This window comes from Corvus cornix, chromosome 23 (genome assembly GCF_000738735.6).
Source record: "Corvus cornix cornix isolate S_Up_H32 chromosome 23, ASM73873v5, whole genome shotgun sequence".
NCBI lineage: Eukaryota > Metazoa > Chordata > Aves > Passeriformes > Corvidae > Corvus > Corvus cornix.
This window is the reverse complement of record NC_046352.1, coordinates 5,322,686-5,462,192: the sequence shown is the minus strand read 5'-3', so window position 1 is coordinate 5,462,192 and position 139,507 is coordinate 5,322,686. Positions and strand designations below refer to the sequence as shown.

At 55.8% G+C, this 139,507-nt stretch overlaps 3 protein-coding genes and 1 long non-coding RNA gene across 12 annotated transcripts in view; 1 reads left to right on the top strand and 3 right to left on the bottom strand.

The window, feature by feature from the left end:
• Positions 1-12,722: 12,722 nt before the first annotated feature.
• Positions 12,723-33,196, bottom strand: LOC109146391. Its single transcript, XR_002048376.3, has 4 exons — positions 32,525-33,196; positions 28,577-29,032; positions 15,469-15,805; positions 12,723-14,886 (listed from the first exon to the last, which is right to left on the bottom strand). It is a non-coding gene; the product is annotated as an uncharacterized LOC109146391 (long non-coding RNA).
• Positions 33,197-57,974: 24,778 nt separating this feature from the next.
• LOC109146393 lies at positions 57,975-61,354 on the bottom strand. Its single transcript, XM_019293770.2, has 3 exons — positions 61,095-61,354; positions 59,804-60,042; positions 57,975-59,450 (listed from the first exon to the last, which is right to left on the bottom strand). The coding sequence occupies exon 3, from the start codon at positions 59,402-59,404 to the stop codon at positions 58,490-58,492; it is 915 nt and encodes a 304-aa protein (XP_019149315.1). The 5' UTR covers positions 59,405-59,450; positions 59,804-60,042; positions 61,095-61,354; the 3' UTR covers positions 57,975-58,489.
• A 4,412-nt stretch (positions 61,355-65,766) lies between these two features.
• PTPRU (protein tyrosine phosphatase receptor type U) lies at positions 65,767-122,341 on the bottom strand. Of its 6 annotated transcripts, XM_039564567.1 has the most exons (33): positions 122,224-122,341; positions 112,543-112,611; positions 106,632-106,760; positions 101,041-101,312; positions 100,889-100,970; positions 100,103-100,218; positions 99,739-99,913; positions 98,514-98,807; positions 97,605-97,913; positions 94,145-94,254; positions 93,631-93,832; positions 92,602-92,704; positions 92,217-92,490; positions 90,610-90,646; positions 89,955-90,093; positions 88,232-88,261; positions 87,112-87,269; positions 84,840-85,030; positions 83,606-83,678; positions 83,387-83,463; positions 82,660-82,677; positions 81,835-81,871; positions 81,429-81,526; positions 81,219-81,335; positions 80,521-80,675; positions 79,073-79,208; positions 78,841-78,990; positions 78,563-78,736; positions 76,435-76,575; positions 74,522-74,647; positions 72,066-72,223; positions 70,832-70,967; positions 65,767-68,615 (listed from the first exon to the last, which is right to left on the bottom strand). In XM_039564567.1, exons 1-33 carry the CDS (start codon positions 122,294-122,296, stop codon positions 68,553-68,555), a joined length of 4,422 nt encoding a protein of 1,473 aa, XP_039420501.1. In that variant the 5' UTR covers positions 122,297-122,341; the 3' UTR covers positions 65,767-68,552. The 6 variants fall into 6 exon arrangements, with proteins under 6 accessions (XP_039420501.1, XP_039420502.1, XP_039420503.1 ...); XM_039564568.1 differs by lacking the exon at positions 82,660-82,677; XM_039564569.1 differs by lacking the exon at positions 88,232-88,261.
• Positions 122,342-133,359: 11,018 nt separating this feature from the next.
• Positions 133,360-139,507, top strand: part of MECR (mitochondrial trans-2-enoyl-CoA reductase) — a 6,630-nt gene continuing 482 nt past the window's right edge. Inside the window, exons 1-10 of one of the 4 annotated variants that reach the window (XM_039564692.1) lie at positions 133,360-133,494; positions 134,929-135,026; positions 135,193-135,324; positions 136,680-136,823; positions 136,907-137,009; positions 137,209-137,311; positions 137,726-137,799; positions 138,209-138,269; positions 138,759-138,831; positions 139,173-139,507. The exon at positions 139,173-139,507 is cut by the window's right edge and continues 482 nt beyond it. In XM_039564692.1, coding sequence (XP_039420626.1) covers positions 133,448-133,494; positions 134,929-135,026; positions 135,193-135,324; positions 136,680-136,823; positions 136,907-137,009; positions 137,209-137,311; positions 137,726-137,799; positions 138,209-138,269; positions 138,759-138,831; positions 139,173-139,336 — 999 coding nt within the window. In that variant the 5' untranslated portion in view covers positions 133,360-133,447 and the 3' untranslated portion in view covers positions 139,337-139,507. Of the gene's footprint in view, positions 133,495-133,515; positions 133,540-133,560; positions 133,666-134,928; positions 135,027-135,192; positions 135,325-136,679; positions 136,824-136,906; positions 137,010-137,208; positions 137,312-137,725; positions 137,800-138,208; positions 138,270-138,758; positions 138,832-138,989; positions 139,140-139,172 lie in introns of those variants that run through there. The other 3 variants (XM_039564693.1, XM_039564695.1, XM_019293766.3) reach the window with 3 other exon arrangements.

Genomic DNA, 139,507 nt, shown 5'->3' with positions numbered 1-139,507 from the left:
TTAATTAATAAACATTGCCCCGTGTATCCTGGAGGAGGGGATTTGGGCTGCAGCGAGGCACTTCCCATCTGCACCAGGAGATAATGGCACTTCCCTGTCCCCAGGCTGCCCCGAGGACAGGGCCCCAGAGAGAGCAGAGGACGCTGTGGGATCAGGAGCTCTCTCAGCTCAGAGAGAGAAGGGGCTGCAGAGCACTGATGGCATTTCAGCTACAAACCCCTGCCCAGTGGGCAGAGCCAGCTGTGTGAGGTGAAAGCTGCCTCAGATCAGGGCACCCCCAGCTCTGAGTCCCTTCACAGGCGCTTGTTCCTCTGCTGTAATGCCAACCCCACGGCGTGAGGGGACAGCTGTGACACCGCGGGCGGCTGTCCCAAAGGGCTCCAACAGCCCGACATTTACAATGTATTGACCCTCTTGACAGCATCCAAATGTTCCTGTTCCTGGCTCCAGCAAGGCAAACAGGAAAACAGCTGAGTTTCTTACCTGGAGCTGCCGGGGCGCGAAGTCTTTCCCAGTGGATCACAACAATCTCCACCAGCAGGGAGTGGAGGGTAGGAGCCTGGGCAGGAGGAAGCTGCCTGTCAGCAGCTCTGATCCTCATTTCACTCCCCAGCCTCCTGCACATGAGTAAAGTGTGAAAAGAGGTCTCGATGTTGGGTTTCTTCCCTTGCAGAAGCGAGGCTGGAACAGAGGGGAATTATCAGAGGGCTCGATGGTGCTGCAGATATGGGGAGAGAGAAGCCTCGGAGGAGATGGGAGATAGATGAGATAAGCAGCCCTGTGCAGAGCTGATGGATGGAGAGGGAGTGTGGTTGCCTTTCCTACCTCACTCTTCTAAATATCGATCTGGAAGCGCTCCTGGATCCGTATCCGTGAGCTCTGATTTACGCTCCTGTCTCTGGCTGCCTGTGCTCTTTTCCCAGTGGAAAATCAAAGGCCTTGTACTTACAAATGCCCATTTTCCACCTGGCCAGCACCCTGCCGGGGTGAGCCCCGCTGCCTCCAGTTGTGCACAGATGTGCAGGGGCTTTCCCCCCGCAGGTGCCCTGGCACAGCAGTGGGGACGGGCACAGAGCACTCCTGAGGCCCTGAAAGGAACATTTTTAAAGTTTTCTTCACCCAGTGTCCTCTGATGTGTCCCTGTCTCTGTTTGGTCCGAGGAATGTTGTTTCACTTCCCCGATGTGCCATTCCTGCAGGCCTGTTTGAACTCGAGGAACTGGGTTTTCCTCATGATTTCCAAGCCAGGTTTAAGGACTGCCAAAGGCAGCACAGCCGTGGCACTCCAGGCATGAGGAGTCCTGTCTGAGGGGTGTCAGGGAGCAAGAAAGGTGCACAGGGCAAAGACGGGTCCCAGGTCACCAGTGCTGTAAATAAATGTGCCTCTGCTCTCAGCACTGCTTCCCTTCACCGTGCTCCGAGGGCTTCCCTGAACTGAAACACTTCCACATCTGCAGGGAGGGGATGGGGAGAGAAGACTGTTCCCTGAAGATAAAGAGCGCAATCATCGATTTTATTTTCCACTTTCCACATCAATGATGGGAAGTTGTCCTCCAGGGACAGGCAGCAACATGCTCCACTCTACCCCTCCCCAGTCAGCAGCACAAAGCAGCCCTGGCCATGGGGATGTGAAGCTCCAGGAAGATCAGAGCTGGGGCAGGAGGGGAGGCAGAGCCCGAGGCCATGGACAAGAGTTACACCAAGGTCAGGCCTTGAAGCTGTGTCTACAGAAGCCAACGGAGGCAGAGCAGCTCTGTCAAGATCCCCCAAAAGAAAAAGAAGAAAAAAGACAAACACAGGGAAAAGAAAAGAAGATGGCATAAAAATCCAGGCAGAAGCTGTCACACATGAGAATGCTTCCTTTTAAGCCAAAAATAAATAATATATAAATAGGGCTTCCTGCTGCTTGCAGACACTGGAGTTGATCAGAAGCTCAAATACCTCAAGGAAATGAGCTTTGTTCACTTGATTTCTTCCTCTGACTGCTCCTTTTATCCGTTTTCCCCTTTTACACCAGCTCTGTGTGCAGTGACACTGTGCCCTTATGAACAAAAAGCTCCCCCTCCAGTTGGGCCAGTGACTCAGCTGCTGCTCACATTTCTCCTGAGCCACTGTTTAGGAGACAAAACCTTCAATTTGCCTTCAGTTCTGGGATCATGGATGGCCAGGAAGGTGTGACGGGCTGCACCAAGGTCCTTGAGGGACTCTGTTACCTCCAGGGACCGAGGTCCTTCTTCACAGGTGAAGATCGATCCCCGGGAGCTGCTGCAGGGCTGGAGCCCCTCTGGAGCCAGGCTGGGAGAGCTGGGGGTGCTCAGCTGGAGAGGAGAAGGCTCCAGGGAGAGCTCCGAGCCCCTTGCAGGGCCTAAAGGGGCTCCAGGAGAGCTGGACATGGGAAAAGGGCAAAACTGGGACCTGCCTCTATTTTTCTGCAAGGGTCACTTTGGGCTTCACGGCCTCCCCTTGGTCTCTTTCTCCCCCCAGCTGCCGTTTTCCAGCAGGTTGGGGCTCAAAGCTCGTGGCACACCATGGACAGCCTCGTGCTAAATGCCAGGAAATTCTGCAGCAGAAGCAGGCAATCACTCTGGGCAGCTTAATCTTTGCCTGCTTAAATTAAGATCTTTTACAAGGGCTTTATTTTCAAGGAAAGAGTGATCAGCTTGTCCTGAAAATGAGATTCTTTTAAAGTGTTTCATCTGCATTACCCGCGTTTGACAAGTCTGACGTGATGGAAGCCCTGGTGGAGGATGTACTTAGAGGGCTTGGTGCAAATTGTGGGCAGGGAAGGGATCTGTGTTCTCAGGGAACAGACCTGCAGCTCCCTCCAAGTCAATTCCTGCCAATGCCCCACCTCTGCTGCCTCCCACAAGCAAATAAATCCTGAATTTGTTGCTCCGTTCCCATCCCTGCATTTTTCTTTGCAATTAAGCGCTGCTTTATTTTATGGCTGTGCCTGTGCCTTGGTGTAAAATGCATCATCCCAAAGCAGGAGTGAGGGTTTTACTGAGTCCCTGGGAGGCACCAGCCAGCCCAGGAGCTGTCACACCAGTCAGACCAGTCTGGCATCGCCTGGGGCTCGTTAACCATGAAAGCAGCGGCTCCCCATTTTATCCAGAGCAGGGGAGAGTTGATATCATCATGTTCAGCAAGGAAGTGACAAAAATAACATCGGTGCCCTTGGTGAATGCAGTGATGGACACCCCAAACAGCCCAGTGGGAGACACCAGCCAGGTGGGAAATGCAGGGAACGAGCATTTTGCATGTTCCAATTTGTTCTGCCCTTCTCCTCTGCTTAATAAGGGAGAGGAAGCGCTCGGTGTGTGGAATGGGAAAGAGAAACCAGGCGGCAGCGGGGCCTTTCCCACTGTGCTGGATGGAGCTCCCATGTTCCAGCAGGAATGGCAGTGCCTCTCCCCAGGTATGGAACCAAAGGAATGAACAGCGGGGCTCCCACCATCTCTCGCTTTCAGGCAGCTGGCTCCTGTTTAAATAATGAGAATCTTAATTTTTAGCTTGATTTGGGCTGCTCTTCCTCGTATTTAATTCCAGCACAGAGACGCAGGGCCAGGGCTCGGAGTAACCTGGTCTAGAGGAAGTTCCCTGCCCGTGGCAGGGTTGGAATGAGGTGGGATTTAAGGTCCCTTCAACCCAAATCATTCCATGATTCTCTGACCTTCTTGGGCTAAGCTTAAGCACAGGGACACTGATTCCTCGAGAGAACAGCTGGGACAGCTCCTGATCAGTCCCAACCCGGCCCCTCTCTGCATCCATAAATTATCTGTGTCCTTTTTCTTTCTTCTCTTTTCTTGCGCTTTTCCTCCCAAATTAAATAAAAGCTGCGACACCAAGCTCAGGCTGTTGGTAACATTAATTACACCTGGATGGGGGAAGAGCTCCTGTGTCACAGTCTGAACAGCACCCAGCAACTGACACAAATCCTGGCCCTCCAAACCTCAGAGTGTCCTCAGGAAAGGCTGATCCAAGGGGGAATGAAACAGGATGGTGGAGAAGAGAGGCGGAGGTGGAGAGAGAAGAGGAGGAAGGAACAAGTTGAGAGGTCCAAATTTTGTGCTTCTCCCTGTCCCACCATGGAGCTGAGTCATTGCCATGCTCCCACCCCTGGTGGGGCTTTCCCAACCTGTTCCTGTCCTCCAGGAAGCCCATCCAGGTGCTGAGTGCCCAGCCCTGATCCCCAGGCAGGGTGAGGGCCATGAGAAACCTTCCCCTGTGCAGCAGCGGAGAATTGCCAGGGATCAGTCCGGAGCAATGGGAGCTGCGGGAGAGCGGCGGGGGCTGGAGCGCTGCCAGACCCCGCTGCCCACGGATGGGGTGGGACTGGCGAGTCCATCACTTCAGCCTAACAGAGCATCACCAGCTCTCCTCAGTGAACTCAATCGCAGGAACGTCTATCCCGCTCAGGAGCGCCAGCCACGCGCGGTGACAGCTCTTTGCACACAAACGTCCCTCTGCCTTTCCCTCCTGCCTGGGCTGGACTGGAGCTACCGGCCCCAGGAGCAGCCAGAATGCAGGGCAGGAGGGAACAGAGCAGGGGAGACAGAGCTGGGAGAGACAGGCAGGGCTGGGGGACAAGGGCAGAGTCACCGAAGCAGCACCAGGTGGTTGGGCCGTGTCCTTCACTTGTGATATCTGTGTTTAAGCCACCCTGCAGGACTGAAGAGGATTTTAAATGCAGCAATCAGAGATATCCACAAGCTCTGCTTTTCCGTGTAATTTTCTGAATTTGGCCCCTGTTTCTTGCTCTGGGCTGTGCAACACCTGTGGCTGACGGCTCTCAACAGCAGCCTTCGCATGCCTCCATCGGGATCTCGGGATGCAGCAGTGGAATGTCCCATCCACCCGCAGTGCTGCTGGAGAGGGCTGGAATACAGCTCCACGTGAACTCACGGCAGCTGGAAAACATCCCCCTCCAACTCGGGCTGCCACTCAAAATGAGGCTTAAATACCTTATTTGCAAATACAAAGAACAGGAAGAAAAAACTCCCAGCTGGAGGGAAGCAGCTATGGGATAAGAGAAGATGTGTGTCCATTCTGACAGCTCCTGCAGGGAAACAATTGTTTAAATGAAATAAATCAGAGAAACGCAGAATGGGTTGGGTTGAAGGAGCTCTTTGCAGAGCCACGGAGCCTCCTCTCAAACCCAGCAGGTTTTGTCTCCCATTTGCAAGTCCCTTCCCGCAGGAAACATTTCAAACCTCCAGCACCTCTCCCCTGTCAGCATCCTGCCCTGGGCTGGGGGCAAGGCCTGACACCAGCAGAAAACGTGGATCCTATTTCCTCAGCGTGCTGGAGAAGCAGGGAGGGATGAGGGAATCGTGGCTGGTGGCCCAGGGAGGAGCTGGTGGGAAGACAGCAGTTTTCACACAAACCCGCAGGGGGTTTATTTGCCTCTGCTGAAATCCAGTGTGTAATTAACTGATCTCTGATAACATTTGCCTTGTCAGGATAGAATTCAGATTTTATCTTGTCTGACAGCAGCATTTATGGTGTTAATGCTGGGAGAGAAAGGGAGACGCTGTAATTGTGGAAACCCTATTTAATTTGAGGATTCTGTTATCTTGTCACCGGGGCTGAGATTTCACTAATAGATTCTGACTCTGGCAAAATTATATGCTCAAATAGATGGGATTTTAACAGACAAGTTCCCATTGATATTTCTGTGGAGATACAGTGCCTGCACTGAATGTTTAGAGACGTGGCTTTGCTTCGGGAAATCGTGGGAGCGAATGGGTCGGAGCAGAGCTGGATCATCCTAGGGTGGGAGCAGAGGGTCCTCAAGGCAGGCAGGACACAGAACCTCTCCCATAGAGCCTCCGAGGCACCAGCTGTGACTTGGTCGTCCCAGTCAAAGTCCCCACCCTGGCGTGACCAGGGCAGGAAGGACGGGCCCTGGCGTGCTCCAGGCTGGGTCTATAAACAAAGTTATTTACCGGGAAGGACAAATACCCACAGAATTTTCAATACCCTTCCCAGCTAATGGACGATCAATTATTTCTATTTATGGCAAAATCATAAACTCCAGGCTCCAGGAACCCGTTGCGTCTCCATCAGGATTATTGATTATCTTGCAGCTCTCTAACAACTGTTCCTGGGAGATCCCCTCCCTTCAGCACAGGCCCATTCCAGCACAAACCCTGCAGAAACCCATCATTTGTGCCTGTTGGGTGTGCATGTGAATGTGCAGGGCTTTGGAAGACCCTGCTTGTGCTTAAAAAATATTTGCCTGGAAACCGAAGTGGTGATAAAGCCGCCTGTGCCCGCTATCAGGCGGGAGCATGGAGCAGATGTCTGCTCCACAACACCGGAATACTCGGCTCCGGTAGCATAATCCAGCCATGCTGGATTTACCCAACAGTTTTATCTTCCTCGCTGCTTTTTCCCCCCTTCCTCTGTGTAAGATAAGAGAAACACACACACACACACACAAAAAATCACAAATAGCCTTGTTAGTAGGTATTGGAGGGGGTTTTTACTCGTTTATTTATTTATTTATAGCTGATTAATTCTTATCGGTGATGCCAGCTGTCAGCAAGACAAATGTGACACCCCATTAACACCTGATTCCCTGGGAAAGCTGCGCGGATGAGCGATGTTGTTTTGGGGAGGCACCCGCTGGGTTTGGCTCAGGGCCCCGAGGTCCTGCGTATCTTCCTTCCCCAGGAGCATGGCAGAGCAGGGGCGCCGAGGGAGCGGCTCTGCCTCCCCTCCCTCTCTCCCTGCCTCCCTTCCCTCTCTCCCTGCCTCCCTTCCCTCTCTCCCTGCCTCCCTTTCCCTGTCTCCCTGCCTCCCTTCCCTCTCTCCCTGCCTCCCTTCCCTCTCTCCCTGCCTCCCTTTCCCTGTCTCCCTGCCTCCCTTCCCTCTCTCCCTGCCTCCCTTCCCTCTCTCCCTGCCTCCCTTTCCCTGTCTCCCTGCCTCCCTTCCCTCTCTCCCTGCCTCCCCTGTTCTCTCTCCCTGCCTCCCCTCCCTCTCTCCCTGCCTCCCTTCCCTCTCTCCCTGCCTCCTTTCCCTCTCTCCCTGCCTCCCCTGTTCTCTCTCCCTGCCTCCCCTTCCCTCTCTCCCTGCCTCCCCTGTTCTCTCTCCCTGCCTCCCCTTCCCTCTCTCCCTGCCTCCCCTTCCCTCTCTCCCTGCCTCCCCTTCCCTCTCTCCCTGCCTCCCCTGTTCTCTCTCTCTGCCTCCCTTCCCTCTCTCCCTGCCTCCCCTTCCCTCTCTCCTTGCCTCCCCTTCCCTCTCTCCCTGCCTCCCTTCCCTCTCTACCTGCCTCCCCTGTTTTCCCTCGGGGTGTGAGAGCCGTGTGTGCTGCCTGCACGTCCCGTGGGTGATTTGTGCCTCCTGGAGAGAGTTTTAAATAGCCTCGGCCACTGCAGTTATTTCCTTTATTGCTCTGAGGAAATCGGGTTCAGGGCGGGACCCGAATCAGGTTCAGCAGCCAGAGCTGGTGAAGGAAGGAGCAGTGACAGAACCGAGAGCTCGGGCAGGAGGAGCTTCCATTTCCCTTGGAAACACATCAAGTGTGTCACAACATCCTGCTCAAAACACATAAAACATCGACTGAAAGCCAAGAAGCTTTTGTTTTCCTGATGAAATATTGAAATTTGCCCAGGAAGCAGGCAGAACTCGTGGAAAAAAAAAAAAAAAAGATAAAAATCATTCTGCCAAAAGCTTAACAAATTCCATCCTCGGCAGGGAAACCTCCTGACCACACTCCCCTCTCCCAGTCAGAATCCTAAAGTGTTTTGAGGTTGGAAGGGACCTTAAAGACCATCTTGTTCCAATGCAGGGACACCTTCCACTGTCCCAGGCTGCTCCAAGCCCCAATGTCCAGCCTGGCCTTGGACACTTCCAGGGGTCCAGGGGCACCCACAGCCTCTCTGGGCACAACTTCTCCTCAGTACAAGTTCTAAACTTCCACTGATCCATGTCCCCAAGTGCCACAAGCCTTGTAAACCCCTCCAGGGATGGTGACTCCACCACTGCCCTGGGCAGCTGTGCCAGGGCTGGACAACCCCTTTCCATGAAGACATGTCCTCAAACATCCAGTCTGAACCTCCCCTGGTGCACCTTGGGGATGTTTCCTCTTATCCCATCACTTCTTACTAGGGAATAAAATCCTTTCCACGGGGCAGAAAAGCCTGTTTGTTAAAAGAGTTCCTTCTAATTCCCTTGAGACAAAAATTAAACTCCCAGGAAGATCTGTTTTGCTCCATCTTGTTTGCTTTTTACCAGTTCTCTCTCTAAAGGCGTTACTGAGATACTTTTGAAAGCACAGAGTCTTACCTGAACCTCTGCTCTCTTTTTGGAAATGATTTAGTGCAGCTCTCTTATCTGGGCAGAATTAAAGGCCTTGCAAGGTGTTTGTACCCTGCTATCCCTCCTCCTCACCTCCTCCAAAATACGCTAAGGACTTCAAATAAGCATAATTTAAAAAAAAAAAAAAAAGGAAAAAATGAAAGAGCTGACGGTAAAATATTGTTCTTTTGTGAAGCGGGGTCGGAAAGCAAACAAACCTTCCACGGGTGGCTGGCAAAGAAACGAGGAAGGAAACAAAAGCTGCTCCGGGGGCAGATCTGCTGGAGAGTCTGTGAAACCCTGCACTGCAGATTAGCTCCGTTTGGTTTGTGCTCGGCTCCGTCTTGCCGCCGGCTGTGGGGGACGAGGCTTTGCTCCGTGCCCGGGGCTCTCTGCCTGGCTGGGCTGTTGTTGCCCCAAGCCCTTCCACCGCGATGCCTCTGTGTGGGACCTTTCCATGGAGGGTTTGTGCTGCGTGGCTCTGTTGGCTCAGGGATAAACCCGACAGCCAGGCCGAGTTTAGGATCTGAACCTCTCCCCGTTGGTGTTTGTGTGCTTCATCTGATGGATCAGCTCTGTTATTGCAGGGCCTGGAGCTGGGAACACAACCAGTGGACACGGGGGCCTTGCCAGTGCTGCTCCCGTCCCCAGCACCCCCAGTTCTGCGGGAACACGGGATCTGTGGGCCTAAAGGACCCCGTGCTCCTCAGCCAGCCCTCACAGCAGGGTCAGCTCAGACACAGCACTTCTCCTCTCTCCTTTTCTTCAGTTCTACTGGGACAAAACCTGTGTTCCTGCCAGGCCTGATGCCCTCCCAGCTCCAGGGAGAGCCCTGAGCCCAGTGAGGGGTGTGGAGCACAAATCCCTCGAGGATCAGGGGTCGCTGCTCACTCCCTTGAACGCTCGGGAGCTGGGCTCAGCTTGCAGCAGAACAGATTTAGTGTGAACTGAGGCTTTGTTTCCCACGCCAGGAATGCCCTCAGCCTGCCCCCCGCTCCTTATGGAACAGCAGAGCCAGGACACGAAGGAGAGGTTTTGTCCTTCCAGGTGGAAGATTAACCAAGAGTTAATCCCACGCATTTGCCAAACATTCACTGGGTGAGCTTTAGGGAGAGGGGCTGAGTGTGAGTACCCTGCACCCACGGCCCAGCAGGCACCTGCTGCTTCACCCTAAATCCTCGTCCTGCCCATCTGCTCCGTCTTTGCTCGCAGCTCCTTGCTGGGAGCACCATTTCTGCAGGACACAGAGCAGAGCTGTGGTCCCTGGCAGAGGAGTCACCGCCGTTGGTGTAATGAATACTGGGGGCAGGAGGGCGGTGCATGGGGGCAGCTTCAGCCTGCGGGGTGAGCGGGGCGGCTGTGCCCTGGTCAGGCAGTCACTGGTGGGCAGTTTCAGCCTGAGGGCTGTGCCCTGGTCCGGCAGTCACTGGTGGGCAGGTGTGCGAGAGCGGGCAGGGGAGTTCCACACCAGCTGCCCATGGGGGCCCGGTGGAGCCGTTCGTGGGAGCCCTGGAGCGGGCAGTGCTTGGGGGAGCTGATGAGATCCTTCAGCACCGGGAAGAGGGGAGAGGGAAGGGCTGGTGTGAGATTTGGAAAGAAATGAGGATTTAATGAGGTGCGGAGAGGCCACAGGAGGTTTCTGCTCTAATGGGGAGAAGGTGGGGTGGGAGAAGGGGCCAGAACCCGGCCACGGCCCAGAGGGAGCGAGGGGAGATGTGAAGCAGAGCTGAAGTGCTGGGGGGCAGCCGGGAGGAGCCTCCGGGGCCCTGCACAGGAGCAGAACTTCAGAGAAGTGAAAGAAAAGGGAAAAAGGCCACACTGAGAGTAAGCAGAACCCATTGCATTGATGTGATCAAATCTGCTTCCGCTCGGGATGACTGAGCACGGCTCCCGTGCCGATGGTGAATTATTGGGTTTTTAAAGAACACATCTTCCCTGGCACACAAACCAGGGAGAAAAGTTTGAAGCTTTTTCCTTGAACAGTCCCAGCGATCTGAGTGATGATGAAAAGACAAAAGGCACAGTTCCAGGTGGTAAATCAGTCCAGAGAGTGCAGCACAGTGCTGCAGCCCTGCCCTCCCTTTCCCTCGTTAACACTTTTATAGCTCAGGCTGGGGCAGGTGAATTTGCATTTAAACTTTCCTTCCCCCTCCGTGGTGGCACTTTCTACCTTCTGCTTTTTCGAATCAGGAGATGCAGAGTTGCCAAAGGAAAATAAAATAAAATGTCATCTTTTTTATTTAATATTTAACTGCTGCTTAGACTCCTCCAAGAAAAGACCCTGATATTACTGTTTGGATTGAATTATGATGGCTCCGCCTGGAAGTTATATATTGCCGGTGCTCCATTATTCATTAATCGTAGCTTTTCCTGTCAAGATCAACATGTACTTCTCAGCTGGTGCCTCGCCTGTGCAATGCCTCAGACAGGGAGGGAATGTAAAAAGATGCCTCTTAATTGTTTGGGGATTTCAGACATGGCTTTTAAAATGTCACTGTCAGTTCCTGAACGATGGCATCCTCTTCCCTGTGAGCTCGGGATTGCCAACAAATGTTAACAGCCCCCGGCTGCACCAGCTCCTTATGAACGGGAGAGGGAACAAACAGCACCAGGGCACGGGCAGCGAGGTCTGGGTGTGAATTCTGTCCTGGGGAGCAGGGACAAAGCCCGGGTTCGGGGACTCGGTGCAGCCTGAGCCCCACTCGCTGTGCCGAGGCTGGAGGAGCCGCTGGGCTTTCAAAGAGCGGTGGAGCTGCCGGCAGACAGGGAGCTTTAGCTCGTTCCCATGGCCTTGGTGCTGCCAGGTCTGCCCTGCCCCATCCTCTGCCCCTCTGCACTGGCCCTAATCCTATCCCTGGCCCTGGCCCTGGCCCTGGCCCTGCTGGCAGCAACAGGAGGGCAGAGTTCAGCTGTGCCCCTTCCCAGAGGGAAAGCCCAATGTCCCCAAATGTCCCTGGGACACTGGGGCCGTTTCCACAGCCCTGAACGTGTTTATTATCTGGCAGCCAGGAATCCAGGATGCAGGGACAGCCCTGCTCCCCTGGCTTGTCCTTCAATTTAATGGGATACAGGCATAAATCACAGATCTGATACTGCACATGGGCTCTAGCTATATTTTTTTTATAAAGAACATTTGCTCTGATTTATAGAGCCCTGGGTTTTGAATTAGTCTGGCTTGAAAACTGAATCAAATCTTTCCATCAAGTCTGTTTTTGTGCATTATGAATGGCTTAGCTGTTTAGTAATGGAATGCCAATCAGCCATCGCCTCTCTCCATGGGCAATGCCGAGAGGATCATTTCGGAACATAGACTCTGTGATTACCTGAAATGAACTGTAAAATTGTATTTTGTTTAAAGCTTTCCCTTCTGCTGGGAGGTTCCTGAGCGGATTGTGGAGTCACCTCGGCGGTGGCATGAGGGGGTTAAAGCAGGAGGGGGGTTAAACCGAGGGGAGAGGATTCCTTGAGTTTCTGCCAGAGTTTCCTCATGTGTGGAGCAAGAGGGATCACTTCCTGAGCCAAAGGGATGTCCTGGGAGTTCAGCCCAGACCAGATCTCTGGTCTGCACACTCACACGGTGGGATAATGGCTTTTTCCTCCTTTTGGAGCAGCCTGTTCTCCCTGTCTGGGGAGGGAGGCCCATGCAGGAAAAGCACTCCTGGCACAGAGGCTGCTGGAGCCACGGATCCAGCCCCAAGCCTGGATCCCCTCATGAACCTCAGCTGCCCCTGGAGCTGCTCTGTGGCTCTGCAGGCACCAAAAGGTGCAGCACAGCCCCGAACTTTGCACAGAAGCTGTGCTGGGAACACGGCCCCACATGGGGCTGGGGCAGCTCCTGGCCCAGCTGGAGATCCCCAGGGACAGGCAGGAGTTAGAGGACAAGGAAAACCATGGAATGCTTGGCTCCCACTCTCCCCAGCACCTCAATGCCTGGCCTGACACAGAACAGCCTCTCATGGACACGGAGCTGACCAGGACCCCCAGCCAACACTTTGTGCCCCGAGCTCAGACCCCCCCGAGCTCCCCAGGCTCCCCAGAGCTGCTGCAGCCCCACCAGAGCATCAGAGATGAGAAATGCTTAAAAACCCTCAGAGTCAGCCAGGCTGACCCTGCCCAGCAAATCCCACCCTCCTCCCAGGCTGAATTTGTCAGAATTCAGCTTTAATGAACCTTCCTCCAAGGAAGGCCCTCGACACCAAGGTGACAGAGCTCCCCACCTTCCACTCATATTTTTACTTTGTCACATACACAGGAGCATAAAAAATAAGCTGTTTTTCAATCAAACAACCCAAGGTTGTCCAAATCTTTCATATTCAACCCAAGTGAATTATTCAGTGAATTATTTTGCTGTATTTAATGAGTTCCAGTTTGATTTGATGATGTGGAAGTTTACAAACACTTTCTGTCTGCTCCCATCCATCTCAATGTGAGAGATTCACTGAGATATTCCTTTAAAGTCACGTTTAATGGCTTTGGGTTAGGTCTCATTAATACAGAAATGATTTTACTCAAGAGCTCACACGCTAAACCCACTCTGCAGAATACATCAGCAAACACACTTTAAATGGGCTGAAATAAATAACTTTCTGGAGCTTTCATATGCAGCTCTGGAAATCTAAGCTGAGACATACTCGAACGGTTCCATCAAATCCTGGTTTTGTACAGAAAACGGATGCAATTCCACGTGAGATCATGTCAGGACAGGCTCAGGGGCACAGTTCCAGGCTGGCAGTGGGGAGGAAAGGGGTCCCTGTCTCATCTCATGTAAATTTGGGTGTTTTGACTGGTGCCTTGACCCCCTCTTCCAGCCTCCCTGCGTGGGAGTGCCCAGTGCAGCGCAGTCTCCCCTCCACACCTCTACACACACAGAGCCACGGGAACTCAGAAAAACCAGGAGGAACAAAATAATACTAACGTGAGTATCAGACTCCAAATTGGCTGTTTGCTGCAGCTTTGGGTCTCGTGGGGGGCTGTGAGCTCTGGTTGAGGCTTTTCCTGCCATTAAAACTCCTTTTCCTCCCCCATCCTGCGCCTCTGCTCCAACATCTGATGGAGCTTCGCTCAGGTCACCCCAGGGACTTCCTCCTCTGCTCAGCTCCTGCTGACAGAGGGTGGCAGAAGCATCGTGAACCTCAATTCCTCTGTCAGATTTGCTGGAAAATAACTGAAACATCAAAAAATGATGGAGGTGGGAGAAAGCACTGATCCACACCCCATACTCACAGCGTGGAGCTTCTTCAGAGCTCAGTGTCCTTCAGAAATTGGACAAAACACCTGCAGGAAGTTTGCAGTTTACAAAGAGTGTGCAGGGTCTCACCAGGAGAGTGTGCCAGTGGTCAGCGAGAGGCACGGCAGAGAGTGGGGCTGTCCCTGCCTCAGTTTCCCTGCTGGAAAGCAGGGCTGGAGATTCCAAACCCTTTTTATTTTAACTCCCTTCGAGGCTGACACGAGGAGCTACCCAAGAGCAAAGCACTCGCTATGAAGGGGCGAATTCTGGGAACAATACGCGTTTGATTGTGCCGCTGCCAGGAGATCGCCTTCCTGAGGGTGTTCCTGGCAGGTGCCGGGGCTGGGATCGCTCCCAGTGGGAAGAGCCATGAGCTGTGATGGATCGCTTCACTCTGGAAACACTCACAGCCTGTTCCTCACAGTGGGCAGCTGCAAAGCAGCTCCTTAAGCTTTTATCACAGCAGGGCAATATCGGCAGCCAATGAACTTCCCCTTCCCGCAGCACTTGCAGAGGGATGAGTGTAAAAATCCTCCACCCATGCAGCTCCCCGTTGATTTCCATCCGCACTGAGCTCCTCACGGGGCTGTGTCTCACCAGAGAGGGGTTCGGGGTTCAGAGCTGTGGCCGGGGACAGCGGGCTCAGCAAACCAGCTCCGGCCACTGGGCATCAGGCGAGAGCGCCCTTGGGGTGGGGGGAAGTACCCAGGGATTTCCTGCAGCTGGGAAAATAACCAGGAGCTGCAGGATGATGCCCCAGGACCCCACTGCAGCCCCCACCACACCCTGCCCACACTGGTGGCTGTCAGGGAGGGCCCTATCCTGGGACAAATCCGTGGGAGATGAGGAAGGGGCCCCAAAGGCACCCTAATTCCCAGGGACCGCCAGGCTTGGCACTGTGGCGTGGTGAGGAAGAGGCTAAAAGCGGGGAATGAGATCAATTCAGACAAACAAGGTGTTTGATGCTTCACCTCCACTCCACCTGCCTCTTCCTCTCCGTCTCTGTTCTCTGCTCAGAACTCCAGCCAAGGGTCGTTAAATCCACGAGCAGATTTCCTGGTACCCAACCACTCGGGGTCAGGATCTTTTAATGCCAGGGCACGCGAGCGCAGCCGCAGCACATCCCCGTATTCATTATCGGGATCGTTATTATTGGCGTCTCACTCACGGTTCCTCCATCGATCCTGGCACACGGAGCAGGGGCTCAGAGCTGGGCTGGGATCACAGCTCCGCTGCAGCCTCGGGATTGATGGGCAGGGAGCAGAGGCTCTTCCTGGAATCACAGGCTTGAGGTGGAACAGCAGCTCTTGCAGGGAAGTGCCAGGATTTTGGTAATTGCAGGGTTTGGGAAGGGGTCTGGAAGAGGAGAGAGACAAGAGCTGGGGAGCTGTGCCAAGTGGGTGCCTGCTGGAGATGCCTGGCACAGCACTCAGGTCCCAAATGTCCCTGCATTTGCATCGTGGGTTCAGTTTGGGGTCCCTCAGGACAAGAAAGACATGGAGGGGCTAGAGCATGTCCAGGGAAGGGTCTGGAGCCCCAGGAGCGGCTGAGGGAGCTGGGAAAGGGGCTCAGGCTGGAGCAAAGGAGGCTCAGGGGGGCCCTTGTGGCTCTGCACAAGTCCCTGACAGGAGGGGGCAGCCGGGGGGGGTCGGGCTCTGCTGGCAGGGAACAGGGACAGGAGGAGAGGGAACGGCCTCAGGCTGGGCCAGGGGAGGCTCAGGGTGGGCAGCAGCAGGAATTTCCCCATGGAAAGGGTGCTCAGGGATTGGCAGGGGCTGCCCAGGGAGGTTTGGAGTGCCCAGCCCTGCAGGGGTTTAAAAGCTGTGTGGACGTGACCTTGGCAGTGCTGGGTGATGGTTGGACTCAATCTCAGAGAGCCTTTCCAACCAGAATGATTCTAAAATTCAATCCATCTCCCTAAAAAATCACTGAACCTACTGTTCAGAAGCTCCTGGGTCCCTGTTCCAGGACAGAGCAGGGCTGCCCACATCCCAAAAGCCGGGCAGAGCTGAGGTCCTTGCAGGGGAACTCATCCCCTTGCAGTCAGCTCCTCATCATCCCTGGGTGGCTGCAGACACCTCAGGGCACGGCAGGGCCCTGTGTGCCCGTGGGAGGACTGGGATGCAGATTCCAGCTGTCCAGCTTGATCCATGTGGCAGTTCCAGAGGCTCTGGAATCCGGTGTTATTTGCACAGGAAAAGCCAATGCAGTGACTTTCACAACAACTTTCTGTCGAATGATCCTGCATTCAGGCCTCAGGAAAGGACATCAGCAGCTGGAGAGGCAAAAAAAGAAAAGATATTTTAAATTTGACTCTTTTTTTCCCCTGCTGTGAAATGTTTCCTCTCCGAAGGCAGAGCCTGGGCGAGCAGGGAAGCAGAGCACGGTTATCAGGAGCCCTGGGCATGGCCTGTGACCTCGCAGGAGCAAGGGCAGGGCTGCTGCACCACAGCGTCCTGTCCTTGTCACCCTCCTCAGGCAGCTCCGGGGTGAACAAAACCTCTCTCTCTCCACAGCACCCTCAACTCAGTCCCCATCCATCTCCCCACAGAGGCCTCCAGCTCTATCAGTGTGCGTCACTAGACTGGATAAAGATTGAGGTGTGAGGACAGATGGAGATGGATTGGTGGGAAGCTGTCCAGCCATCCATCTGCTCCTGCACCATCCATCCTGCTCCCGAGCCCTGCTGCACTTCCCACCGTGGGCAGTGAGCTCTGCTCCCGACGCAGACTGAGAGGAGATGGATGGACGGCTGAGTGGGTCTGGATTTAATGCATCTCCTCTCCCTCACTGACCCATCAGACCATCTCCACATTTTTCCTCTGCCTCTTTATGCTCAGAAAGCCTGATCCATCCAGCTCCCAGTTAAGGATTTTACAGCTCCTCTCATCAAAGAGCAAATGTGTTTGACCCTTCTCAGCACCATAAAATCACTCCTTGGGTTTGTTACAGTTTTAATGGAGAGGAGCAGAGCCTGAGAAGGAGCAAACGCCCAGGTGCTGTCCCCAATTAAATGTCAGGTTAATCATCCCCAGGAGGGCCTGAGCAGCTTTCCAGCAGCCAGGCAGGGTTCAGCGGGGGGTGCATGAGGGACCCAGACCAAAAACCCCATAAAAGTCCCTTGGTGTGGGTGGATCACACCCACTGGGATGGCACCAGCTTGTCCACTGCTAGGGAAAAGCAGCCTCCACTGGGACAGGAAGGGCTGGAGATTTGGTTCTGACATCTTGAGGTGGGGCTGATTTCATCCCAGCTCCCTCCCCTCTCCCTCAGGCCGTGTTGGGTCATTTAGGATGGCCCAGGACACACAGCTGAACGTTCCCATTGCTCTTCCCACCCTGGATCCCTGTTCCCACTCTGGACAGAAATGAGCTCAGCTGGGGCTGCTGCCCCAGAAAGGTTGCAGCCAGAGTTTATCACACCTTAAAAACCAAAATAATTAAAGAAGGAGGGAAAAAAGATTGACTTGGAGGCCACTTAAGTCCTCAGCACAAGACTGGGACTTCAGAAAATGTCTGTTTGGTAAAACTGAACTTCTGCACAGAGGAGGCTCTACCAATCCCCCCCCCTTCCTGGCTGCCTCTGGGACATTTTTGTCTTTGTTCATGTTTCAGCCTTGATATTTGCAAAATAAAAGACATTTCTGGTTTGAAATGATTCTGCGTTTAACAATGTCAAGCTGATTATCGTGAAATTAATTATTACAAACAGAAAGTTAACACGGTAGAAACAGATACAAAAACCTCCCCAAAATTGCCAAGGGAATTATTTGCACAGATCAAAAGCAATTTACTCTGCCAAGCTTTTATGTTGCAAATGGTTTTTGAGAGCTCCTCTTCCCAACCCAGCGTGGTTGGCAAGGGAGGTTTGCTGAACCCAAAACATTTGGCAGGGCAAGAAAATCTCCCCTCCTCCCGTGTAAGTGTCAGGGTCAGTCCTTGGGGGTGGAGGGATCACAGGGAGCAAAAGCCAGGGCAGCCCCAGGAAGGGGCTGAGGCATCCCCTTGTTCCCGTACCCCCATCTTACACCCACATTGCAAACTAAGGCTGAGGGGATGAGGGTGCGAGCACCCAGCTGGATGAGGCAGGAGCCCTGCACAGCAAGGGGGGTGCCTGGGGTGCAAAATATTTTGGGAAATGCCCTGGCAGACAGGAGGGACCGGCAGGCACGGCAGGGCAGGGAAAGGGCAGCTGCCTGTCTGCTCATCTCCCGTCCCAGGCAGTTTGTCCTTCATTTCCTCAGCTACAAATTCGCTTGGACACATGTTCTGAATTTAGAAACAAGCACATTCAGTGGAATTCATATTTTATGAGGCTCCTTTTAGGGGCATATTGTAAAAGAAATGACTAAATCTGATTTTTCCATTCTCTTCAATCTCTTAAAACTTCCTAACGAGTGTCAGGGAACATAAAGGACCTGCTTAGGCTGTGCTGTGAACCAGGAGATTCAAGAGCCTGTGAACATCCCAGAATTTACTCTGTACCAATGAGACATTTAGAATTAGAACATAGTTCTCCCCCAACAGCAGCCCAGGAGAGCTTTGCCATTACCCCTGAATCAGGTCTGGGGAGGAATCCAGTTAAACATTAGAGACCTGCAGCTCCGGGAGGGAGTTCCAGCCCTGCTGGGTGCTCCTGGACATGGGGCTTCCATCTTCTGCCTTGTTCTTCATTTCACCTTACGAGTGGCACACACAGAACCACATCCACAACAGCCGAGGCTGTGAGGTCCAGCACTGAGAGCTCTGACAGCTCAGATCTGCCATTCCAGTCTCGTGGGTGCAGAGGTCCGTGCACGCTCTGCACTCCAGCTCTCCACTGTGCTGAGGAAACGTCAGGGCTCACCCCTGCAGGAGTGGCTCGTGGTTTTCCAAGAGGATAAACCAGACACAAAACGTGGATGTGCTGCAGGTGCAGAAAGCAGCAACCCCTCTGCCTCCCCCCAAAACCTTCTCCTCAGAAACGGAGGGTCCTCAGACCCGAGCTCCCTCTGGAAATGAAGGCAGGATTTGTGTCTTGGGCCATGTCTGCATCAACACCAATGTCAGCAGAGATTTTGCCCCAGCCCTATCCCATGCTCTGGGATGCTCCCAGAGAAGCTTCTCATCCAGGAGCTGGACAGGAGCCAGTTCAAGCTCTCCAGAATGGCTCCAGAGTGTTGACAAAACTGAAGGGGACACATCCTAATCCCAGCTGAGACACCCAGGGAGATGCCCAGGAGGACCAAGTCCCCATCCCTCACCCCCAGCCAAAGCTCAGAGGTTTGGGAATTCAAGTGTGCAAAGTTTCTCTCCACCCTCTCCCATCTATAAATCACCCCTCAGACATTTGGGTTGGGGAAATAAATAGTCCCTGCCACGAGCAGCAAGAGATAAAGTTGTAAGTGTTCAAACGTGTGTCTAATCCCTTTAATAGATCTCTTGCTATTAATTTCAGCATTCGCTGTGGCTCTGCCAGGCCCTGCCATCATTCCTGGGGATGATATCTGCAGGTGGCCTGTCTGCCCCATCCAAACCCTTTTCATATTTCAGACTCCGGGCACTCCTCGCATTCAGCTCAAAGCAGCCAAACACCACAGGAGCCACTGAGACACAAATCTGCCACCCATCCTATGGGGTCACAAAGGGCTGGAGGGGACAAGGAAGAGGGCCCAGGCTCATTTGGCAGTGGCAGCCTCCAACACAGCTCCAGGCTGGCACAATTCTCCCGTTCACTGAATGCTGGAAGGGGCATTGGCTCAGGATCCGTGTGGGACAGTGCTGGGCACAGCACCTCAAGACATGGAGGGGCTGGAGCGTGTCCAGGGAAGGGAACGGGGCTGGGGAAGGGTCTGGAGCCCCAGGAGTGGCTGAGGGAGCTGGGAAAGGGGCTCAGGCTGGAGCAAAGGAGGCTCAGGGGGGCCCTTGTGGCTCTGCACAAGTCCCTGACAGGAGGGGGCAGCCGGGGGGGTCGGGCTCTGCTGGCAGGGAACAGGGACAGGAGGAGAGGGAACGGCCTCAGGCTGGGCCAGGGCAGGCTCAGGGTGGGCAGCAGCAGGAATTTCCCCATGGAAAGGGTGCTCAGGGATTGGCAGGGGCTGCCCAGGGAGGTTTGGAGTGCCCAGCCCTGGAGGTGTCCAAGGAAGGGCTGGGCATGGCACTCAGGGTTCTGGGCTGGGGACAAGGTGGAGATCGAACACAGCTCGGACTTGGTGACCTTGACCTTTTCCTGGCCTCAGTGATCCTGGGATCCTGTGACAGTTTGGAAAAGAGTAGCATTGACCTGAGAGTCTCCAGAACAAATCTGGGCAGTTTGTGCCCTCATAACCGACCTCCCTGGGCACACTGAAGGTCAAGTGGCGAAGTTTCCTCTCTGCTCTAATCAGCGCTGGGCTTTTAAGAGACAACAGAGAGCAATCGAGGCGTCTCCATGTCCTTCCCAGAAGTTAACGGGCCCTGACGCCTCATCCTGGCACTGAGAAAGCTCCAGCAGGAGCTTCTGGGCTGACTTTGCAGCTGCCACGTCTCCGTTGTCCCCGTGGGTGTCCAGCTCAGCACCTTCCACCCACGCGGAGCGCGGGAGCTGCTCAGCGACCATGGCCCCGGGGCCAGGGGGGATTTACAGCCCCAAATTCTCCCAGCTCAGCTCAAACCTGTGCCCATCAAAGGGCAGCGCTGCCCGAGGAGAGGGCAAAGGAAAGGATCCAGCGAGGACGTGGGGATTGCAGCGTCCTCCGAGCACACCCAGCCTGTTTGAACAGCCACGTGCGCACAGATGCTTCCAGCAAAAACTGCTGGGCATTAATTCACGGGCAGCTCGCTCATAAAGCTGGGCCAGGCACAGGAACTGAGCTCTGCATCCACTTTTCATGTCCCCTGTCCCTCTCTCTCCGTGCCTTTGTTGGGATGCCAAAGCCAATCAGGAGGTGCTGAACCTCCCTGGCTCGTCTTCATTTCTGGTAAATAATGACCATTAGTATTCAGGCCAAAGACCTCGCAGCATTACCCAGTTCAATATTTGCTGCCCCTGTAACAAAGGCAATCCATTTCACATGCAGAACGTGGGAGCACAGCCTTTTGTTACTCGAGTTTCTTAAATTTTTATCTCAGAAATCAATGAAGGAATTGGAATTCCACATCTCATTTTATGGCCCAGAGAAAAAGAGAGAGAGCACAAGGGAAAATTATGAAAGAGGGGGAAAGGAATGAAAAACAACACCCAGGCTCATCCAGATATCCTCATAAATTCTTTAACAATTTAATTACTGGGCATTCTGTGCTGTGGTTTTACAGCTCTGAATGAGGGCTGGGGTTATTTTGTTGTGGGTTTTTTCCCTCCCGCAGAGTCTATAGAATTGCTTGTGGTTTGAAGTTGATCTTCTTGGAGAAAGAAATTATTCTCCATCCAATTAATCTAATTAGATTAAATCAAGTTGTAGAGATCTGTGCAGCAGTGTGAGTGATTAGGAAAAATTACCTTTCTGCAAAGAGTTTAAATTTAATTTTAGTTCCATAATCTGAAGCCCAAATAAAGGAAAGAGCAATTTTCACTGCAATCCTTCGTGCCACGCTGCCTCCTTCCTGGGAGAGCAAATTCCAGCTGCATCCAAACAAATCCCCCTCGCGTTTCGTGGCTCAATCCATGCGAAACCAGTGGATCCCATTTTCCAGAAGGACATGGGAAGCCAGACTCTGCTCAGGATCACACGAGGGTGGTTGGGAGCTGCACTGGGGGGGTGGCAGGGTTTGGGTGGGGGCTGCTCCAGGAGTGACTTCTGTGAGAAGGTTCTGGAACATTCCCTGGTGGAAGGGACCCAAGGTCAGCTTCCAGCGTAAAGGGCCTGAGGGAATGGCTGGAGCTGGGCCAGGGGAGGGTTGGGCTGGGTATCAGGGGAAGGTCCTGCCCCCAAAGGGTGCTGGGACACTGCCCAGGCTCCCAGGGAATGGGCACACTGCTTCATCTTTGCCCTTGACGGAAAGGGGTGAAGGAAAAAGGAAAAAGAGATGATGGGAAGGGGAGTGAGGGGGAAAAATGAATTGCTTAAAACTCCTGTTACTGTTCATTACCTCCTTCATTAGCTCCTGCTTGCTGCGAGTGCCAAGGTTCATTTCCCAGCTGGCAGTGCCCAGTGCCAGGGCTGCCAGGGCTGCTGATCCCATTAATGCTCCCTGGGACCCGAGGGGGCTCGGCCGGGGCTGCGGAGCCAAATCAGTGTGACCAGTGTCCCTCTGCAGCACATCCGTAACTGTCCAGTGGTGGTGGACAGATGGAGGGATGGATGGAGGGAGGGAGGGAGGGATGGATGGATGGATGGAGAGATGGAGGGATGGATGGATGGATGGATGGATGGAGGGATGGATGGATGGAGAGATGGAGGGATGGATGGATGGATGGATGGATGGATGGATGGATGGATGATGGATGGATGGAGGGAGGGATGGATGGATGGATGGAGGGATGGATGGATGGATGGATGGATGATGGATGAATGGATGGATGGATGGATGATGGATGGATGGATGGATGGATGGAGGGATGGAGGGATGGATGGAGGGATGGATGGAGGGATGGATGGAGGGATGGATGGATGATGGATGGATGGATGGATGGAGGGATGGATGGAGGGATGGATGGAGGGATGGATGATGGATGGAGGGATGGAGGGATGGATGGAGGGATGGATGATGGATGGAGGGATGGAGGGATGGAGGGATGGATGGAGGGATGGAGGGATGGATGGAGGGATGGAGGGATGGATGGATGGATGGATGGACAGATGGAGGGATGGATGGATGGAGGGATGATGGATGGATGGACAGATGGAGGGATGGATGGATGGAGGGATGATGGATTGATGGAGGGATGGATGGAGGGATGGATGGAGGGATGCATGGATGGATAGATGGAGGGACGGATGGATGGAGGGATGATGGATGGATGGATGGATGGATGGATGGATGGAGGGATGATGGATGGAGGGGTGGGAGGAGGGAGGGATGGATGGATGGATGGATGAATGGATGGATGGATGGATGGTTGGATGGAGGGATGATGGATGATGGATGGAGGGGTGGGAGGAGGGAGGGATGGATGGATGGATGGATGAATGGATGGATGGATGGATGGTTGGATGGAGGGATGATGGATGATGGATGGAGGGGTGGGAGGAGAGAGGGATGGATGGATGGATGGATGAATGGATGGATGGATGGATGGATGGATGGATGGATGGATGGATGGGAGGAGGGAGAAATGAGGGATGGATGGATGGACGGATGGATGGATGGACGGATGGAGGGATGGGCTTGGAGTGTTGGCTGGGAGCAGGGACAGAGAGGGAGACGGCGCCTGCTGGCAGATGGAATCACAGAAAATTACTGAGATTGAAAAAGCCCTCCAAGACAACCTGTGACTGATCCCAGAGCACTGAGTGCCACCTCCAGTCTTTTTTTGGATACCTCCAGGGATGGGGACTCCAAACCTCCCTGGGCAGCCCCTTCCGATGCCTGGCCACCCTTTCCATGGAGAAATTCCTGCTGATGTCCAACCTGAGCCTCCCCTGGCCCAGCCTGAGAATCAAAGAGGAGATCCTGGTGCAGAGACAGCAGGAGGGGATGCTGCAATCAGAAACTGCATGAAAACCTTTCCTTTCTTTGGTGACACCAGGCCAGGTGATGCTGCACCAGTCACCCGAGGGGCTCATTTGTATGAATCATCTGGCTTTCTGTAATATTAAAATGTGCTTTTTGCAGAAAATCCTCAGAATTCCTTTCAAATCGGCTGCGTCTCCACACAGCCCCACAGGCTGGGTACGGCCAGGACAGCCAACACCCTGTTCTGAGTGAAAACAGCAGAGAGGTGAGACAGCAAGGTCTGAGCACAGAGAATGTTCACCTTTTACCTCAGGGAATATCACTTTCTATGGATTTTTGCTGGCACGTACTTGTAGCTTGTTCATGTTTTCTGTGCTCCATTCCCACCGGAGACAACTTGCAGGGTTTTCCTTTGGGCCTCTCTTGAAAAAATAAGGATTAAGAAAAGAAAAAAAAATTCAATATTCCGGTGAGGAAAGGAGGGTGGGAGCTGCTGGCAGAGATGGAACAGCCTGGATGGCACAGGGACCCTGTTTTTATTGAGTTTGGATGTTGTGAACTGAGATCTTCATCCTGCCAGGAGCTCCCCAGGGGTGGCGAGGTCTCGTTTGATTTCGCAGCCTCCTGCTGCAGGAACGGCCCTGGTGGGAATGCACTGGGGTGTCCTGGCTGCCATCAGAACATCTCCAGCCAGACAGGTCCATGCCTGCCTTGGGATGCGCCTTTTAGAGAAACAACACCAACATCTGGGATTTCCGTTCCCTAAACCTGTGTTTCTGAGTGGCTCACTGGGAAGGAGGTTGCTTCAGGCATGGTCTGCGGGTTCCTGAGCTCTGCTTTTGAGGAAAACTCCGACTTTTTCGTGTTTCTTGCCTGTTTTCCTGCACAGCCTCCAAGGAAAGACTCTGTGACGTGGTGTCATCCCTTCCCTGGCTGGAGCTGTGCTCACACCTGCATCTCACTCCTGGGGACTCTTCCAGAAATCCTAAACATCCAACAAAAACTTGTCCCTGCCCCAAAGACCTTGAAACCTAAATCCATGGGAAGTTCAGAGAGGGAAGGAGAGACAAGCACAGAGAGGACAGTGATTTATCCAAGGTCACCCAACAAATCAGTGGCAAAGGATGTTCCAACCCCCACAAAAGTCCCTCATAGCACAAAAATATTTTCTTGTAATGCAAAAAATCCTCTTTCCTATATTTAGCTGCAGAATTACTCCTGAACACATTAGTTCTCCAGGCTCCTCGGACAAAATAATGTTATTAGACCGAATGCCAGTGGAGGCAAAGAAGATTTGACATTTCACTGCAAATTGCACCCAGGACTATTAAGGAAGGGGAACTTATTTGGATGCGCTGCAGGCACGGGCTCTTCAGATTTACACTTTTCAGTCAGAGCTGCCTGCAACCCTTCTGCCAAATCTGAGGAGAATTTCATACTTTTCCCCTCCTCTCCCTCTCTTTACTCTGAGACAAATCTCCAGGAAAATTCATTACACGGTTTAAGCGATGGGATTTATCATTCCATTCAGCTTCCCCAGCTCGCAGCTCTCCTTGCTGTCACACCAGCGAGGTAATTCTAATTTGTTTCTTTCATATTTCACCCGTGATGTGCGACTCCGGATGATGGGGAGAAAATAGAGACGAGAGCAGGGAATGGCTCGGGGCTGGACAGGACGAATTCCAGCGGCTGCGTCACTGTCTGGGGCTGGGGAGCCTCGGGAAAAGGGGAGGCGCTCCAGGCCAGTTCATGGGGACCTAATGCCAACCTCTCTCGGGGCTCCTGCACAGCGTGGGGGCAAGCCAGGAGCACAGGTGGGTTTGTCACCTGCCACAGAGAGGGTTCATCACCCCAGAGAGGGGCTCTGGCTCAGCTGTCCTTGGGGGTGCTGCATTCCCACGTGGTCAGAGCCCTTCTTTCCACCCAGTGTCTCCTCCCTGCAAAGCACCAGGGTGGAAGTGAAGCCTTTCACTCAGGGAACACTTCACACCTCTGAGTGATGGGGAATCTCTGCCGGGTGTTTGGTGTCACCAGGACAGCGTCCTTCTGAGACAGGACCCCCAAACTGAGAGGGACTGGCAAGGCCAGCAGTTGGCTTGGTCACAAACACCCTGGAGCATCAGGGAAAAGCCACCAGAGCCTGAAGGGACCCAAGGCAGTGCCCAGGACAGATGCAGCATCCTCATCCCTGTCCCCCATCATGGCTCAGGGTCCAGGTCCCATCTTAGGGGAGGTGACAGTCCCTGCATCCTGTGCACCCTCCCTCCTTCCCCCAGCCCAGGGGGAACTTCCACAGGTCACTGAGCAGCTGGGAAAGCCTCGAGTGGGAGGGCCAGTTTTGGACAAGACCCTAAATCTGGCACCTGAGTGCCATTTTCAGTAAGCCCTTTGTTAGGCTGACCTTTATGCAGTGTAAATAATAAACCAATGGTGTTTCCTATTAGCCTTGTACAAATACAGCTGCTAAATAAACACCGTGGCCATACACCTGCAGGGTTTGTTCCTCTCTGCCTGGAGTTATCACCCCATAAACAAGAAGCTGCTCCACACGATCACCTAATTGATCCATTTTGCCTGATTCCCAATAAGCTATAAAAAGGTACATTTGCTGTGGGGAAAACCAGGGTTTTTATCATCTTCTGCCTCATCTCAAGGGAGGATGAAAGGAAGAAGCCCACTTTATGTTTGCTAAAATATTTAGAACAAGCTATGAAAGATAGAAAACATTTTAGAACAACTGTAAGTTATATTAATACGAGAGCCCATCCTCGAGAATAAACTGCAGCCCCAGGCAGGTAAAAAAGCTGTTAAAGAGATAAAGAGATCGTCCTTTGAATTGACACGGATCTGATTTGATTGCAGCACCATTCCCATGCAGTTCCAACATTCCTTCTCCACTAATACCGAATTAATTCATTTTGATTATTGTTATTACGGCGAATGGCAAACGGAATTAGCGGTGATGAATCAGGCGCTCGCTGGGGAGCGCGGGTTGGGCTCTGCACCTCCCGCCGGGACGCGCTGGGCCCTGCGCAGGCTGCGGGGCCGTAAAAATGATGGAGGGGACGGGGAAGGGAATCATCTGGCAGATTAAAAAGATTCCTTGCAAGGTAACGTCTGCCAGCCTCTGTACAAGACCCAAGATCATCCCTGTGATCTGCAGGGAGAGGCAGAGGAGTTCTTTCCCCGTTGAACGCCAGGTTTGGCTTGAGGGAGAGTGGCGTGGCCGGGGCAAGTGCCAGGGCTGAGCCTGGCCCAGCAGAGCAGCCAAGGGGCAGCTGCTGCAGCTGCAGGGGTTGCCATCTGAGAGGCAAATTTCAGCTGCAGAAAGGGGAGCAGGTCTGGGAAGCAGCTCCAGGGCTGCTGCATCGCAGCCCAGACCAGGTTTGCAATCAGCTCCAGGATTTCTCTCCTGCTTGACTTGAACAGAGTTGGGGTTTTTCCCCACAGCATTACTGGGATAAGGGAGAATCACAGAATGAAAGAATGATTTGAGTTGGAAGAGACCTTTAAAGACCATCCAAGTGCTCCTTCCACTACCCCAGGTGCCTCCCAGCACCTCGTACCTGCTCCTGCAGCCTCCTCCGAGTCTGGTGGAGGTGTCTCCAAACCTGGGCCCTTGGCATGGTCAGGATCAGCTCTGTCCGTCCCAGAGCTCCAGAACCAAGGACAGCTTTGAGGTGCTGAAGTCACCACAGAGCAGATGCCATGTCTTTGTCTGTTTGTTTGTTTGCAGACACGGGAGTGGTGCAGAGCTGTTCAGCAGCTCCAGTCCTCCCGTGCCAAGCCAGGGCAGCAGCAGAGCCGTGTCTGCCTCCGCTGAGCCCAGTGCAGGAGCAGGGAGGGATGCACAGGTGGATGTGCAGGAGGGAGCACCAGGGGGGCGCAGTCCTGGCTGGAAAAGGACCTGGTCTCCCGCGTGCCAAGGCCACTGCCTGTTCCCATCCCATATCTGAGCCAAACTGGGGTCCTGAGGTGCAGGGATGTGGGAAGGAGGGGACGGTGGCAGGGGCAGGTGCACTGCTGATCCTGAGTGCGGTGCTCCTTTGGGGTGAGATGTGGGAGGCACCGATACCCCTCAGGGGTGTTTATCACAGCAGCAGCCCTGGCAGCAAAGCAGAGTTTGGGAGTGAGGGAGGGGGTGGCCACATCTCCCATTTCCCAGCGTCTCAACAAGCTCAGCATCGGCTCGGCTGCTTTGGGAGGGGTTTTCTTACCCTCTGAACCACTGCAGGGCTCCAGCATCCCTTCCCTCTGCACATCCATCTCTGCCCCCCCTTCCCATGTCTGGGGACACAGCTATTTCTGTATTACAGGGAAGTTTTAGGAGCAGAATCCATTAGGGGCTCATTTACAGCCGTGCCCTAAGGCAGCCACAGACCTCGCTTCAGTGAGATGATGGACTCATCCATCAACAGCTCCTCACTGGCCTGCTCTGCCTGGGAGCAGCTGTACTGGGCCCCAGCCCACGCCCACGCCCATCCTCTGGCTCTCTGGGCAGCCTGGAGATGCTGCAGCGCTCCTGGAGCCCTGCGAGCAGCAGTTCCCAGAGAAGCTCCCCCAGCGCTGCCCCACGAGCTGAAGGGAGGAGGTTGCTTTTCCATGCCCTGATCTGCAGCTTCTGCAAATTCCTGGGCTGTGTCCTCCCAGCTGAGTCACAGGGATGGAGTTGAACCCCTCTGGGACTCGGGGAAAGACCCTAATTGTGTCCAAACCTTGCCTTCCTGCAGGGAACGAGCAACAAAGTCAGATCCAACATGAATTTCCTCCCAGCTCCCATTTTGATCAGTCTTTTCCCATTTCTCAGAGGCCGTTTGTGATAAGGGTATAAGGAGTGCTTCTTGGATCAGATCAAAAGTCCATCGAGGCCAATCTCCTGGAGGGCTGGCACAGAGACAGGACAGGCCATAAACCATTCCCAGCTCTGGCCATCTGCAGCTCGGGCCCATCCGAGCCAGATGCAGCTGTGAGTAACCTGCATTTAAAAGCCCCTGATGGCCCTTTCTGGCCACGCTTCTCTAATGCCTTTCCAAACCCATCTCTGTGTTTGGCCTCCCCTGGCCCTGCCCTGAGTTTCAGAGTTGGATCAGGCACTGTCTGAGCGTCCTTCCTCCATGAGGGCAGAGATAAAGTTATCCTGGATTTCATCTGTTGCTGGCACCAAGCTGAACTCAAATCTTTCTTAAATCTCTGCCAGGAAGCGCCAGTCATGCCTGGCCAAAATCTGGTGTGGGGCAGGGCCCGGGTGCCCAAGGGACCCAGAATGGATGTCCCTGGAATCACCCATCTCCATGAGGCACAGCCTGTCCCTAAAATCTCCCCAGTTCTGAGTAAAGGTGCTCCTATTAGGACCATCCCAAAGGTTTGTACTTTCAGACCTCATAAGTTTTCCCATCACTGTCAGGTTCCTGATCTAATGGGACAGAAGATACTATTTTCTTAAAAAGATGGAGAAGCAAAAGGAATTAAATTACATTTTTCAAAGTTGTGTCTCAAGAGAGGAGCTTGTGCTTCCCTAATCAGGCACGAAGAGAAAGACAACCCTCTCCAGAGGCTGATGTCCTTGGTTCATTTTCAGCTGGAGGAGGGACAGCTCTGTCCCACCCGGCTGGTTATGGACTGGCTCTGATGAGACAATGTCAGCCTGGCTTTCCAAAATTTCCATCAGGCCTGGATCAAGTAAAACACAAACCGCAGGTCTCTCAGACCCTGTTTTCAGCCTTCTTGGTTGGAGATGCTCATCCAGGAACACTGTGCTGTTCCCCCTGAAAATTTCCACAGGGGACTTGAGGACTGGGAAGCCCACAGGTGGAATCTCCTGCTGATCCAGACCTTGTCACTGTTTGGCCGTGAACAGAGTTTCAAGTTTTTTAGGTCTACTGGTGCTCTCTCTGCGCCCCAGGTGGTGGCAATGTTCCTTCTGGTGTGCTCTGGAGTGGATGACAAGAAAGGAAAGATTGCAAGAAATAAAAAGAAAGTTCCTCACAACGAAAGGGATCAGCGCACACCTCGATCTCCTGATGTTAAACACTGCTGACACAGGCCCTGCACTGCACAAATCTGTAACTTCCTCTAAATTAGCAATTCCACAGACACAGTAGGAGCTTGCATAAGAATTGTCCATAAAGGGAAGAGAGTCACAATATCAGCCTAGCATGAAACCCTGCTTTCTGCTTTTTAATTAAGATTTCAAGCTTGTGTCTCCCCTGAGGTGCTGCGGGAGGTTTTGCCAGATACAAGAAGCAGCCGGGGTCCCTCTCAGCAAATTGGCTTTCCCAGCTGTGCTCACACACCCTCCAACACCAAATTCCACTGCCAAACTCGGGGTACAGCCTCCACAAGAAGGCAAAGCCCCTAAATTGGGGGCTGGGGCCCTTCCCTGCAGGCTCAGGTCCTTTTGTGACTCTCCTTTCCCAGCAGGGTCTCTGTGGAAGCAGCAGGGTCTGGGGTTTGGCCCACGTCACTCTCAGTATTGGCCAGAAAGGCAGCAGCTCCCAAGGATGACATTTCCAGCGTGAGCACCTCTGTTTATTTATTTTTAAAACTATTCTGCACTCTGCCATGTGGCCTCAGCACTCCCTCGGAGCCCCTCTTCCCCTGGCTGCTCCCGCCTGCCGCGTATCCCTGAAGCTGGAAAGGGAAATCAGAGAGACGTGAACAACCAAACAAGTTATCATCCAGAATTAAAGGCAGATGTTGGCATTTGCATTTGTCCCGGTCCATTTCTCCATCACAACCCTATTCCCTCACCTGGAGTCTCAGAGCAGAGCGCAGTGGATTATAAACACCACAAAGACGAAGCAGGGAACCCGGGGCTCCCTGTGGAGTGCCAAAATTACCCCACAGACACGGGGGGCACGACCAGAAATCCCTGCCTCCCTCCCTGCTACATCACTGCCAGTTCTGGGCTCGTTTAGGAGGAGGCAGAGGCACCCCGGGTACCCCAGCACAGCTCTCCCCGGGCGCTGGCAGCCGCCGATGTGTCGGGGCTCATTGCTGCGCACATCCATCACTCCCGGCAATGCTGCCCCTCCGAAGGAAACCTTTCCCGAGCACGCAGAGCTCACACCCAGCAGCCACCACATCCTTCCCCGCCTCTCGCTGCCTCCCTGCAGGCGGGGCAGGATCCAGCCCAGCCGCTGCCCCAGAGCAGGGATTTGGCTGCGTTTGCACTGAACCCATCATTGCCACCTGCAACACAACGGGAGAGGCCCAACTCTGAGCCGCCCGTCCCAGTGCTGGCTGTCACCGCGTGGAGGGGACACGGACAAACACTGCCCTGGAAGCACCTCTGGAGGTTTCACAATTACTCCCATAAAGAATTTAATGCGCAGTAAAAGCGGCGAGTGAGTTACCGAGGGCTGCTGCGGAGAGGGAAGCAAATGTTTCGCCCTACGGATGTTCATAAAATATTTAGTAACTTTAAAAAGAGGAGGGGGAAATGCGGTTCGATGAAGCGGGGCTGCAGGCAGCCCGTGGAACGCGGGATTCCTCTCAGACTCGTTACCTGGTGCCGCTCGCTCCTCTCCCCCTCACCACGCACCGGCTTTATTTAGGAGCTGAGATTGGAGCCCGGCTCCGCCAGCACCGCTGCCCTGGATGTAATTAGGCATCAGCAGAGCAAGACTCCCCAGTCAAGGGAGAGTGGAAATCCAGGTCAGGCAGCTCCCTGCCCGCAGCTCCCTGCTCCCAGCTGGAACAGAAGCGAGTTTGGGGAATGTGATGCCGTGGCGCGGCCTTTGCAAGCCCCTGTGTTTAACTGGGGGCAGAGCTAACTGCGTAGGAAGTTTTTTGGAAGAAATGGGTTGGCTGCCCTGGGCAGGGAGCTGGGGGCTTTCACAGAATCACAGAATCCTGTGATTTGGGAGTGGTTTGGAATGGAAGGGACCTTAAATCCCATCCAGTCCCACCCCTGCCATGGCAGGGACACCTCCCACTGTCCCAGGCTACTCCAAGCCGCGTCCAGCCTGGTCTTGGACACTTCCAGGGATCCAGGGGCAGCCACAGCTTCCCTGGGCACCCTGTGCCAGGGCCTGCCCACCCTCACAGGGAGGAATTTCTCACCTAAACTTCCCCCCTGTAAGTGTGACCCCATTCCCCCCTGTCCTGTGACTCCAGTTCCCCAGGAACAGTCCCTCTCCAGCTCCCTTGAAGCCCCTTCGGATCCCGGAGGGGGCTCTGGGGTCTCCACACACCATTCTCTTCTCTGGGCTGAACAGCCCCCTGTGCTCAGCCTGGTTTTGTGCCCACCCTGCCATGGGGACAGACCAGTTCACGGCACATGAGGAAGACCCGTCCAGTGCTCCATCCCACTGCCCTGCTGGCCTTGCACTGGGGTTTGTTGGGGCACTGCTTTCCCCCATTTCCAGCTGAGGCTGGAGCAGGTGCCAGCGGGGCAGCCCCTGCAGGCTGAGCTGCCAGCCCTGGGCTGGGAGAAGCTTGCGGAGCATCTGCCTTCCATAAATGGGGGAAGAGCAGGTGATTTCCAGGCTGGTGTGGAAAAGCCCTCCCGGGAGCCGCAATGCCGTCACTGCCTCGGAGCAGAGCACAGAGCTCCCGATCTGCCAGCGTGGGTGAAACAAGGAGCAAATCAGAGCATCCTCGGAGCGGCTCAGAGAGAGACAGGAGCAGATAAAAATCCCAAACTGCTGTTTTGACATTTGCTCGTCCCAAATGAGGATGAAAAATTCAAAACACGTAGGGAAAAAAATAACGGGAGAACCAGAATCCCGTGCAGTTTCCATTTGGATGTGTCAAAACAACTCAGTTTGGCAGAGCAAGCATCAACCTGCCTCTGCCCACACTGCTGGGGAAGCTGGGGGACGGACACCAAGGTTGGGGTGGCACCCCAGAAGCCACAGAGGAAAAATGATCCAACCTTCCTTGAGGACATCGTGGTCCTGAGCATCTCCCTTGGGGCACACAAACACCTGAGTTCTCATTTGGCTGCAGAAAATACAAATAATCAGGAAAAAAGCATTTTGACAGGAATAAAATCTATTCCTTAGGCTGAAAATATTCTTTTCCTTCAACATAAGTGTGTGTTTTGAGTGAAAAGGAATTAAGTGTCTAAAAAAAGAAGTGCTTTGAATTAAGGCTCATTTCAATTTAGGGCTGGTGAAAGGCAGAACGCCAGGTGTTGTGCAGAGGTTCCTTTGTTCATTGTCACAATTCAACGTGGATTTGCAAAATACTTTGACTAAATCTATTCTGATTTTTCTGTCAGAAACATTTCAGGTGACAATTTTTACCCCAAAAGCTCCATTTGAGGCAACTCAGACAAAACAGTTTAACATCAGCCTGGAGGGAAGTATTTCATTCTTACTTCCCCAAAGAAAATGTGCACTTCAAACACTTGCAGGGGGAAAGATTTTGCAGAAATCTCCAGTTTTACAGAAATCCAGTAGAGTAAAGATGCTTACCTGGCAAAATTTTGGGGTCTAGAGCTCTGGAAGTTCAGGGCTTCTCTCACACTGTTGGCTTGGCGTATTTGAAGTCCTCACTGAAGTTTAGATTATTTTTTTCTTTTTCTGCTTCATTGTTTTTCTGTTTTCATTGGAAAAGCCCAATCAGACTTGCCTTGTGCCTTCCCTGCGAGTCTGCCTTGGTTCACCTCATTCCCAGAGGCAGCCCAGCTCTCTGTGGGGTGAGGCATTGAGGGCAATCCCTGCAGCCCAGAGCAATGGGGCTGCAGGACTCTGTCGAGTCCTTCGAGGCGATGTTTTCTCCTGGCAGAAATGCGCACTTTGGATGGCGGAGCAGGAGCACTTCCAGGCTCCTGGTGGATACAGGGGCTGCAGCCAAGTGCTGTAATTCAGAGCAGACCCTCAGCTGGCCTGATTACAGCAGAGCTGCCCCCAAAGCAGTGCTGGCTCAGGATGAGGAGCCATCCAAGTGATCCCTGACACTGCTGGACTCGCCCAGCTCAGCTCAGCCTGCCCAGGTTTGCAGGATTTCGTGCCACATCTTGGTGGAGAGGTCCACCAGTAAAAAATGGGGACTCCACATGCTCCAAAAGCAGCAATTCTGAATGTAAAAGCAAATGGAAATGTTAAGGTTGGCTCGTGCTCAGAGCACAGCCACAGAGCTCATTCCCGGACCATGGGGAGCTGTCGGAGCAGCAGCCAAACTTCCCAGCCTGGACTCTGAGCTGGGAGGAACCAAACTGGCCAGGACATCTCAGGGTCTTCCCATCATTATTGTTCCTATTATCAGGGAGAAACCCCCAGCACGGCCTTGAAAGCAACACAATTAACAAAAACCCCACAAAAATATGAATGGTCCTCCCAGAAAGGGTTCACATTTCCTTTGGCTAATGGCCCATCCCGTGATTCCGGCTGAGCCAAATCCTAAATTCTAAGAAAAACTCCGTCATCGCCCTTCTGTTTGAAGGGAAGCTGCCAACATGTCTCACCCATAATCGTCTGGATCTGAGGAGAGACATCCAAATTTATGATGGGAGGCAGAGAGCCAAGTCCATTGATCTCCAGTGAAATCCCTCAGTGAGAAATCCCTCACTCCCGTGCTGGCGGGAAGAGCCAGGCTTTGCCTGCGTGGCTGGATTTGTTCTCCAGCTCTCAGCACCATCCAGTCGGAATTCCTGTTGCTATCCTGTTATTATCTCTGATTGAGGGGGATGGCAGAGGGATTTAAGCCATTCCTGCACTCTCAGGCTTGCAGTGATGTGCCTTCACAAGCCCTTTTTTCATTTGTTGTCCTCAAAATCAAGTTTCCCGGGAGGGTTTTCACTGCTGGGGCAAAGTCTCGCCCTCCTTTACTCGGCTTTAGGCTGAGGCACAAGTGGGTCAGGGCAATGACTCACTTTCAGTATTTAAAGCCAGCCCAATAAATCCCTAAATGACTTTCTAACGGCGCAGTAAACATAATCAATGCACATTAACAAAGCTCTGGGAAGCCAAGAAATTCTTTGGGGGGTAAAACACATACCATGAATCTTTCCATGTTGTTGTACCAGGCAGGAACCGCCGACTCCCTCGTTGTGTTCGACAGAGACAGATGGGAAATATTTTCCAAAGCCATTCCTAGCCCAGCCCAGGTTTTTCAAAGAGGATTTTTTGGAGCAGAAAAATCTAGGCCTGATTTTTTTTTTTTAGGTATATCAATGCTTTAAGATTCAGGTACATACAAAAAGGGGGTTTTACAAATGTCAGAGAATTAGGGGCTAAAGGACCTCTGGAGGTCTCTAGTCCTCCACAGAAGACTTCACTGTTATCCCAGGACCTTGTTCAGGCAGCCTCTGAACATCTCAGGGATGGCGGCTCCTCCACCTCTCCCAGGGCTGCACAACCTTCCAGGGAAGGGAACTGAATCCTGGGAACATTCAGGGGCTCCCGAACTGATTGTATTCTTTTTATACCTGGAGGGGAAATGGGCCCTTCTCTCAGAGGCAGATTCTGGGTGAGCTTCACTCACCCTGACACATGCACAGGTGGTGGAGTGAAGGCTTCTCCGGACTCAGGCCCAGAGGGAAACCAAAGCACAGGGGTTGAATTAAAACCTTTGGATAAGCTGAGATACATGAAGCCACACCAAAGTGAAATAGAAATACAGATTTTTTAACTTTTAGTAGAAATATATGCTAAGTACCTTAAACATTGAAAAGCTGTACCAGAGACCTTAAACACAGTTCTTGCTGCAGCAGTGTTACCTTTTCACAGAATTCTTTACTTCAGACAAAATATAGATAGAATTACACTGCCCACATTTTTTAGATAGTGTTCACATAAACAGTAAGAGCTGATAGAAACTGTACAAGCAAATCTGTGTAATACCTATGTAGCACTTGTGTAAGACTTACGACTGTTAGAATTAGACCAGGATAGGTTAAAAAAAGAAAAACTAGAATAGTGTATTAATCTTATTGGTCAATTAACAAATATAATCCACACTTCTGTAAGAAAAGATTAGATAGAAGAAACTAGAACCAGAAGAAGCAGCTGTTTTCTGCCTGCTGTTGCTGCTGCTGCTTGGCTTTATCATGTAACTCCCTTGAACTCTGCCTTCAAGAAAGCTGTGAGACTATGAAATAAAGAACTCAGCAGAACAGCAGCCTCCTCTGCTCTCTTACCCTGGTCCAAGAAGGAAGGGTACCCCGTCAAAGCTCAACACACAGGAAAGTCAAACACATTTATACACCCCCGGCTCTCTCCATAATCCCTGTGGAGAAAAACCCCAAACAAATCATCTCGTGCTGCTCCAGCCCGAAGGGAAACACAGGGCTCTGGGAACTGGCTCAGGCTTGGACAGGAGTCAGGGTCTCAGCTCAGGCCACACCAATCCTGCCCCCAGAGCACCCTGAGCTCCAACCAGCATCTCCAATCACTCCTGACCAGCACTCCCAGTCACTCCTGACCAGCATCTCCGGTCACTCCTGACCAGCATCTCCAGGCACTCCTGACCAGCACCCCCAGTCACTCCTGGCCAGTGCTGTCACGGCATCCAGAGGTTCTGACCAGCCCCAGCCCCTGTTGTGCTCCAGGCTGCACCGACACGCAGCCAAGTCCCTGCCCAAAAACCCTGCGGTAAAATTAGACAAGACAGATGGAGGCACAGATTTCTGGGAAGACGCACAGCAGGTCAGGAGCAGAGTGGAAATGAGAGAGCAGGGAAGTAGCAGATCTGAGATCCCTCAATTAAAGCTTTTCCTTTGGCACTAAGGCACAAACCATACACTTCAAAATGCCCCGGCCCAAATGCTCTGGCCACCTTTAAGTCAGCTGAGGAAGCTGCAAATCCTGAGTCAGACACAGAGCTGAGATGCCTCAAAGAGCTACAGGTATGAAGTGCTTCTCCCAAGACCCCCAGTTCATTTGTGTCCCTGGTTTTCAGTCTCCTCTGACAATTTTCTCTGAAGCTGGACATCCTCTCCAGCTCCCACAGCTTTCCCTGGGCTCTGACTCATCACCCCAACCCTTTCCCGTGGAAACCAAGTTGCGCTGCCATTGCATCATTAGCTGTTACTGACAGCCACCCTTAATTAGCAGCCCAGCAATCGCGGTAACTGTGCTTTGTGTTCCTCGCCCCAGCGCTGTGTTTGGGTTCACAGAACACTTACAAATGGTATTAATAGTAATTGCATCAATAATAACCACGGTGGTGAGATGTTTATGTGGCATCCATCTGCTCCGAGATCCGCGGTGGCAGATAACGCCGCAGCCATCTGGCCTGGCTGGGTGCTCTTGGCTCCGGCTTATCAGGACGGCAAATCAGGCAGCCCCGTCTCCATCCCGGCAGCTCCCACTGGTTCCGACTTGCTCGCAGCCCTAAATCACCTCCTAAACTGCAGACACTCCTGGAGAGGAGATGGGAACCCCCAGGCTAAGGTTGGGAGCACCAAGATGTAAAGCGAGAGCTTCTCACTGCAGCGTGCAAGGAGGAGAGGGGGATCTGCAAACCCCCAAGGAAATAAGGACAGACACCGTTGCAAATGCACAGGCACTCCCAGAGCAGTCACAGCCTCATTTAAATCACTTTGTAAAGCAAGCCTGGCTCGGGTGTGGCTCTGGAGGGAATCCCCCTTGTCCTGGGAATCCCCCTTGTCCTGGGCCGGTGGGTGCGGTGCTGTCGAGGCCCTGGCACAGCAAACACAGCTCCACGCGGGGTGTATGGGATGCCTGGGACACATCCCATAATGTCACACCATCTGTGTCACTGCCGAACAAAGGACAGCATTGTTTTTTTCCAGTGGGAGTATCCTTCATGGGAAAGCGTGTCCCATTCCCTGAGCCACCTTCCTAAGTGCTGCATGCTCAGGAAAAGCAGCAACACTTGGCTTGCCCCTGCTCCCAGAAACACAAAACTCTCCAACTAAAATTAGGGGAAATAGCCACATGTGTGAAAAAAGGGGGAAAAGTTTCAAATAAAGTCTCCTCTTTTTTTTGCTCCTCCCAGCTCAACCGAAGCTCTTCAAAGTTTCTCCTCTCACGGAGTTGAGTCATTAGTCTTCAGATAAGTGATGCTTGAGCCTTTGATTAAAATGACTGGGGAGCGTCTCTGCGTGATTAAAGAGAGATAACACAATAAAAGGAAGAGGACTTTACACCATTATTATGGCAAATAAGTGCAATTCCCAACCTGGGAGCTGCATCAACTTGTCTAATGTAATAAATGCTTCCCCTGCTGGAAACATGTCAAATCAGACTTTGAGATGTCGGCCTCGAGTGTCCAAAGGCCTCGGAGCCTCTTGGGGCCCTGTGTGACTGCCAGGCTGCTGTGACACAGGGCTGGAGGTGACGCTGCCCCGTGGGGAACCGAGGGAGCAGCTGAGAAACACCAGCGCGGGCTCTGCCGGCTCTGAGAGTGGGAGAGGGCACAGACAGAGCCACAGATGGATGGAGAGACAGGAAAGAGTCTGGGGAGGGCGAGGGATAGATGGGAATGTGGCACAGGGTGCCCAGAGAAGCTGTGGCTGCCCCTGGATCCCTGGCAGTGTCCCAGGCCAGGCTGGACATTGGGGCTGGGAGCAGCCTGGGACAGTGGGAGGTGTCCCTGCCATGGCAGGGGTGGGATGAGAGCTCTGAGGTCTCTTCCAATCCAACCCTTCCCGATTCCATGGTCTGGGGTCCCGGAGAGGCTGGCTGGACCCGTGCAATGTCCCTGCAGGCCTGCCCAGGTCAGAGCCACCGGTTGCAGGTCCTTGCAGGAGACTTCTGGGGGCTTGGGCAAACAGCAGGGAACAGCTTTGTTTAGGGAAGAAAAGCATCATTCCCAGTCTTCCCCAAACTAGAACAGCTGCTCTGAAGGGAAAAAAGCAAACGTCTACCCAAGGATTTAGTCAGACCTACCCGACCCAACTCCCTGATGGAGACCAGCCACAAGTCTCTGTTCTCTTCTGGAAGAAAGGATCATTCATTCCCTCCCCAGGCACGGCGTGGGGCTCCATTCCCCAATTCAAGGAGCTGCTGTAGTGCTGTAGCTTGTAAAAGTGCAGACAGATAGTTCACAGACGCATCCTATTTGTGGCTTAAAATACACCAGTTTATCATGCAAATGATATGTCAACAGAAGAGCTGCGCTTGGCAATCCTTCCCGGAGTAAATTAAGCAGTTAAACATACCATGTGTAATATTAAAGGGGTTATGTGTTACATATAATAAGCACTCGAAGCCAAGTTGTCAGGGAGCCAGGTTGCTCAGAAATCTGAAATTCAGCTCAGAGGAGCCAAGGTGCTGCTTCCCCCTTGAGAGGGTGACGCTTGGGAAAAATGGGGGGTTCTGCCAAAATACCTCGAGGCACTGTGGTCCCAGCTGGGGCCTCGTGGAGGTTTTGTCCAGTCTCAAGCTCCCTGGTTGGCATTTCGGGAGCTGGGGCACACTCAGGGCTTGCTCTGTGCATTCTTCCCAGCTTGTGCTCCGTGCGTCTGGGAACTATTTGCAAGGGCAAAAATATTGCAGGATCCAGACTTCCCAAGGCTTTGCATGTCCTGCAGGGTGGAAATGCCAGTCAGGAAAAAAAAAAAAGGTCTTGGATTGTTTCAGCTCCACAAATTGCTCCCAGAGGCAAGTAATTGTTGTAAAAAACATACACAAATATTCAGATTCAAGTTTAACCAAATACCAGGACATTGGGATTTATTCAAGTGTCAGCAGCCCCCAAGCTTTCCTGGTTATTTCAGGCTCCTCTACATCAGCAAATGTTTTCTGTTTCACAGAAACTCAGAGTCAAACCTGGGGGCTCACGGGGCCCAAAAGAGTCAAATGAAAACGTTCCCTGCCTGCCCCGTGAACCAGCTCATTACACTCTGCTCTCCACGATGGAAACGGCTCCAGTGATTTATGGGGAATCAAAGCTAAAATCCCATTTGTTTACCGAGGTGATGCCTGGCCCCAGGGTGTTGTTTTAAAGGGCTGTAATGGAGTGAGGCAAGAGGTGTTCCTCGGTCCCCCCCTGCCTGGGCTCTGCCCCACCCAGCCCCCAGCCCAGAGCTCCCCTTCCCCAGCACTTCCAGCCTTTCCCAGCTCCCCTAAACCATTCTGCACCCAGCGTCTTCATGGACACCTCACTTTGAAAGGAAAGCTCTTCTCTCTCTCAGGCTCCAAATTTGAGGACTGCTGGGAGCATTTAGGGTAATATTTTTCACACATCCTAAAGGCTCAGCCCTCCCCTGCACACCCGTGTGCACATTCCTTATGGTTTGCTTCCCGTCAGGGCCCCAGGGGCCTGAGGAGATGATAAAGTTTCCGTAAAGTAGGTGTTTCTCAGGCATTTTCCACAGTTCGTGACCCTGTTCAAACCCCTGTGAGAAACAAAGAACGGTGCATCATAAACCCTGCAAAAGGATGGGTTTGAGTTAATTGCTTCAGAAACACGCAGCGATGAGAAATCCAGGAATACAGCTGGACAAGAACACCTCAGCTGTTACAAACACCGCCCTGCTCCCGGCCTGGGCTGGGCTGGGCTGGGCTGGGCTGGCAAAGCCCTGCACTGCTCCTGATGCTCCTGCAGCTTCCCCCTGCCAGGATGGGAAGATTTGGGAAAGGGCCGTTTCTCCTCCCTGCAGGTGTAACAGGGCCATCAGCCAGATATTGCCCTCTCTCTGCTAAATTAAACCATCACACTCCTTGATTTTCCCTCCTAAAGGTGTCATTCCCTATTCATTAGTGTTTTTCTAGCTCTTCTTTGGATCTCCTCCAAGATCTCCACACCCTTTTGGAACTGTGGATGCTGAGCCATGCTCAGGGTTATCACAACCTTCTTGTGCAGACCTGGCTGGGGGATCGCAAGCTGCTCATCAGGGACCTTCTGTGTCCCCAGGGCTTTCCTGAGCCATCAGTTACCCAACGCTGCAATTATTCTCCTCATTCCCCGGCTCCACAGCAGGGATCCTTCCCCAGATTCAGCCGTGTAGGAGTTGTGTGAGCTGCTCATCCATGCTGCGTCAGTAGAGAGAAACAGAAACAGGCGTTTTCCAGAGGAAACCCATCCCACTCCCAGGGTTACCTAAGGTCCAGTGAGTAACTCCTGCTCTGGAGGTGCCTCCACCCGTCCCAGGACCAGCAGTGGACCCCACGTACCTGACCTTTGGGTGGCCCCAGCTCAGGGAGATGAATTCTCTGACATTTGGCTGTATCGAATACGATGTCTGCTCGGCCCAAGGCTTGGTGTCATTAACGGGGGCTCTGCAAGGGCCCCTTTTCTTCCCCAGTCTTTGTGTCACTTCAACATTTACCAATGAAGATTTAACAACTTCTTCTCTTTTTTCCCCTGGCTCCTTCCTGGGGCCATTAAATGGGATAGGGTCAAGACCAGCCATTTCAGGTCTCCAGGAGAAAAAAAAGCTCTTTGCCTGGAATCTGCTTTTAAGGCTCCATTTGGAAACCAATCACAAACCCCATTTATTTGATGTGCACCATGTTGATTTTGGAAGGCTCCACTTCATCCATTAGGATTGTCCTGTGACGTGAAGCCAAATGCTTTTGAGAAGTTTGGCCGAAGTAAGAACCAGTGCAGAGGTGACTGATGAGCCTGAGACTGCTGGGTGGGGAGGGCACAAAGGACTGTCACACCCAGGGCTCTGACCCCTGATCCACACGACTGTGAAACTCCATTCTTTAGGCTCCTTTGAAAATCCCAACCACAAATCTTCCAGGCCCAACCCTTCCCCTGTAGTTGCTCGGGAAGCTCGTTTGGTTGCTGGTGGGGACAGGGAGGGAAGGGTCCAGCTCCAGCTGCACTCAGGTCTCTCCTTCCCGTGTTGACCCAGCAGCAGACTCCCAGAGGGATTTGTGTTTTCCATGTTGCTAATTTTAGGCTTTAGCTTTCCAACACCCCCAGACTTGCAGACACAGCCCCGCTGCCTCTGCAGCTTAAACGCTTCCTAATGGCCTCAACCCTGAGATTTACACCGAGCCAACTCACTTTGAAACCCTTCCATAAAAACGCCTTCTGCAAACAGATTTGTTTCATTATCGTCGGGCCTGAAAGTGCCTGAAGTAACAAACAACCTCAAACTCCTTCAGATTTATTGTGGCACCGGGTTTGCACTTCACTGCAGCCCCGTGTACCTGGGAGCATGTCTGAGTGGGGACAGGCAGGGGAGGGGGATGGAGAGCCCTGGTGCAATGGATCGGTGATTATGGAGCAATAAATATTGGATGGAGGATCTATGATAACATCTATTACGGCTTTATGAAATATTGATAGTGTCTGAATACATATTGCCTGCTGAACAGCTCGTTCCAGAGATGTTTAATGAAAGACATCTGTCGTTTTATCCTTGAATCTCCATGCAGGAGAAGTATGGCCCCGGTGAGGGCTTCCAGAGCGAGAGGAAATGGGCTGAGAGGCTCAGGCTCACCTATCCAGAGGCGTGGAGAGACACAGACTGTTTAATGTACACAGAGCCTTTCATTTGGGGAATGAATTAACTCCGTGCTCCTCCGAAATCAATCCCTGCACAGACAACTGCCTTTAATGGGGCCAATAAAAAGAATGCACAGGCTGCCGTGGAGAAGGGTGGGAGAGCCTGGAGACTCCAAGAAAATCAGCTCTTCCTCCAGTCTTATATCCTCTCTCCCCACTGAACCCTGTGCAGCACCAGGACACAACACCCCCCACGGGACCGAATCCATGGCACACATTCACCCCAGGTCATGGAATTATGGAATGCTTTGGGTGGGAAGGACCTTAAATCCCATCCAGTGCCACCCCTGCCATGGCAGGGACACCTCCCACTGTGCCAGGCTGCTCCCAGCCCCAATGTCCAGCCTGGCCTTGGGCACTGCCAGGGACCCAGGGGCAGCCCCAGCTGCTCTGGCAATTCCATGCCAGCCCCTGCCCACGCTGCCAGGGAACAATTCCTGCCCAAGATCCCATCCAGCCCTGCCCTCTGGCACTGGGAAGCCATTCCCTTGGTCCTGGCCCTGAATCCCTTGTCCCCAGTCCCTCTGCAGCTCTCCTGGAGCCCCTTTAGGCCCTGCAAGGGGCTCGCAGCTCTCCCTGGAGCCTTCTCCTCTCCAGCTGAGCGCCCCCAGCTCTCCCAGCCTGGCTCCAGAGCAGAGGGGCTCAGCTCTGTCCAACTATTCCCAAACTGAGAAGAGACTGGCTCCCTTTTAGCACTATTATTTTATGAAAATGAGAGGAAGCACTTTCCTCTTCCCCTAAATTGCACCACTTCTGACCTGAGGCTTCAAACCAGTTTAGTGAAAGCTCTTGTGTGGACATTTCTTGTGCTGGTAACTTAAACAGGGTCTCAAATAGCACCTTCAGCTGAATGAATGGAAGTTTAAACAGTAGTGTAAAAAAAAGGGATTCATGCCCGTCGTGACCATTTGTCCTCTTCCAGTTCACTGCCCCAGCCCAGTCTGGGGTGCTCCAGGCTCACCCAGCTCCAGGGAGGATCAGATGGATGTGGTCAAGGGCTGGTGGAGCACTGCTGGTCTGGGTTGGGGCTGAAGCTCCTCTCCAAGAGCCCAGAGGTTCAGCTCACCTGTCCCCAGGCTCGGGGGCAGGTGCCTTGTTTGAACACGCACACCACGGAGCCAAAGCCAAGCACTGTCCTTCCCATCCCGCCCTCCTTCACCTCCTGTCATCCACGAGTGGATTTCTCCTGCCTGCCTCCCTCGATGCCCCTTTTCCATCGGCATTTCCCTCGCTGGTGCCAAATGGACACCGAGGAGCGTGGGGACAGTGAAGCACGGCTCCAATGTCCCTCACTGCTGCAGTCCCGTCCATTACTGGGAGAGCAGCATTGGGTTAGACGCTGTTAATGGCCTCTCCACTGGTTTATAGCTTCTCTGGCTCCATTCCTGGCCTCAGCACTGCTGCTCTGCTTCCCCTCGCTGCTCTGGGCACACATCCCCTCCAGCAGCGGGACCGTGTCACTCGTGCCATGTGCGGTGCCACACGCGGGGCCTGTGGGGGGCACAGCCAGTGACAGCACATCAAAAACACATTAAACAAAGCCAGCGAGCCTCAGCTTGGGTGGGAGGGGGCTTGGGGGAAAGGGATTTTTGTTGTTGTGTGAAGTGAATGAATAATTCATAGGCAAATCATTGACATGATAAATTCCTCCATTTCTCCTCTTTTGTGAATCGACAGCAAACAACTTCCCCATTCCTCCCCTCTGCATTTTCATTATTCAGAATTATTCACTAAACAATTGCTTGGAATAATTCTGGGGAGCAGATTCTCTTTGAGGATGTGGTGCTGACGTCAGTGGAACTGGCGCCAGCAGGAGCTCGGTTCAGAGGCCCTGAGCCTTCCAGCACCGGGCTGTGGGCTCCAGGTTTGAGCCATCCCCATCAGAGGGGGCTCAGGAGGCTGGGTGCTCCCGTTTGCTCTCTCATTAGATGAGCAGAGCTCTGCAAATCAGGTTTTCCACCATGAAGATTCTATTTACAAATGATCAGGGCTGTAACTGCTGGGGTGCGCTGGGGCATCACTCTGGCACCTCCCGCAGCTCTTTGGCCGCTGAGTCTCATCTCCAGCCCTGCAGGACCAAGGGACAAAGTGGGATTTCTCCGTTCCCATTTCATCTGCTGCAAATGAGCCCTGCCCTTCCCAGGAACTCTCTGAACCCACTGCCAGGCCCACCAGGGCAGCTCTGCCTTTGATATTCATGGGAAGTGAAGAGAAAACAATCCAAGGTTTGCTTTTTAATTTCATGGGAAATTTTGCAAGTGGCTTTTGCTTGTTTCTGCACTTCATTTATTCATTTACACACTGACCCAAACCCCACATGAACAACTGAACTCCAGAATACCACAGCTCTGACTCAGAAAGTCCTTGATATTTATCTGCCTGCAGTTTCCAATAAGTTAAACCCAGCTGACCTAAAATACCAAATTCCGAGGGAGCTCTTTGGCTGCTGACTCCCGGTATCTGCAGCAATTGTCTGGGGTGCATTTTCTGTATTTATTTATTATAAATGAGACACCTGACACCATGAGATCATAAGCAATTTCCAGCTCTCTCCAAATCACCGGTAGGGTTCCAGTTTGGAGCCTCACAACATCATCAATTCTGCTGCAAAACTTTCCTGTGCTGATTGCCAGTAATTTGCAACATGTAAGCTGGAGGGAGGGAATTGCTTGGAATTGTTTCCAGTTCTCCTCTTCACCTTCTAGTGGAAATCAGCCCACGTTGAGCAGGCCGACCAGGCTGTTGTGACCACAAAACCCCTAAAAATCTGGAGATCTGATTCTCCTTTGAATGCCAAAATGCAAACATCATTTCTGTTTCCAGTCCTGCCTTGGGGAGGATGTTGACTCCTTTGGTCATTTCTCTGCTTTAGCATCTGCTTTCCCCACATGACACTCCTGCATCTGGATTTAGGTGAATTCCTGTCACCACCTCAGACCTATCTGTTTACAGAGTTGACAAAATAATTTCCCAACGAGAGACAACATTTCATACACCTGATTTCTGCAAAAATCATGATCTTCCCTTTGCCAAAACCCGCTCGTTAAAACTTCTCCCACCACAGCAAGGAGGATCTCCCACCGAGGGAACACAGTTGCAGACCAGCTCTGCTTCCGTGGAGCCTCAGATAATTGCCTGAGCGAGCTGGAAGGAGCTTCCTGTGCAGCTGAAATCCTCAGATGGAAACATCTCTCTTCCTCTCTAAATCCCTGCTTTGGTGCGGCGCTCCTGCTCACTCCCCCCCGTGCCGCAGGAGCTGCAGGAGCCGCAGGAGCCGCAGGAGCATTCCTGAGAGCGAGGAACCTGTTCCCTCCCGTGCGGGAGCTCCTCACACCTCGAGGATTCATCCATCCCACAGGGATGCTGAGCCCGCTCCAGCTGTGGTGCTGCGGGGGCAGGTCCCACAGCCGACACACAAACCGATCATCCCGAGTTTCTGCAGAGGGTCGGGACACACCCAGGGGTTCCCAGCTTCAATCCCGCTCTCATTAGGAGGTGCAGCCCTGTGCTCCAGAATGATTCATTTCTGTTACCAGGCCGCTTTTCCTGCGCATCATCCTCCTATCCCAGTGCCTTGGGAAATTCCAGCTCACATTCAAGTCCCCGGCTGTACCATCGACCACCAACGAGCTGATCTAGTCCAAGATGACCCCTCTCACTGCGGGGCATTGGACTAAATAACCTTTATTTGTCCCTTCCAACCCAAACCGTTCCACCCAGCAGCTCCTACTGTGCCATGGGGAATGCTGGGGACAGAAGGGATTTATTGGTGTGGCCCTAGACTGGGAGCCAGGGCAGCCAGGTGTCCATAAGGGATATCAGAGGGTTCTCCTGCTGCCCAAGGGAACTGCAGGTGGATGCATTTCTGGATTTTGGCTCTGGTTGAACCCTGTCCTTTTGTTGGTGGTAATTAAAAGCAATGAGTGCTGCAGAGGAACAGAGGGTGACACAGAGCAGGGCCAGTGACCCACCAAGCTTGTGAGACCCATAACTACAGACCCTAATTACTACTGAGCCAAATGCCCATTCCCCCTTCACTGCAGTTCACACTGCTGCAAAAGCAGGAGTGGGCTGAGCTACAATTTACATTTTATTTGCTCAGCAAACACCAGGCAGGGACTGGCGCTGGGCACTGCTGGGGACAGGGCAGAGAGCTCAGTGTGGGCCCTGCCGTGAGGCGGGGCAGCAATGCTGGCACAGTCAGTGCCCAGGAAACACAACCCGTGACTGCAGCAGCCTTTGACTGGGGGTCTCGAGGACATTGTGTCCTTCAAAGAGGCTAAAACAGCAAAGGAGATCAGACAGGACCTGTACAAAAACCTCTCCAGCCCTGACTCCCCCACACCATCCTCTGAGACAGAGACCGTGAGTCAAACCTCGCTCTTCCTCCTCCCCTCACAACACCCTCGCTCCTCTCAGCTCTAATTAAAAGGAAGCAAGTGCTCAGAGCAGTGAGATGAATCCCGTGGTGAAACGGGGCCGGGATGAATCATCCCTCGAGGGCACGGTCCTCCTGGAGGCTGGAGGGTCCTTCTGGGACAAGAGGAGGCTCAGCAGCGAGGGAGAGCCACGACTGCTCCCAGCCAGCCCTCACAGTGCCCTGTGCCAGCTGGCACAGCTGATGCCGTGGTGCTCTGGAGCATCCTTATCTCCCCGGGAGAGGCTCTCACTGAGCCCTCGAGCCCTGGGAAATGGAGATGCTCAACTCATCCCGCTCTGCAGATCCATCGGGGGGAGGATGGGAAGGGGAACAGCTCGTCCCCCACCTGTGTCACTCCATGGAGGCCTTGCCCTCCGTTAGTGACAGCTGATTCATTCCCAACCAAGCTCGGGCAAAGCCGGTGCCCCTGCATGATGGGAAACCACCAGGAAGTTCAGCTCTGGCCTAGAAATGACCCGCTGTGGGTCAGGCAGCACCGGGGCGCTGGGAGCTTGGATCACACTGTCCACAGGGCCTGAGGGTTTGTAAATCCATGCCAGGAGGGTTTGTAAATCCAGACTTTCCTTGCCAGAAGCTCGCTCCAGCCTGGGCTGGCCGTTTCCCATGGGTGAGGGAAGGAGCCACTGCCAGTGCCCAGAGTGTTGTCCCCGCTGCGCTCAGGAGGAGGGGTGGCACCACATCTGGGAGGTTTGGGCACCTGGAGATGGACCCAAGCTTGCTGTGGTCACAGAGCCAACACCATGGTGCCGAGGTGGGCTCCCAGCCCCAGGGTGGGAGGTGCCAGGTGTCCCCCACCAGCTCCTGCGGCGGCAGCAGGGCTTTTTCCCGGGATGTTTGGGTGGGAGCAGGGCGCCGAGGGGAAGGGGCACGGCACAGCCCCCACCCCCAGCCACCCCACAGGCCTGAGGTGCCCCCTCCCTCCTGTCCCCGCCCAGCAGCACAAAGCAGCACCCTGCCCTCCGGGTGCTGCTCTCCGCTGGTGTTTTCTGAGTCACATCACTGATGTCACCTCCCCGCGTCACCGGAGCGCCGAGATGGATTTAATGAGCCTTTGTTTCCTTCAGCTAAGAAAAACCTCAAAGAGGCTCTGAGCAGCCAGCAGGTCGCTCTGCCCCCGCCTCTGTCCCCACTGGAGGACAGAGAACTGCAAAAGGGGCTGAGAGCAAGAGCAGAGCGTCAGAGACCTGGGGACAACATCCAGGTCACTCGAGAACCCCTCTGTCCTCACCAGACCCTGCCATGTGCCACGCTCCTCACAGGACAAGGCAGGTGAGCCCCTGCTGTGCCTTGCACTGCTCTGGTTCCACGAGGGAACGAGGGACGGGTGGCAAAGGGGCAGTGCCACCACGCCTGTGACACGGGACAGCATCTCCAAAGGCCATGAGGAGCTGATGACATTCCTGGCTGGAATTCACACCCATGTGCTGGCACTTACCCACAGCCACCGCGCTCTGTCCTGCAGTCCTGGGGCCGCCAAACCCAAGGGACAGAGCCACCCTGGCATCTTCCTGGGGCTGCCCAGCAGCTTTGGCCACACCTGGGGAGTGAATCCTGATTTCCACCAATATACACAGGGAATTTTAAGCTTGTAGTGCTTTAAATCCAGAGGAATAAATCACTGCAAAGCAGAAGGGAACAAAATTCATGATAAAAATAAAGGGAAACAAAGATCACTCTTCTGTCTCCTGTGAAGGTCACTAAAAAGGGAAGCATCACGTGAGGCCCCCGGGAGCCCAGCAGTGTAAATAGTCAGTGGACAGAGGGCATCTCCTATTAGAGGAAGTGTCTCGCTAAAATACATAGGCATCATATAAATTATTGGATAATGAAATTCCAGTTAATTTGCTGCCTGGTCAGCCACAGCCCTCCTGCCACGCCTGAGCAGAACCAAGAATCTTAAGAAAGAATTACATTGGTACAGAGGCAGCTGGTCAGCGGGGTTTGGGAAAGAGCAGCTTCTCCAGGAGAGTGGGGGACACTGCACCCCACAGCCCCACAGCCCATTCCCCCTTGTCCTGTCCCTCCAGGCCCTTGTCCAAAATCCCTCTCCAGCTCTTGGAGCACTTTAGATGCTGGGAGGGGCTCTAAGGTCTCCCTGGATCCTTCTCTTCTCCAGGTATTCCCATCACCTCCAGCTCCCCCTTGGCCCGAGGAGCAGCCAACAGCAAGTGCCCTGGGAAGGACACACGGAGGGGATGGGAAGGACACACGGAGGGATGGGAAGGACACACAGAGGGATGACCACACAGGAGCACTTCCCAGGAGCTCCTTTCCAGCCCTGTCCCATTTTCAGCTTTGCAGTGACCAGCCCTGGCCAGATCCAGCTGCTCCCAGACTCCTCCTCTCACCTCCACCCTCAGCTGTCCCCTCTCTCCGGGGGCTGCAGACAGGACAGGGGCTGTCTCTATTCACTGGGACCTCAGGGGGTTCCCAAAGGGTGAGGAGACAACACCCACCCCTTTGCTCTGGGGGTGCCTCAATCCCTTGGGGGAATGAGACCCAGGAAGGGGAAGGTTGGAAACTTCTCTTCCCCTTCACCAGAAGAGCTGCAGTGTTTGAAAGCAACAACAAGGTGCAGGATCAGGTCTGGGACCCATGGGCTGGAGTGGGTTTCCAGTACAAATCCCATTGTAACTCCTTCCCATTACCCTCTTCCTTTCCCCCTCTGCTGCCCTGAACCACTGGCACTTCACAGCACCAAATATTCCGCATGTTCCGTGCAATTTTAAAGCCATTATGTCAGCTGCTCTCTCCCCCCAGCTCTCAAGGCCTCCAGTTGCTGTGTCAGAATGTAATTAGCTTTTGATGGGATGTTAAGACTTCTTGAGCTCCTGTGGAGAGGCAGCGTGGGGAGAGCGAGGCAGCGGATCATGATTGTCACTACCCATGGGAAGCACTCGAGGACCCTGGAAGACTCATTTACAAAAATGTAAAATAAATAAATAAATAAATAAATCCAAAAGCGTCAGACTCAGTAGGCTTTGGTTTGATCGACTGAAATCATGGAGATTTTTTTACCTCTGTGCTCTTTCCTGCTTGGAGAGAAAGGGGAATTAACTCCCTGGTGACCAACAGAAGGTGCCATGGGGAGGCAGCAGCCAGGGCTTTATCCCAAACCCAGCTCCTGGGAAGATGGGAAAGCTCTTCCTGAGCTGTTCATCCCTGCCTGTGACCGAGGAGGTGCTGTGAGCTTCGCTGCTTCCCCCGACCCCTGAGCTCTCCATCCTCACCAGGACCAGCCCCTCCATCCACCCTGGGACCATGCAGGAAACACTTCCCCAAACACAAACAGCCACAGACTCCCTGCAGGTGCAGTGCCCTGGTGTCAGTGCCCCCCTTGCTCTGCAGGAGTTGATGAGTGAACCACAGATACATCCAATACAGTCCTGAGCCATTCCCATCGAATGCCAGTTCAGCTGGACAATGGGCCCTATTGATTGCTGCGAGGGCCAGACCAATCTCACTTGTCCTTTCAATGATTATTGTGGCATTCTCTACATTATTTCTGCTCAGCAAAATTAATTCCTCTTTGCCCAGCCCTGTCCTTGTGGATGGGAGTGCGTTCCAGTCTCCATTCCTGCAGAGGTGGAAGTTAGGGAGACCTCTGCAAAGACTGGACTCAATTCCCTTCTAAACTGTTGTCAGACAATTGAAGATTTTTTTTCTCTCTAGTGCTGCCACTGGCATTAATGGAAAGAAAACAATAGCTGCATCTGGTCACTTAAGGAGTCAGCCTCCTTTCCACAGCTCTGCTGACATTCCTGTCTCCAGCCTGGACAGTAATGCATTCCATTTTAATTTTAGCAAATGCTTTCTTTATGATCAGAGACATTTTTCATTTGTATGTGTTTGCATCTCTCTTAAAATTCAATATTTCATTTGGGGCTGCCAGGTTATTGCTGCTCCTCAAAATAAAACACTTGTGGCACAGGGATATTTCAAATTATTTTCTCTGGTTTCCTCCACTCAAGAGCAGCAATTGCCTTTCCAGCCACTGTGGGAGGAGCAGAGAGGAGTCAGTCCCAGTCCCATCGAATGATAAAAACCAGTGATGATAAAATGATAAAAACTGGACCAGTCCCAGTCCCGCCCTCTGCACAGTGAATCTGGGGAAAATGGGGCTGCTTGGGGCTGCCCTGTACAGAATCGCCCCCAAAAAATCAAAAGGAGAGGCTGAAGGAGGTGTTTGCCTTCCTTTGGCTATCATGCCAAAGCTCCTGAGAGAGACTTCTCAGCAAATAACCTTTTCCAGTATAATCATATTTCCAATGTGGTCCAGCATGAGATTCCTCAGGTGTCCTGAATCCATCCTGTGCCTGCCTTGAGCCAACAAAACCGAGCCAAAAAAGGTTCTGCAGAGGGGCTGTGAGGATTTGTTTGCAGGAGCCTGTGCCTGCCTGTGCATACCCACCATGGATAGTCCCAAAGCATTTGCAGGAGGGAGCAGCCCCTGTGCCAGCACGGGGGGATGGAAGGACCCCCTGAGGGATTTCTGCGGGGTGGAAGTGGCCAGCACTGGAGGGGTTCTGGGAGCAGGAACTCATCTCTGCTCTCCCCTACAGAACTCAAGGGTGCAGCCCTGCCAAACCCACCTCTGCCATCCCAAGGGAGCCCTGCAGCAGCCGTGTTTGCACGGCTCAAAGAGAGGAGAGAGGCACCATATTTTATATCAGCAATAAATATCAGCAGCTAAAATCAGGCTTCAATTCCTAACTGTTGACTTTCCATAAAAATAAAGGCTGGATACCGAGCTGGGTAACCCACAGGCGAGCTGGCAGAGCCAGGCAGCTGGGTGTTCTTTGAACACTGTGGTACATGGGGGGTGTGAGAAATCTCACCTGCTCATTACAGAGCAGCCCCTTGTTAAAAGTGGATCTCCCACCTCTGAACATGCCCTGACATCTCAGGGCACACAGGGAGCAGCTCCAGGTCACACATCTCCCAGTGCAGGTGCTCTCGTATCCTCAGCATTTCCTGGTGTTTTCTTTCCTACTGCTTCTGTCCAGCCCAGGTGGAAATGACCAAAGTGATAAAGCTCCCACCACTTCCCCTGGAAGATTATTCCATGGTCTAACAGATTTTGCCAGTATAATTTGTTTTTTTCCTTCCTGAGACCTGAAGTCTGATGCAGTTTAATTTCACCCCATTATATCAATGTCCAGAGAGAAAAGAGAAAATCCACAGGAGTGGCAGAGAGGGCGGAAGGATCTAGAAGGGGTCTGGGCAGGACGGCGCTAAGGAGTGACAGATCCCATGACTGTAGAGAAGAGTAGAATGTTGGATAATCCATCTCCCTCTCCTCCCCAGTCTCTGGAATATCGGCCCCCAAGCTGCTGAGGCCGTGCCTGCACTGCAGAGATGCTCCTGGTGCCCACGGGCTGGGCAGGACAGACACGAACCCACCAATTCGGTGTGAAAACTGAACTCAGGGGAGAAAAGCTGGGGGTATTGCAGCGCTGGCAGAACACGCTCCTCCTTCCCTAATCAGGCCGTGTTATTGGGGAGCAATTAAAGACAAGTCAGGGGCAATTAAAGGTAATTAAATGCTCCCAGTGGGGAGTGAGATGCTCGGGGGATGCTGCAGCGCTGGCGGGCAGAGGAGCTGCCCTGCCGCAGCTCTGCCCTCCGGGAAGGTAACGGGACCTCCGGCGATGGGGCCACAGCGCTGTGCCGGGGGTCGGCGCTCCCCCAAACCACGCAGGAACCAACCCTCGAGGCCAAGTAGGCTCAGGCTTTTTGGCTTTCCCCTCTGGGACGTCTTTCCCGCTGTAAGAGGTGTTTCTGCAGGAGCTGAGGAAGAGCTGGCGGGGCAGGGCGAGAGCGACAGTCCGGGGAGGAGCTCCCAGCCTGACTGTCCCCAAAAGTGACAGGACGGGACCGGTGACAGCTGAGCAGGCACAGGATCCGGGAGGGGAACGAAGCAGCTGTGGGGCTGGAAAACCACTGACAAATGAGAGTTCAGCCTGAAGAGCAAAGTCTTTCCCCAAAAGCCAGCAGCCATTCTCCTGCAGCGTTCATCTTCCCCGGATTACGGGAAAGGCAAAAAACTCCGGATTCACTCCGCGTTCCCGGTGAGACGTGCGAGGAGCTCCATGAATATCCACTCACCGTTTCACGCGGTTCCCAGCCACATCCGACTGTGCAACAATAGGTGGAGCTCCAAGAACTGCCAGCGCCCCGGGAGAGGAGCAGAGCCGTGAGCCGGGGAAGGGAGAGCCACGGCCCGAGTGTCCCTGGGTGGGACAGGTCCCGCTGCCCTCCAGGCCAGCCCGAGCCATCCCCCGAGCTCCGATGGACACGGTCTGGCTGCCAAAACTGTCTGCATGGGAAATAGTTTTGCTTTGGGAAGAACTTGCACATTAATGAACTCGGGAGGGGTTTCAAAGCCGTGTGGATGTGGCACTTGGGGACAGGGGCAGTGGCGGGTGTGGCAGTGCTGGGGAAGTGTTGGACTCGATGGTCTCAGAGGGATTTTCCAACCTAAACGATTCTGTGAAGTCGTGGCTCCTGCTGCAGGTTCTGTGCCTGGCTGTGGCCCCGCAGCCAGCGCTGCCAAACCGGACTCCAGACCTCGCCCAATTCTTGCAGAGGGCCAGACCTGCAGCTCTCTAATCCCAGTTTAACTCACAGCAGAGGTGCACAACCTGCACCAAGCCCCTTTGGGGTCTCTGGGGGACTGCTCTGCCTGTACAGATGTGAACAGCGGGAGCTTCAGCCAGACCCTTGCAGACCGTCAGGCCTTGGTTCCTGCAGCAGGACCCCGTGGCTGTGTGCTCCCTTTGCCCCACACAGAGGAGCCCTGCAGAGTTCGTGGTCTCAGGAGACAAGAAAACCCCCACAGCCCGCAGGAGCATCAGGCAGTGTGGAAACACAGCATTCCTGGGGTGACAACCGCATGCTGCCCGTGTTCCTGGGGCGCGTTTGCCATGCCCATGGGAACAACCCCCCTGAGCCGGCCCTGCTGTGCCCACGGTGACAAATGGAGGCAGTGACGACAGTGCCTGGGGATTCCAGGCTGGGCAGGACGGATGTGTCCCCAGGCCTGTCTCCGTGTGTCCACAGGGCTCTGGGATGCCCCATCTGGCAGGGGCTGCTGGCACGCCTGAGCTGCAGGGGCCGCTTGGATGGAGCCTCTCCAATCCCATCTGCCAGGGTGGGCTGAGCTATTTCCAGCCTGGATGGAGCCTGGAGAAGCTGAGCATCTTGGAGAGGGTGGAACCCAAACTGGGGAGGCCACTACATCTCTAAGCTTTGGACATGAGGAATGGTGGCTTGAGTACCAGCATTTTCCCCTGCAGATCCCAAAGCATCTTGTGAGTCCCTCACCTGCTCCACCACAGCAGCACCATATCCACAGCAGTCACAGAGACACCAAATCTGGGCTATTCCTGCCCAATTTCTGAACCAGGCCCTTCCCTATAGATCTGCTGCCACTTCTATGGATACAGAGCAGTGCATCAAGGAGGGGTTGAAACCCCAAGGTAGCTGCACATTACATTTTTATGTAGTTCAGAAAGGCCAGTGGGGCCCTAGAAGCAAACATTTTCCTTTTTAATGACACCGTAATGGATTAAGAGGGACCTGTCCCCTACAAACATTAAAGCAAGGAGATGGATTGCCCTGGTGGCCCCAGCGAGGCTCTCCTGTACACAGCTGGTGTGGAGACATGAGGAAAGCAGCCTGGAAAAGGGCCACAACAGCTTCAGGACAGATGTGGCACAGGCAGGCCCGTGCTGCTCCCCTCACTGTCCCCGCTTGTCCCCAAACAGCCACCCTGGGAGTGGAGCTGGGCCAGGAAAACAGAAAATGGAAAGCGCTTTTGGGGTGAAAGGAGGTGTTATTGCAGATGTTTGGGTTATTGCAGGGTTTTGCCTAAGAGGAGGAGGAGGAGGGAAGGGGAGAGACAGTGGGGGAAAGGAAATATTTATCAAGCTTTAAAAGAAGCAGATGGTGGCGATGGAAAGGAAAGTGCCTGTGGGATGAGCCCAGTGCGAGTGGGATTAGTCCCGAGCTTGTGAAGGTTTTTAAGTGCTCCTGCTCTGGGCCACCACATCATTGTCAAAACCTCGGGGTGCTCTGTGCCAGCCGGGGGGCTCTGGGTGGGGCAGGGTCCTGTGGCTGCCCAGGGAGGGGTCCCAGGGGTTTGGCAGCATCATCCATCATCATCCTCAGTGCTCTGCCCTGGCAGGCACCCAGCCAGGGCTCCTGTGTCACCATGCCAGGAGGCCCAGCTGCCACCTGAGCTGTCCCCAGGCCGTGAGCCATCTCCAGCCAGGACTGGCAGGGGGACACAGTGACCCCTCCAGCGCTGGCAGGGGGATGCTGGCCCTGCCGGGGCTCGCCAGAGGAGCCGCTTGCCTGTGACTGGCAGGATGGAAATCTGCCTAATTAGCACCAGTAAAAGCAGCAGCAGCAGCAGGGGCCCGGGCAGCCCCTGCCAAGCAAACATGTTCAAATCAAACTGCAGCTCCTCTGCTCCAAAGTTTACAAGATGTTTCTTTCAAACCCTCATTAAGCCCTTCTGTCGTCCTCCCTGTGCCGCGGTTACGATGCCAGCACGCAGAGCCCTGTCCCAGCCTTGCCCCAGCCCTGCTCAGCCTTGTCCCAGCCCTGCTCAGCCCTGTCCCAGCCCTGCCCCAGCCCTGCTCAGCCCTGTCCCAGCCCTGCCCCAGCCCTGCTCAGCCCTGCCCCAACCCGGCCCCAGCCCTGCCCCAGCTCTGCTCAGCCCTGCCCCAACCCGGCCCCAGCCCTGTCCCAGCCTTGCCCCAGCCCTGCTCAGCCCTGCCCCAGCCCTGCTCAGCCCTGCCTCAGTCCTGCCCCAGCCCTGCTCAGCCCTGCCCCAGCCCTGCCCCAGCCCTGCTCAGCCCTTCTCAGCCCTTCTCAGCCCTGCCCCAGCCCTGCTCAGCCCTGCCCCAGCCCTGCCCCAGCCCTGCCCCAGCTCTGCTCAACCCTGCCCCAGCCCTGCCCCAGCCCTGCTCAGCCCTTCTCAGCCCTTCTCAGCCCTGCCCCAGCCCTGCTCAGCCCTGCCCCAGCCCTGCCCCAGCCCTGCCCCAGCCCTGCCCCAGCCCTGCCCCAGCCCTGCCCCAGCCCTGCTCAGCCCGGCCCCAGCCCTGCTCAGCCCTGCCCCAGCCCTGCTCAGCCCTGCCCCAGCCCTGCCCCAGCCTTGTCCCAGCCCTGCCCCAGCCCTGCCAGCCCGGCCCCAGCCCTGGCCCAGCCCTGCCCCAGCCCTGCTCAGCCCTGCCTCAGTCCTGCTCAGCCCTGCCCCAGCCCCTGCCCCAGCCCTGCCCCAGCCCTGCTCAGCCCTTCTCAGCCCTGCCCCAGCCCTGCCCAACCCTGCCCCAGCCCTGCTCAGCCTGCCTCAGTCCTGCTCAGCCCTGCCCCAGCCCTGCCCCAGCCCTGCCCCAGCCCTGCTCAGCCCTTCTCAGCCCTGCCCCAGCCCTGCCCCAGCCCTGCTTCAGCCCTGCCCCAGCCCTGCTCAGCCCTGCCCAACCCTGCCCCAGCCCTGCTCAGCCCTTCTCAGCCCTTCTCAGCCCTGCCCCAGCCCTGCTCAGCCCTGCCCCAGCCCTGCCCCAGCCCTGCCCCAGCCCTGCTCAGCCCTGCCCCAGCCCTTCTCAGCCCTTCTCAGCCCTGCCCAGCCCTGCTCAGCCCGGCCCCAGCCCTGCCCCAGCCCTGCCCCAGCCCTGCTCAGCCCGGCCCCAGCCCTGCCCCAGCCCTGCTCAGCCCTGCCCCAGCCCTGCTCAGCCCTGCCCCAGCCCTGCCCCAGCCCTGCCCCAGCCCTGCCCCAGCCCTGCTCAGCCCTGCCCCAGCCCTGCTCAGCCCTGCTCAGCCCTGCCCCAGCCCTGCCCCAGCCCTGCCCCAGCCCTGCCCCAGCCCTGCCCCAGCCCTGCTCAGCCCTGCCCCAGCCCTGCTCAGCCCGGCCCCAGCCCTGCTCAGCCCTGCCCCAGCCCTGCCCCAGCCCTGCCCAGCCCTGCCCAGCCCTTCTCAGCCCGGCCCCAGCCCGGCCCCAGCCTTGCCCCAGCCCTGCCCCAGCCCTGCTCAGCCCTGCCCCAGCCCTGCCCCAGCCCTGCTCAGCCCTGCTCCTGCTGCTGCAGGGAATGTGGATGTGGGCATTGCTGGCACAAGTGGCATGGAAGGGTCAAGGAAACCTGAGCGATTGGATTTTCCACTTTCCAGGTCATGCTCTAGACACGGCCGCCTCTGTAAAAGCCACAGGACAGCGTTTGGAAGTGGAACCGGAGACATTTCCTGGCCAGAGCAGCACCGAGTGCAGCGGCCAGACCCTGAGCTGGAGTGAGCTGGTCCTGCACGCAGCCCCGGGCAGGGAGCGGGCAGGGAGCGGGCTGGGAGCGGGCAGGGAGCGGGCTGGGAGTGGGCAGGGAGCGGGCAGGGCACACGCACACCCCTGCCAAGCTGGTCCTTGGCATCCGCAGCGCGCTCTCAGATGGGAACAGCCCAAGCCTTGAGCACGAGTTTTGGAAAGAAGTGAATTCCTTGGACTCTAATTAAAGTGCTGGGCACCAAGTCCTGGCTCTGGGTGAGTGCCTGGGCAGCTTCCCTGCTGCTGGCACAGCCCAAAGCTGTCCCTTCAGCAGGTGCTGCCTCAGGAGCTGGGACAGACCCGAGGAAGGAGCCAAACCAAAGCCCCACACTCCAGACAGAGTTTTCTCCCGAGCTGACACCTGCTCTTCATCCCGAGGGCCTGGGAACACCTGCCCAGCGTTTGGGGCCCCCAAACTTCGTGCCAGGGGGTTGCATCCCTCGGCACGTCCAGCCTGGGGGCAGCGAGCAGGGCCATGGCACAGGGGAGCCCGGCCAGCTGCAGGCACTGGAAAAGGGAACACTGCCAGTATTTACTCAGCACTTTGGGCAGTCAGTCCTTTCCTTTTGCTGCGCTCAGGGCTGCGTTAAGTGCAGTTTAGAGGCAGCGAGGTGCCCCACAGAGAGCCTGAGAGGCGAGGAGGGAAACATCAAGAGGGGAAATGAGATGGAGAAACAGCTCAGCCCCAAGGAAAGCGTCCCTCCCGCTGCCCTGAGCAAAGCACTCGGACCCTCCTCCTCCTCTCCGAGCTCTGCCTGGCTTTGGCTGGACCACGCGAGCCCTGCCCTGCCCTGGGGTGTCCCTGCGAGCACCACCCGTGCCGGGGCTCTGCCTCCATCACCTGCAACGAGCAGAGGATGAAAGGAGAGGAGAAAGAGCCGCGGTTCAGCGCCTCCACCGCTCCCAGCTCCTGGCCAGGGCCCGTGAGCTCTCCCACAGCCTCAGCAAGAGCCAGAGCAGCTGCAGAGAGCCTGGCACGGGCATCGGGGCTGCGGGAGAACAGACAGGAGCTGAGGCAGAGCCGGCGCGGCTGGTCCAGCCCACGGGGAGGAGCACAGAAGGATTTGGGCTGGAAAAGATCTTTAATGTCACTAAGTCCACCCGTGAACCCAGCACTGCCAACCCCACCCCTCACCTTATCCCCAGTGTCCGCAGCTCTCAGCTCGCCCCGGGGACGGTGGCTCCAGGCTGCCCTGAGCTGCGGGATGAGCAGCGCTGCCCTGGCACCGCCGGGGAATGCTGGGCTCAGGAGGGACCCGTGCCCGGGGCTGGGGTCGGGGGAGCACAGAAACCCACCCGCAGAGCTACCCTGGAAACACCAAGCTCTGCAAAACCTGTTTGGGTTTGTGAGGCGGGGAAGGCCGGGGAGAAGCACCAGGAAACATCAGGTTTCAACACTCATGGGGTTGCGTTATTCCCCTTTTGATGCTGCTTTTTATTTTGATTGAAAAATACTTTGCGGTCTGACACAAACCTCCCTCTGGCCCGAAGAGCCAATGTCAACACAGAGCTCTGTGAGCTCCTCAGAGGGAAATGTTTACAATTACAGAATGAAAAAATAAAAATTAAAAGCAGCAGCCTGATCTTTTCCGAGCTTTGCTCTTTCCTTCCTTCCTTCCTTCCCAGGAACATCCAGCATTTTTTCTCTTTTCCCCATGGAACCCTCACATTTTGGGGTCCCCCACCCCTCACAGCTGAAGCGAAACCCAGCTCCCAGGTGGGCAGTGCCCAAACCCCCTCTGCCCCCACCCCTGGATGTCATGCCAGGGAAAAGACCCTGGCTGGTTTTTCCATGCAAAATCTCTCCTCCTGGAGCCAAGTCAAACACCTTCCCCTGCTGGCATGGTGTTTAGAGCCCAGCCAGGCTATCAGCAGTTATTTAGTTAATGCTGGAAAAACCCTGGATCAAAAGAAAAACAACATTTTCAACAAAATCTCCAACCCCTTCCTGTGCTCAATTAAAGCAACGCCACTAATTAGGCTTCCATCTACCCATCCCACACGCTCTCCTGGGCCTGCAGTTTCCTGCCCACCCTTGTGCAGCCTTTAGCCAGCCTTTCTCCAAATGAAAAAGCCTGTAAAAGGCATGAAATTGGGCAAGGACAGGTTTGCAAACAACCTCAGCTTCTGGAGCTTGGCAATATTTAATTTCAGCCAGGGAAACTCAAACCAAGAGGGGCCTTTGCCAAATGGTCTGGCTCCAGGGCAGCCAATGCAGGCAATTCAAGGTATTTGTGCCCCAGCCTCTCATTTTCTCTTGCTGTGGGAGCAGGGAAGGGGAAATCTGTGCATCCCCCTGCACTTTGGTGACTCTGAGTGGCTCCAGCCAGGCCCACTGAAGCACCTGCCCATGTGGGCGCGTTTCAGGTGCTCTGGGCGGGTGGGCCTGTTTGTTTGTGTGTGTTTGTGTCTCTGCACTCCGGCTGTTTGTTGGAACAGGCTGCCCTTCCCTCTGCATATGTCTCTGTGGCTACGTGCCCGACTGCGTGGGAGAGCTTCCCGTGGCTTTCTGGTGCCATTCCCAGGCAGCTCCGACAGCAAAAGGCACTCTCTGCAGCAGGAAATCATTAGACAGCGAGGGAAGGAGTGGGGAAGGGCTGAGAAAGGGTTAATTTGCAGAAAACAATCCAAATGGGCAAAGAAGTGCCACAGAGGGTGTTTTTGGTGGCTCCCCAAAGACACGTGGGAGAGAGGGGACAAGGGGCTTGGGGAAGGTGGAAGGGGGAGCCACAGGGTGGAGATCATGGTGCAGGTGCCCCACAAGCTTCCAGCCTGCATTTTATTCCCCAGGGTTCTAAAGGGATGCTTCCCACTCACCCTTTTCTGGAATCTGAACCAAGGGGCATTGGGAGCAGCAAACCCTGCATGGCTCCCCAGAATTCCAGCCCTGGGACTCCGGTGTCCCACAAGGCTTTCCCAATGGAAAAGTCCTCCAGTTCCTCCCCCAGCGACTCCACACACAGCAGCCTCCAGGATGACCAACTGGGATGGCCAGCTCTGAGTCCTGACTCCAGGATGACCAACTGGGATGGCCAGTTCTGCAGTTCTGAGGGAACCCAGGTGGGTCCTGTCCATCCAGAGCCCGCCCAGGCTGTGGAGCAGCATCGCTGGAGTTGCCTCCAAGACGAGGGTCCCTGGGGGTCCCATCCATTTCGCTCCCATCAACGCCCTCCTTGGTTCATTTCTTTAACAAATCTTCTCTGTGCATCTGGGTGGAAACAGCCCAGAGATAATAACAGTAGATATGGGTTGACCTATGGGATTCCTGGAGTGATCAAACTGTCAGATAACTGAATAAATCTTTCTCGTGGGCTGGGATTAAATCGGAGAGTGTTGGCTGCTGCGGCTTCTTATTTATTTGTGTTCTCTTAAATTGCATTTCCCTTCCCCCCATGAAGAGCTCTGGCTGCCTGCAGCTGTAAATTACTGCAAACCTTCTGGTGAGTTGAAACACGGAGTCTCTTAACCTTGCAAACATCTCCTGCTTCCCTTAATGGTCTCTGAGAGCTCTCAGGAAGGAGAAAGCAAGATGGGGAACATGATTTGATGGGAAGTTCATACCTTGGCATGGCCCAGCGGCTTGACCCAGTCTGGAGATCACCTGCAACCCCTCGGGGTGGAGCTGCTGGATGTTTCCTGGCCTTGGATGCAGCAGTTACTCCCTGCTTCCCCCAGCCTCTTCCTGGCTCTGGTCCTCCGCAGCACCTTGGGGGTGGGGATGGGCTGTGCCTGCAAACAGGGCCCCAGGGAGCTGGGAATCACAGCCATGGAACCACAGAGTCCCTCAGGCTGGAAAAGACCTGTAAGAAAAGGTGGAACAGGTGACCCAGAGCAGCTGTGGCTGCCCGTGGATCCCTGGAAGTGTCCCAGGCCAGGCTGGACAGGGCTTGGAGCCCCTGCCCATGGCAGGGGTGGCACTGGATGGGGTTTAAGGTCCTTCCCACCCAAAGCATTCCATGATTTAGGATTCTGAGATCATCGAGTCCAACCATGAACCTGGCACTGCCAAACCCACCACTAAACCACATCCCTGGAAGGGGACATGGCCCTGCTCTCCTGCACGAGCCCATTCCCAGAGTCCCCATTGCTCTGGCAGGGGCAGCACGGGGATAACTGGGCTCAGGAGCATCTCTGGGGCTTGGGTGGGAGATCCCCATGGCAGCTGCAGAGACAGGACCCAGGGCTGGCTCAGGAGAGGTGCTTGGAGAGATGCCCAGAAGGGTTTGGTCTCTAGTGACAAGTCAGGAGACATTTTTGACAGGGTAGAGTATGTCCTCCTTTAAAAAAAAAAAATTAAAAAAAAGAAAAAAAAAATACAAACCAAACCCAAACCAAACCAAGGTGTGAAATTTGCTGTGAAATGATTCTGGAAAAGTTTCGACATTTCAGTGCTTAAGTCCCGGTTTCAGAGGAGGCTCCTGCCTGACCCCTGGTGCTCCTCCAGGTCCCCGGGGTGAGCTGCCGGGGCGGCAGGAGGAGATCCAGGGAAGCCGGGGTGGATGCACGGCAGGATCAGTGCAGGCTTACACAGAAACTGCTCTTGCACTTTCTAATCCTTCCTTGGAGCAGCAGCTCCCTGAATCCCACCCCAACAGCCCCCATTGCCAGAACCCCAGCGAGTTCCCGGGGGTCTGCAGAGCCAGCAGCGCATCCTCAGGGACAGCCTTCCCCTTCCCAGCCCTTCCCACAGCCCCTCCAGCCTCCCTGCCGTGATCTAGACGCTTCTTGCCGTAAATCCCGAGGAAAGAATCAGGCAATGAGACCTAGTTCCCAGCCAGACATTTCGAATGAATTCTAATTTTGTAAAAACAAAAATCCTGGAGACGCCGAGTCAGCCAATCGCTCTTCCAACCTCATTAAGTGTCCCGCGGAGCAGGGACAGACGAGCTGCTCCACATTCCCTTTTTTGTTGCTGTTTTAAACACCATCCGTGTCGGAGCGGCGAGAGCTGGATCAACAGGCAGCACCTGAGGTGTTCGTGCGCTGGGTCACCAGAGGACGGGGGTTCTGCCAACATCTGCCCCCCCCGAGGCCGCTGTGACCGGCAGGGACACGGCCAGAGCCACCCCCGGCGCCGGGCCCCAGCCGGGGCAGCTCGGAGCGCTGCGGAACGAGAACAGAACAGCGGCCGCACCCTGGGGCAGCTGCGGGGAACCTCTCACACGCAGCGAAAAGGCTTCGGGAGAGGCGGGAGGGAGAGAAGAGTCCTTGTGAATGGCAGCACATGGGGGGGACATCGGGGGGAGGATGTCAGCCGGGGAATGTTGGCAGGGGGATGGATGGATGGATGGATGGATGGATGGATGGATGGATGGATGGGCTGTTCTCCCACCCTGCAAGGGGGGGGAAATGTGCCCAAGCCCCCCAGCACTCAGCCAGAATCCCACCCTGCAGGCAAAACCTCCTGGAAGTCACCCAAATTCGCCATCCCCATGGGGACAGCTCCTTTGGGGAGCACTGCTCTGCCAGGAACAGCCCCAGGCTCCCCACAGACCCTTCCCTGCTGCTGCCCTGGCTGTGGCCCCAGTGCAGCCCCGAGGGGCAGCTCCAGGCCCTCGTGTTCCCAAGTCCTCAGTAATTTTGGGCACATTCAGCTCTGAGTGGCCCCAGGAGGGGCCCCAGGAGCTCAGACATGGCTCGGTGCCTTCTCTTCAGAATTCTGGCAGCTCCAGCACCCAGCTGAGCCCTCTGGATCAGCAGCAGCAGCCCAGGTACCCTGGGTGAGTCCTGCCTCGCTGGCACTGCACTGTCCGTGCCCAGGAGCTCGGGCAGGGCAGGGCAGGGCAGGGGGATGCAGCATCGTTGTCCCCAGGGTGACAGTGAGTGACGGGAGATGCTCTGCCCGGCTCAGGGGCAGTCCCCAGCCCCTCCCCAGGACGCTGCACGCAGGGGAGCAGCCCAAGGACTCCGGCTCAGATAAAGCTGTGCTGGGTTCAGGAAGGGAGAGGTGAAGCCCTGAGAGATCTTCTCCTGAACGTGCACACAGAGCCACTGCCAGACTCCACTCCTGCCCTACCTGAGGAACCATCCTCCAGCCCACCAGCAAATGGGCAGTTCTCAATCCACTGGCTCCACCAACGCGGTTTCTTTGGGATTGAAAGTCCTCCCATCACTTTTTTCACCTCCTGGGACTGGGAAGAAATTGTCACTTGGCCATTGACCCTGAAAGGCAGAGGTCTGGCACCTGGAGACGTGGACCCATCCATGGAGACCTGGATGCAGAGCCATTAACGTGGAAGGGCCGACTGAGCCCCATCTGCTGTCACAGATCCCCTGTGGGCCCCAAGGGCTCCGGGCTCCTCGGGAAGGGGGAGATCAATTCCCCGCTGCCGTTCATCTGCAGGGACACTTGAGACCACAGATAAATCACAGGTAAAAGCTCTTCCACCTCTTCCAGCAGAAGCACCTTCCCTGTCCTGTGAACCTCAAAGATATGACACTAAGAGAAAAGTTAAATGATTAATTTGTTTTTCAAAACCACGTCCTGAAAAAAATATCACATTTTTTAGCCAGAGGAAAATTCTTTTGGCAGCCCAGGCCTCCAGAAGCTGTTTGGGAGTTCATTTTAGTTGACTGAGTGTGTTCACACATCTGTGATTAGACACACACTCCACAGATATTTTTGTTAACCTCCCTATTTGAAATTCTCCCCAAACTTCCCGAGCAGGATTTTCTTGTCCAAGCATTTGTGTTTTGTATCTGTGCTGAAATACTGCTTTATAAATAGCAAGAGCTTTATCTTGGCTCTAACCAACAACCTCAACTTAAAGCTAAATGCATAATTTACTGCAAATTAAACTTAATGGGACTGGAATAATTATGTTGACTTTTGGAAGTACTTAAGGATAAATACATGATTAGATATTTTGCACACCGTGAGGAAATATTTATTTCAAAATACAAATTCTTCCCATTGAGCCTTGGGATGGAGCATTCAGAGGTGACATGAGCAGCATAGAGATTACAGCCCAGTTAAGGCTACTTAAATAAATCATCCCACAGCACTTGGGGCACTGGAGAGGTGGGAAGTCTCTGGAAAAGCGCAGTGTCTGTGCCGCTGGATCATGGCTTGGGGAGATGGGCACATCCCTGGACTCTTCAGCCTCTGCTCCCTGTGCCCACCGTGGAATCAGAGCCCCGGGCATCCCTGCAGGGCCCAGCTGTCCATGGGAACAAGGTCACCTCACAAGGTCACCCCACCCAGCCAGCCCTCCCCTCACCTGTGCCCAAAAACAAACCCAGCAAGGATGGACGGGTGGTCCGGGCACGTGGCCCTGCCCCAGGGACAGGAGTGGGACGGGTGTGTCCCATCCCAGCGCGGATGCTCAGCAGGTCTCTGCAGGACAGGGAGCAGAGAGGGGATGGAGGGGATGGGCCCAGCCTGAGCCACGGCAGCTCTCGGCCTCGCAGGGACATCCCAGGTGATAAACGGGCCACTGCAATTAATTGAATTTGGGTTTCATTTTGATGAATTAACCTGCCAAGGTTAATCAGGAGGGTTTAACACAGCCTCCCCCAGCCCTGCCTCTGCTCTGCCCCTTGGCTCAAGGCAGCTGCCAAAATGCCACATCAAAAGGAAAAGCCCAAACCTTAGAGGGCTGAAGGGCCGTGAGCTGCTGGGGGGGATGGGGTGGGGGTTCCAGGTGGGACCCCCACGCCAGAAAGGAGCACTGAGGGAGGAGAGGAGGAGGAGGAATCCCTGCCCACAATTCCTGTGACTGCCTCGGTCACAGCCCTCGATACCTGGGTGGGTGAGGTCTGGGCACCTCCTGAGAACACTCCCCGCGTCCTGAGGGTGCTCTGGGGCTCTCCAGGGGCAGGATGGCCACGGTGGGCTTGGTGAGGACAAAGCTGAGCACCCACTGGGAACACTGACCCCTCTGGGTAGGTGGAGAGGGGCGGGACAGGGGTCCCCCCATGCCACCTCTGTGGCTGCTGCTGGACATCCCCCGGGCTGGAGCTGGGCTCCCCAACATTTCCAGCACTGTCTGTCAGCCAGGATTAGGGAACGAGCCTGTGGATGGAATGAGAATATCCAGGTCACCTCCAACAATACCATGACATTGGCTTAGGAAAATTATTACCAGCCCTACCGGGCATGTGTGCTGCAGATAACAGCACAAAGGAGGCATGGAGTTGGCAAGCGATTCCCAGGAGCCAGGAGCCGGGCATTGGACACATCTTTGGATAGGTTATTGACATGCAAATGCTCCCTTTAAGCAGCTCTGATCCATCCAGGCCTGGCAGAGCAGCATGGGCACCCAAGTGCCTCAAGCCATGCCCACGCCAAGCTCTCCTGGCTCTGCACAGCAGGGAAAGAGTGGTCTCATCCCATCCCATCCCATCCCACCCCATCCCGTCCCATCTCATCCCATCCCATCCCATCCCATCCCATCCCATCCCATCCCATCCCACCCCGTCCCGTCCCGTCCCGTCCCGTCCCGTCCCGTCCCATCCCATCCCACCCCCCACAGGTCACTCACCAGGCCACACCGATGAATCCAGGGTGGCACAGAGGGACATCTCCGCAGGACATCTCCACAGGATAAGCACCTGGACTTCTGCTCCTGTCCCGGCTCTGAGGCCCTGTTGGCTCTCCGGGCTGTCCATGCCTCTTCCAGAAGTTGCAGGGAGAAGGGGAGGAAGGACACTGATGCCACCCACACCTCCGAGCTCCCAGGGCCTCCGAGAGCCACCAGACCCAGTGGCCACCACCGGTGTCCCCACAGAACTGCTCCCTGTTTTACCTTAATGAGCCACAGCTCACAGCCCCTGGTGGGAGCAGCTGCTGTCTCTCTGTTCACTCCAGACCAGCCCGAGCCCACCCTGCCCTCCAGGACAGCCCTGGGGACACGGAGCTCATCCCCAGGGACACCCCTGCCAGGGCTGACCCCACGCACCCCAAGCCCTTCCCAAGGGCAGGACTTGGCTTTAATTTGCATGATCCCCCTTTTTATTATTTATCAGTAAAGTGTAATTACTGCTTCCTTCACGAGCCTTAATTAAAGATGAAAAACAATCCTGACAAGTCAATTAGATTTTTTTTCCTTGGTCTCCATTAAATTAAGACTCAAGTGTTACTGGAAGTGTTTCATATCACAACACATTTAACCGAAGGCTGCTTCGTAATAAATAAATCACTGAGGACAATGCAGGAACTTTTCCTGAAGGCTCTTCTTACAACAGGATTTCATTTTCCAGCTGAGAAAGGCCTTGGGAATACTTCTTCCTCCACACCACCTTCTCCAGCAATGGGGAAGGTCCATCAGAAGCTGTGGGCAGCCAGGGTGCCTGGGAAACCCCGACCTGTCCGAGATCTCCAGGGGGACACCAACAGCAAAGCTCTGGAAGCACAAGGCAACCCCATCTGTGCCATGAGGGCTTTGCAGGAACCTGGCCCTGCAAAGCCACTCCCAAAAATACCCTTTAAAAGACAGGGCTGAGGGAGAGGCTTGTTCTGCAGCTCAGGGCTCCCCACAGCACAGGTCCCAGCCCAGAGCCAGGAAAGAACTCCAGAGGCCATCACAAATTTGGAACATTTATTTATGCAACTGATTTTCTTCAAAGGAAAGAAAGCCAAAAATAATAATAATATAACAAAATAATAAAAAAACAGTTAACAACAGCTGGATGTGCGTGGTACAATCCACATCAGACGTGTCCCTCCCTCAGTCCCACTGCCCTGTCCCCTCCATGGTGGAGCTGCCTCATGGTCCCAAGTCCCTTTGGCAGCAGCTCTGGGGTGCTGCCAGCTTTTAGGATCACTTTTTCTGCATATAGACAAAATCGTTCCAATTTGGTGTTTTTCTTGGGTTTTAATTTTTTTCCTTTTTTTTGTTTTGTTTTTATTTAAAAAAAAAAAAAGCACCACTCCAATCTGTAATACCAATAAACATTATCCATCTTAAGAACAGTATTTATATTTTTATATATAGATTTCTATATATATATTTCTATGTACAGGATGGCCTTGCCTCGTGTCCGAGGAGCATCTCAGTAGGAGCTGGAGATGGGTTGGGTTTCATAGCACTTGGATTTCAAAGTCTGCCCTTCACCAGAGATGCCCTAAAAACCCAGAGACACCCAGCAAGGAGGCATCAAAATAAAATAAAAAGGAAAGAATCTTGATTTTAAAACATATATACAGCTCCTCCAGTCTCTGTTGTCTCTGTAGGACTACCTGGGGTTTCAGTTTTCCTCCTTTTCCTCCTCCTGGCAATACTTCACCTGCGGAGCCCTATGGGACGCTCCCTCCCTCTGGACCCCAGGAGGATGTGTGTGGTCCATCAGGAACTGGACCCCTCCAGTTCCTAGGGCTGAGCAGCCCCCAAACCATCCCATTCCCAGGGATTTCGGAGGCTCAGCTCAGCTATTTTCACACAAAACCAAACAATTTCTGCTCCTTTCTGCAGCCACTGTGCAGCACCTTCCCTAGGACAGCACGGACAGGTCTGTGGAGAGATGGGGACTGGGAAAAGGACACTGATTTATCCCAGTGTGAGCACTGGTGTAGCCAGGTACTGGTGTTACCAGACCATTTGGGGGTAAACAAAGAGCTTTTGATGATGAGACAGAATGGGCTCACGGCAGGTGAGGCAGGTGAGGCAGGAGAGAAAGAAGGGATGGTGTCAAATAGCCCTTGGAATAAGTTATTGTCAGGCTGTGAATTCCTCAGGAAGGCAGTGGGAGAGCCGAGGGTCTGGGACAGTGCTGGAATCCCCATCACCACAGCAGCAGCACATTGTCCAAGGGGAGAGAGGACAGGGACAGCTCTTCCTGCTCTCCTTCACCCTTGGCAGGTGGATGGAAACAGCTCCTGGGTTTGCTCCTCCAGGACACGGCCATTTCAGCTGTGCAGCCTTCGTGATTCCCTGGGGAGAGCTCCCTGGGTAAAGGGATCACCAGCTCCAGGCAGGCAGGGTGGGAAGTTGCCCCTGCCCTGGGGAGGTGGGGCTGGAGGATGGGGGTGAAGGATGGCAGATGGATGAAGGACAGGGTTGCCCACAGGAAACCTCCAGCATGTGGAGGACAGTTTCTCATCTGCTCTGCTCCATCCCCCCCAGAAGGGTTCTGCCTGGTCCTCAGGACAGAACCAACCTCCCCTCAGTTCCCCTGGCAGACCCCAGACATGGATCCCTCCGGCTGCACCTTCCCAAGGCCGTTTATTTTATTACAACCAGGCTGAGAGCAGAATCCCGGTAATTTCCACAACAGCAGATGGAGAAAGTGCCATTGCACACCCACCTGCAGCAGGATGGAGCTAAAAAGCCTCAGGTACCTTCAGCCACCAGCCCCGGGGGCACAGGGATGTGGGGACCTCCCCCTGTCCAGCCCCGACACACGGCCACGGCTTCAGCACAGCTCAGCCCAAGCCAACGCCACCCCAAAACCGGCCCTCCCGCCCCACCAGGCCCAGCAAAAGCCAAGAGCATCAACGGGCAACTGCCCGGGGGTGACATCCAGGAAGTATTTGGGATGGACCCGAATTTTGAGGATTTTGCTTCAAATGCAGCTACACACAAGGGGTTAAAAGCAGACCCCATGGGCCAGTGCCTGTGGGACACCAGGAGGAATTCACTGCTACAGGTGGAGAGGAAGGTGTGGAGATGCTGGGGAACCATCCCCTCAGAAGCTTTGCAGAAGCACCAGGAGGGTCCGGGTTGGTCCCTGCAGAGGGACACTGCCTGGCCAGTGCCCCCCACCCCTCACCCCTCACCCCTGCCTGTCCAGGGCTGGATACACAATGGGGCAGAACTCACAGAACTAAAACAAGCGAGGATCAAACTCATGGCACGAACGGGCAAAAACTCAAGAGCTCCTGGGGTGTCTCTGCTCCGGCTCAGAGCGAGTCCCACCAAGGGAAAACCTCTGGCAGCCTCCGGGCTCCTCCAGGAGCAGCTTCAATTCCACACACTACAGAGCAGCATCTCCCAGTATCCATCCTTCCCTGCTGGGGAACAGCCTCGGCTCCTTCCGGTTCCTCTTCCTCCCCTCCAGACTCACCAGCACCGCAGGGCCTCATCCTGCACACACCAACCCCAGGCATGACTCCAAGGGACGGGATGAGTTGTGGGATCCACCCGTGGCCGCTCGGACATGCCCGGGGCAGGGAGGAAGGATGGAGAGCGGAGGATGAAGATGGAGAGCAGCCAACACATCCCCACGTCCGTTCGTTTCCTGCATCCGAAGGGTTTCCCGGTGGGTCCTTTGCTGTTTCCCTCCCCACCCCAAGCAGGGCCGCAGCGTCCAGCTGGGAAGCGCGGCTGGCACGGCCCCTGCACAGCCCTTGGTGCCCCTCCGTGGCCAGGTGCTATCTGGTCTCCAGGGACTCCAGGTATTCCAGTGCTATGTCGTAGCAGAAATGGTACTGCTCCTGTTCGGGGAGAGAAGAGGGGATGTTACCATCCCAAGGGAATTTCCCAAATGTGTCCCTGTCTGAGGAAAAACACATGTCAGCAGCCTTAAGGAAACACCTGTCAGCCTCTCGGGCCCCGTGACAGTCCAGCTGAAGCCACAGCCAGGAAAAACCCCTCTCTTGGCCAACGACAGCCACTGCTGGGGCACATCGCACGGCCCCACACGCACAGAAATCCAGCACTCTGGGGACACACGGCACCTCCCCCTGCCCCGAGGGAGGGACCTGGACTGCAACGTCCCCTTCCTGTGAAAATACCTTTATTCCCCACCCCAGGTACAACCAGCACTGGGGATTCAGCGACCTCATCACCTCAGTGACTGACAGCTGTCAATCAAGTGGTGGCAGAGCTGTGGGAATGATGGAGTCTGGGGTCAGGAGGTGTCCAAAATAAAACCTTAGGCAAGAAATCGAGGAGTGCTTGTTTCTGAGTTCAGCAGAGGCTGGGAAAGGGGAGAGCACCCAGGCAAATACCCCTGGCTGTAGTGGATGGAGATGCCCTGCCCTGGCTGCCAGGACGCTCCTTTATCACAAATTCTCCTGCCCGGCAGGACCGGGCTCGCTCTCCCACCTTTTCCTGAGACATCCAGGGATGGTGTCAGCATCCTCCCACCCTTCACTCCCCTCAGCTGCGTAAAGGGGAAGCCCAGAGTGGCTGACTCGTGGTTTTGTAACAAAAATCCCTGAACTGGGGCTTGTGAGCGCAGACTCATCCACCCCTGTCCTCCTCTCCACGCCCTGCTCCCGTGCTCTGCCGCCCTCGTACAACTCACAGCACAGAAACCTCGGGAGAGCTCCGACTGCGGCAGTGCCCATCCCCAGGAGATGCTGCTCCAGTGAGCAAAACTGGCCAGAGGGGGGGAAAAACTCCAAATAAATCAGGATTTTGGTGCTGCTACAAGCACTGGGACGTCCAGTGGGAGCACTCTGGGTGTGACAGCAGGGAGGGAGAGGGGAGAGCTCATCTCCCCAAATCCCAGCTGCAGGACAGGGATTTGGGCCTGAGCACCAGCATGAAAATCCCATTATCCCACACGGGTGGGCAGCTCCGGGACCCCAGGTGGGAGCGGGCAGAGGGGGAGAAGGACTTCAAAGCAAGGAGGCTGCGGCAGTCCAGATTAAAAGCACATAATGCTTTTTGGATTAAGGAAAGGGATTGTTTCCATTTATCATCATATAAAAATAACCCCCAGGGCAAGAGGGGGAAGAGGCACAGGCAGCGGGAAGTGCTCTCCGCTGGGATGAGCTCCTCACACCAGGCACGGATCTGGCCTCCCGGTGACTCTGGGAGATTGAGATTCCCAGAATAGCCGGTTCAGGTTCATTTGAGGCGGGAGGAGGCTCGTGTCTTGATGGGAAATGTTGCCTTTTTTTAATACCTTTGCAATTTAGCCCAATGGGTCTGGTGGCTTCATGCTCGTCACATCATCTTTCCATTATCTGCATCCCTCCCTCTGCTCCCCTCTCCCCTCCCTCAGCTTCTCCTCTGCTTTTAATTCCTAATGCAAATCACATCCCTTCCTCAGAACCATTTCATTTTGCAACTTAGGGATTTTATAATCCAAACAGGGTAAACATTTCCAGCTGACTTGCTTTTAAAACATCATGAGGCACCTGGATCCCTCCACCACGGAGATGGACACGCACCTGCTCCCTCCCCTGTTCCATCATCAGGCCCTGAACTAGGGCAGGGGCTGTTTGCCCTGACCTGCTGCCAGCTCCAGCCTCCCCCTCAGGACATATCAGTCCACTGCTGCTCCCAGCAGCTTGTCCACCCATTCACTTCACTCCAAATGCTCATTCCCTTTTATAAGTCCGACAGGAATTTATCTGACTCCACACCAGAGCTGCTCCCAACACCACAAACCTTCCAAAGAACCACAGCTGCATCCCATGGGTGAATGTGACTCTGTGTTACAACTCCTGGGGAGGATTTCCAACAGTCCCAGCACTGACTCCGAGGCCAAGCTGGCACAGCAGGATGAAGACAAGCCCAAGGCTGCTCTGACGAGCTGCCTCACTTCCCAGCCCATCCCAGCACTGTGCTGGCGTGAGGAGGCCCATGATGCTCATCGTGGTGGAAACGGCGGTGTTGTGGGGGGTGAGCATCCCCAGCACCTCTCCTCCATGCCAGGACCAGCAGCCAGGGTGGACAGGGAGGGTCTGGTGCTTACCAAGGTCTCCACCATATTTGGTTTGTAGTTGCGGAGGGTCTTGGCAGCGAAGAAGACATCTGCCATGTTGTGACACTTGATCATCTCCAGGATCATGGTGGAGGCGCAGAAGGTGCCACTCCGGCCACCTCCGTTCCTGGTGGGACAAAGACACATGTCAGGAGTGAGGAGGTGGCATCAGAGCCCCTTCCTGCTCCCTCCAAGTCTCCCTTTCTCTATCTGACCCTGCATCCCGGGGGATGTCCCAGAGCAGGGCCTTGTACCCAAAATGGGGACCTGAACCTGCCCCATGGGGTAGCAGGACAATGATCCTGCCCTCCAACCCTCACAAGAGCATGGAAACACATTTCTGGACCAGGGCTGGATTTTGGCCATTTGGGCTCAACTCCCAGCCCTGCCATGTGACCTTGGGGAAGCTGCCATGTCCCAGAGGTGACCCAGGCCTGGTGACAGGGTGGTGCTGCTGCCTGGAAGAACCGTCCCATGTTCCACCCAGAGCTCTGGGAGCCTCCCCAAATCCTGGCTGAACCCCCGTTCCCACACCACCACACCTGATCCCTGGCAGCAACGGGAACAGGGGAGAGGAAGAGAGAACACGATGCCAGAGCTCTATAAAGCGTGTTCTCAAATTATCCTTCAGCTAACGAAGATGGACAAGGCTGTAATTAGTTTTTGATTAAAGGCTCTCCTGCTGTCTCTCCCCATCTGTGGACGTGCCGGGTCCCATCCGAGGGGAGCACAGTGTTTGTGAGCCAATCCGCCCAGAAGGAGGGGCATGGAGACCATCCGAGGCTGGACAGGGCTTGGAGCAACCTGGTCTAGTACAGGGTGTCCCTCCCACTGGAACGAGATGAGCTTTAAGGTCCCTTCCCAGCCAAACCACTCCATTATTCCCTGTCCCCCCCGATGAGCAGCAAGTGGTGGGGGTGGCACAGCTCCTGCCACATCCCTTCGGAGCCTGTTACACACACAGGACGTGGGGACAGGGCTGGAACCTCTGCCAAGGGTGGGGGACCAGCACAAAGGGCAGGTTGGTGTCACCCCTGCTGAGCATCCACCTCACGCAGGAGGTGACCACAGGGTGCCTCACCCAAAACTCATGTTGTGGCAGAGGTAGCCCCATGTGGGGACCCCGCTGAGGGCTTTGTGGAGGATCTCCAGGCAGAGCTGTGGACAGGGAACCTGGAGAGCTCTCTCCCCCAGCAGAGCCTGCTCCTCCCCAGCTGACACTCACAAGCAGTGCACCACAGTCCTGCCATCACCACTTTCCTTCTGCCACCTCTCCACCTGGGCCAGGAGGTGCAGGAAGGACTTCTTGGAGTCTGGGGTGTCTCGATAGGCTGACCAGCGCAGGTACTGGAAATGCCGGACCATCAGGTGCCCCTCCTGCAACTGGAAAAGCAAAACTCATCAGCTGGGACCCATGGGCTGCCCTCATTTGCCTCCACTGGAGGTTGGATGGAGGGCAGGAGGGGTTTGCCATGCACAGACAGAAAAGGCAGAGAGGAAAACCCTTTCCTGCTGCTTTCACACGGATGGTTCAGCCTCCTCCTCCAGCTCACACTGGTTCCACCACCCCATCCTGCCCAGGAGAAGCCCCACTGACATGGTTTATCTGACCCCACAGCATCTTGGCTTGTCTGTGTATCCCCCAAAACCTGCTCCCAGGCCCCTGAGCCTCCCCAGGGCTTCTCCATCACACCCTTCCTTTGCACGCTGAAGATCCACGGGATGTGGCTCTGTTGTGCTCACTGTAAACCAGGAGGCTGCTGAGAAGCTGCCACAGAGGCGGGAGCTTAATACCTGGTAATCTGGTTAGTTTGGAAACCTAATCTGGTTAGCTGGATCCAGGAGCAGGATTACAGCCACGGAGCACAGCAGGCTTGAGCCAGGCAGATGTGGGGCTCCTGCTCAGGAGCACCCGGAGCATCCCGAGCACGGGATGGGATGAGACCACAGTCACCCCCTCCAGACACAGCCTGGGGCTCACAGCTCTTGTGTGGGGAGCACGTGGAGGAGAAAGGGGGGTCAAGCACTGATGGGGGGTCAGGCACCGATGGGGGACACTCTGGAGGGCTCCATCCACCCAATTTCAGTGGGATGAGAGCCAGACCTTCTCCAGCCAGAAGGACCAGGTGTTCCTGTAGGGGAATTGGTGTTCCTGAATTTGGTGCCCACTCCAATCTGCACACCCCAAACAGGGGAATGTCTGAACCTTTTTGGGAGCTTTGTTGTGAGCTGGTGATGTGCCTGTGATGGGCTGACCACACGGGGCTCCAGGTTTTGCTTTCAGCTGGAAGCCAGGAAGGCAGACCGGGAAGAGGAAACAAATAAAGGGAGTTAGAACAGACGAAAACTCCTTTGACAGCCCAGGAAGGAAAGTTTTGGGATCTGTTTTGAAGGGAGGGGAAAGCTCCAGAGCACTTGTGACACCCCCAACACCCATTTCCACTGCAGCAAGGCTTGGCACAAAGTGGCTGCATGCATTTACCATCCCTGCTCCAGCAATCTGCTCCTTGGAGGAATCTCCTCGTCGATCCAGAGATTTCCATCACGCTGCATTTTAATTTAGCCTGGAGTATATTCTACCACCCGAGAGCTGAGCATATTTGGTGTAGGGTTTTGTGCTGACACCCAGGAAATGCCAGATGCTCCCTCGGCGAGTGTGAACCAAAACCCTCTTTGTGTTAAGAGTCCAGATAATCAGGATTTATCTCCTCTGGCCCCGGCCACCCTGCCAAAGCACCTTCCCAGCCGGGCCGTCAGCCAAGCCATACGTTCCCTTCCAAGCTCCCTAATTCCCATCTGCCCAGTGACCTTCACTGGGGCACTGGCCTCAGCCTCTTGGCAACCATCAGGAGTTTAAAGACCTCAGGGATGCCACCTCCTCCCAGCTGACATTTGTAGGTAAATCAGCTTCTTCTTTGCACGTGCAGTTCTGCATCCACACAGCCCACATCCCTTCCCTGCTGCCCTGCATTTGTCTTCTTTCAAGGCCAGCTGAACCAGCCATGCAACACTGGCAAAGGGTAGAAATCCGTGTGGATCTTCTCATCCTGCAGGGAGAGGGCTCTGCTGGTGCCAGAGGAGCTGCTGTGCCCATGTGGGGACTGTCCATCCCGTGCTATGTGTGTGGCTGGGCAGAGATGCACCTTCAGGCAGGAGGAAAAAGGTCTTCCAGCAGTTTTCTAAAACCTTCCAAGGAGCCGTGAACTCCAGAAAGGTTGGATGGAGCAATGGCAATTTTACAGGTTCCTCTCTGGCAGGAGGAGAGCTGGGGCTGCCTCCTCTGAAGCAGCTGAGTTAGGCTGGAGACCCCAGCAGTCAGGGAGGATCCTACTGCTCTCCGCAACTCCCTCAAAGGAGGTGGGAGCCAGGTGGGGTCGGTCTCTTCTCCCGGGTAACAAGTGATAAAAAAGAGAAAACAGCCTCAGGCTGCATTGTGGGCAGTTTAGACGGGGTATTAGGGGAAAATTTCTCCACCAAAAGAGTTGTCAAGCCCTGGCACAGGTTGCCCAGAGAAGCTGTGCCTGCCCCATCTCTGGAAGGCCACCTGGAAGGCTGGATGGGACTTGGAGCAACCTGGGATAGTGGAAGGTGTTCCTGCCCATGGCAGGAACAACAAGGTTTTGAAGTTCCCTTCCAGCCCACACCATCCTGGGATTCTGTTATTCGTATAAAGCAGCTCACCCGTGTGACGTTCTGGACTCGGAAGAGCCGGGACACGATGTCCTCATCTGCCGCTCCGGAGATGTACTCCACCTCCATGGGGCCGTACTGCTGCAGCCCCGGCTCGGGCCAGTACTGCAGGCAGGGCTGTGGAGAGAAGCACAGCTCACCGTGACTGGGAATGTGGGCTGGGACATGGGGAAGGGCAGCAGGCAGGACAGGAAACGCCTGTGAAGGGAGTGGCTGGTGCTGGCCCCCCGGGAGCCGCTGGCATGGGGTGGCCCCAGGGTGGGGTGCTGGGCCACGTTTCTCACACAGCACATCAATGGATGGAGGATCTCCCAGCTCACTGAGGGATCAGAGATGAAAGGTCAGGTCCACCCCCAGCACCCACACAGCCCCCTGGCACTGCACGGACACAACAGCTGACACTGCTGGGAATGGACACCACTGGTCCAGGAGGATGTGGGATGGACACTGCTGGTCAGGAGGAGGCAGGATGGGCTCTGCCCCAGTTCCAGCACAGACCTGATCCTGCACAATGTCAGAGCAGGGCTGGGCTGCTCACAGTTGGCTCTCAAGCCCTGTTGGCTTTAGGAGCCACTCTGCCACCAGCAGTGACAGCAGTGTGGGATGTCAGTGCTCTTCGTCCCATGGCCAGGACATCCCACCAAGCCAAAGCAATCCCAGCCTGCATCCCTGGGGAGCAACTCCTCCTCCCCGTGTCCATCACAGCACTGATGGATGGCTCAGTCCCTGGAGCATGGGTGAGATTGTTTTCACAGTGTGACAGCTGGGAAACCAGCACCAACACAAAATATATGATGTTTGTCACCGCACTTTCACAGGGCATTTAGCAACGCAGGTCAGCCACGGCCTGGGCCCAACCGCACGGCAAACGTGTCTGAGGAATAATTGGTTATTAATAGGGGCTATAAATCTCCAAGATCTCTGAGCCTTCCAGACTCAGAACTGTAATTTGGGTATTAAAACTTCCCTTGGCAAGGCGTAGTTCAAGTGAGTGCTGTACCCTCAAAGTCACCTTTCAGAGCTGCCTGCTGGAAAGGTTATTTATTACCTGTTGGTCTTACACCAGTAAACATTTCGGATCCAGCTAAATATTGTAACCAGACACCCCTGAAGAGCTGACAGCAGGAGAGAGGCAGGGCTGAGCAATGAGGAAAATGGCAGAGGGAAGGGGAAGGGGAAAGAATCTTGTCCCTCTGCCCTGCTCAGGTGAGACCCCACCTGCAGAGCTGCCTCCAGCTGGGGGGACATGGACCTGTTGGAGCAATGACAACACCAACGGAACACCAGCGGAACGCCAACGCCAACTCAAAGCCAACGCCAATGGAACACCAACACCAATGGAATGCCAATGCCAATGGAACACCAATGGAATGCCAATGCCAATGGAACGCCAATGGAACGCCAATGGAATGCCAATGCCAATGGAACGCCAATGGAATGCCAATGCCAATGGAACGCCAATACAACGCCAGTGCAACACTACTGCAATGTCAATGCCAATGGAACACCAATGCCAACTCAATGCCAACACAACGCCAGGGCAACACTACTGCAATGTCAGCACCAATGGAATGCCAACACCAGCACAACGCCAACTCAACACCAAGGCAACGTCAATGCCAACACAACACCAACGCCAGCACAATGCCAATGCAATGTCAGTGCAACACCAACTCCATGCAGCCAGGCTGGGCTGCTGCTCAACACCTCTTTGGCTCCAACTGGCCAGCCCTGTGTTTACAGGGGACAAATCCTGAGTGCTGCACACAGTGCCGTGTCCCCTTGCAGAGGAGAAGTTGCTGAGTGAGCAAGGCAGGGGCTGCAGCGCTGTCAGGCCAACGGGGACAGGGCAGGACAAAAGCCACCCATGGGGCCGGCGCAGTCCCCGGGGCAGCAGCACTCACCCAGGCAGAGTTGGACTGGTTGAGCTGGTTGAGCATGACGATGGAGGTGCAGCCATAGTCGTACACCAGCCGCCAGAAGTCGGTGGTGGTGTTCTGCAGCGGGTGCAGGGTGACAATGAAGGCAGCGCTCTTGGTGTAGCTCTGCAGAGAGGGAAGATGAGCACCAGTAAGGACACAGCGGTGACACTGGAGCTACTGTTGTCACACCCCAAAAAACCAGTGCAACCAGATGAGTGGGACCAATCCCCTCTTCTCCATGCCAGAGCAGAGCTGGTCTCCCTGGCACAGCCTCGGTACCTCAGTGCCCTGGTGATGGGGAGATCCAAGTGATCCCTGCCCTTAGTCAGGATGGAAGTACCCACATTTTGCTCTCACAGGAAAGGGTATTTTGCATAAATAATTAGGGAAAAGATGTCCCCTTTGAGCCAAGAGCAAGCAGAAGCCGTGGCTCCCAGAAGACCCCAGACCCCAGCTCTGCACCCTGGCCCTGACTGGAAGCATCACCCGCTGCATCATCCCCACCCAGAGCACCCCACCACCAGGCACCGAGAGCTGCAGAGACAACCACTAACCTGGGCTCAATTTTTTTTGTGGGGAAGAAAGAAAACCCCAAGTGAAAGATCCTAGAGACTGTAAGAAGGAAGTGGGAGGGAAGGAAATGACTGCATTTCTGGATTGTGCTTTGAACAAGACACATCCCCCTTGGTCATCCTGCTGCTGGTTTGCCAAGGGCCAGCTGAGCTCGACACTGCATCAGGCTCACTTAAATTAACACAGTTTGGCTCAAGCATCTTCAGACACAGAATCACCACATCTCTCTGCTGATGGGGGTTCCTCTGCCTGCTGCAGAACCTCCTGATTGAGCGCACAGAAATGCCTTTATCGAACCATTCCCCCAGCCCTGTCCATGGGCAGCAGCAAGACCTCAGCGCTTGGCGAGAGCTTTCCACCCTCGAGGAGGGGCATGAGAGCAGCAAGGGGAAAGAGATTTCACCAGGCTTGCCTTGGCACCCACCTCTTTGGCACAGGTGTAAGTGACAGCAGGGTGTGCAGCAGGGCACGGCTCCACCGGCACCAGCACCGGTGACGGGTGGCACAGGCCAAGCTGATCTGACAGATGGACAGACTGACTGAGCAAACCACTTTGGCACTTAAAGAAAATGAGACTTTTCTTTTTTTTTTTTTTTTCCCCCAAAGAGGGAAATGGGTTTTATCCCTTCAGCAAGAATTTCATCCAAAGGGCTTTGTTGTCTATAAAAAATATTTCATTCACTGATCCTTTAGCAGAGATTAAGGGAGGCTCAGTGATGCATAAAGATAAAATGATAGGCAAACAGCAAGCAAGCTGGAAACAAAACTCCCATCCCACTGCAGCACTACGAGAGCCACTCCCCACCACCAGCAGCCCACTCTGCCTTACAAACTGCTTTTGCTGTGGGAGCAGGAATCAGGGAGATGAGATCCGCACAGAGATCCAGCGGGATAAATCACCCACGGGATGGAAAACACAAGGCTCAGCCTGGTGTCAGCGCTCAGGGTCCGGGGAAGATGCCTGGGGTGTGGGGGGCTCCGTGCTGCCCATGCAAAGCATTTCAAGGGAAGGGAAGAGGGGTTGGTGATGAATGACCCCATCGTTCAGCGTGGGCTCAGAGCCTGCAGCATCCTCTGCTCTGCTTTGTGATCATCAGCCACCAGGAGATAGCTTTGTCACCACAGGGTCCTTTCTGACTGCACCAGGGGGATGCACGGTGGCTTTGGGAGCAGCTCAGAGCCCCCCCAGTTGCAGCAGGAGGATCACGGGGGACTGGCAGCACAGGAAGGGCTCAGTGCTGCCCCCGGAGCTTCCTCTCCCTCCCCTGTCCCAGTTTCACTGCAAAATCCTGAAGTCCCTCAGTGCCTGACTCATGAGAGCAGGAGGAAAGCTCTTGCAGGGTGCTGCTACGCAAAAGAAGGGATGCAGGACCCCGTTACACCAGTCCCAGCCCTTCCTCCCCCTGCACACAGCAGCCGTGAGCCTTCCTGCCCTTGTGCAAAACGAGGCCATAAATCCAAACCGAGCAAAGTTTTGCCATGAAAAGTTGCCTGAGCCCACGGGAAGCGGCCCCTTCCCTCCGCAGGGAACACTCACATCAGTTAAGGCCGCGTTGATGTAGTTGTTGCTGTCTCCATCCACGGAGATGAGGAAGGGAAGGCATCGGTCGGGCGGCAGGACGTCCATGCTGCGGTTGCGCTCCCGGTTGCGGGGCAGGAGCGCGATGCTGCACTCCTCCACGTCCAGGTGTGGGGTCACCGAGTTCAGGGTCTGCGGGTACACGGGTCCCCCTCAAAGCCCTGCCTGGTCCCAGCCGGGGTCAGTACCAGGAGGGTGAGGACAAGGGGGAGCCGCAGAGGTTTTGGGGCACTCACCTGGAACTCCTCCCGCAGCTGCGAGGAGTTGCTCTGCGGCTCTATCCTCACCATCTCCTTGTAGGTGGGCTTGAACTCGCTGGCGGGGATGCTGGTCTCCCCGCACAGACAGGCCTCCAGGATGGCATCGTGGATGAAGATGTACTGCTCCTGTGGGGAGGAGAGGGGACAGGGCTGAGCCCCCAGAGCCGGCTGGTGACGGCAGCCCCGCGTGTCCCCGGCACCCGCTCACCTCCGTCTGGATCATGTTGATCCTCCGCGAGCAGAGGGTCTTCACGCAGTTGTAGATGTCCACGACGCCCTCGCACTCGGCCATGTCCAGCATCACATCCAGGACAATGTAGCAGCCAGTCCTCCCTGTGCCAGCGCTGGGGATGGAGGGGAAACAGCAAACACATTGCCAGTCTGTGCTGGCACCCACACACGGCCCAAAAGGCTGCTGGGCACCAAGCAAGGTCTCTGTGGGTGAGGGCTCAACACACAGACCCTGCACCGGGCAACCCTGAAGGGCTGCAAGGACCCCACACACCTCCAGAGCCTGGTTTAGCCCTAAACCTGCCCAAACACCCCTGCCACAGCCCCAGGGGCGTGTGATGGTCAGGCTGTGCGTGGGCACCCATATTTAAAGTTCATTTTTAATTTAAGACAGCAGAACACACGGTTTTTGCACCAAAACCGACAACTAAACCATCCAAGTGCCAACAGTTCTCTGGGATCTCAGCCAAAAGTGCCAAGGAGGGCTCAGCTCAGAGCTCTGAGAGAGCAGGGAGGTTCCCCTGGCATGAGCAGGTCTGAATGCCCCAGGGGACACCCTCAGGGTAAGGCTGAGCCCAGCAGGATGCCCAGAGCCAGCCCAGCAGTGGTGACATCCCAAGCCCTGGCATGGTTGGAGTCACAGTCAGAGACCTGCTGTGCCGTGACCCCCCCATGATGTGTCAGGAACAGAACCACCCCCCTGCTCCTTTCCTACGGAGTCTTTTCCAGTGAAAAACCAATTTTTGGGGCTGATGAATCACTCATCGTGATTATCAGTGATTACAGGCTACGGGCACTAATCACCCTGGCTGGTGAATGAACGCTGATGAAGCGGCTGACAGGGAGAAATCAAATAAAAAATAAAAAAATCCCTCCCACTCATCAGCTCCTCCTGGTTAGCCCAGTGGAGGAAGAGCCATTAGCACATCATGTGGGAAGGCCTGCTCAGGGCACGGAGAGCACCAAAGCTGCTCAGATGTGTCACTGGTGTCCTCCCAGCTCCGGTGTCCCCGTGGCCAAGCCCCGCAGGGACAGCCCTGTGGATAACCCTGGGAACGGGGCTGTCCTGCTGCCCCCCTGCCTCTCCCTTCAGCCAGACCCCACGTCCTGACCATCAGCAGGGGTCAAACTGCCCACTGCCATTTCACCCGGTCCACTGGGACAGAGCTGTGTCACCAGTCACAGGCTGGGGCAGCCCCAACACGGTGCTGCTCCCTGCTTGTCCCCCTGGACCAGCCACAGCCCCCCATCCCTGCTGCCACCAGCCCAGTGGTGGCATTTCACAGAGAGATGCCATCGCAGAGGGACATCAAGGCCAGGCTGGACAGGGATTGGAGGAATTTGGACTAGGGGAAGGTGTCCCTGCTCTGGGGATGAGCTTTAAGGTCCCTCAAGCCCCACCCATTCCATGAGCCCCACCTGTACCTGCAGTGGATGACGATGGGGCCGGCGTCTGGCGGCGTGGACGCCTTCACCCTGCGGATGAAGGCCAGCAGCCCCGTGGCGTGGTAGGGGACACCATGCTCGGGCCACGACATGAAGTGGAACTGCTTCACCTCATGCCGGGCCGAGTAACCCCGCTGCAAGGGAAGGGTGAGAGGGCAAAGTCACTCAAACACCTGTTTTCTGGGGAATCCATGATTTTGCCAGTTCAGCATCCAAGCAGATGGACCACACAGCACTTGGGCAGCCCTGCAGCTCCCTCCTCTTGGCTGCAAGAGAGTTAAAAAACACCAAGGAGAAAAAGGAGGTGGCAGCAGCCTCAGTCTCCTTGCCCTATCACCAGACAGTAACATGACATTCCTGTAGATCAAGTGTAAATTGCACTGGCTCCATCTCCAGTTCCCACACTGCAGAGTGATGGCTGCATCACCTCCAGCCCAGAGGAGAGGGAAGCGTCCTTCATCTCACCCCACTCACACGAAAATTGAACACTCACTCTCTGTCCAAACCAGCACAGGGCTGAGCCACTCGCCCGGCACAGGGCACAGAGCCAGGGAAAAGGCAAAGGAAGGAGCCCCTGGTGACCCCATACTGGGTTAAATAAACAGGGTACTGGTAAGTGCCAAGCTGTGGAGGGTGAGAGGTGGCTGAGCGGGGGTTGGGCAGGGGCAGGGCCGTACCCTCTCGAGGGCGAAGGTGCGCACAGCGTACTCAGCCAACGTCTCCGATTCCACCAGCGTGATCTTGATGTCCCCGTACATCTCAGAGTCATCAGGCCAGTATTTGGAGCATTTCACCTGCGAGGAGAGGACAGGATGGGGTTTGGCTCTGTGGAGGCAGCTTCCAGCAGAGCTGGAGCCCGGAGGGATGGGAAGGGACGGGATCCTTACCCGGCCCACCTCCACCAGCTTGGTGATCATCACAATGCTGGAACAGTGCTCCTGCCACACCATGCGCCAGAAGTCATACACCATCTCCTGCTTGGGCCCTGTGGGACACAGGAGAAGCCCCCATGGATGGATGGGCACCACCAGCAGAACCCAGCCCTGGCAGCGCCCCAATGCCACCACGTCCCCCCTCCTGCCCGTGCAGCACAAACAGCCCCACAGCACCTCAGAGCCCTTTTCCCCAGGGTTGCGCAGTGCCAAGGGGAGGCAGGAGGGGTGGGAGCTGCTCCGCATTGGCCCCCTCCCTTCCTTTCCTGCTCCTGCAAGGTTTAACCCCACCAGGAGCAAAACCTGGCTGCTACATCAGGAGCTGAGGAAGCACTGGCTGAGAGGGCAGGGCGTGGCTCACCTTGCGTGGCGATGAAGTGGTTGGACCTGTGGTAGCCCTGCAAGGGAAGCAGAGACATCAGTCCCAAGCTGGGGGACACTGAGACACCCGAGAGCTGGGGCACAGACCCATCAGATACTTCCCAGTCACCCAACTGGTAGAAATTCCCCACAGCCACTGGGCCAGATCCTGCAGGTCCACTGCAGGAGGAGGAGAAGGTTCAGCAGCCACCCCACACTCAGTGTACCCTGTCCTGGCAGGGTTCATCTCCTGCATCCCACAAGAGGCTCAGGTAATGCCCAACGCTCACCCCTGGTCTGCACCAGGATCCTTTATCAGTGCCTTGAGGGATCCACGGGCTCCACTCCAGCTCCTGCTGCAGGAGAGCCCCGTTGCTGACCCCCCACCCCACAGCAGCCCCCTGGTGCTGAGACAGCCCTGCTCCCCTCCTTCATCCCCACTGCTCAACCCTGAACAAGGACACCCCAGCTCCAAGAGCACGTTCCAGCCAGGCCACTGCCAGAGGGACTGTGAACAGTGTCCACACCGTGGCCAAGGGTCCAGCAAAGTTAAACCACACCACACACATGGAGGTGACAGTGGCTTCTCCATCCCCCGTGCGATTTTTGGGGGTCGAATTCAACCCCTTCTCTGAGCACACGGGCCCTGCTTTCCATGCCCCAGTGCCACACAGACCCTGCTTTCCCATTCCCTGGATCATTCCCAGTTTATGGACACGTTTTCCCAGCCTGCCTCTCCCTGATGGTGTTTAGGCCACGCTGCCCAGGGCGAGGCCTGGCAGGAGATGGGAGCAGAGAAGGGAGGAGAGGGGGAACAGTTACTTACTTCTCGGTTAATCCGAATCTTAATGATCCCGTTGGGACACAGGTTTGAGAGAAAAAGATCAGAGACATTAGTGAGGCACAGAGCAGAGAGGAGTTAGAGCACTGCCCCAGAGCGGGCCAGGGAGAGACAGGGCAGAAAGGACACAGGGGACAGGGACAGGCAGAGGGACACTGCTCAGGCACTGGGATCAGGCCACCACTGACAGACAACACCCTCAGGGCAGGAGAGAAGAGTGGGATTTGCTGCTGCTTCTATGAGATGCTGGAGCCTTCCTGCACCTGCCCTGGTGTCAGCGATGCTGGAGGTGACAGGGGACATCACCAGATTCACACACACCAGCAGGATCCAGGGGTAGCCCGCTGTGAGCCCCAGGTGGTCCCTTGGTCCTCTTAACCTCTGCATTCTCCACCCAGGGAGAGGGCGATCCACAGCCACGTGAGCAGGTGAGGGGATGGAAAAGCAGAGAGGGAATGAGAAAGGAGGGACAGAGCAGAGCAGAGCAGAGCAGAGCAGAGGAGGGAGAGATGTGATGAGCAGAAACTGCTGTTGAACACCAATAAATCAGGCAGGTCCTTCATGATGAGTTCCAGGGATGCACTGACCAGCCCACCCTGGGCTGTCCAGACTCCTCCAAATGCTGCTGGACAGACCCTGAGAGTCCACAGGATCCACAGAAAGCTCCTGTTCCAGCCCAGACCCCAAGGACACGGGCCCTGTCCCCACTTACGTCGATGTAGTTGGCGTTGATGTAGTCGGAGTTGGGGTCACCCAGCAGCGGGTGCAGCTTCACGCGGTGACGGTCATCTGGGGAAAGGGGACAAGGGACCATCAGTGCCAGGGCTGGTCACCCACCAGGGCACCCTGGGCCATCACTCTGCCCCAGGAACCGGCAGAACTCGGGTTTCTGAAGCTTTTTGGGGTCTAAGCCTTTGCTAAAGGCACTCACATGTGGACATGTGATCCTGCCTCCCTTTGGTCTTGTCTTTCTTCTTCGAAGCATCCCAGCCTTCAAAGAAACTCTGCAAGGAAAGGATGGACATCCCAAGCCGAGGGCAGGACTGTGGGGTCCCCCCGGCCCCAAAAGCTCCCTGGGCAACAGGGCAGACAGGGTGGTCCCTCCACCCCAACACCTGTCTCCTGCAGCCCCAGCTCCACCTCCAAGCACACTCTGCCAGCTACACACTCCTGTTGCATCCACAAAATGCTCAATTTTCCAGCAAATTACAGACTGCCTGTTTTTTTTTCTCCAGGGCTGGTTGTGGTTTTTTTTTCCTAAACCTCCTCAGCCCCTTTCTCTCCCTAGCACAGAACAGGTTTGTGTGTAATAACAGTGACATTCATAGATTGGCATAAGAGGGGGAAAGTGGAAGGAAATTACATGTTTTCTCCCCTCCCATAATATCTGAGTGCTTTCAAATGACTAGTTCCAAGAACATACAGCAGCTTTTCAAGGAGCACTAATGATTATCGCAAGCCCTGGTTTGTCCAATGCGTGAAAGGGGGGGAGAGCTCCTGTTCCTGAAACAGCCAAGCATTAAACAGCAATTTCACTGGGAAATTTCAGTCTCCAGACCTGTGGGACACCAAGGAGTCGGGAAATGACCCTGCTGGCTGTGCTGAGGCAGAGGCTTGTGAAATACCCTGCTCTGGTACGAGTGCTCCAACCTGGCCAGCTGGGATGGACATGATGCAGCAACTTCTGGGAGAGAAATTCCTGCCCTGGCATCACCCACCCCAAGGTCTTCATGTTTTGGAGCTGCCAGACTGCAGAGGATTTGTTTGTCCTTAGGCTACAGCCATGCTTATCACAGGCCAAGTGTGCTGGAGAGCAGAAGGTGACACAGTGATGCCCAGGGAAAGGGACAGGGAAAGGGACAGGAAGAAGCAGCCCTGGCCTTGCAGGAGAGCTGGGATGACGCACTGCGGACAGGGTTGGCAGGGCTGATTTGGCTCATCCCAGGGACCTGCTCAAGCTGACAAATAACCCAAAGCTGCCAGCACCAGCCATTGACTCAGGGACACCCCCACACTGACAATGCCAGCCCAGAGCTGTGAGCTCCAGCTCCCACCCAGAGCTCCAGACCTGGCGCATCCTCTCCTTGCTCACAGATCCAGTTCATGTCTCCCCCATCCATCCCACCTCCCACTCCCCCTGAGACCCTGGCACAAGCTGTCCCCACCTCATACTCCTGCTTGAAGCCATAGCCCTCCGCTGTCTTCATCTGGTTGATGTGCTGTAGGAGGTCGGCCACGCGCACGGCCGGGTGCAGCTGCCCCGTGTGGTATGGGGAGCCCTTGCGGCCGCACTGGCGCCGGGGGGAGCCCCCCAGGAGGCTGCTGGACTCATTGACCACACTGCTGCGCTGGTCACCTGCACGAGGAGGGACAACCAGAGGCCATCAGGGCAGCAAAACCTTGGGCTGCATCCCCATCACCCCCTGACACCCACGGAGGGCTGAGGGAAAACTCCCCGGGAGATGCTGGTGCTGGAGCCCCTCTCTGGCGACCACCAGGGGGTCCAGCCCGCAATCGCACTCCTATCCTCTCGTGCTCTCTGCAGCTCTTCCTGCACCACAGAGCCAAAAACGCCCAGCATAGCCTTTTAGGAGCCCAGCAGATCTATTAGAAATCAGCGGGCAAGGCCATAACGGGGTAATAACCTCATTTCCCATCAGCAGGAACAATGAGCTCCCATGCAGACAAGCAAGAGGTCCATGCCCAAATATCCACACAAGATCCTGAGTTGAAAAATCACCTTGCCAAAGTCTCCAGCACAGCTTAACAGTTCATTTTCCTCACTGCTAGAAACCAGCAATGGATTCCACAAATGGAGCTTGCTGCTGTTTGATGGGGAGTCTGTGCAGTATTTACCTGGTTTGTGTCGTTGCTGTGTCATTACCAGCAGAGCCAGGCTGAGACCTCACCTGTGTTTCTCAGGGAAAGCTCCCACACCAGATCCCAAAATCTAGGTTTGCACAAAACCTGATGCTCTGCGCTGCTCCCGGGAGATGGGCAGGCAGGGACCACCAGGTTTGGGTTGGAAGGGACCTTAAATCCCATCCAGTGCCACCCCTGCCATGGCAGGGACACCTCCCACTGTCCCAGGCTGCTCCCAGCCCCAATGTCCAGCCTGGCCTTGGGCACTGCCAGGGATCCAGGGGCAGCCCCAGCTGCTCTGGGCACCCTGTGCCAGGGCCTGCCCACCCTCACAGGGAACAATTCCTTCCCAAGATCCCATCTAACACTGCACCCTGGCAGTGGGAACCAACAGGACAACACAGGAGGGTCCCTCTGCACCCCGTGACCTGCCCAATGGGCTCATCAGCCGCTGGGATTAATGAGAAATTACTTAATTGCTGGCATTTGCAAGGTGCTGCCACAGCCACACACTGAGGAACCAGTTGGGTTTCCATAAGGATTAGTGACCTTCTTTTAAATGCACAGAAACTGAAACACAGGGGGAACAGCCACCAACCAGTCACCAAGCCATTAATTTCCCTACGTTAATTAAGGATGTTTACAGGCACTGGAGACTCTCCCAGCCATGGCAAGCAGCCCAAGCTCCCCAACTCAGCCCCACCAGCCTCTGAGTTTCAAGGACAGCGACCAAAGGAAAAATACACCTAACCTAGCTCTGTGTATTAAGAGGAGGAAGAGTTTGCCCTCTGGGCTTTTATGATCCGTGAGACAACGGCGGGAAGCGTGCGGATCCGGCAGCCGGCGCGGAAGAACCGCGCGCAGGCAGCATCTTGCAGTTACTGTAACAGATGTTATTAGCATATGGCTGAAACTGGGGCATCCAGCGAGTTATTTTACAACTAAATCAGCACGGAGACACATCCTCCGGTGGGTGTGAAGTTATCCAGTCTCCCTCTGATGTGAGCGCGAGGGCTCTTTAACCCTTCGAAGCCCAGGCTGCGTGGGGAAGGCTGGGGGAAGCTTCCAACCTCAGCGTAAACCAAGAGCTGGGACTCACCCAGTTCCGGGGGGCTGCGGCCGGATCCTGAGCCCACAAATGGCCTCAAACTGCCCAGCCCAAGCTCAGATCTCCACGAGAAGATAGAGACCCAGCTCCCCACAAGAGCTTTCCCTTCAGCACAGCCTGGATGGTGGCAAAAGCTCCAACATCGAGGAGATCCCTGCCCTTGGAGATTTACACAGGGCAGGGAAGAGCCTGCTATGCCACACACATCAGTCTAAAACAGATGTAACACCAAGCCTTCAGTATTTAGAGAATCAGAGAATATCCTGAGTCGGAAGGGACCCACAGGGATCATCCAGTCCAACCCCTGGCCGTGCACAGACACCCCAACAACCCCACCCTGTGCCTGACAGCGTTGTCCAAACACTCCTGGAGCTGAGGCAGGCTGTTTCTGTGATATTTTGGGCTTATTGGGCCTCCTTGCTATGGCTGGAAGGAAGCAGGGGGATGCTGGGGTCCCCATTCCTCACCTCTGTTTCCGTAGCCGTGCGTGTCCATGAAGGACAGCCCCAGGCGCTCGTCCTCCTGCAGGGTGCTCTGGTCAGTGAAGCTCCTGTCGATGGCGCTCATCATTTGCGTCTTCTCGTGCCGGTAGTTTATGGTGGCTTTGGTCATGTTCATGGGTTTCCTGCAGCAGGGAGGAGTAGAAGTGAGCAGGGCTCACCATCAGGTGCTCTCAGATCCCCTGAAAGCTCCTGGGCCTGGATTATTCCAGGGAGCAGGATGGATTATTCCCAGCAGCATGGTCATCACACTTTGGTGCTCTGCTGTCCCAAGCCGGGCGCAGCCCCATGTGCAGCATCCCTCGCTGGCTGCAGCAACTCCAGCTGCTCACCTCAACGTCCACTCCTGTCCCCTGCCCTTGGACAGCCAGGAGTGCTCCTTGTGCAACCAGAGGCTCTCTCCAGCCATCTCCCATCACATGGATCTGCCCCAGCCCTCCCCAGCCCTGTTTCTCCAGGCACAACCCCCTGGTCTAGGGGAAGGCGTCCTTGCCCGTGGCAGGGGTTGGAATGAGGTGAGTTTTAAGGTCCCTTCCAACACAAACCATTCTGTGATTTTTAAAGCCGTGTCAGGGGCCAAATCCATCCCAAGGGATGGGCTGGACCCCCTGACTGCACTTGTGCTCAGCACTTGCTGCAGAGGCTTCTGCCTCCCATGCAGGGTCCCTTTAGGCACCTAACGAAGGTGCTGGGAAATCCCAGCAGTTCTCACTGGGACAGAACCTCACACCCCAAATTCAAGTCATTTCAGCAAAGAAACTTGAATGGATGTTTTTGAGAGGCAGCATCAGGCTCTGAAGCCAGAGCAGCGATTAAACCAGAAGGATGAACAGGAGATCTGAGCCTGTGTCGGCATCGTGGTAGGGCTGGAACACTGCAAGGCACCGCTAAAATCCAGAATTCAACTCAGAATCGCTGACCCTTCCCCTTTATGCTGCCTTCAGTCTCTAACAAGCTCAGCAGCATTATTTTCCCTGATCCAAAGAGACCCTTAAAATGCACTTGGCAGAGGAAAAGGACTTGTTGGAGCAGCAGGGTGAGGGGGGCAGCCGGGAGGAGGGTAAAGCAGGAGGAGAATGACACTTACGGGTAATAGGAGTAGGAATAGTAGTTCCTCCTGGCAAGCGTGCAAACAAAGAGAACAGCAGAAATTGCATAAGCAGCTTTTCTCCAGCACAGGGAAGGGAGGTTATGGGGCAAGTCAGCTGCCAGAAAATTCAATGCACCATGAAGGAATCCGGCGCCCCTTTGGCACCCACAGGTTATTTACTCCAGGCAGGAGCCGGCATCCCAGCAGGAGAGCACAAGCACCAGCTCTCAGAGTGACCACAGCACCCTCGTCCAAGGGGTTATTCCATAATTTTTAAGAGTGAACAACAAAGATGTCCAAAATGTAGGGATTTCCCCCAGGCTGCTGGCTAGGGGCCCAGAGGGGATGATGGGGTCAGGATGTCACATTCCCAGTGCACCATTTACTAGAGACAAACATATTCCAAGGCTGCATTTCCATTCCACCACACCAATGTTTCTCCAACGGCAAAACACTCTGGAGAAGATTTACGAGCTCATCCCAGCTTCCCAACAGCCCCAAATTCAGGGCTCTCAGCACCAGATCTAATTTGTGGCTCTGATTTGTCCTTCAACAGGTTCATCCTGGGATGCTGAAGCAGAGCTGCTCCTCCTCCTGTCCCGCAGCACCAGCAGTGGGAATGCAGCAGCCACACACAGCTTCCCACCCACAGCATCACTCCCCAAAACACATCAGCACTGCTGGCATTTGCCCCATCAGGGAAGGATCCAATGGAGCCATGAGCCAGCCCTGCACCCCAAAGTGTGCAGGGATGCAACAGCCCCGCTCTTCCAGCAGCATAAATCCGCAAGGATCCTTCCAGAGCGCACGGAGCCATAAAGAGCTGCAGATTTACGGGTGCCGAGGCTGTGCCCTGCTGTTTTTCTCTCCCTCTGGCTGTTCATGTACTTTGCTCCATCTTCCCAAGCCCCGTGTTTAATTGCTGCCCTTTATCCCAGCTCTGAGAGCCCCCCCGGCCCGGCGCTGCCTCGAGCCCCGCACGGAAGCAGCCACTTTTCCAGGGCGTTGCATCCACGTGAAAAGCAGTGGCCGCATCCCCGGCACTCCTGGGGATGAGTGTCCCGAAAAGCCCTCGTCCTCCTCCCTCCCACCCCAGGAGCTGCCCCAGTGCAAGCCCACCTCCATGGCCACGACCACATCCATGCTGGATGTGCTCACGCTGGCCTGGCCAAGGCAACAGGGAGGCCCAGAGGCAACATCTCAGCACAGATTAAACTGATTTTTGTCATTTTGGGCTGGGGGTGCAGGGCTCCACACCCCAGGGTCCCCTGGCTGCTGTTGGCAGGGGAGAGCTGGTGGGACAGGGACAGCTGGGCTCAGCAGTGGCGCAGGGCTCGGGCACGGCCAGAAGCGTTTCCATCCATGCAGGATCACCAGCGCAGCACAAAGCCAAGAAGCAGCAGGAAAAGAGGCAAAAGATGGAAAAATATGGGGGAGAGGGACAGCGCCAACAAAGCTGCAGAGGGGGAAGGGACATCCTGAGGACTTTGCTGCTCGGTCCCCAGTGTCCCCTGCCACGCCTGGTGCCACAGAGTACGGGGGTCGGTGTCCAGTGGGATGCAAAGGCACACAGAGACATAGCTTGAGGGAGGGTCTGGAGCCTGCCCAGTGCAGCAGAATTCCCACCAGTAACCCCCAGGTAGTGCTGGGGTGGTGGAGAAGGGTTGAGCTGGGAAGGAAGGATGGATGAAGTGCCAGCCACCAGCCCAGGTCTCCTCACCCTTTCCGAATGGCGATGATGATGGCTCCCAGCAGGATGATCAGGACGATGAGCCCCCCGGCACAGATCCCCAGGATCAGGCCCATCTCCTCCGAGTGCTGGGACACCTCCAGGGGACGCTTGCTCTCTTTGCAGGCAGCTGCCAGGGGACAAGGACAGGCAGGAGGGGTCAGCACTCAGCTCCAGGGGGGTTGGCATCAGACATGAAAACCCTGGGATTCATCCCATGGGATGCTCATTGCTCCATGAACACACGATATTCCACCAAGACATGACAGGGCTCTGCAGTGCCACACTACGACCGTGGACAAGTCCCTCTCTCAGTCCCAATGGGGTGAGACAGCCCCTTCGTGCCCCTTTCATCACACCCCACGTCAGATCATCCATCCCTGGATTCAGCGTCCAGCACCACCGCTCCAGCCCGCCACCCCCACCACGGTAACAGCACTGAGAAGGAAAATTGAACCAAGGGAAAAACCCCAGACACAAAGAGAGTGGGAAGCAAAGGAGTCGGGGTTGGGGCTGGAATAACCCATCACATGCAGCCCAACCACCACCAGCGCCGGTCCCAACCTGCTGGCACAGCCCCAACCCCGGAGCAGCCGCAGGGCCGGAGCTGCAGCCACAGTGGGATCAGGGGAAAGGGAGGGCTCACCTTTGCGAGCGATCCGGACACAGTTCAGCCGAGTTTCCTACGGAGGTAAAAGGGGGGGTCAGTGCTGGATGAGCATCCCACGGCTCCGCTCCCCACTCCCGCCCCGAGCGAGGCTGGGTGGGCATGGGGCTGGCCCCTTGGTGCTTCAGCCCCCAAACCGAGGGAGTCTGTGGGGGATTTGTGCTGCAGCACCCACGGAGCTCCTGGGGACACACATCCCAAGAGATGCTGCAGAATGATCTGTCCCCAGAATTCCCAGGTTTAGCTGAAGCCACTGCTCCTGGCACAGAGGGGACAGCAAAGCTCAAGAGCGTGGGAGGACTCAGCAGGCGCAGCCAAGCCACATGTCACCGACTGTCACCAGCTACAGCTGAAACATTCCCAGGTTGTCATGCAGAGCTTCATGGGCTTTCTTCCATCAGTCAAGGTTTCAAGCCCAAGTCCTGGTACTCTGCACCTGCTGAGGTTGCCATGAGGTTCCAGCTCAAGTCTCCAACAGTTTTAACATTTGCAATTTAGGGATGGGTTCAGCTAAAATATTCCATTTTTCCATGCATCCGACTTCTGTTGCAAAATAAAAAGCACCATTTTGGCAGGATTGCCTTCTCCGAGCATCCTCCAGTCTCTCAGGACACCAGGCACCAATACTGCTCCATCCACCCCCGGCCCAAGACCTGCCCATGCCACGTGCCCAGGGCAGGGCCAGCTCCAGCACTGCTCTCGCTGGGGTTTCCAGCTTTTCCTTCTCCTGCTTCATCTCGCACAAAAACCGTGAAAAACCCCAGCTACGATCCAGCGTTTTTCCAACATCTGACGGCAGCTGGGACAAATCCATTGCCTCCCAGCAGGAACGTTGTAACACAGCATCAGCCACCAGTTACTATCCAGCGGTGCCGAGCGAGCCAGAGCCGGGATCCTCCCTGTCGCTCCCGGCTCTAATTACAGCGCAGCGAGGTGTGAACGACCCCGGAGCAGAGGAGGGGACTCCATAACCTGCGCCTTTCCAGCAGGACCAAGGTGCGCAGGACGAGGATGCTCCCGCGGGTGGGACAGGAGCTGCCGGAGCCGGTGATGCGGAGAAGGGTCCTGCCGGGGGTCCTGCCGGTGACTCGGAGGAATCAGTGCAAGGGGTGCAGCTCCGCAGAGGGAACCGGCAGCAGCAGGGAGGGCAGGGCAGCCAGGAGCTCCCAGGAGTTCCCTGGAGCTGGGACTGGCCATCCTGCAGCAGTGGGTCCCAGCTGTGACACACAGCTCTGGCTGCCCAAACCGTCCTTCTCCAACCCAGGAGCAGACCCAGGAATGGGGTCTTCCCCTGCACTGGTGCTTCTTGGGGTCCTGGCTGGTTCTGCTGTGGGTGGGGGAAATTGGGCTGCTCCACCCCCAGCATCGGCACCGAGATGGGGACAGGACCCCCACCCATGATCTCAACATGCCATAGGGGTGGCCTGGAGCACCAACTGCTCCCTGGCAGGACACCGGGGGTGGACCCAGACTGTGACCCAAGGGAGAGGGATCTAAAAGCAGTCCCAGTTTTACCAGCCCCCAGACTCCAGCCTGCCTTTACCTGGTCCAGCCCCTGGCTGGAGCGGGGTGCCAGGGCTACTCACCCCTTTGAGGTTGCTCATGGCCTGGAAGTAGATGAGATAGGCCTTCTTGGGCTCCAGGGGCGGGTTCCAGTAGCCGCTGTAGGTCTGGTTGTCCCCCACGGTGAAGGGCTTGGCCTCGGTGAGGCTGCTGGCGGGCAGCTCGGCCCCGAAGTAGTGCACGGAGCCGCGGGACACGGCGTCGTCGAAGGTGAGCGGCACTGGGAAGCACTCCTGCCCCCCCAGCTCCCGCTTCAGCTTCTTGGGCCGCTCCTCCTCCACGATCACCTGGTAGGTGCTGCCAAGGGCCAGGCACGGGTTAGCTTCAGGAAGAACGGTCCTGCCCTTCCTTGGACCCCACTGTGCTCACCCTGTTTTGGGGCCTCGCCCTCCTGCAGCCCCAACCTACCTGATGGGAGCCCCTCTGCCCTGCGCCGGCCGCAGCAGCACCGTGATGGTGCTCTCTGACTCGCTCAGCGGCGATGGCATGTCCCCGTAGTCGAAGGTGGGAGCTGCAAGGGGAGCAGGGATGAGTCCTGGGGCTCCCCTGGCTCAGGGGGGAAACTGAGGCACAAGCAGCTTAGCCCGGGGCAAGGCATCACCCAGTGGTGCAACACAAATTATTGCAAATAAAGGAAACCCCTCCAGGTCTTGAACAAGAGTTGGGGGTGGACCCCTGGTGTGCCCAAGGGAGGTTACCAACACCAGTCTGGCAGAGGGGAGGAAACGAGAGAGGGATCCAACCTCAGCAGGACCCGAATGCTCCAGTGCTGAGATGTGCCCAAGGGAGGTTACCAACACCAGTCTGGCAGAGGGGAGGAAACGAGAGAGGGATCCAACCTCAGCAGGACCCGAATGCTCCAGTACTGAGATGTGCCCAAGTATGGCACCACTCAGAATCACTGGCACACTGTGAGCTTCCCCCGCCCCAGGGCAGAAACACACCTGAGCCAGCCCAGCAGCACCCCCAGACCAAGGTGGGGAACCCCCCTCATGCCTGGCATAGCCCTGTGGTCCCCAAACCATCGCTGGCAGTCGCTGGGGTGCAGCTGGAGCCGCTGTGTTCCAGCGCCCCCGTTCACGCTCAGCTCAGCCCAGCTGCTGCAGTTAATGTGATGCTGGGACATGAGCAAAGAGCCCCGAGTGCTGCACGGCTCATTAACAAAGCCCAATTAATCCCTCGCTTGTACACTGAGAGCTCAGACAGCACCAGCTACCAGCACTGGGCTGGCTGGACTCCCCAGACAGGGGCCCACTGGTCTGGGGACTGCCCGGGGGCTCACAGCCCAACTGCCGCCACCGAGAGCATCTTTCTGTGGCAGCATCCAGCCACCAAAACCCTCCCAGCCACCAAAACCACGGGAGTGAGCCAGAGGCTCCATAGGATTCCTGAGTGGAGGAGAAGCCCCAGCAGCAGGAATGCAGTGGGGGAACCTACCGGAGATGTTGGTGGTGATCTCGGTGAGCGCCGTCTGGCCAAAGCCCTTGCCGGTGCGGGCCCGCACCGAGAACAGGTAGGTGGTGCCGGGGTGGAGGTTGGAGAACACGTGGTAGGTCTCGTTGCGCAGCTTGGACACTGTGCGCCGCGGGCCCGGCACGTTCACCGCAGGGTCCGAGGACTCGATGCTCTGGTAGCTGATCTGCAGGGACAGGGCACAGCATCACCCGTGGCCGGGGCAGAGGGGACAGAGCCCAGATTCGGGTGGAGAAGGGATTAAAGTGACAAATTCAGGGGAGGGGATGGTCACAGGGCAGCCTGGAGGCAGACAGGGATTTTCGCGGTGAAACAAAAGCAGAGGTTCACTGGAAAAGCCAAAGGGCTCGGGGGCAGCAGCAGCCGCCTCTAATCCCCATGGCCGACAGCGGAGGTTGTCCCAGACCCCTCCAACACCCCTCAGTGGGCCCTTCCCATGTCCTCGTGTCCCCCAGGTGCCACACTGGCCAGGACGTACCTCGTACTGTGTGATGAGGCCATTGGGCTCCACCGGCTCCTCCCACTTCAGGAATATCATGTCCTCCAGCGGGGTGAAGGTGAGGGACTCGGAGGCGATGCCGCCAGGCACTGGGGAAGGAAAGGGGACATGCTTGGATGCAGCAGGAAACCGGTCTGGAAGGAGAAATCCTCCTGGAAACCCCTCTGGGTGGCTGTGGCAGTTGTGCCCTGTGACCGAGCCACCACATTCCCTTTGCCATGTCACCCATCTCCAGCATGTGCCACCAGACAGGGCTGGTGGCTCTGCAGGGAGATGCCGAAGGCATTGATGCTTCTGGACCTGCTGGTGACGCTTTGCCATGGGAGAGGGAGGTCTCCACACCAGCACAAACCCCACAGGTACCACTTACAGCACCTCGGCCCAGGCACCGGCCGCAGCACAGCTCGAGCTTTCCAGCGTGAGGAAAATAAATAAATTCCCTTTTCCCCCCGCAACCCAAATTCCCCTGGAGCCATCAGCATCCTGCGGAGACACTGCCAGCAAGCAGCAACATCCTCACGTGCAGACAGGCACAGCCTGCCCCAGCCTCCCCTCTAATTAACACCAGCACAATAATAACTGTAATCACTGACAGCGATCAGCGGCACTGGGATCAATATCCGCTCCTTTATGATGGATTTCTCCACCCGAGGCGGTCAGCAAGGGGAGGCGATGGCTCGGGAAGGCACCGGCAGCATCCCCCACTCCCAAACGTTGCAGGGGGACAGCAGCTCTTCCCTCTGCTTGGCTTTTTCTGCAGCTTTTGTTCGGGTGTAATTATGGGGCTGGGAGAGAGGGATCACCTCCCGTGCTTCCCGCCGCGCAATTGCGCTGTTTCCACCTGATTTACAAGTTAATTTAATCAGAGGCACTGTGTCCTACACGAGTACACGGGCGCTTATTAAATTCGGGGAGAATTACGGAAACCTGTAGGGCAGGAAAATGCATACCTACAGAGATTGGGTTTTTAATACACAGAACCTACAGTATATATAATTACATGTTATTTTCTATTGTTATATATAGCCTGTGTTACATAGACAATTACATCTTATTTTCTGTTATTATATGTTGTATCGTCATTATTGTCTATAGGATAATTTATGTATTATCTCGATATTATAATATATACAGCCTATATTTTCATGCGTATAAGTACAGGTGTCGTGCTCTCATGCTAGGCTGAGAGAGGCAGTGGATGCCCACAACAGCTCCCAGGTGTGCAAACACCCCTCTGCTATCCATGCTTGCACGCATATATTTATTTATGGAATTCTATATATTTATCCTGGCTTGCATCGCATGCACCTGCCTGCACGGGGAGAACGGGCTCCCTGCAGCACCAACACACTGCAGGGATGTTTGCACAGGTCCCCCGGACTGAGGTTCATCGTCTCATGCACACTCAGAACAGTCTCCAGCTGTGGATCACCTGGATCCATAGGGGGCACCGAAACACCAGCTGGACAACCCATGGATGCGGTCACTTCCCGCAGTGCCCACATGCCCAGCACAGCTTTGCCCGGGGTCCAGGAGGGATGCTGGGAACAACAGCCTTGGTTTGGCCCAGTTACTTGGATTTTCCAGCCCAGAACTAGGGTTTCCCACTCAGGATGGGGAGGTGCATCTTCGCAGCCCACCAGGAGCAGCCCCAGGGGATGCTGCTGCCAAAACTGGTCTCATGCCAAAACAAACCACAATTACTGAGCCTTCAGCACGTTGGTTTACTTGCACAGGCAGCTGCTCATCCCCAGTTCTAGGAGCTCAAATCCTCATCATCCTCCCAGGCAGGCAGGGAGATGCTGGGCCAGACACGTGAGGAGTATCTGCCATATATCCATGGGGATATCCATAGATCCATCTCCGTGAGACTGAAAGTATTCACAGCCTCAAGTTCAATCCAAGGGGGAAGCCACCAGCCCCAGTTAATTGAGGCACAGGGAAAAGCAGCTGGAGTGATTAGAGTACAGCAAAAAGACATCTGGAGCTCCTGTATTAATATTCCATAAGCAAACAGCTGGAGCAGTCAGAGCTCAGTGAGAACAACTGGAGCAATTACAGCTGGAAAATAAACCACCGGCAGGGTGGAGCTGGGTGCCCCCAGGGCAGGCTCAGGGTTGGGGATATGGAAAGCGCTGGGGTGCAGAGGAAGGTGCTGGATTTAGGCTTTGAAGGTGAAAAAGGACCTGAAGACACTTCCAGCTCTGCTCCAGCTCTTCAGGTTTTGCTTTCTGGCCTGGGAAAGAGGAGCGAGCATGTGCAGGGGAATTCCAGGGCAGGCTTCTCCTCAGGGTCCTCCAGGACTCTGGAGCCAGCTCAATCCTTTGCAATTACCAGTTCCTCCACTTTAATTGCTGATTCTTGTTGCTAAAAAGTGCTCTGGAGATTAATTCCGTTCTTGCTTAACAGATGAGTCTGTGAGAGCCAGGGATGCTCTGGCCACACTCAGCCCCCAGCACTCAGCAGAGGGACAGGCCAGCCCTGGCTGTGGCCTGTCACTGATGGTGGCAGTGGACACATGGAGCCAGCTCTGTCCTGTAGCTCCTGCCATTTCCACTGGATCTCCAGAGCCAGAGTGACCCAGGCACTGCTGATGGACAGCTGCAGCCAGGGCGAGGCTGGACCTGGCAGACCTGCCCAGCAGCCTCAGCTTGAGCAGATCCTCAGGGAACAGCTGGGCCAGAGCAAGAGATTCCAAAACCAAGAAGTCCTGGAGCAATGCTGGAGCCTCCAGCGAGGATGTCCTCCTGCTTGGGGGACAGGGAACCCAGAGCAGGGCACAGCCGGAACAGGGGGAAAACAGGAGCAAAGCTGCTGCCAAAAACCAGGGCCTTATCACTGCAGAGCTCTCTGCACAAACCCGAACCCACCTGAGAGCAAACTCCCCCAGGGCAGAGCACCAGGGAAGCCGAGACAAGCTGCACCTGCCCTGGTGAGCAGCGCTTCCCCAGAAATGCAGCAGCGCCGAATCCATCGGCAACCAAGCAGATAGAAGATGTTACCTGAGTGCAAAGCATTAATTGCTTTAATTCCTGTTATTATGGCTGCCAGGCTGCAGTTCCCAATAACGGGTGAGGATGACTCGTGCTGTGAGGAGCTGGCTATGAGCCAACTCTCACACCTCCATTGGACCAGCCATGGGCAAAACTTCACGCCGAGGATGAGGGCAGTGTGTCCACAGTGACATCCCAATCCAGTCTCTAAGCCCCCCCAGCCCCACAGGCACCTTCCTTCCCCAAACACCATCACTGCCCCTTTCCCTCACCTTCTCTTGCACAGCTCTGGGGCTGCAAGATCCTTTTCGCCTCCCCCTTGGCTCAGGAGATATTCCCCTCATGCCCATGGACCAGGAGCCAGGGATGCGTCCATGCCACCCCAGCAGCTCACCAGCTAGAGAGTTCCAATTTGGGGGATGATGCACCGCCCCAAGCAGACTCACCATCCTCATCTGTCTGGAATATCACCTCCTTGCCCTCCTTGCGCCCCTCGGGGTTGGCGAGGATGAGCTTGACGTGGATGTTCTTGTAGGGCAGCAGGTTTTTGATGGTGTAGCGGCTGGTGTTGCGCTCCATCTTCACACACTCCTGGAAGGTCTGGTTGTGGCCGCTGCCCACGAAGTAGCGGTAGCACAGGGACACGGTGTAGGTGTGGCAGCGGGTCAGGTTGTAGCCCAGCGGCTCCCACTGCAGCGTCAGCTGCCTGGACTGGATTTCAGAGAAGGCCAGGCCTTTGGGGGCCCGCATGGGCTCTGTGGGGGATGAGAGATGGGGACAGGTGAGCGAGGAAGCAAAACATCGCATGGATTTATGTATCTTATCAGGGAAAACCCTTTTTCAGCATAGGGAACAAAGGGATGAGTGCAGAGAGCAACCCTGACCACAGAACTGGGACCAGCCCCAGCACAGGATGCTGCTGCCCTGCAGACAGGGCTGGGGACATCACTGGGGACATCTCTCAGCCACCAGCACTGCAGGGACAGCAGCCCCCATGGGCTCATCCTTCGCTGCGGAGGTGAAGGCGGGTACCAGCCCCACGAGCAGCCCCAGATAACCAGAGAAAGGTGCCTGCACCACGGGAGCCCTCGTGCTGTCACCAAGCCCAAGTCAGGCTGTCGAGATGAGAGAGACCAAGTGCCATCAGTGGCAGGGAGTTTAATCAGCTCTAATTGGCGTGACTGAGAGAAGTTAACAAGCAGACTCCTCTGCCAACAGCACACACACAGACAGACACAGAGACAAACACACACAGACATACACACACAGACACAGACGGATGCCTTGGGCTAACTCCTCGCCACAGGACGGGGGACGGGCTCGGGGTGCCGGGGAACCTCTCCCAAGGGACCCACCTGCGCACTTGGTGCGGCTGATGAGGGGCGGCCCCGGTTTGCCGGTGCCCCCCTCCCCAGGCCGGGTGAGCAGGACGCTGATCTCGTACTCCGTGTCGGGGTCCAGGTGCCAGAGCTTGTAGGTCTGCATGTTCACAGCGTGGACCTCCGACCAGGGCCCCGAGGTCATGCGGTACTCGATCTCCTTGCGCACGATGGGGCCGTCGCCGATGATGGAGTTGGTGTTGAGCTGGATGATGAGGTAGGTGGAGCCGGCCCGGAGCAGCTGGGGGGGAGCGATGGGGGTAGGGGGCTCTGGAAGAGAGCGCAGAAGGGGCTGTGCCATCCCAGAGCCAGGCCAGTGCTGGCACCACCACAGGTAGCATGGTTTTATTTTATTGTTTACAAGCTGCACTCACACATTTCCAATGTCTCTTCCCACACCAACCCACCACATTCAGGCTGGAGAAGAGAACCTTTGGGGTGACCTAACTGTGGCCTGAAGGAGCTACAAACGAGATAGAGAGGGACTTTTTACAAGAGCATGAAGTGACAGGACAAGGGGGAATGGCTTCACACTGACAGAGAGCAGGTTCAGATCGGATATTAGGAAAAGATTTTTCCCTGTGAGGGTGGTGAGGCCCTGGCACCTGGCTCTGGTGCCCAGAGAAGCTGTGGCTGCCCCGTCCCTGGAAGTGTCCAAGGCCAGTCTGGAGAGGGCTCTGGGATAGTGGAAGGTGTCCCTGCCCAGGGCAGGGGGTGGGACTGGATGAGCTTTAAGATCCCTTCCCGCCCAAACTATTCTGGGATTTGTGCTGCAGAGCACAGAACAAACTCAGATTCTCCACCCAGAGGACATGGGAGTCACCCAAGTACAGGAAGGCACCACCCAGTCTTCAAACTTCAGTCTGTGCCTGTGCCCTCCATCACTTACAGTAAGGCTTTAACAGCTGCAAAGGGTTTTCATCTGATCAAACCTTAATTATCTTTGTAAGTCACACAGCCCAGCATGGTGCCACACAGTTTCACCATAATTAATTAATTCCCACCTACTGCAATCAAAAATAAATGATCTAAGGCCACCAGGAAAGGGAGTTTCTGGTTTTATGCTGCACAGTCCACGTGTAGCAACTCGTCCACAGTGAGAAACCGCAATCCCAGTGTGCCGGGCATCCCACCTTCCCTGCACACAGGGAGCGGGAGCAGCCCATCCACGACCCAGGGTGGGCAAGGGCAGCTCACCCACCTTTGACGATGAGCTCGGCAAAGTTGGAGACGCCGGCGCCGCGGGGGGACTGGGTGACGCAGCGGTACAGGTCCTGCTCCGCCCTGGACACCACGTCCAGCTGGAACGTGGCCAGGAAGCGCCGGTGGCTGATGTGCTTCACCGAGGCAGCAGGGACCACCTCGCCGCTCTGCCTCTGCCCACAGGAGAGACACGGCGTCACGGGGGCACGGCAGCACCGCCAGAGCCACCACGGGTGCCCCACACGATGTCTGCTGAAAAGCAGGGGGATTGCCCTTCTCCCACCGCGTCCAGCAGGAGTTTCTCCCAGAGGAAAGCCGTGTGTGGGCTTGCCTGGGGTGGTTTCACCACCGCCACTCCTCACCTGCATGAGGAAGCGCTCGGCCTCGGCGGCCTTGCCAGCGGCCACGCACTGGAAGGTGGCGTTTTGTCCCGCGTTCACCTCCACGTCGCCCAGGCGGGAGAAATGAGGCGCTTTTGCTGCCGAGGGACAAAGCGAGAGGTGAGGAAGCACCCGAGCTCTGAGGGACCCATGGCAGCACTGCTGCAAAAATCCCCCCACTCCCAAAAAACCCACCCAGGATGTCTCAGCTGAGCTGAGCTCTGGACAGGCCTGATCCCCACCCTCAGAGCCCAGCTCAATGAGGAATGTGTTCCTGTCCCCACAGAACCAGCCAGGGTGCCAGGGAGGGATGAGCCTCCCCTCCCCGAAGTGCTGGTGCCAGAGGCAGGGTATGGGACTGACAGAGGGGGCAGGTCTGCTGCCCAGCCTGGAAGAAAAAGGGAGTGACCCCACAAGCCAATGTGTTGGGACAGTCTGGGATTTTGGGTCCCCACCAGCCCAGGTGGCCCCTCTTGATGAGGACACTCAGGCCCCATGTTCAGTCGGTGCTTTTCCAAGGTTTTATAAAAACCAAAGCAATGTTGGAGCTGGTGGGAATGGGGATGGAGGTGCAAAAAGGAGCCTCAGAGGTGACCAGGAGATGGAGCTCCACCAGCCCAGATAACGTCAGGACACCCAGGTGCCATCAGGCTGCATCCTGGCACCAGTCCCTCCGCTCCCCCAGGACCATCCCAATGGACACCAGCTCCAAGCCCCGCTGCCCAGCCCTGCTGCATCCCCCCTCAGGTCCCATCCCGTGGCACTCACAGCACGGATAATTCAGGAGCAAAATGTCATCCAGGCCCAGGTACCCCCTGCGCTCGCCGGAAACCACCGCCTCGAAGAGCACCTGCGGCACCAAACAGGGGGTCACCCGTGGCCGGGGTGTCCGGCTGGGGGCGGGGGCTGCTGGGGCTCACCTGGTACTCGCTGGGCCAGAACAGGCTGACCGCCAGCTCTGCCTGGTGCCACTGGCGGCCATGTGAGCCGGACGCGTTCCAGACGGCGCTGCCCACCAGGCCCCCGGTGACCCGGACGTAGGCGCTGAGGGTGCCGGGGCTGTGGCCGTCCCGGCTGAACATGAAGTAGCTGAACTGGAGGCAGTGGGTGTCATTCTCACTCAGTGCCTGGAAGAGCAAGTGAGCTTTCTGGCCCGGGGTGTGCTGAGAGGAGTTCACCATCAGGTAGGAGCCTGCAGCAGGGGGGAGAAGGGGGAGGGTCAGGAGGGGCCACATAAGGAGCAGCTGAGGGCTCTTGGTGTGTCCAGCTGGAGCAGAGGACACTGAGGGCAGAGCTCAGCGGGGGCTGCGGCTCCTCCCGAGGGGCAGCTCCGATCTCTGCTCCTGGGACAGGGACAGCACCCAGGGAGCGGCTGGAGCTGGGACAGGGCAGGCTCAGGCTGGAGAGCAGGGAAAGGTTCTTCCCCCAGAGGCTGCTGGGGACTGCCCAGGCTCCCCAGGGAACGGGCACGGCCCCGAGGCTGCCAGAGCTCCAGGAGCGTTTGGGCAGCGCTGCCAGGGATGCCCAGACTGGGATTTGAGGTGTCTGGGCAGGGCCTGGGTTGGATCAATGATCCCTGTGGGTCCCTCCCGGCTCAGGAGATTCCATGATTTCAATCCCCCTGTTCCACCGCTCCTGAGCTTTGCCAGCAGGGACAGAGAAGGTGGAGGATGTGGGACCGCAAAGACGCTCATGTGCCCCAGGGCACTGGTCCATGACCGCCTGTGAGGATGTGCAGGACAGGAAGGACCGGGGATGGGTCAGGGCAAACGCCTTTTGGACAGCAGCAGGACACTGCGGTGGGACCTGGCTGCTGGGTGAGGAGGGGAGGATCAGAGCTGCTGCCTCCCCAGGGCACCGGGGTCAGGAAAGGCTCCGATGCCACCCTCCTTTAACTCTCACAGCTTTGCCTGCATCCATCCCCCTCCCAGCCGGGTCCCAGCTGTTTAATTCCATTCCAGCTCCTCGTATCATTTACCACGCAGTTGTCACCACGTTTAAACTGTGCTCAGCAGGGGGAAAAGCTCGTTGGCTTAATGAGCAGCAGAAGCAGCATCCCAGCTCTCAGGAATGCCTGCGATGTCATTCCCAGACCTGTCCCACCACTAGCAGCGCTGGGATCCCACCTCCCACCACCCAACATCACCAGCAGCCAAACCAGGAGCCCCAGCACGGCCTCGAAGCCGTATTTATAGAGCAGGCAGGATGGCAACCCCAAAGGGGATCCCAAAGGCAGCATCATTCCCTGTCCTGCACACTCCAACCCAGGCAGGCTGGAGGCAGGAGGGGGGGCAGGAGTCCCAGCCCTCGGTGGCAGCTCCCAGAGCCATCCATCACAGCCATAGGGCTGGGATACAGGAGGGCTGGGATACAGGAGGGCTGGGAAGCTGCCCCACCAAATCCTCCCCCTCACCAAAGGCAAGGGGATTATTAATCTCCATTTTAATACCAGCAGAAGCTGTAAGTAACGAACCTGGGCCTTTTATTCAAGCCTACCATTGTTTTCCTGACACTCAGTGCTTTGCTATTAATTCTAAACTCTGGCACTTTCCTCCCATCGACTCCCACTGAGCAGCTCCAAGAAAAGCCTAATGACAGTGAAGGGGAATTGCAGGGGGCACCCATCCATCCCCCTGCACCATTTGGGATCACAGGGGGCACCCATCCACTGCCCCAGCATTTGGGAGCTGCACCTAGGGGGACCCCAAAACCCCCTGGAGTCACAGCGCCAGCTGGGGTGACACGGTGCCGGTACCACATGCATCTCCCGGTGTGTCCTTCAGGGACGGGAGCTGGGGCAAGGGAAAGAAATCCCTACAAGGGGAATTTTCACCATGCTGCTGACCCACGCGGCCGCCTGGCCCCGCCAGCCCCTCGGGGTGGCTACTCAGGGTGAAATAAAACGATGACAATTTATTTCCTCGGAGTCCAGCACAGCTCGTTGCACCCATCGAGGGGAAGGCACTGTGTCCATGCTTCTCTTTTTTTCTCCTCTCATTTCCCCCAGCAAAATTACTTCTGCTCTAATGAGATCAGCCCCATTTGGTCCAGGCGACAGCAGAGTGGAGAGGGACCATTGACCCACCCCACGCCAGGGGACATCTCCCAAAAGCCACCTCATTAACAAACGGGCTCTTGTTAACAAACACAGGCCCTTCCTCTGCCCTCCCTTTGCAAACAAAAAGCCACAGGACCGAAATAAAGAGGCCAAGACTAAAATTAAACCACTGATGAGTTATTTTAAAAGACAGAGAATGTCCATCAGGTCACCTGGGAGCGGGGATGCACCTGAGCATCCCTCATTGGGCAGGGCTTCCCACACACTCTGCTTTCCCCTCTTAATTTTCTTCCTGGTGTTGCAACATTGGAAAAAGCAGGTTCCAACCACTCGCTTTTGTGCTAATTTTATCCTCCTCTGCTGTAAATATCTGGCATTAGCCTGAAGCCCAGGGTGTGGGTTGGGTTTCTTTTATAAATACAAGAGAAGCAGAGGCACTTCAAACTGCCAGAGGGCCGGGCTGGATGGGACACTGGGAAGGGATTGTTCCCTGTGAGGTGGGGAGGGCCTGGCACAGGTTCCCAGAGAAGCCGTGGCTGCCCCATCCCTGGCAGTGCCCAAGGCCAGTGGAAGCCCTGCTGGCCCATAGGGAAGGGGCAGCTCTTCCCATCGTGCTTCCCATCCCTGCATCCCTCCAGGGAAAACCCAAACAGCCCTGCAAGAGGAGGAGGGAAGAACCCACTCCCCCCGCTTCCCTGTCTCGATGAGTTTTTCCTCCTACAAAATCACCGAGAGATAAAAATAAATAAAAAAAAAAAACTTCCAGGAGCTATTAGAAGGCAGGGAAGGCAGGCAGGATGACAGCGAGAGGGCGGCACTGCCAGACAAGAGGTGCCAAGGGACCAGGTCTGAGCACTGCAGCATCTGTCTCCAGGAAATCCCGCTGGAAGACTGAGCTGTCGTGCGCCAAATCCTTCTCCATGTCAGAGCCGGCACGGGAATCAGGGAACCCTCCCCACTTCTGTGCTGAGCTTCTCCAAAGGAGCCCCAGCACCGAGGGCTGATCTCCCACCAGCACAGGGTCCTTGGACACACTGCAGCAATTCCCACAGGAGCAAACAATCATTGCTCACGGGTTTTATGGATGTGCAGCAGGAGCTGGTTGGGAAGGGGTGCTGGAGCTGAGAGCTGAAGGAGCAACTCCTTGGATGGGATGGAGAGACATCAGAGCTCTTCAGAATGGGGATAACAGTTCAGGGGACGGGGCTGTGCAGGGACACAGCAGCAGCTCTGATGCACAGGGAAACAATGTCAGTGAATGTGGAAGGAAAATCTAGGAAAAAGCATGTTTGAGGAAAAAACCCACCCACAAATATGCTGTTTTAGTATTTTGAGTGAGGGACCCTAGAGCCCCTTTCAGTGCCAAAAGAGGCTCCAGGAGAGCTGGAGAGGGACCTGGGACAAGGGCCTGGAGGGACAGGACACAGGGAATGGCTTCCCACTGCCAGAGGGCAGGGATGGATGGGATCTTGGGAAATAATTGCTCCCTGGGAGGGTGGGGAAGCCCTGGCACAGGGAGCCCAGAGGAGCTGTGGCTGCCCATGATCCCTGGCAGTGTCCAAAGCCAGGCTGGACATTGGGGCTGGGAGCAGCCTGGGACAGTGGGAGGTGTCCCTGCCAGGGCAGGGGTGGCACTGGGTGGGCTTTGAGGTAGGTCCCTTCCAACCCAAGCCAGTCTGGGATTGCAGCCTCACTCCTGCCTTACCCAGCTCCCTGCAACTGCTCCTTTAAAAAAAGAACAATAAAGAGATTAAAAAAAAAAAAAATCACGATTGCAACGTGGGAGAGACCCATCCATCATCTTTAGGTGAAAGAGAAACAAGTCAAGAGAAGGGGGGAAAAAACCCCAAACCAAACAAGAAAGCAAGAGGAGAGTAGGATGGAAAGGTAGCAGCAGGTGGCCAGCAGCCAGCACCCGCTCCAATAAATCCTACACTCCTTGAAACTGGCTGATCTCCAATAAAAACTCATTTTAATCTGAGACCACAAGACTCCTTTGCAAAGTGCTCCCTGGAGAGGCCCTGGTGCTGTGAAATCTCTTTGATCCCCTGAGCTGCTGCGGGGATCGAGGGGGTGATGGGCCTGCAGGAGCCTCCTGCGCAGCTCCCCACCCAAAACGGGGTAAAACCACCCAAAACCAGGATCCCTGCAGCCCCCTGGTGCCCAAGGCCATGAGCAAACAGCATCTCCCTGGTCCCAGGGGAGCTACAGGGACGAGCATTCTCTTCCCAGGGTGACACTGTGATGCTCAGGCTCACCTCATCCAGCCTGGGATGTCACACCCGCATCCCCTTCAGTCCTGGACTTCATTCCTTGAACTTTGTGTTCCTTTAAGCCCCCATCTCCTGCTGACCCACAAGCAGGGAGAGAAGCCCCATTCTGCCCCACCCTCCAGCCCTCTGAGAGCCCCCAGGCTTTAGACGCAGGCAGTTCACTGCGGATTTTAAATTACAGCTGAATATTGAGCAGAAAACTCAACTAATTACAGGTTTCAGACTCTCCATCATGAGCCACCTCAACCCCCAGCTCTGCTTTCCCCAGGAAACCCCCCCGGACACACACCAATTAAGACAGCTCCGTTTAAAGCAATTACTTGGAAAAATCATCAAGGGAGGAGCAGGGATCTGCCAGCAGATCCCTGAGGGTTGTTTTCCCTTGCCCAGCACCCAGGATGTGCCAGCAGGGACAGGATGGAAGGAAAAGGTGATGGGAAAAGGTAAAGGCAGAGGGGAGTTAGTGGAGGGGAAAAGCCAAATTAAGCATGAAGAAGGCACAAGGTAAATGGCTGGAGGCAGGCTGGTGGAGCAGTGAAGAGTTCCCTACAACGCAGGTAATACTTTAATAAATAAAAAAGGTTATTTTTCCTGCTGAGCTCTAAACCAGCTCTTCTGTACAGGACTTGGCCTCCAGGATCAGGCAGGAGCCAGCAGCCCCAGAAACAAGGAGCACCCCAAGTCCAGTGAATCTCACTGAGCAAATGGGTTCAGGGACAGCTCCAGGGGGTCACAGCAGGGCAGAGTTTGGAGCAGGGAGCGAGCAAAGCCCCCAAATGCCACCCAGGCACGGTGCCCACACCATCCTCAAGGAGAGGAGAGCTCCCCACGGCTGCCTGGCTGGCTCTGCTCCCCCAGTCAGCCAGAGAGGAGATGGAACCAGAAAATAACAAAAACCAGTTTAAAACCAATGCGATTTTTTTAAAAGTCCATTTTCATTTTCTTCCCTACAGTTCCCAAGACTGTAGAGATGCCTCCAACTCATAAGCCCTTCCCCACATTTGAAAAAGCCAGAAACATGGGGTTTTTCCCCATTTCCCACACAACCAGGCAGAAGTCAAGCCTAAAACACTGGAGGAATGAAACAGGAGGAGCCACACGGTCCAGCCCTGGGGTACAGGACACAGAGGGGGGGTGGGGACGGAGATCCCCAGGGACACGGGGGGACCCCGGGACTCACCGTGGGGCAGGTCAGGCGTCAGGTGAGGCATCAGGTAACTGCGGATGAGCTCCCAGTCGAAGTCATCGTCCTCGCCCTGGCTGTACTCACACTGGTTCGGGTCACTGTCCTCCTCGAAGGTGCAGCCAGCTGTGGGGACAGACCCGTCAGCCCCTGAGCGGCTGCTCCCTCCTCAAAAGCCCCACCAGGACGGCGTGATGCCCCTGCAGTGCCCCACTGGGATGATGCCCCTGGAGCACTGGGGGACTCCGGGCACTCCCCAAGGGCACTGTGAGCAGGGGTCCTGGGTGCTGCCAGGCCCCCACAGCTCCTGTCCAGCCCCACCAGTGACACGAGCTGGCCGGTCTCAGCTCCTGGGGAGGCTCAGACACAGGAGCAGGGTGCAGTTCCCAGCTTTGCTCCCCGGGGTAACCAGAGGGGTTCCCCCAACAAACAGCACCGGGCTGTGGTGGCCACACAAAATTCCTGCTTTGACCCCAACCCTTTGCCTGGGGTTGGGCTCCTGGGGTCTGTCCATGGCCTGATGGGAGCGTGGCAGTTCTGAGCTGGGACCTCCAACCCCCCCGAACGCACCCCCAAGCCCCCCCAGCACTGCAGAGTCCCTTCAGCAGTTCTGTTTTATTACAGATTTATCTCCTGGGGGTCCAAGGGTGTTTACACAGCTCCTCCCTGGTGCACAGCGCGCTCGGCTGAGCATGGAGGAGTGGAGCAAATGCCAAAAGGCCCCTTGTTCCCATGGGAGGGGTCACAGAGAGAGCCCCCATGCGGCATCCAGCCCCCTCCCAACATCCCACATTCTAGTCACCCCCATCATCCCACATCCAGCCTCCATCCCACATTCCAGTCACCCCCATCTTCCAGCTCCCCCATCGTCCCACATCAGCCCTCCCATCGTCCCACATCCATCCAACCCTGGAGCTCGGGGCCGGCTTTGCCCGTGGGGCCACCGGGGCCGGTTGGTTCACACTGCCCCATTGTCCCATTAAACCCACGATTACAGGGACCAGGGCACAGCGCTAATTAACGGGCCCGGGCTGACGAGGGGCCCCGGGAAGCCCTGAGCAAGCGAAATTAACAAAGGCAAATATCCCCTAATGGGCCGGCAGGAAAACAGAGCTGGGCCAAGGGATTATTTCTGATGTTTTCTTCCTATTTTATCCCAAATTACATCAGTAACTCCCCCCGCCACCCGGGGATTTGGCAGTTAATGGCCTCGCTGCCGGCACGGGTTGTGCTTCCCTGTGCTCAGGGATGCTTGGATGCAACACTTAGTCAAACACGAGTCCAAACACTGGGAAAAAAGCCCATAAGATGCCCAGGAAATTTCAATTCCCAACTCTTTCATATATAAGAAGACATTTGTGGCTTTTTTGCCCCTTTGCACTCATTTTTTAAAGCACGAGGGCACATTCCAGCTCCGTCACCAACTGTTTTTTCCTCTCGGAGCTGTAAGAAACTTCTTTTTAAAAAACTGAAAGCAAATTCTCTCCTATTCATATGTCTGGAGGCACTGAGACATCACAGCTTTCTTAAAGCCCTTCCCGAAATGGAGCGTCTGCCCAGCCCACGTGCGGATGTGCCCCCGCACCGCAGCCCCTGGTCCTCAGCTCTCACCACGAGACGTGTCGGATTTTAGAGTCTGGAACTTGGCTGCACTTTCTAACAAGAGGAAAAGCACAAATCTGTCAAAATTTTCCAGGAAGGAAGGAAAATAAAATAAATTTCAAAATAAAACAGTGTCAGAGACTAAGTGCCAAGTGATTTAAAAGAAAAAAAAAGCCCAAGTGTTTCTTTCCAAGATCTGCTGAGCGGGATATTCTGGGAGGCAGAAATTTGTTCTTGGGGGATTTTTTTTTGGCCTGAGAAACCAGAGCAGAGACAAACAACGATTCAGGCTGGCAGAGCCCCATTTCCCAAGGAAAAGTGATTCCTTCACCCCCAATAAACTATTCCTAGACACTGAAAACATCAGGAGAGCTGTCCCCTCCTCCTCCTGGACTGCAGCCCCCCACCCAAACCCCGCTGCCACCCCCAGCGCAGCCACTGCCACCAACCAACCCCGTGCCTCAGTTCCCCCACGGCCCCATCGCCCCACGGCTCCGTCCTCGGCCACCCACGAGACAGTGCCCAGGCTCCAGAAGTTTAAAATGCAATTACAGAGCAGATATTGTGCTGGCAGAGGCACAGCTGGCCGAGCCGATCCATCTCCCCCTCGGACAGGTTTATTGCCGTGGCTTCTCCTGGCACGAGCCTTCCCTCCCAGCCCCGGCACAGAATGAAGGCAGCTCGACTGGCCACTCCATTTCCCTGACTAATTTGTCCGTGATTTGTACACACAGGGAAAAAGTCCAGAGGGTTTCGCAGAGCCCTGGTCTCCATGAGTTATGGGATGCTGCTGGCACCGTCTTTCCCCAGCCAAGGACAGGGCCGGGAGAAGCTCAACCTCCAGCAGGTTCTCCCTCCCCATCACAGCACCAAGGGCATAAAAAGTAACACCTGAGCAATTAAATGCCAACAGCCCAACACCAGAGGGGGTGCCTGGAGGTGCTCCAGCAACTGTGGAAAGTCAGAGAGGGGAAACCCAGAGCAACCTGCAAAAAATTAATGTTTCATCACAAGGTTGGCAAGGAGGGCAGGGAAGCTGCAACCCAAAATACCCGCCTGCAGCAGTGGGAGGGTCATTCCATCCCAAGGGCAGCGGGACAGGGACTGTGGGAGCTGGGTGAGACTGCTCCGGGTATGGATACACCCTCGAAATGAACCGAGAGCCCCTGGCTCCCTGTGCTGGCTCCAGGCCAGGGCGGTGACAGCAGCTCCGGGCGCGGAGGTGAAGGCAGCAAGCGCGGGAGGTGCGATCCCAATGCGAGAGTGGCTAAAAATACTGCAGGGAGCTGGGGGTCTGCCCCCGGGGGTGGGATGCGCCCGAGACACAGCCTGGACACCCCGAAGCTGCTAAATCACCCCAAACACACAGCCTGCCCCATACACCAGAGGCAGCCCGTGCCAAGGATGAGAGTGCCCCGTTAAACACCCCACACGAAACCCCCATAGCAGCACAGCGTTCCTGGGCAGAGGGGAGAGAGGGATGAGCACCAACACGGGGGCTTAACACCAGATGGCCCAGGATTTTTAAAAAAAGAAAGAACAAAGAGGTGGTTTGAGAGATTTGCCAGGGAGATGGGTACCAGTGCTGCTCAGCCTCCTCCAGGCACCTCTGCCACCTCCAGGGATCCACCGCGTGCACAGGCAGGAGGGAGCAGAGGGACAAGCGCCAACATAGAGGTTAAACACCAGATGAAGCCAAATTGTTTAAAAGAAAGCAAAAAAAGGTGGTTTGAGGGGTTTGTCAGGGAGCCTGGTAGCAGGCTCAGCATCCCCCCCGGGTACCACTGCAGCACCCAGGCACGCAGAGGGAGCAGGGCATGGGCACCAACACGAGGCTTAAGCACCAGACGGACTGAATTCTCTTAAAAAGAAAGAAAAGGAGGTGGCTTAATGGATTCACCGGGGAGAAGGGCACCACTGGCACTCAGCATCCCTTGGGAACCGCTGCCACCCAGCATCCCCCTCTACAGGAATGGAGAGGAAGAAATCTGGGGAGGAGAGGGACGAGGGATTCACAAAGAAGAGGGAGGAAAAGAAAGACCAAACAGCCAAGTACAAAGGACAGCATCTAATTAATTCTCCGTGGCCACCAAGGAACGTGGCTGCCTGCCCACAGCCCACCCCGCGCTCTTTCATCCGCAGAGTCTGCACTGCTCTCGCTTCAAAGTTAATTACACACTTAAACCTTTCCTGTTTAACCTCCTGCACCATGGGACATGATCCATGGCTCCTCTTGCCTTTTATCGAGCAGCCTTAAGACGGCTCCTGCGCCAAAGGGCAGCCCAGCACCACCCGGATGGGATTACAGCCCGGCACCACCCGGGATGGGATCGTGCTCTCCCCCACCCAAAGGGGGCAATGACACCACCCAGATGCTCTGGGGCATCATCTGATGGAGACATCACATCAATAACATCCCAAAGTGGGGACAGGCTTTATGAGAAATGGGCTCATAGCAAAACTTTAGCACGTGCTGCTCCCCCAGACTACAGAATATGGTGCAGCCACCCAGGACTCCTAGTCCTGATGGGAAAAAGCCCATTTTGCTCCTATCTTGGCTTAGCCAGGACTGGATCAGCCCCATGGTCATCCTTGGGGTGCAGCACCTTGGGGGCACAACCCACAGCAGCCCAAGGCACAGGCACCAGCCAGTGAAGATAACACTGGCCATCTTTCAGAGTCATGACAAATTTTTTATCCCTGGCCTTTTCCAGCAGCCCCTGCCCTCCATCCCAAGTAATTCTCAGCAGGAAATGGGGAGGATTCAGGTAGCCACAGGACACACCACACGCTGCTCTGGTGGCCAAGTGCAAACACCCTGCAGAGTGAAACCGGCATCTGACCACACCGAGATGTGGCAGGGGGTGAACAGAGCTCTTCTGCCATCAAATCCAGAGTTTTCACTGCCTCCCAGGAGAAGGGATGGAGCCGGAGGCTTCGCAGTTGCGCAGCCCCAAACTACCACACCCAAGGCCTCTCCTCTAAACGCACGTGAGGAAGATGCTCTGTGTCTGCACCAAAGGAGGAAGCTCTTTACGCAGGATAAATGGTCAATGAACTGCTGCAGATGGGGAAACCGAGGCACAGAGGGGATGTGGTGCAGCCCTAGAGCACCGGCAGCCCGGGATCACCCCAGGGATGGCAGCAAGCCCAGGGAGCTGGGTTTGCCGGGATCCAGAACCGCAGCTCCAGCAGGTCCCGGCAAGGTGCCATCCCTTCCCCAGCGCCCCCGGAGCAGCGCCAGCCTTCACCTCCCGGATCCCAGCTGCTATTTAAAGGTGCTTTCCTTGGCACACTCCCACGGGAACGTGCCCCGGGAAGGAAACGCTGGGAGCTGCTTCCCTCCGGGTGCCGGCAGACACCGGGGACAGGGAGCACATTCTGCAACTCATCTAAAATTAGATGCACTTCTCAGCCAGTGAGATCCTGTACACGGCACCCCGCAGGCTCCGGGCGAGGTCAAGGGATCCGGGGTCATCTCCATCTGCGGGGGGCTCAGACTCCCAGGGTGGGATGTTCCAGGGGCTGGGGCTGTTTGGCACCGAGCAATTCAGCTCAGAGAGAAAATCCAGACAGGGAGAGGGTCCTGTGTGCCAGTACCCCAACATCTCACACCGAAAGGGACCCCACCACGCCGGGTACCCCAATGGCTCCATGGCCAAGCCCAGCCAAGCCCAAGTACCCCAGGATTTCACTGGAGAAACCTCTTCCAGCCCAGGCAAAGGGGAGCTGAATCTTGGCACAGTCCGAGGGCCTGGGGTACAGGCACAGCACAGAAAGTGTTTCTGTGCATCACACCCCGGAGATGACAAACCCTCCCTGCTCCTCTGCTCCCCACTTCTGCCAAAGAGAAACGTTTAAGAGAAATATCACTGATGTCTCAGCCCTGATAAAAGCTGATTGGAAGAATAAGGAAAGCAGCACCATTAGAATTCTCACCAGTAGTTTGTTTTGGTTCTCCAAATCATTTTAAATATTGTATTTAATAGAAAAATAATTTGCTCAGCTGTAAGAAACATCAATTTGCAACTTGAAGGCTTGTATATTAGCCAGAGAAGCTAATGTGTAAACATTAGCAGCTCCAGGAACGCGTGGGGTTTGGCCAATGCAATTCCAGGGAGAGAGCAGCCAGATATTAAGACGGAGGATTTGCATAATAAGTCACTTATGCCTGATAACCTCAGTGTTTGGAACACGCAGGACTAGAGAACAATATCCATCTGCCAGCAACTACAGAAGACATAAATCTCCTTTTTTCCTCTTTTTTTCTTTTTTTTGACTGGTTAAGACTCTTTATGGCTTTTACCTGCAGGTCCCCATGGAGTTGTCAAACCTCCTGCAGCGGGTACCAAGCCCCAGAAGCCTCCGAGGAACCCTAGGGATGGGGGAGAATTGGGAAATCTGGATTCATTACAGGCATTTTGAAGCAAACACAAGTGGGAAAATACAACTCTGAAGAGTTTGCAGTGCCACAGGGAAGGCTTGGGCAAGGACCAAGTGTGCCATACATCACTGTGTGGGGAAAATGCATTTAAAATCAAAAGGGAATAATTAATCTTGCCAGAATCCTTCCTTGAGGCAAGTCCAGCTGCCAATTGCAGCTCCACATGCTCTTCTCTCGCACCCCAAAGCAGCTCCAGGGGGATTAGAGGTTTTAGCTCCCTGCCCAGAGGGGATGCGGGGATTTAACATCCCATCCAAGGGCTGCTCATGCCCAGCACCCGGATCCAGCCCATGCTGCTCCCAGGAAAGGACCAGCATCCCTCCGTTACTGAAACCCCGCTCAGGAGAGGTCCTGCAGCACAAAAACACCTCGGGCTGCACAGCCAGGAGGCCACTAACCCGCAGCACAAGTGCTTTAATAATGAACCATCACTTAATTAACACCGTCAGTGCTGCCTCTTGGACTCCATGGGAAGAAAAACAAGGCAGGAAACCTTTGGAAACCTCTGTCCTGCCGCTATCGATCGCTCCCTGTGCAATTACAGCTCACGGGCTGTGGAGCTGTGCGACACCTTGGGGGCAAAAAATGGGAACAAATTAAAATAAACTGGAAAAGGCAGGGGGAAGGAAAGCTCATTTCTGCCCCTGGCTCCTTTACTACCATCAGGTCCCCCAGGTCCCTGCTGAGGACCATCCATCCCACATGTCCAGGGACCCTGAGAGACCAGGACCATGAGCCCCGAGGAGGACATGCTGCTTTCAGGGAATGCCTGAGGACATGGAGATGTTCCCTTGGCACGAATTCCAGCAGGAAAAGCAGCTGCCCCAGGACACAGCAGCACCACCAAAGCCCTGGGGGACACCAGCACCAGCTGCAGAAATCATGGGAAAGACCAAGTTTTCCAAACCACCCCCATTCTGCAGGGGATAAAACGGGGGAACCCTCAGCCTCCCCTCCCACAGCAGTCCCACATCTCCCCAGTGATGGATGCAGGAGTGCCGGGAGGCTCATCCCCCTGGGATGGAGCATGTGCCAGAGCTGGGAGGGCCTCGGGGGGCAGCTCCGAGGGTCGCTTATGGCCCTTCATGGCAGAGAATGGAGCCAAAGAGCCCTCGGCCACCCTCCAGCAACGGGGCCACAGCATCCCCACTGTGCCCAGCATCCCCACTGTACCCAGTATCCCAGCCAGCCCCGGGCGGGATGAAGGTGGGAAGGAGTAAGGCTCGGTGCCATGCAAAATCCAGGTCGCCGTCCTCCTCCTCCTGTGCCACCAGAAGAGCCAGGAGCAGCAGCGTGGGCTGACTGACGCGGGCTGGAAGGTGACAACGTATGACGTGGGCACATCCATCACCGGGCTCAGCCAAACCTCTGCTGTGGGATAGGGGGACTGGATCCGTGGCGGGGTTGAAGGCAGGAGGCCTCAGGGGAGGGCAAAAAGCAGCCCTGTGCCCAGTGGGTCTGTCACAGCTCTGGGGAACATCCTGGGCCATGCCAGGCCCCCTTCAGCCAGGCGAAGGTAGGGAAAGGGCAAGTCAAGCCCCAAAAATCAAGCTCCAGGTTTGTTTTTACCAGTCCATTAATTTGGCTCAGCCACCCCAGTCAGCCCTGGCCTGGGCATCCATCCATCCACCCATCCCGACCTGCAGCATCCTCAACCCATTCCAGCAAAAACTCTGGGATTACACTAATTATGCAGGAGTAACTGAGGAGTCCCTGCAGTGCCAGAAGTGCACACAACACCCTGCAACCCCGTGGGAGAACCTTGAAACCCCAATGTCCAGCGCATTCCACCTCCTCCCTGCATACATCCCACCCCAGACAGATCCCAGCTCCCACCCCTGGCAGCTGCAGCCACCATTCCACGGGAGGGAAGGCAGGAGAGAGCCCCTTGCACGGAGAGATGTTATTCAGAGCCAGCAGCTCCCCAGACAGGAGCCTGGGTGAGAGACTAAATAAAAAGTTCAGCTGATATAAAGAGAAATAGCCCAACGCGGAGATGCGCTGCTTTAGTTTAATATTGTTATAATCCAAGGAAAGCAGGCTGGCTGCTGAAAATCAATGGGATATTATCACTCAGCAGACAGATGAAAATACAGTAAAAATAAGTAGAAATAATAACAGAAATAGGAGAGTCCTTGGGAAGAGCCCCAGAAGGGCAGTGGCTGAACCTGCACCACGGGGAGACGTCAGAGCCTGCTGTGGCATTGGGGGGCTTCCAAAGTCACTCCCGAGCTGCTCCTTCCCCAAAAACACACCTCCACAGGGTGCAGGGGGGGTGCCCCATTGCCACCAAAGCCACAGAACCGATGTCCCAGTGAGGACTCTGAGGTGCCGGGGAGTGACCAGGATCACCCACCTGTGCTAATTCAATTAACCACGTTGAAATACCTGGTAATTAAGGAAAGAGCATTTATGCAGCTAATTACCCAGGGTGTCAGCGTGCCTCTGCTGACAGGCAGGATGTGCTGGCAGGGGATGAGGGGCTGGCCCTCGAGGGTGGGGGGGCTGTGACAGGTCCTCGTCCCCACGGGTGGGCTGCCAGCGGCAGGGAAGGCCTTTGGAGGAGACTCCATCCTTGGGTGGATCAGCCTGGACTTCCTGACCAGCCCTGAGAACTGCTGCTGCTGAACCCTCCACCATCCCAGCTTTTGGAGGAACCCAGGGCTCAGGGTCACACAGCACGGACAGAGAGGGGGCTGCACCCCAAGGAGCCCTACAGAGCACCCCCAAAAACCACAGCAGCTCCATGGATGCCTCCCAGTCCATCCAAGCGAGGAAACGCAGTTTGCTGTAGTCCATCCCTCCCCCTGCTCTCGCCTCCATAAGCGAGTGGCCGCAGTGCTCCATCCCCTCCGCAGAAAAGCCATTCCCACACCTCCCATCAGCAGGCAGCAGGAAGACCCCTCGGGCAGCACCCCAAAGCCAAGCCCCCCGCTCTGGGGAGCAGCTGGGACACAGCAAGTGATTATTACTCTCCTCTTCCAGACTGGCCACCACTTGCCTCTGGTGATATCCTGCTCTGGGGGACACCCTGCCCCAGCTGGTGTGTCCAGCAGCTGAGGGTCTGGCTGCTGGACCAGAGCCACATGCACTCCTCGGCTCAGCCAACTGGACTAATGAGGCTGAAGGCCTCCAGCACGAAGCAGCTCAAACACCCAGGGGTCACCAGGGCTTGTCTCCTGAGCAGGGCCGTGGGGACAGTGGCCTCGTTAAGACTCATCAGGTCACCGATGTCCTCATCCCTCATCCACAGAGCATCTCCTGCCTCCCCATCCCAGCCACGATCCTGATTAACTTAACGATGTCAGGAAAGGTTGGAGCCGCATGGGGGGTCCAGGCAGCCAAAGCAGTTGTTGGTTAATTTAGGGCTCCCCAGCACCAGCACACCCGGGGAATGGGGAAGGATGGACCCTCTGGCAGCCCAGGAAGGCTGCAGGGATCTGGGGGGGCTGTGCCAGCACAGGCACCCTGTCACGGGTGATCTGCCAGTATTTTTCAAGCCCAATTAAAAGAAAGGCATCAAAAAATTGTGTATGACAAAAATACTCAGGAAGTTGCTCCAGCTGCATCCCACCCCCAGCTGCAGAGCAACGCTCTGCTCCCACCATCCCTGTCGGGGATGGGGCTTCCCCAGCTTCCAGTCAGGGCCCACCCTGGGTGGGCAGCGGGGTCCCCAGGCAACGGGGGCATGGCAGGCACGTCCCTGCCCCCCTTTCAGCAACGGGGCTGCCCAGAGCCCCCCACCCCCCAGCCAGGGCCACCATCCCCACTGCAGGACACTGAGGTCAGCCGGATTCCAAAGGGGTGCCAAGCACCCTCCTGTACCCAGCTCCTGTTCCTCAACATCTGGAGCACTTTGGGAGGTAGGAAGGTCAGGAAATAAACTTATGGCCAAAGCCAGTCAGGAGGCTCCTTCCAGCTGTGAATCTGTCAGGAACAGTGGGGGTCACACACCAAGACCCCACTGAGGCCCAAACTGCAGCAGCATTGCATTCCCGGCATTCCCAGTGCAGCCCAGCCTCCTCTCCGGAGCAAGCAGCATCCCAGTGGCCAGGCACCCACAGGAACAGCCCCTGCACCCCTCTGTACCCCACGGCACAGGGGCAGTTCTGCTGCCCTGCTCCTGCAGCAAGCAGAGCACCAGCACCCAGATTTGGGGTCTGGCAGAGGCAACCCAGGGACAGAAACAGGGACAGCCCCAGCCTGGCTTGCCACAATCCATGCTTGGATTCGCTCTCCATGTGGGAGAAATTGGGGTGCAAAGCCTGGGCCCTTTAAACGTGTAGCAAACCCCCCAGCAGTGCCCAGGCAGGAGCTGCAGACCTGGGCTGTGACAGCCAGGCAGGACCTGGAGCAGCACAGGAGCAGCTGGGAATGTGCTGCAGCCAACAGCCAGCCAGCAGAACACCCCTGATTTAATAAAAATACATAAAATAACAGCCCCGAAAGGCAGCTGATGTGTGAGCCCCCAGTGCTGGCAGCAGGGAGGGGGACAGGGCTGCTCCACAGGTAAGGGCTTTCCTGCTCTGCCTTCCAGCAGCTGGAAGAGCTGGACTTTGGCTTTTGACCCAGGCAAAGGGTGCAGAACCTGCCGCTCCCAGGGCCAGGAAAGCAAACAGCTCAGGAACACCCAGGAAAGTCCCTCTGGCACCTGCCAGCTCCACAGCCCCTCCCCTCCCCAGAGATGCCCTTCACCCGGCGAGGAGGAGCAGATCCCGCGTCCCCAGGACCTCACCAGCCAGGCCGGCACCCCCCTCCCCACCCCATCACCCACCCACATCCATCCCAGCACGGGGAAAGCAGCAGCGGCTCCTGCCAGGCCACCTGCAGAGGAAAGGAAAAGCTCCATCTCCAGGACTTATTTATTTGGAGGCTGCCAACGAGGAGACAACGAGCTCCAAGGGATTAACTGCTGGGCATCCTTCTTGTCCAGAGGAGAAAGCCTCAGTTTTAAGGAGGGGTCTCCAGGCTGGAATGGGAGAGCAGGATCCAAGGAAAGCTGCAAAGCAAATCCTGAGCTGCCATGGGGGAGAAGAGGTTTGGGAATCTTGACATTTAATCACGCAGTAACTAAAGGTTCCAGACACATCTAATAAGACAATTATAGTGCATGTTAATAATAGATTATTAAAAAGCTTATTTGTGGAGGTTTAAGCAGGCAGATGGCAGGCCCGTGTCGATAAGGCTCTCCAGAGCCTGTGCTGCCTCCCAGCTCCCAGGGATGCAGCCGGGAGTTGCCTTCCCCTGCCTCCAGCCCCTCGTGCTTAACCCTCGCATGACTGCCCAAAGCAAAGCAGCGAATCCCTGGAGAGGGGCTGCAGCCAGGAGAGGATTGTTAGGGAGCATTTTGGGGTGCTCAGAGCTCCCAGCCCCTCTGCAGAGCAAGGACAGGGTGATGAAGTGATGGAAAAGCTCCATTCCAGCTGCAGTCACGGGAAAAACCAACATCAACGGGCACAAGGAGGTTGTCACAGCCAGGACAGGGGTTAACACCACCAACAAGCACCTGCCTCAGTCTTCCAGGGGGTGTCCCTCCTCCCCCAGGGCCCTGATCCCGATAGGCTTTATTCTGGGAAAGCTTCCAGGGAAGCTGGAATAGGGCTGGCTTGTCTTAGTTTGGATAGCAAAGGGAAAAATGTGCACCGCGGGCCAGGAGGTGACTCACCAGCATCCCTGTTCTGGGGCCGGGGCAGGTCCAGGCACCCAGAGGGAAAACATGAAACAGGAGTTTTGGAACGAGAAGAAAAGGGTAAAAATGAAACAAATGCGACTGCAAGTCTTGATGGTTGAGAAAAAACCAGGCACTGCCAGGCTCCACCACGGAGCTGCAGATACAGAGCCAGGGGGACAGGTCCATCCAGGAGCATCAGCATCACTCAGAGCCTCCCGAAATTCTGCTTCTCCCTCATGGATGGTGAAAATCCACCACGCTCCAGTGTCCCTCTGCACACACTAGAGAGCCAAGGGCCTGGGAGCCAGAAACCTCTGCCCTGGGCACACTTGGGCACGTCAACAGGATTTTCCAGAGCATCCCGATGCAGGAGCCTCAAGGGTGTTTGCACTGTCTGGGCGCTCTGGGAAAGGGCACGGCACTCCCAGGGCATTAAAAACACACGGAAGAGCAAACAAGAGAAAGAGCTTCTTCCCTGGCACGGCAAAACAGGCAAGAGGGAAGAAAAAAAAAAAAAAAACCGAAGGCTGAAACAAGCTGACAAGGAAAATGTAACGTTCTCGCACATTTTATGTGCTTGGTGAAGGCGGGTTGGGGAGAAAAAAAATGCCTTGGCATGGGAGAGCCCATGGAGAGCCAGGCGGAGGGAAATAAACACCGGGAAAAGCGCTGGAAGAGCAGCATCAGGCACCTGAGCACCCGGAGGGCACAAACACTGACCCTGTCCCCCAGCAGCAGCCGGGGACACCCCCGCTCCTGGCTCCCCCTCCCCCGAGCATCCCCTGCTCGTCCCTTCCCCAGCACCTCCCGAGCCCCCGGGACCGTTAACGGGCGGGGTCTGCCCCGCTCCCGACCCCAATCCCAGCCCCGGGAACGGCGTCTGCTCGGCTGTTCCCAGTCACTCGACCGAGACAGCACCGCCGCGTCGGGGTCAGGGTCACCCGTGCCACCTCCTGCCAGCGCTGTCCCGGGGGACAGGGACGCTTGGGGAGCCCCGTCCCCCCTGCCTGGCCTCAGCTGGTCACCACAGCCAGCAGCCACGTCCCCCAGCCCCCCCCCAAGCTCTCCGAGTGCCACCGGAGATGCCACCAGCCCCAGTCCGGTGCTCCCTGGCAATCCCAACCTCCCAAACGGAAGCTGCAAACCCAAATGTTTTATTTGCTTAATTGCTCACGAAGTCGGAGCCGATCGCAAACAGCTTCCGCATAATTCCGGCAGGAGTGCCACCAGCACCGCAGCTCTGCGTCCCTACCGAGTGTCCCCACGGCTGGAAAACAGCCCGGGAGCACGGGGGACACGGGCTGGGACCCCTGAGAGCAGCTCACTGTTGAATTTTTGGGGTGCAACACAGAGAAGCAGAAATGCACCGTATCATGGAATCATCTGGGCTGGGAAACATCTCCGAGTCCAGCCATTCCCCCAGCACTGCCAAGGCCACCACGTCCCCGAGTGCCACATCCACCTCTCCCAGCAGGGACGGCAAAAAGCGGAGGGAAATAGCGGAGCCTGCACAACCTCCTGCCCAGGGCCCAGCGAGCCAGCCCGCTCGTGGCCACGGGCCCCCAGCAGGGAGAGGCTCTGGGTCCTGCTGCAAAGAGCCCAGGGAGGAGAGATGGGGCTGGCAAAGCCCGCTGGTGCCAAGCACAGGTCCCTGTCCCGACCTGCTGGCACCACACGAGCCCCCGGGGTCACTCAGTGCCTCCCAACGCCACCCAGGTCCCCGCCAGGACAAGCAGAACGGGCCGGCGATGGCAGCTCAGTCACTGCGGAATCTTCATGAACTACAAAAAGTTTGAAGGCTGCAGGAAGGAGCAAAGAGCACCCCAAGGCCGCGGGGGGCTGTGACCAGGGCACCCCACTTCCTCCCTGGGCCTCAGTTTCCCCACCTGTGGAAGGGACCACACCGCGCCCCTTCTTTCCAAAGGCACAGCTAAAAAACCCCCATCTTCTGAAAACGCCCACCGAGACAAGCAGCCGGTGCTCTCCAGCGACCCAGAGCACGTGCAAACGGCTTAAATTTTATTTTACCAGCCCTGCCCACTGTGCAGCCCCAGGGATGAGCCGGGCAACCTCCCCACAGCCGGCCAAGCCACATCAGCAGGCGCAAACAGCAGATCCAGGTGAAAAGCAGCCTGCAGTGGAGCGGGGGCTGGGAGCAGACCCCTCACCTCCAGCTGGATCCAGTCCCTTCGGCTCCACTGCGGAGCTGCGCCTGCTCTGCATCTACCAGGGAAACGGAGCAAACACTCCTGATTTACACCAGAGCGGGCTCGCTCCTGCCCTTCGCCAGCGCCGTCCTGCCGGGAAGGGAACCCACCGAGGGAAAAGGGTTTGCTTAGGAGGGAGACCCTCCCCACAAAGCCCCCCCAACCCCCGGTGTGTCCCCGCCACTGCCCCTCCAGCCCCTCACGGGCTGCGGCAGCTCAGCCCTGAGATCCATCAGAGCACCACACACCAGGGCTGGGGAGCAGCAAACCCCAAACCCCCCCGACACCGGGGGGAGAGGGGCGGGAGGGGGGGAAGAAGCCCTTTACTCCAGCGGAGCACTAAGCCCCCCACCAGCTCCGTGCCTCAGTTTCCCCATCGCCCCCCTGCTCAGCCCCGAAGCTCAGAGCAGCAACCCCCCCCCACACTGCCCCCCCAAATACAAACCCATTCCCTCCCCATTTCCCCCACCCTGCACGAGCCGGGGGAGCCTCAGCGGCTCCGTATCCCCCCACCCACCGTCTGTCCATCCCCCCCCCATCCATCCCCCACCGCACGGGTCAGCCGCCGCTTGTTTTCTGCTGATGGGTGTCACTATTTATAATCTTTGGAGAAATGCCACTACCCAAAAAAACAAAATCAATGCACCACCATAGGGACTGCGTGCAGGTGAGCAGCTTGAATCTAAAGGTAAAAAATTAAAGAACTAGGCAAAAATACACTTTAATGTGAGCAGCATCACCCAGGAGCTGGGGGCGACAGCACCAGGGACCCCTTGGAGTGAGGCACCATCTCCCCGTTCCCCTGTGGCTCCGTTTCCCCCAAAAAGCGCTCGCAGCCCCCGGTAGCAGCTCGGGAGCCCCAAATTCCCCCTCCCCGCAGCATCCAACCCCGTTCCAGCTTCCCGAAGGGATCGGGAGCGAGTGGTCCCCCCACACCCCGCACCAGCCCTTCCCCAGCCCCTGCCCGGGGGGTCCCGGGGGGCGCAGGGCTCAGCGCCGGGGTGCTCGGGGGGGGGGGGGAGGAGAGAAAAATTAAAAATATGTAAATTAACCAAATCCATCAATCGATCGTGTTTCGGTACAACTCCCCCTGTACCCCCGCGGCACAACGAGAGCCGGGAGGCTGCGACCGGAGCCGCCACCTGTTTCTATCGGAGGGTCCCCAGCTTCCCCTCGGGGCCCCCCAGTGAAGCCACCGGGACCCCGCCGCCCCCCGGGCACCGGCCTGGGGGCTCCTCTCGCCCGCGCTCCCCCCGCCGCCACCGGGGGAAGTTTTCCCTGCCGGGGTGCGGCGGCAGGGGGGAGTCGGACGGCGGCCCCGGTACCGGGAGCGAGCGGGAGCCGTTGCGCTCGGCGGAGCATCCTCGGGGTGGGGGCGCCGCCGAGAGCCCCCGGCCGCCGCACCCCTGGCAGGGAGAACTTCCCCGGTGGCGGCGGCGGGGGGGGCGCGGGCGAGAGGAGCCCCCAGGCCGGTGCCCGGGGGCGGCGGGGTCCCGGTGGCTTCACGGAGGGCGGGGTCCCGAGGCAGTTCGGGGACTCTCCGGTGGGAACAGGTGGCGGCGGGACGGGCGGGACCCTCCGCGTCCCCGGGGCGGTGGAACCCCGGAGCCGCACCGAGCAAGCGGGACCCCCTCTCCCGGCGCACACGCCGCGCTCCGTTCCTACCGGCGGGCGTCTCGGTGTCCAGCGCGTAGACCCGCAGGGCGAGGGCGAGCAGCAGCGCCCGGGCGCTCCGCATGGTGCGGCCGGTGCCGGGGACCGGGCGGGGGCGGGGGCGGCGGGGCCGGGGCCGTGGCCGTGGCCGCCGCCGCCGCTGCGCGCCCGCGGTTCCGGCGCGGCGGGGGCGCAGCGGGGCCCCCGCGCCCGCCCGCGCCTCAAATACCGGCGGCGGCGGCTCGCGCCCGCCGTGACGTCACCGCCGCCCGCGGGGGGCGCAGGGGGGGCCGCCGGTACCGGGAACGGCAGCGGCGGGCGGGGCGGCGGCGCCCCCTGGCGGACACGAGCGGTGGTGCGGCGGGGGAAGTTGGGGGGGAGCGAGGGGACGGTCCCGGGCGTTACGGGGGGGGTTGGGGGAGTTTGGGGGGGGCTCTCCCGGTACCGGGGGAGGAGAGAGAAGGGGAGGAGTCCCGGGAGGTGGGGACGGCGGGCGGCGCTCGGTTAAGGGAGGAGTTTCTCCCCGTACTGGCGGGTGCGGGCAGAGGGGCGGTCCGTGGGTACGGGGGGGGCGGGGGGGGGGGTGTCTCTGTACTGGGGGGTGCGAGGAGGGGGATATCCGGTACCGGGAAAGAGGGGAGGAAGTCCCGGCGGAGGCGGGGAATGGGGTCCCGGGAGTTACGGGACTGAGGGCGGTGCACGGTTAAGGGGGGGAAGGTCTCCGGTACCGCGGGGCCTGGGCTGCCCGGCAGCGCCTCTTGCCTGCGGTGTGGCGCAGGGGAGACCCCGCAAGGGTGCGGGAGAAAGCCCGGGGGGTCCCCGGTTGCGGGGAGGGTCCGCGTTGCTGGGGCGTCTCCTGTTGCAGCAGAGGGCGACCCAGCTACAGGGGGAAGAGGGGTTCCCTGCGGGCTGCCAGGCTTTGGGGGTCCCTGGTTTTCGGGGTGTGCAGGAGTGTAGGGACAGTCCCCAGCTTGGAGGGGCCCTGCCTGTAGAAGGGTGCCCAGGATCCCCCAAATGCAGGGGGTACCCTCGGGGGTCCCGGCTGGAGGGTCCCCACCAAGCTGGAGTGGATCCTGCAGGGTCCAGCTGCAGGACGGGTGCTGGGAGGAGGCTGGAACAGGGGGAGGTGATGGTGACACCCACTCTGGGGTGGGTGCCCCCAGCCTCTCGAGTGCCCCCCATCACCCCTGGGGCTGTGCCCGAGACTGTGGGACAGCGACAAGACCCCACGGGCTGGACATTGGGGACAGAGCCTCCTGCCCATCCCGGGGTGTCTTTGGACCCTGAAACCCCCTTGGTCCCCCACGACAGGCTGGATGTCCTTGAGGGACAGGGACAGGACGCTTTGCCCCGCAAGATGGTGACCGGGAAAGCTGGACAAGGCTGTATGGGAGTGGCAGCGGCACCTGAGAGCCCGGTGACACCCAGCAAAGCCACCGTCCCCCGGGGTGGGCAGGGGGTGACGGAGGTGCAGGATCTAACTCAGAGCGAGCAAAAAGGAGAAAAACCCGAAAGGATGTAAAAGGAGGAAATTCTCCGTCCCTTTCCCAGCCGGGTGCGCCGGATCAGGCACAGAGCGCTGGCAGCCCCCGGTGTCCCCGCCGGCAGTGCCAGCGGGGATGAAAGGCGCCTTGTTCGTTGACATCCTCTGCAGCCCTATTTCTGGAGGAAAATGTTTTCCCAAAGGTTTGGGGTGAGGAGGAGGGGAACTTTGCATCAGCTTTCCGGCGTGATCCGTGCTTGGGTCACCCAGCCCCAGCTGCGACTCCAGGGTGGGAAACTGCTTGGGCACAGGAATACTTCGAAAGCAGAGGGAACAACGCTGGAAATATTGGGACTTCGTACCCCAAATCACACAGGGAGAATCCCTGGCATTGGCATCACCGTGCGATGCCTTGTCCTGAAAGACAGCACCCAGCACCAGCACCCAGCAGGGTGACAGAGGGACAGGAGGACGGTACCTGGGTGTCGCTGAGCCCAGTGAGCCCACCGGGAAGCTCCCAGCCCTGGAAGTAGGACAGCATTGCCCACCAGCTTCATCCAAGCTCAGCTCATCCCTAGGGATGCTGCTGTACTGCTTCTGTGTTGGGCTGGCTTCATTATCTGGGGACACTGCACAGTCTTGGGGACACCGGACTGACCCGGGGACACCGGGCTGACCCGGGGACACCGGGCTGACTCGGGGACACTGCACAGCCTTGGGGACACTGCACTGACCCGGGGACACTGCACAGCCTTGGGGACACCGGACTGACCCGGGGACACTGCAGAGCCCCCTCCCGGCCCCCTCCTCCCTGGGACAGAGGTTCAGCCCATCTGGGGTCACCTCAGAGCTGCCAGCCCCAAACACTCCTCCTGGCAGTGTCCCCAGTGTCACCTCTCCTTGTGCCATGGGGGTACAAAACGTTTCCCGTTCATTCGCAGTTGCCCCCAGTTGCTCCCAGCAGTCCCCTGCAGGTTAGCACCATGGTGGCACCGCTGGCAGGGATCCATCAGTCCCCGGGGATCGGGGGGAAACCAGCCCAGCCCCGTGTGTCCCCCAGCCAGGACAGCACATTTGGGGTGAGGGCGGAGGGTGATGGACGCTCCTCTCCAAACCACGTTGCCCCGCGCTGAGCATGGAGTGATCCTGACAAATCCTCTCCCAGCGACGCTAAAAGCCTGTTAAAATAATGCCCGATAAGGGAATTAAGCTGCTTAGATGTGTGGCATGAAGGCAGGAGAGAGCTGGCACGGTGCTAGCTCTGCAGGGTCCCCCTGGAGTTTTTTGGAGAAAAATCCCCAAAATCCTTCTGGGAAGAGGCACTGGGTGACACAGCAGCCGAGGGATGAGCTGGGGACAGTTTCTGCCCAGACTGGGGAGGAATTTGGGGGGATCTTGTCTCAGCAGCTGAACTGAAACATCTCGGTTCAGGGGGGAAATGAAGCCAAGGGCAAGCGGCATCAGGATATTCCTAGGATTCTGGGGGAATCAACCAGGAAACATGGAGTTTTTAAGCTGCACAAGCCTGTTGGAGCACTGCGCTGTGCTTTCCACTACCTTTTAAACCCCAAAATTGTATTTCCAAACCAATCGCTTCACAAAACAATAAAAAGGGGCTTTGTTGCAGCCCGCGTGTCACAACAGAACTGTTCCCCATTCCCTGTGGGTCACCGTCCTGCTCTGACGCTCCACAGCCCAATCCCAGCGGTGCCACCTCCTCGGATGAGCCCCGGGATTCATTTGGTGACACTCCCGTGCTTCTCCACGGAGATCATTGATGCACCCAGGACCTGCCACGCACTGGGGGCACGGCCCGAACTGTGCGTGAGCGGAGCGGGACGGACACGCGGGTGCCACAAAGGCTCCTTGTCCCCGCAAGGGCGGGCACGGGCTCCGGGCAGGGCGGTGCAGGCGGGCGACAGCCCCGGGGGGCTCCTCCCCGGGGGAAGGGGCTTGGGGGAGCCTCCCGGGATGATGGAGCTGCAGGATGCACGGAGGGGTCGGTGCACGCACGGAGGGTGTGCATTCATATTGCCACCAGATGTGGGGACGAGCAGGAATTGTCCCCAGGGCTCTGCATGAGGACAGTTATGGACAATTTCCCCTCCAGCACATCCAGCTCAAATCCCACCTGTCCAACAGGGCTGAAAGGGAGGAAGGTTTGGCCAAGAACCCATCACCACTTCCCCGAGCTAGGGGGGACCTGCCTGGCACTGACAGGGCCAGGGGTGCAGACAGGGACACGGGCATGGGTTTGGAGGTGGCACAGCACAGCCCCATCATGCATGGCCTGGGACCAATCCTGCACCGAGGGAAGACAGGAGGGACAAAGGGAAGCAGTGAGGAAGGAAGGACAGATGGGCAAACAGCACTGCTCCATGCAGCTGCGGGGATGGAGCTGGTGACAACCCATCAGGACCAAGCTCCATGCCATTCCCGGGGTGCAAATCCTTTCCCCTGTCCCTTCCCAAGCATCTCCTCCACCCCTGAGCACCGGCAGGATGAGCCCGCAGTCCCCTGCCCTCAGCTGATGACACCCCGTGTCATCGGCCCCAAGTGTCTTGCAGGAGCAATCGAGCTAAAATGAAGTAATCACTCTTCAAGTACAGTCATTTGCAGGAAAAATATAGGCCTTGCTGTGATTGCAAATGGTCTCCACTGGAACCATCCCTCCCACTCGAGGGAGAAATGTTTTCAGCTCCGGGGTACTCGGTGACAGCAGCCTCAAGTGCAGCCAGTGTGGCTACATCACATCTTGTGTCTTCTCCCAGGCTGGGGGTAAAGAGCTGGGATTTGGGGCTTTGAATCTCTTAGGAGCCAGCCGTACTTTCCGGAGGATTCTTTTGCTCTCAGATATCTCTGTAAAATGGCAGGTTCAGGGAGAGGGGCTGCCCTGAGCCCTTATCCCAGAGCCCAGGGATGGAGCAGCAGCACCCACCCGTTCCCCCCTAAACCACTGGACGAGCATCTCCACACTGACCAAGGGCTTCCCACACCAAAATCCTTTAACTTTTAACTTATTTCAGAATACCACCTTTTGCTGCCAGCACAGTAATTCCCCATTTTTCCCGGTTAAACCCACAGGACACAGAGCCCTCTGTCCCTCCCCAGCATCACTCCCAGCGGTGCCTCCCCTGCAGCAAATGGCTTTTGCAGAGCTGCTGGGACACAACCCCCACACTGAATTTTGAGCGATTTCACCCCCCAAAAATTTTTGCCTTCTGGGTTTTTTTCCTCTTTTTTCCTTTACTCCAGTCTCTCTCCCTCTTCCTCCCATATCCCCCTTTTTCTTTTTCTATACCTCCACATATTACACCCCCATCCAGCTCTTTCTAACAACTCTCTGCTATTTTCCCAAATCACCTGCCTTTTGCTAATGCCAAAAATCCTTTTTCTTTCTTAACAGACAAAATAGATTATCTCATCCTGCTGTTCTCCTCCCCGTCTGTCCAGCCCCAAGCGGTCAGACGCTTGCCGCGGTGCCATGGCCAGATGTAATAGGGCTATTAGATGAGTTATCACAGCCTGAAAGGATGAAATAACTTCTGTGCCTTCATCCAAATAAAACTCCCCATTCCTGTTCAATGCAACGAATGAACAAGAGTTCCCAGGGGAAATAGCCAGGAAAATGTTAGAAGATGTTAGAAGGTGTTAGAAGATGTTATTTGAGACCTGACCCTTTGCCAAGCCACCTCTTGGTTTGGGCTCAAAGGGCTCTGGGGTTTCTCCATGGGGAATTGGGAAGCCCAAGGATCAGTGCCAACACCCAGAGCTAAATCCTCACCCGGGTGCTGCCCCATCAGCATTTTTTGAGTGCTCGGTGGCACAACCTCAGGAATGTCCCACATGTGGCTGAATCCCTGGACCAGTTGCATCCAGCAAACTGCTGTTTTCTCACCCCAGGCACTAATTCCAAGGAGAAACTTTGCTTTTCATCTCAGAAGGAGCTGTCCCTGCGTTTCCCATGAGCTCCATGCAATGTCCTCAGATCTGCAGGTGGAACATCCAGCCTGGCCCAGGGCAGCATCCCAGCCCCTGTGGGAGATGCTCTGGAGCCAGCCAGAGCCCCTGGGCTGGCCCTGCAGGGCACCACTGCCCCGGCCAGCCCTGACTGACCTCCCAGTGCCACCAATTCCCCCAGTGGGGCTTTACAGGGATTTCCTTAGAGGGATGCAAACCCCCAGGTCCTCCCTCCTGGGCTGGCGAGGAACAGCCCAAGGCAGCAGCTCCACCTCAAAATTTTAAATCCCAACACTTATTGGGACTCTGCTTGTTCCCCCTCTGCTACCCCACTAAACCCCCCCATTTCCATCCTCCCTGGAGTGTGACAGACGTGGGGACACTGGCACCACCAGCATCACCTCTGGGCATCCTGGGGCTACACCCACAGGCTCTGGAGCCACAGCTGCTTCCCGGCCAACCGTGCAGGAATAGCCCAAATGTTTCCTCCATGTCACCTTGTTTTGGGCTTATTTATCTCCCTTCTGGTCATTTTTGTCTCTTTTCTTTTATTCCTGGAAAGACCTCTGTGAGTGTGGGGTTGAAATGCAGGAATAGCTCTGCATTACCCTGCGGTCCCTAACCCGGAACTGTCATATGAAGCAGTTAAAAATCACATTACTGGGGAAACAAGGGACAATTTTAGTTCCCTTCCCTGCTTCTGGAGCCCTCTGGGAGTATCATAAATGCTCCCGGAATTTTCACATACTTTTAACTCCAAAATATTCCACAGCACCATGCACAATCCATCTGTCCATCTGCTCAGCACTTCACCCAGCCCAGCTGCCATTCCAGCTGCAGGGATTTGCCCATCCCTAAACCTTGCAAGAAAATCACCTTGATCAAAACTCAACCAGAATGAAGGCATTGAACCCCAGCAGTTCTACACCAAAACTCTTTGTGCTGCTCCTTCGGTATTGCCTCAGGATGGAGGTTTTTTTGAGGGGGGATGTAAATCAGCCAAGGCATTTCGGGTCTCTGGTCACATCCAAAATCACAAACGTCATTTATTTTCAGACCTGAGGTTTGGCTATTTCTCAAATTTCTTATAATCATGTCCCAGTGCTGACAGGCTGGAGCCTGAGCACAGAGCTGGGTGTGCAACCAGCTCCATTTAAAATCTGACTGCAAGGAAAGGAGGGAACAGTATCGCACCCAACATTTATTTATTATCATTTTTAATTTGGTTCTACATCTTGTTTGCGTTTATTTTGTTCAGTTTTATACACAGGGGAAGTGTCAGATCTCCTCCCTCTTGTTTGCCCTGCTCTGAGCATCAGCAGCTCTGCTCTGGTGGTTTTCCAAACCCCATTGGGGAAAGGATGTGCCCGGCAGTTTGTGACAAAAAGCGTTCACAGGAAAAAACAAAGCCAGCCGGCTTTGGAACCCACAGAACCCAGACATCCTTCAGTTCTTTTCCCAAATAATGGTTTACACTCACAGTTTCCTGCAATGCTGGGAGTATTTCAGGTCTGCAGACAACAGAAGGAAAAAAGAGAAGTTGAAATACAGTTTGAAAAGGATAAAAGACACCGATTTGGTGCCTTTCTTCACCTGGGCAACTTTTCAAGCTGTTTCAAGAGATCTTCCCTGCCAAGTCACTTGGGATGATGCCTTTGGGTGCCACTGTGGCAACACAGGGCCCAAAAGCAGCAGCTCCCCTCCCCATCCCGGCTGTGCTCTTCCTCACTCAGCTGGAGGACGCCCTGTGGACATCACACCTCAGTTCTGTGTCACCTCCCAAAAACCAGTGCCTGGGGCCAGTTCCTGCACTGTCCCACCTGGAAAGATGCCTGAACAGGATGGTTTTTGCATCAATCAAGTCCAGGGATGGACCAGCTCCACTGCACATCCCTAATATTGGCAGCACAGGAAAAAGGCGTGATGGGAAAAGCAAGGAGCAAGCAAGGATGATGTCCCAGCACAGCTGGATCCTCTCAGCATCTCCCTCTCCTTCCTTATTTACGGCTGGAGCTGAATCCTCCTTGTTCATCCCCTTGGCAGAGGATCAGAACTCATCAATTCTCCATTTGCTGCCGAGCGTTGTGTTTCTTCCTATACATTTTTTTCTTAATTATCTGACAATGAAACAATTTAAAGGGGGATTAAAAAAACCAGAGAGGCAAGAAACATCCATCAGTGTGCTTAAAAAATAAAACCTGTGTGGGCATCCCATCCCACCGCCCTCATCCCCATGTGGAGCTAGGAGCATCAGGCACAAGTTTTGAGGTGAAGGATTCAATAGTTTATGGGATTGTCCAGCTCCATCAGAGGTGCTAAATGAGGGATTCAGGGATAAACCAAGGATTATGTAAAGCAGGTCTTTAAGGACAATGTGTTTTCCATTCAAAGATTCAGGCATGTCTAATAAAAAGGGATTGATGTCAGAGCAATGGGGCTCTGCCAGCACTGCTGGGTTTGGGGGGAATGAGGCTCAGAATGGGAAAATAACCAGCTGAGCTGTTCCTAAGCCTTACAAAATGCAGGAGGTGGGGAGGGACTGGCCCCAGGAGCCTGCAATGGACACAGGAGGAGGATGGTGGCTGCAGTGACTGGGAAGAGGGAGAAGGGCTCGAGGACACGGGAGCTCAGTGCTCGGGGGCTGGGGCAGCCCCTCCACCACCTTCCCCCGTGGGGGATTCTGAGCATCCCCTGCTCTGCCTGGACAAGGAAGTTATTTGGCAGCTTGTTGCACAAGCCTTGTCCTTTTGGTGCATCCCAGCCCTGAGGTCCCAGCCCAGCACCCTGACCTGATGTCCAGGGGATCCAGCAGGGCTTGGACCAAATCTGGCTGCCCTGGGACAGCCACTGAGATGCAGCATCAAAATCCCCCCCAAAAACCCTTCCCAGTGATCTGTCCAGTCTCAGCTTTCTTATTTGTTCCTAAGCAAAGCAGACACACCTTCCCTTTCTCCATCAAAAAGGGAAAAGGCAATAAATCATTATTCCCTTTAATTAAAAAGTGTGTAAATCTTATAAGCAGTTAATTAATAATTCCACATTAACTTGATTAAGCGCTGGGAGAGCTGGAGGCAGCACAGCCCAAACGAGGCTCCTGGGGTCAGGCTGAACCTGCTGGGCTCAACTCCTCCTAAACCAGGGGATAAAATCTCTGTCCTCAATGGGATTTAGGGATAAAATCCCAGCAAATGTCACCCTGGTGTCACGAAGGTGCTTGTTCCCACCCTGCATCCCCTCACGTCTGCAGGAACAAACCCAGCTTATCAGCAGCACTTTGGCTTTCCAGCCATGCCCAAGTGTGAACAACTCCAATCAATCAATGGCTGTGTAAGTCATGATAATATGATAAACCAGAGCTCATCATCAACAACAGGGGTTAAAGCAGAGGGGAGCAGAGGACATCACTTCTTCCCCCAGCCGGGTGCTGAGGAATCATCTCCTCTTCCTCCTCTCCCCACCCACTCCTAAACCCTCAACTGCAAAGTGGATTTTCATGCATCTCTCCTATAAAAAAGTGCAATTCCAGGATATGAAGTAGTCATTAATCACCCGGAAATTGCGCTTGTTACAGGAGAAATATTAACAAAATAATCATAAATCGTCTGCCAGCCCTGATTTGCGGGTGCACACGTTTTCAAGGGGATGGAGAGGCCTCTCATTCGGCTGCTGTAATTAGTGATTAACCCTTTGCCACGCAGGGCAGAGCATGGGCACCACCAGCATCCTCCACCATGGATTGTCTGTGCATCCACCCCAGCACAAAATATCTGAGGCATTCCTGGCATCCTTGAAAAGCTGCAGGTTTTGAGGTTATTAAAATCCCATTATTTTATTGCTGTGATTAGATTAAAACGCTGATTTAATGCTGGAGGCAGCTCATCCCACTCAGCTGGGGAGGTGGAGGTGCTGTCAGGACCCGGGTGTGCCCAGGATCCCACCAAACCAACCAGGTGGGAAAAGCCCTTTTTGCCCTCTGACTCTGCTGTTCTTGCGGCGCCATCACACGGGAGACTTTTACATCCACCTACAAGGGACCTCAAACTTCTCATAAATTGAAGAAGTCGGTGAGAAAAGTTCTTTTCCTCTCTCTCCCCTGCGCTGTCACAGAGGCTCTGGTGGGAACTCCCCTGAGCCCTCTAAGGCACCCCCAAAAGCAGATCATACCCCAGAAAAGGTAGAAAACAGCACTTTGGAAGAGAACCTGAACTTTTCCTTTATCTTGAACCTGAATTCACGTGAATTCACACCCCGAAGAAAATGGTGTTTTCCTTTTTTATTAAAAAAATTACGTGAACTACCGAACAGGTTGACTAAATCTTTTATTTAGGATCATGTCAGCCTTAGGGATGGGTCACCTGAGCCAGAAAGGAGCCTGCCCTGAGCACCGGGACTTGTTTCAGTGCCCACCAGGGCACTGTGTGTGCTGTATCACTGGAATGGAGAGTTTTAGGAGGATCTGCCAGCAGGAATCGTGGGGCTGAACGGAGCAGCTCCTCCCGTGGGTATCAACCCTTTGCAAAGCAATTCTATGGGAATAAAATACCACGTGCTTGAGAATGGGATGGGGTGAGCAGTCAGGGAAAGCATTTGGATTTTGGGGTGATGCTGGCAGCCTTTGAACCCCAACACTGCAGAGTGGGGATGGAACTGACCCCCTAAACTGTAGGTGCCGAAGTCTGGGAGGGGCAGGGTCTGGCCACAGGCTCCCATTGGAGCCCCCAACCTGCCCCTGGCCCCCCTGAGGGGTTCTCACCCACCCTGGATGCTCCAGGCCACGGGGACCAGTGAAGCTCCCGGGCTGGCAGGGAGGGATGGTGTTAACGAAGGAATCTGCTAATTACTCAGCCTGTGCTGGGCAAACCAGGATTTAGGGGGCTGCTCCCAGCACCCAGATGGAGAAGTCCAATCCCACATGAGAGAAGAAATAATTTTTAAGCCCCACTGTTCTCTATGACAGGTCTGTCAGGAAGGCAGGAGGCTCCGCTTCTCTTTTCCCCCTCTGATCTAATCAGTTTTAATTGGAAGAATAAATGAGACCTTTCCTTCAAGATAATTATACAAAACATTAAATTAAATTACTATCAGGAATTTTTTCTCACCACTTGTGTCAGGCATCTGTTGTTTTAAATAATCATCTGACGAACATTTCCCTGCAGCTCTCCCTGCTGGGAGCATGTCCGTCTTGGACAAGGCAGCTGGAAGGCTCTGGGTAACAAATCAGAGAAAAGGGACTTTCGTCCCCAAAATCAGAGAATCGTGGAATGGCTTGGGTTGGAAGGGACGTCAAAGCTCATCCCATTCCACCCCCTGCCATGGGCGGGGACACCTTCCACTATCCAGGTTGCTCCAAGCCCTGTCCAGCCTGGCCTTGGACACTGCCAGGGATCCAGGGGTGTCTCATAACCATGAATTTGGAGGTATTTTCCAATCTAAATGATTCCATGATCCAGTGACCACCCGGACCAAGGTGCTCCTGTGTCCATCACCGATGCCCCTCGCACAGGCAGCTCGGCTGCACCGACACAGTTCATAATTTTAGGAGCGTTTTGGGGACAAACCTGCGGGAAGCGGGCTCGGGGGAAAGGGGGGCGGCCCCGCTGAGCCCCCGCCAGCTCAGCGCAGGAGCGGCCGCGCCGCCTTAAGGGCGCCGGGGGCGGGGCCGGGCGGGGCGGGGCCAGCGCGGGGGCGGGGCCAACCTGCAGCGTCACCGGCGGCCGCGCCGGGTTCAGCCGAGGAGCGCCGAGAAGTGCCGATTTCAGCCGAGCGCAGCCGAGTTCAGCCGAGCGCAGCCGAATGCAGCTGGCGGCCGCGCGGGTGCTGCGCGGGCGCGGATCCCCCCGGTGCGGGTCCCCCCGGTGCGGGTCCCCCCGGTGCGGATCTCCCCGGTGCGGATCCCCCCGGTGCGGGTCCCCCCGGTGGGGATCCCCCGGTGCGGGCGCGATCGGCCACGGCGGCGACCCCCCGCTCGGGCTGCTCTATGAGCGGCATGGGGAGCCCGCAGCCGTGGTGCAGTAAGGGGGGAACACGGGGGGCATTGCAGGGGAGTGCGGGAATGGGGTGGGGGTGAGTTTGGGGGGCATTGCAGGGGGGCGGGTGCAGGTGCAGAGCCGAGGCTGGGGGGCACAGTGGGGCAGAGGTCTGCAGTGGGGGCTGGCACAGAGTGCAGAGTGGGGCGGGGGTGCCGGTGTGGTTTTGGGGTGCTGCAGGGCTGCTCTGGGGGTGCAGTGCAGGGGGGTCAGGGCTTGCCCACCCCAGGTGTATGGGGTGAAGATGTCATGCAGCTCTCTGTGGTACCCCCGAACACACAGGGGGACCCTGGGATGCCCCAGTGTTCTCCTGGTGCCGTGGTCTCACAGGTGGATGCTGGGGGTGATGCTTCCACATTCCCTGCCCTCCTGCTGTTGTTCCTTCAATCTGCCTTACACCACGTGTTTTGCCCAAAAAGCTCATTTTTGCTTAATTTGGGGCACGCCAGGGCAGTTTGAGCCCCAGCATCACTGTGCCCCAAGTTCATCCTGGGTTGTGTCCCATTGATGTGGATTCTCTTTGAGGTCTTAATTGAGGGACCAAAGCAGCATCCCAAGCATTGTTTGGGACAGCTGCTGATGCTCAGCATCAAAAAACCTAGCAAGGAGAAAGTCGTAGTTTGGTGGATTTTAGGCCTTTTTTTTCAAGGGAGGAGACTTTGAGGTTTTACTGCCCCTCTGGAACCAGCTCAGATCATGCTGATACATTAGCCAGGTGCATCCAGACACCAACCCCCTGATTTTTTGGAGAAGGACTGTTGCTTTTCCAAATGATCATTCAGTTGTGCAATGGTGCTTGTCGCCACTGCCACTTCCTGAGATTTGCTGCTATCACCCCATTGCTTGTGCAAGGCCGGTCTTGCCTCGTGCTTTGTGACTTCTTCTTTTTCACAGATTTCCGAAAATATCCCAGGTTCCCGTAAGGCTCAAGTGGGGCAGGACGAGCCGTAAAATCCCCGGCCAAAACAGCGGCTTTTTTACGCAATCTGCTGAGTTTGTTAAGTTTAGTGAGCATCACTGGGCTTGCTGACATGGGATTGTGTTGGGTGGTTGGCTTTTAGCAGCTTCCTCCAAATATCTGTCCATCTGTCTAACATGAATCTGATTTTTTAATGGGATCGGGCATCCGATGCTGTTAATTCGAGTGTGGCGTGTAGGTGATACAGGCACCCTCCAGCTTCAGCCACAGCACAGAAGACATCACCAAACTGGTCTTAATGCCCTTTTCCTTTGTGTCTCCCTGTTCAGACTGAAGGATCTGGAAGTGCCCAAGCTGGGGGACTCTGATGTCCATGTCAAGATGTTGGCAGCCCCCATCAATCCTGCCGACATCAACATGATCCAAGGTAATGTGTCAGATTAGTGCCTGGCACATGAATTCTTGCAGGATGCTCCAAGTTGGAAGAGACCCATGAGGATCATCAAAGCCCAGCCCCTGTCTTGGAGGGTTTGGAGATGGCTCCTGGCGTGGGGCATGACGGGGTTTCCAGCTCACCTCCAGCTTCCCTACAGGGACCTACCCCCTCCTGTCACCGCTGCCGGCCGTGGGAGGGAACGAAGGTGTTGGGGAGGTGCTGGAGGTCGGGCGCCGTGTGACAGCTCTGAAGCCCGGGGACTGGGTCATCCCTGCGAACGCCGGGCTCGGTGAGTTCATCCCCAGCATCCTCGGCACCGCTGCGTCCTCACTCGTCCCCCACCTGCAAAGCATCTTCTCAGGGGATTTTTGGGATGTTGGAGCCCCTGGGAGCAGCCCAGGCTTGCCCAGAGAGCAAACCCGTGGTCATGCTCCTGTGTGAGCTGCTGTGGGGATTTGGGGGTCCCAGAGCAAAAGCGCAGCTCTGCAAAGCACCATCTTTGCAGGTGTGGGTAGAGCCGTGAGCCCCTCCACTTACAGCAGTTACACCTGATGGGATGGGACTCAAAACGGGGAACAAAGCTCCATTGGGGAATGCTGGGTGAGGGAAGCAGGAGCTGGAACCCATTTAGTGCTGTATGAGACCAATCATAAATATAATGAGACTGTTGGGATAATTGATGGAGTTATTTCTTACCTGTTTATATCTCGGTTTATTTTCACCACCTATTTTTATTTTTATTTTTATGTATTTTTTTTAAAGCAAGCTCAGTTCTTGCTCCCCAGCCCCAGTGAGTGAATAGGAATAGGAGCAGTGGCAATGCCATTGCTTATGCCAAACTTAAATGTAGCAATAATCTTCTTTTCTGTAGCCTAGACCCTTTATGAGGTGTCTGTGCCATTGTAAAGCATTGCAGCAATCTGTGTTTCTCTGGAAACAACCACATTTTTTCCCATCAGCTTAGAGCTTCCCTAAAGACCTGGGATAAAACATTTCACCCAGGCAAGGTCGTGGTGGCCTCTCACTGTAGTTTTCTCTTTAATAATGCTCTGCTGGGAAAGTGTGGGAATTTATTTCCCGACAAATGTCTCCCATGCTCCTCCAAAATGCCAATGGCCTGATATTTGCTGGTTCTGGTTTAGTGTCACAGCTTGTTCTTTGCCTATTTCTACTTAAAAGGCTTTTTGCTAAATGAGAGAAGGAAAATGATGGAGTTAAGAGCCAAATGGGATATTTTTAAGCATAAAAACCCTGTAAATAGATGATAGAGGGTTAAATTGTATATAAGGGTAGAGGGAGTAAAGCTGACTAAATTGGCTTGGAATATACGGGCTCATCTGTAGGACAGAGAGTATTTCCATTATCTCTGCACACACGTCCAGGGAGCCCCAGTCCCATTATCCCTCTGGGAAATGATCAAGTTTTGCTGGGTGATAAATGTTGGCAGGCAGCGAGGAATCCATTCCTTGCCTCTTGGAGTATTTTGATGTACCCATATGGGCACACATTCCATAATTCCCTCTCTGGGGTGCAGCTGGTTCCCGGTGCGGCGATGCTGCTGGCACTGAGGCTGCGGTGTGAACTGATGGTTTTCCTTTGCTTCCCCCCCTGCCGTGGCTGTGCCCGCGGTGCTGCCGTGCCCAGGAACGTGGCGGACGCGGGGGGTGTTCCCTGAGGAGATGCTGCTGAAGGTGCCCAGTGACATCCCGGTGCTCTGTGCTGCCACTCTGAGCGTCAACCCCTGCACGGCATTCCGTATGCTGGCTGACTTCGAGAGCCTGGCGCCCGGTACGGCCCTGCCATGAGAGAGCAATTCCACTTGGGTCTCCTGGCTGCCTCTGCAGTGGGAAACTGGGTTTCTTCACCTCTAGGGGACTCCGTCATCCAGAACGCTGCCAACAGCGGTGTAGGCCAGGCCGTCATCCAGATCGCCAGGGCCTCCGGCATCAAGACCATCAACGTGGTGAGGGACAGGTGGGTCCCCTGGGGAGGAGCAAGTTTGGGAGCTGGATCTGCTCATCCTGCTCATGCAACCCAGGATTTTCTCCTGTTTGCTCCTCCAAGTTGTCCTCCAGCCTCTGCCCTGTTGTGCCCACATGACACCGGAGCAGGAGGAAGGAGAAGGTGACTCTGCTTCCTGGCTCATCAGGTCCTCTTTTTTTTCCCTCCCCAGACCTGATCTCCCAAAGCTGGTGGAGAGGCTGATGGCCCTGGGCGCTGATCACGTTGTCACGGAGGAGATGCTGAGAAAGCCAGAGATGAAAGATATATTTAAGGTACCTTAGTGCTGATCCCACTGGAGAGATGGTCCAGGGCTGTTGCTGCTGTTCAGCACTGGGGGAAAGTGCAGGGATGGTGGGAAGGACAAATTTTTCTCTAGATCAGGATTTAGCCCCAGGAGTGGAGGGATTTTGCTGCTGCCACAAGGGCAGGATCACAGATTTTAGGTCCGATCAGATGGGGCTTGGAGCAGCCTGGTCTAGCTGGAGGTGTCTCCCTGCACATGGCAGGGATTGGAATGAGTCCCTTCCAACCCCAGCTGTTCCTTGGTTCTGATAGATTTTAGCTCTACTACTCTCAGCATCTCTCAGGTAAATGTTGAGGTTAATGCAGATGCTTTGTCAAGAACCACGGTCCCATCCCCTAAAGGAGCCATAAAATTTGGGAACTTTTGTCATAAACCCTTGCAGAGCACCCCGAGGCCCCGGCTCGCCCTGAACTGTGTCGGAGGCAAAAGCACCACGGAGATGCTGCGGCACCTGCAGTAAGTTTGGCTGGGTGGTGGCTTGGGCACAAGCTTGGGGACAGAAACTGGCAAGAGAGGGTCCTGCTTGAGAGTCTGTTGAACTTTTAGAGAGGAAAGATGAGTGGAAAAGTGGTTTTGGATAACAACAGTGATTTGAAGTCACCATGCCGGTGGCTGGGGGCAGCTGGGGTCCAGTTGTGAAGCTCCCCAGGTCCTGTAACTGGTGTGGCTGTGTAACTGGTGTAACTGGTGTGGCTGAGCAGCAAATTCAGCTAATGGTGCATGGAAGTAAGAGGAGAGCCTGGAAAGTGGGATCTGAGGGGTAACTGGGGAGCCCCAGGGGAGTTCTGGATGGCAGAGGGGGAGGTAGCAAGGTCAGAGCTGTACTTCTGGGACCACATAACCCAATACCTCTTTCCTACTCCAGACCCAAGGGGACCATGGTCACCTATGGGGGGATGGCAAAGCAGCCTGTGATGGTGCCTGTGGTGAGTACTGGCGATGCCCCTCCTTTGTCCCCTGTGCTCCACTGCATGTCCCATCCCCTCGGTGCTGTGGGCACCTGGCTCTCCCCAGCTGCAGATTGAGACCCTCCAGCCTTTCTTATTTGCCTGATGGAGTCCATTACAGGACAGGCTGCGTCCCACTGCTGGGCTCTTGGCTTTTTATATGGAGGGTTTGGGCTGCTGGAGGATTCCAGTGGGGAAATGGCCCCACAGGCGCTGAGCATCAAACCTGCCCTGACTCCACACCTCAGAGTCGCCTCCGTCACTTTTCGCCAATGTCACACTGGGAGGGGACACATGCATGTCACTGGATGTGTGAGGGGACATGGGAATCACTGGGCACACAAGGGGACACCAGTGTCACTTGCACAAGGGGACACAGGAGTGTCACTGGGTACCAGGAGGACACACAGGTGTCATTTGCACAAGAGGACACACGGGTGTCACTGGGTGCACATTCCCTCTCCACAGAGCGCTTTCATCTTCCGGGACGTGCGGCTCCGCGGGTTCTGGATGACACAGTGGCGGAAGGACCACATGCAGGGTGAGTTGGGGGGGCTGAGGGACCCGAGCCAGGGGGGCTGCGGGACCTGAGCCAGAGGGCCTGAGGGTCTGTCCTCATGCAGGGGGTGGGAACGGGGCCAAACTTCACCCAGCACCATCCTCGCTCCCACTCACAGAGCCATCTCTGCTTGTCCCAAGGTGCTGAGACACCGGTGCTGGGCTCAGGCAGGGACCATACCTGGGGCTCTTTCCTCATCCCACGTGCCTGAGCTGGGGGCATGTCACACCCAGGGACCCTGCATGGCTTCAGGCAGGTGTTTCCAGGGGTGGTGGATGCACTGCACCGCACCGCACAGTGAGTGCTCCTTCCTTCCCATGCAGACCAGGGGAGTGTGGCCACAATGATGGATGCCCTGTGCCAGCTCATCCGCAGGGGCCAGCTTGCGGCACCAGCCTGCGCCGAGGTCCCGCTCCAGGACTACAGGGCAGCGCTGGAGGCCTCCATGAAGCCCTTTGTGTCCTCCAAGCAGATCCTCCTCCTCTGACCTGCAGCTCCTGGAGCCCTGTCCTGCTCTGCCTGCTTGTCCGCAGAATTGAGGGGGGAAAAAACCCTCCAGATTGATTGAATTTCTTTTTTCTTTTGTTTTTCGCATTTTGGCTGCCCACTGAAAGCTTTAAAAGCCTCTGCAGCTTTGTGTGGAAGTGCTGCTGGAGGG

Excerpts from the sequence above, each read along its gene's own strand:
- LOC109146393 (XM_019293770.2), bottom strand. The coding sequence starts at position 59,404 with ATGGGAGCGAAATGGATGGGACCCCCAGGGACCCTCGTCTTGGAGGCA.
- PTPRU (XM_039564567.1), bottom strand. The coding sequence starts at position 122,296 with ATGCGGAGCGCCCGGGCGCTGCTGCTCGCCCTCGCCCTGCGGGTCTAC. Across the intron at positions 90,094-90,609 it reads TGTCCGGATCGCTCGCAAAG|CTGCCTGCAAAGAGAGCAAG; the intron begins GTGAGCCCTCCC and ends GTCCCCTGGCAG. Across the intron at positions 83,464-83,605 it reads GCAGGATCACATGTCCACAT|ATGACCGTCACCGCGTGAAG; the intron begins GTGAGTGCCTTT and ends CCCTTTCCCCAG.